This window comes from Chanos chanos, chromosome 4 (genome assembly GCF_902362185.1).
Source record: "Chanos chanos chromosome 4, fChaCha1.1, whole genome shotgun sequence".
Taxonomy (NCBI): domain Eukaryota; kingdom Metazoa; phylum Chordata; class Actinopteri; order Gonorynchiformes; family Chanidae; genus Chanos; species Chanos chanos.
The window spans coordinates 24,618,806-24,762,984 of record NC_044498.1 but is presented as its reverse complement, the minus strand read 5'-3'; the positions used below and the strand labels follow the sequence as shown (position 1 = coordinate 24,762,984).

Here is a 144,179-nt window from a genome sequence, read left to right as displayed (position 1 = left end):
TGACCTTGAATAAATGTCATCAAATGTTCACAAAGGATTAGCATGTTGCAGCATGTTTCAGATGTTGAAATTCTTGTAGATGTATCACAAATATCCAAATAACATGATCACTTTTTGTTCCAGGTTTGAAGAATGTTTACCTGCATGACAACCCATGGAAATGTGACTGCAACCTCAACTCACTAGTGCAGTACATAGACCAGACCAAGGCAAAGCTCTCCGCATTGGAACGGCTGCGTTGTGTTAGCCCAGCTGAGCTGAGGGACAAACCCCTGAGCGCCCTCAAATCCGAGAGTATTCACTGCAGGGCCTAATCCAGCTCTGTTGGTTTCCTGACATCAATAATCAAAGAGAATTTACTGTGGGGCTTAATCTAGCTCTGTTCTCTATGGTTTTCTGACATTGCTAATCAAAGACAAACAAAGAGTGAGAAAGGTAATAGCCTGAGACTGTAAATGAAACAGTTTTGCTTTCTGCATACTGCAAACACAATGATTTTTGCATAATAATAAGTAGAAACCTTGAAACAATCATTATGCTTTACACCTTAATGTTATAACAATACCTAAACTGACAGACCAGTGTATATTATATCAGTCGCGTACAGGAATGTGTCCTTAGACTTTCTCCATTTACATATAGTACAAGAGTTTTGTATTTAGTATCTGTCCTTTCCTTTATGTTTAACCTTTATAAATTATATTTATAGCATTTTAACAGCTGATGAAGTAGTCTTAGGAGAGCATTGTAGCGGCCAATTTCAGTTAAATCCACAGGTTTATTGTTTACATTCATACATATGTCAGTCAGTCCAGTAGCCAGCATGTCTCTCAACAACTGCTGACCAGTGCGGCATCCCTGTATATATAAGGTGTATCCTCTACCATTAAGATTAAACACATAAATTCAATGTGTTTGTGCATACACACGTTTATTACCATAATTCTGAATTTTTTGATCTTCCAAACATAAGTTCACATGTTTAACTGGTAGACATGATTTTTGAAAGAGACCTCACAGACTCCTGCATGCAAACAGAGGGTATAAATTCCTGCCACCACCTGAGAAGAAATTCCTCATTGGATTGTTACAGCTGAATAAGCCTCTTTTGAAACCATCATTCTACCTCCAAATTCCTGTCTGGGTGCTGAGGTGGCAGACTTGCCCTCAGTCGCAGGATATTCAACACTGTGAAAAGAACTGTAAGCCCGTTTTACTCTTCAGATACCTAGCTTCTCCAGGTGCCATCAAAATAAAGCAGATTTGAACAGATTTAAAAAGGTGTTGAATCTGTAGTTTGTACATAATTTATTAATTCTATCACTTTAAAAGTCAAAGATCTTAAAATTAATCTTTGGAAGATAAATATTTGCGGAAAACAAACAAAAAAAAAATGTCTTCCCATAATATAGACGTGTGTGAGTCATTTGAATGAGAGTAGAGTGGCCTCAGTACTGGGTAAAGTGTCCTCTTGTTAAGGACAAAATCTCAAATTAAATGCACATTAAAACTCTGGAGCCTAATGATGAGGCAATAATCATTAACATTGCTGTGAAAGTCAGGTCACAGCTGGTAATTCAGTCTCAGTTAAAGTATTTCAACTGTCCATCATAATGGAGGTAAACTAAGAGTCCAAATCAGTTCATTGCATTGAATTAAAAGTCATGGCTATCAAAAGTGGATGTAAATACACTTATAATACTTTCATAAAGTCTTTTTCTAAATATATGCGGTCTCACTTTCAAAACACAGCATAATTAGTGGTGTCCTGATTTTTTTTCTGCGCAACAGGCAAGATACCACCACAACATCTAATTTTTTCCTTGTCGTTGCCATGGAAACCCCTTCCTATTGTTGGGACTCCTGCAGTTGAATTCTCCCCTTTCTGCTTCGATTCCAAAGCCAGCTGACATGTAGTTAACATCCACTTATACATAAATACGAATGAGTCGCAAATAACCTGCAGCAGTCAGTGGTCAGCATCAATGTGTTGAAGGACAGAAGTCTTACATTCCCATAGACAGTAATTCAGGCCCAGAGAATAGGCAGTGGCACTTGTCGTTGTGTGAATTTGTATACGAGTGATACACATTACCTACTGATATTTCAGGGCTTATGATTGCAGCCTCAGAAATATGCTGGTACAGCTCATTCACTAATTGTTGCACTAAACATGCGCGGGCATTCTTCTGCCATTAAGATGAATGCAGATACTTTCTCCATCCTCTGCTTTATGCTCAGGACTTTATGCTCAGCGGTAAATAATGTGAAGGCTTCCTTAGGCTGTATCCCTAGGTTATATTTTTTTAGCCTTGAGATCTGTCTTCAGGACATGTGGTATGTGCTTACTGTCAGTCTCTCGACAATGCACACTTTCCCTCTCTCTCTCACTCCTACAGAACAGCATGATGGATCTGTGATCACAGACTCTGAGGCAGCCTGCAAAAAAATTCATAAGGAAATAAAGGATGAAAGACAAAAAATTACCCTAATTCAGTGGAGGTATATAGACAAACACTGTTAACTCTGTCAAGAATAATTTGGAAGTGCATGAGAGAGAGGGAGAGAGAGAGAGAGAGAGAGAGAGAGAGGGAGAGAAAGAGCAGATTGAGCTGGTGCAGTGTCCCAAAGGATGGGTCCAGTGAGTATATGACATTCAGTCTGATCATATTATAATGTCAGATTTGTACCTACGATGACTAATATGACAAAAAATGATGTAAACAAGATTGTAGATGACTGTGAAACAAAGGTTTGGAAAGAGATATTTGCATAAAGCATAATGTAATTTAAAAAATTGTGAGCATTCATACCACTCCTTTTACTTATAGATAAACATTTCCCTACTGCTTCCTCAGAATGAAACACAACATGTATTATATGTGGTACAACATGTATTATATAGTATGTAGTGTATTCTCTATAGTATATGGTATATACTATATAATATAAACACAGAACATAGACTAGACCCTATTTATTTGATATTTAAATATCCCCATGTGTAACAAACTAACACAGAGAATTTAGGTACCATATCATATATTTATGAGAGCTACATTATGCAGGATAGGGCAAATGGACAGTGGTGGTAAGGTCCATCATAGAAAAGCTGCAAAAGACATTGCTGATGGTTGGTTTTTTTTCTCATTGCTTGCTACATTTTATATATTAATGATTTGTCTTCACACTAAAAGCTTTTTGTGAGAAGTTTTCTGTGATACTATTGTGGGACAAATGCAAAGGAAAAAAAGTTCAAATTGTAAAGATGTTGCCACAGTCACAAGAGGACATCACTAACACAAAATTAACAGTCAAATGTCTCATTCTGGGACTTTTTGAGATTAATAACATATTGAAAGACCAGAGAAGTAAATTAATTGAGACTACTGACCCCTCAGAGTGGGAAAAACTGTTACGAGAAAATAAACAAATAGAAATATTTAATGATTGAGAATAAGAGGGTCTATATTTGCATATTAGATCACAGTGCATCAGAAGTTGATAAAACAAGATACTTGCATAGAATATTCTGAAAGGGATTGTTTTAAACTTTAAAGTTTATAATTCAAAGATCAAATAATGTATGACACCCATAACTATGGTAACTACCATAATAGCTGGTAATCACATCAATAAAAAAAAGAAAATTTTGAGCACAAACTCAGTTGCTCAGGAAAACACACACAATGAAATTAAGGATAAAACCACTTAAAATTGCATGTTTTCCACTTTAGAATGGCTGACATTCTGTGCTTGAATGGTTCTGGAAATCCTTTATGGAAATTACAGAATCTACAGTAAACCTTTTATCTGTAATCCGTGACTATCCAATAATGCAAAACGCAATGATGGTGAGAAAATAAATTAAACGGAGTGCTCAAATAGAGCGGTGCAACCAAATGCAGCTTCTCTCCTTCCCTCAACATCCTTCTCTCCTTCCCTCAATATCCTTCTCTCCTTCCCTCAACATCCTTCCTCTTATGGCAGTGAATGTGAGGGGAATATTACCTTTTGCTGTGTTCATGTGTGAGGCATACATCTTATTTGCCTGCATTCAGCACAAAATGATAAATAATAAAGAAATTGTTGACATGGCTGGTGATTCAAGAGAAAACTGGAGCAGAATAATAATGAGGAAGGGATTCCTTTTAGTCTCCCAGCGAAATGTGAATCACGTGCATGTGTGTCAGCGTTTCTGCTCTTTTCATGTCTCTCATGTCTTTACACCAATTCAGAGGAAATGGAAAGAACCGGAAATCTGACAAAGAGCGTCAGATGGTGGGTGAAAAGACACCCCCCCCCCGGGTGCCAAAAAGGCCAATTATAAAGCATTCGAAAACCAGTTCAACACACCCTTCCCCAGTATCTTAGCTCTTGTCAACATTTCTGTTAAAATGAACAAATCCAAGGGACCTGTCTGGTTTCTCAGATACACAGTCCAAATGCAACCAAACAGATTTGCCTTTACTGGACATATCTGCTTTTACGAGTCATACTTGTCTTTACTAGACTTTGCATGTTCCTTTCATGTCCAGGCCCTGACCAGGTGCAGGCAGTGTTTGTAGGGGTTGGGTTAAATAATAAACCTGCAGGGAAGGGAGGTTGTCTGCTATGGTAAAGCTGATGGGTGACGATTATGGTGCAGGTGATAAAACAGAGCAATCTGCCTGTCTATTGACTGTGTACTGAAGCAAGACTAATGACATGCCTTGTGTGCCAGGAGTGGAAAATAACATGGAGAAAACAGCTATATCCCTCTCACTGTCATAGGCAAACAGCTGGCTTCTGTCTGCACTCTTTCTTTTTTGGCATCGGCTGATGGTGAAACAGATTAGGTTACATTCTGGACCAAATATCTGGGCTCAAGGAATTCGCTAATAGTCACATAGATATTTACCCAGTGTTTCAAATGGGCTGTGCCATGACCGCAAGGCTGCTTTTTCCTGCCCCCCACTCACAGACACCCCCCCCCCCCCCCCCCCCCCCCCTTAATACAACTGACAACCATGTCAATTTTTGTGAACCCTTTGGAAATTATTCTGGGAATCCTTTACAGCTTCTTCCCTGGTGATGGAGAGCTCAGCAGTGCAGATAAGGAAAATCAAAGACGAGTACATGAATGCGTGTTTTGTTTAAAAACCAAGGGAGAGAAGAAGGGTGCGGGAGGGCAAAGGGGTGCTTTCGTAACTTTTTGGGAGGTTGGGAATTTATCATAGATTGTTCACCATTGTTGCATAAGCTATATAGCACTATTACATAAGCTGCCAGAAGAGCCTGATTGCTTCAAAAAGGAAATTTAAATGAAATTTGTAAGAAACTTCCCTCTGCTCTTGCAGCCTTGCCTGTAACACATAAAAAGGATACCAGACAGTGTGGTGTGCATTAACTTGATAAAGAGACATACAGCAATACTGACAATAGACTGCTCTATGTTCATTCACACACATGGCCCTGTTTCTCCATCATAACACTTAATCCCTGTGATTTGACTGGCATGTATTTATCTGAAAATCTATTACTGTCTGCCTGCTGCTCTGAGAAGAATTGGGGAAACATGAATGAACACATGGTGCAATATCTTACAGGCATCAGCGGTAAAGTGATGGAGAATGCAGCAGAAGTGTGGAATATGTACAGTGGGTTTGTTAGTGTATATTAGAGTGTTAGAGACCTGAGATGTGACACAGGGGCATAGGTCAAAATAAACTGGTTTGTAGCAATGCATCTATTTAATGCTTCCTTTGATTTGAAACTGAATTCATATTTCATGAGGAAAATTATCTGCAAGAAAGAGCAGAGGCCAAGCTAGTTTCTTTGCAATAACTTCATCAAAGTTTTAAATATGAGCAACGTACTGTAAGGACTGGTTGATTTGAGGAGAATTATGCTCTCATATCCAAGGTGAAATTAAGACAAAGCAGATAGTGTGTGACTTTCAAAGTTTGAACGTTATCAGGACACTTTTTTTGGGGGGGGGGGGGGGGGGGGGGGGGGCAGCGATCTGAGAGCAGTGAAGTAAACAGCTGGCTGGATCCGCATGTGGTTAATTCAAACACAGACAAGGAGAGCAGCTTGTGCTCTCTACTGGAATCCGTTAAAATTTAAAACATGCAACAGCAAATTTATACTTTGTCTTATTCTCAACTTCTGTCTTTAGTCTTTGTTTTATGGACATAGGGGTAGGGTTAAGGTTAGGGCTGGGGTTCCTGGGGTTATTTTATGTGTATATTTTTCTGACCCAACCACAAATAGTCCCCCTATCCAGCCTCTGAATGATATGTACTAAACAACACAAAACTTTTCCTCAACTAAAACCAACAGACCTCGTACACTAACCTAAGAAATCATTTTTCATTTTTTCTCTTGAGTCTGAAAAAAACAAAATGCATACAAGCAACCAGTGCAGGAGGCATGAACTATGTGCATACCCTCAACTTGTTCATAGACACATAAAATAATGAATACAGATGGACAAAGGGTGGAGCCCAGCTGGGCACCTCAGTTAATATCTGACCTGAATTATCAGCATGTCAGAGATATCACAGGACAGAGTGATCACCGGACACACTTAAACTGTTTGCCAAAAAAAAAAACAACAACAAAAAAAAGAATTTCAAAATAAACTGCGCTCATAATACAAAATCTCACGACACACAACATGTCTTCCTAGTGTCTCCATTCGGTTACCTCCTCTGACCCTGACATAACCGACCAAGTTTTCATTCAGCTACCCCCTCTAACCCTAACCAAACTCATCAATCATCATGTTTCACTCTGGTATCTTTTCTAACCCTAACCAAACTCATCAGTACAGGACTTCTGCTTTAATGGTATTAGTAAAAAGCACGTAAGATGGAAAAAACGCCATGTGCATACAGACCCATTCATGTGCCTGAGGTACCATTGACTCTCACTAGAGGACAAATGCCAGTGGAGAAATGGTTCCTCTGATGAGTATGATTTGGGATCAGATATGTGAAAGTGCACAGTTCCTTTCCAGTGAGACTCATTGTGTTCTTATCTTTTTTTAAGTCCTTCAATGGCAATACCTGGAGCTGCGCTCAAAGTAGGCCTTTTCAGTTTTGGTGCCCTTGACTTGTGATTACAGACTTCCTTAGCCTACTAGTAACATATATATGAATGTGTAACAAACAACAACAAAAAACAACAGGATGTCTAGATTAACACATCAGTGTTGAATGGCCCTGTTTTAGATATTCAAATGTGACAACTCCATCCACTGAAGCCAAAAAGGCAGGTGTTTGGTCATTGGCGTTGGCTCTTTGGCCATTGCAAGGAATTACATGCTTTCAAATCTTGTTGGTAATCTGTGTGTATTTCATTTAGAAACTATATTATTTAAAAGTCTTGCAACTAAATCTGCTGTCAATATCTGTTTCTCTTTTTTCCTTCTCCTGGACTGACTGAGCTCTGGTTTCGTGCTGTGATGGTTGCAGCTCGGCAATGACAGCTTCCAGAAAATACATATGTGCATGAATTATGCACCTGCTTCTGCACTCAAATCAATCAGTTCCCAGTGTCTTTCATGTGGCAGGGAGAGGAGGAGACAAAGCTGCAGTAAACAGAAGTTCCCTGTTAGGCTTTTTTTTTTTTCCTTTCCATTGGCTCAGATCTGAGCTTCACTCAAACCTTGTCTCCAAAGGGAGCTTTTTTGCTGAGATTTCCTCTTGTCTCTGCCTCTGGGAAGGGCCCAAATCAAATGCATTCAGAGCTCACTCATCTCTCAGAGCAAATAGAACGATGTGGCCTCAGCTCCATTCAAACATACACTAATTATTCCTTGTGTACCTATGAACAGACTCTACAGTGTCTTTATACACAAAAAATATCTGTTAATTGTAACCATTTTCAGGTTCTTGTGAAACATCAGCAAGTTGAGCAGTCTTCATCAATGAAACTCTCACCAGTCCTGCTCAAGCACTAACTCGTCAATCAAAGTCGCTGAGACTACCTCCTGTAGCTGCGGTGACCAAAATAACTTGTGGCTGTGCATGGCCAGTAGCCTTAAACTTGACCCTAGGCCTGATTGATGTTAATTGCTGAATTAACTGAGTAAGGAACCACACCTGTGTGAAAGCACCTGTTTTCAATATACTTTATATTAACTCTTCATTCAAGTGTTTTTTTTAATTTTGGCAATTACCTGAAGTTGACCATGTTGGGAAATGGGATGCTGATGGCTACTGTCTCATAAGAAAGGAAGCAGGGTAAAACTCTGTAAAACCCTGATTAGAAAAGAAGTGTAAAGGCCTGTGCTTATCGGCAGAGGTGTTGTTTGTACCTGCAGATTTTGACATGCTCCTCTCCATCCACCTGTTTAATGTCTTTGACGGTTGCCCGCACGGTTGCCACTCATAGCCATTATGGAGAGTCTCATCGACAGAAATTTAATTTCACACAATGGCTCTGAATGATTGGAAAATGTCAACTCACATTAATTGTTACTCTCTCTGCCCACTCCCTCCACCTTCTCTCTTTGTCTGTTCTCTTTTCTTCTCTCCTCTTTCTCTCCCCATCTCTCACCCTCCATCTCTCTCTTTACCACCTTCCTACCTGTCCTTCTTTCTTTCTTTCTTTCTTTCTTTCTTTCTTTCTTTCTTTCTTTCTTTCTTTCTTTCTTTCTTTCTTTCTTTCTTTCTTTCCCCCTCTCCGCTCTCCTTGTTCCCTCTCTTTCCCTCTCTCTCTGAGGCGTCTTCCCCTGTGTGTGGAGAGGTTGTGAGCATTTTAATATGCTCTTTTTGAATTGTATATGAGGAGTACAGAGGCTGGTGGAGCAGCACTCCCCCTGTGAAACAGCACCGTCAGTACCCCCTTCCCTCCTCCTCCTCCTCGACTCAGGCATGATACAACAAACTTACCCTCTTTACGTCACCTATAATAATGTCCTGTGCAGTAAACAGTCACCACAGAGGTGACCTCTGGTGACTAATAAAAAGCTGGTCTGGAACACAGTCAGAAATGCAGGTACAAACAAACACAATAAGTAATGAAACATAGCTCTGCAAATCACAAAACAAATCTATACCCACAAACTAAAAAAAACTCAACTCAAAGGACCATCAACCAATAAAAAAGTCAGTGGTAAACAAATAATTTGTGCTTAATATGTGCCAGGTTATAAATCAATGGGAAGGGAAAAAACCTCAAACAAAAGACCAAAACAATACAGGAGAACACAAGCTCCTCCACAGTCACAATAAAGGAACCTGAGTTTGCTCTTGCCATGTGCTGGAAGGTGCATCCGTTTATCCACAGTGACACTGCTGGGACCAGTCTGACTGATGACGGTGGTTATGCAGTCCGCTGGCCTAACCTCAGAAAAACCAGGCACAAGTAACAACCTATTACTGACCCGCCATAACGCTGTTTCCTCTCTAACAGTAACAATTTGTTCAGATAAAACAAAAAATGCATAACAATCAATATTAGTGGTGTCTGTAACTTGAGCAGCACAAACATAGCAAAAGATCATTATATAATTACTGTATGTATTAATGAGAGAGTAATTTTAAAAAACTGCTTGAAGGAATGGTATCTGAACTTGCCCTTTCTGACATTATTAGCAGTTCCCGATTTGGAGATCTGAGTGATGTACATCTGTGGGTGTCTGTATCTATGCATATACACTGTCTGTGCTGTGTAGACTATTAAGTGTCTTTATGAAGGGGAAAGCAACACTGCAGGTTTTGCAAACTCCTGTAAACTTGGGCGTTAGATCATGAGTGGCCTTTGTCAGGGAAGCAGCATGATCCTGTCTTCTGACACACAGCACAGCACAGTACAGTGCACACACACGCACACACACACACACACACACACACGCACGCACACACACACACACACACACACACACACACACACACACACACACACAGGCTTCTCTGTGGCACTAAATGTTTTGAGATCTGCTGTCTCTCCTGCACAAAAACATAGCTTGGAAGCACTATCTTCTTTTTGGGGTTATTGTAGTGCAGACTCTGTTTCTCACTTGCGTCTGTGTACTCAGGCATTAGTCTCGACAGCCTTTGATTAGAGAGGAAATGAAATATCTGTTTTAAGCATCACTGCTTATTCACACTGTACATCTAAAGCCACAGGATAACATACATCATTAAAAACACAGTTGTGTAAGAACTTTATTAGAGATTTTTTCTCATTTCCTGCCTAGATAGAATGTCCTGATTGTGGGTATGTTTAAATGACTGATGTGGTGTTGGATTGTGTATGCTCTGTGACTGTGTGAACTCAACTTTCCAAAACCAAGAGACCCTAGCCAAAAGACTCAGGTCTCCGAAAATACTCAGTCTAATGGTTTTGAGCAGGTTTGCCAAGTGCAATCATGTTAAAGACCATGTGGCTGGAATACAACATCTCCAAAGCGATAACTAGTGTTGACTACAGTATGTGAGTCATTACACTGTCAAAAACCAAATCTCAGTCATCTTTTATAGTGAGAGAATGGCACAAAATGTGCACTGCAGAGTCAATCATCAGTTATTCAACATGCACCACACTGCAGAGAGAGAGAGAGAGAGAGAGAAAGAGAGAGATGTACTGGGGTCAATGTTGTCTTTGAGGGATGTCTGAGTGGAAATGCACCAGGGTCCCAAACAGACATAAGAACAGGCAACTGGTCTTCTACATATGTTTTTCTATGAGCTTGCCACAAAAACAAACAAACTGTACATTAATGTGACAAATGTGATTGGGGATAAGATAACTTTTTCGCACGCACTTCTTGTTGTTCTAAATGCGTCCTTTAAACTAGTTTGCAACTTTTATATTTGCTTTCTTTTCTGACTCTACGGATAGTCCACCGGTCTTCATTTTCCTCCTTCCTGACAGTATTGCATGATGTTTCTCGTCAGCTTTAAAACTGCAGTGAGTCGGAATGAGCAGTGATGTATCCCACTGAAAACCTCCTGAGGCACATGAATACTCTTTATGGCAAGTTTAACTGTCATCTGCAACCATGATAATAGCACAGCAATAAAAACTGCATTGTTACCAAAGCAAGAATGGCATCGACCATGTAATAAAGCAATGATTTAAAAAGCAGATACAGACATTTTACATAGTTATTCTGACTTCAGTGGCCTTATTTTCAGTTGAAGATCTTTTAAATCAGCTTAAAATGTAGAAATAGTATATTACCTCAGTGCTTGGTGCAAGTTGAAAATAAAACCTTCATGAAAGAGCTAATTTAACCCCAAAGATTCTCTGAGTCAAAGTTTTTCGTTCTCACTTGGAGTTTCCTGAGTCTTCAGAAAGATGCTGCAAGTCCACAACACTGATGGAAGCGTACAGTCAACTTGTTAGATTTGCAAGTCCCCAGAGAGAAGAAAGAAACCTTTCAAGCTCTCTCTTACACAGCCTAAGGCAGCCAGAATCCATGGAGTACATTTTTCTTTTTTCTTTTTTTTTTTCTCCTGGAGAAAGCAGGCCTGAATCCCATAATTATATCTGAAAGACTGATAGTTTCAATGTTCAGCACAACTGAATTATCTTGGTTGACAATCCCTCACAGCAAGAGCAAAAACAGAGAGCTGAGGGAGGGAAATCGGAGCCTACTTAAGCTGAAGTCATCATTTTCCCATAGTGTCTTAGTGAAGAAAGAATAGAGGAAATATAGGTGTGTGTGTGTGTGTGTGTGTGTAGGGGGGTAGGGGTGGTGGTTGGTTTGTTCCACAAAAGATGGTTGAGTATTACCAAGTCACTGAGCTGACCGCCTGATTCCAGTGTCTCAGAAAAAAAATGGTCCATTATCCATTCGCTACACAGATGCACACTAGTTATGCCCTCACAGCCCACAATACATCATTCATTCACAGTGTTCCACTACTCTAATTCATCTTCCAACACCTGCTTTCTTCTGGCAGTGTAGTTTCACTTATACAAAGGTCATTTGCAACCATTACCATTCATACAATGCATCTGGAGATGAATGTTATAATCACAGTTAAGCTCTACTGAGACTACTGAGTCCTTCTTCATCAGATCTGTCATAAGACTGCTTAATACAGTCCCCATGTATTTAATGAAGGACATTAGCTTTCCAGTGAGGCGTTTTTACAGTATAGTGTACTCATGCTGCCTGTCCTCTGTAGATCAATGTTCATGTACTGTTAGATGTAAACAGATGTAGCACGGATGGAGAACAGCTATATGAGTGAAGTACTGCAGATAACTGTCCTGGACATTCCTAGACATCTTGATCGTATCTTGGTTGATCTTGGTTTTATTTATAATTGGGAAAAAAATTTCTAGAACACGATTTGGATTTTCTCAATTTTTCTTCAGCTCTCTAAGGAAATTCTGTTTGGCATTGGTCCAAACTAATGCTGAATCTTTTTCATCCATCTGACCACAGTGTTCTGAAAAATTTATTTGAAAATCCAATCAGCTTATATAGGCCATAAGTGCACAGCGTCTACGCAATCTAACCGTGTGTGAGCACAGCATCAAAAGGAGTGCTGAATTTTCAGTTATCTGCGAAAAAGGCATTTAGACTTTGAGGCCTCTGTCCAGGATCTCTAATCTTTAAAAATCCCCAAGGCAGATATCACAGAGCCCTCAGTATAGCTCCTAGCCTGCCACTGACACAACCCATCAAGAGTAATCAGGCTATTAACTCGCTAAAAACCAGGAAAAGCTTCATTAAATTAGTTAATTAGCAACTTGCTGTTATCATAATTCACTAGAAGCTAATTAGTGAGGAGGCAGTTTCACATGGAGAGCTCTGTGGAGATAGAAATGAAGGATGTCGGTAAGGCACTCTGCTTATACTAATCCTACCATACGGAAACCTCCCATGCCAGTGTCTGCAATATGGAGATGAGCTGTGTTCCAGGCAGATCACAGCTGGATGTCTAGCCAACAAGATTGACAAGTGCTGCACTTGGGAGTATTTTGGAAGATTCTTTTAAGATCGAGGTGTTCTCTAAATCATGCTTAAGAGTTCCAAATAAATTAACTGTGACTATATTTCTCTACAGCAATTTCCCAGGCAGAAGGGAGCAGAAGCGATTAATAATTTTTTTTTTCTCTCATAAAACACCATGCAGATGGTTTCCCAATAAGATACAACAAAAAGTTTTACAAGAAAAGGAGTGCTTGACTACAGTTCACCCTCAGTACAAAAAACAGCTCTGCAAAACTGAACCAGTATATTAACTTACAATATTAATCTTTCCAAGTACATTGTCTCAAACTAATGAGATTGCAGGCCAAAGTGCTCCTCTCCCCATTTTTGTTTATTATTGTCAATAAACAAATAACAGTAAATGAACAAATAGCAGCTCTATGACCTGAACTCCCTGTCTTTACCAGTCACATAGACTGATTAAAAACACTGTGGCATTTGTCACAGGGCTTTTTAAAATCCCCTCAGATGGAACAGCCAAAGACACAGAAAACACTCTTCAGTAATTATGGAAAAAAACCCTCTTAATAATGGAAGAGGGTCTAAGTGTATTTGATAACTCCTGCCTCAGGATATATAAAGAATTAAAACAATACATTCTAAAGCAGAGCCATTGTGAGTAATTCCAGCTCAAAATAATTATTTTTCTGCATAAATTTTTGTTTTACACAGAAAATATCCTCAAATGAATGAATTTGATTTTGATTTAGTTAGAATTGCTCCTAAACTGCATTCTATATAATGTGGAACAATTGCATAATGAACTCTAAATTAACTTGCTGTATATAGTAACATATATAGTATTGTAGTTATAGTAACATGTAAAATGATATGGGAATTTTGTCAGAGATATAGTCACATAACTAGTAAAGGCCAGAAGTTGAAGCTTGTCATGTGTTCTGAACCCTTGCCTACATTCACACAATATAAAGTGAAGAAATATTCATCAACATATTATCAGCACTAGTGAGCATACATTCACAGTATTAATATGCATGTGTCAGCTGTATATTACACTGAGTACCATCATTGGTTTGAAACCTAACAATATGCTCAGGTGGGTCAGGTGTCGCAGAACATAACTGGTTGTGTGAGAGGGAAAGTGCAATTCATTTTGTGTGTGTGTGTTTGTGTTTGTGTGCGTGTGTGTGTGTGTATGTGGGGAGATTACTGTGTAAGGGGGTTCAGGGTTTGAGTGAAAGGGGTTTGGTATGAGGTGAAGTAAGGTGAAATATATCTTCAGCACTCCCACATAAGCATTTTGTTCATTTTGATGATGGGGTTTCTCTCACATTCCACTGGCACTGCTTCATTCTTATACAGCTCCAGTAACACAAGCCTATAATTATGAGTTTTAGCTTTGACAACAAATGTGTATGTATAATGAGCATACAGAATCATATGATGTCTACCGGTAGCTTGTCATACTACCTTACTAATCTGAGTAGTTTGTCACATAGTCTTGTCACATAGCAAGACAAAGAGGCTCTGGAAATCTTGTAAGCCAGAACTAAGTGTGTGTAGATTGGTTACACCTTGTACAACACTACTCTCACACACACACGGCACAGAAAAAGAATTCTGTCTGAGTGCCTCCAAAGAGGTAGCCAGGCCAAAACTCCAGAGCATTTGGAAAATATTGAGTAAAGACTGTGAAGGACCTGTCAGAGACCCAGAAACTCACTAACACTTGATGTCATAGGGCTTAGTCAGAAACCTGTGGAAGTGTCTTTTAACTGTTTATTTGCCCATCAAGGTTTCTGAGCAGACAACTTTCTGGGCAGACAGCTCCTGCCATGGCAAACCCTTGGGCCACCATTGTTGGGGATTTTCCTCTTCCTTCATTAATGGGCTGTTGCCAGCAGCTGAGACCCATGGGGCCATGTTTCATAAGGTCTAGCTATGAGAGGTAGACCAGATCTTGTGGAGGTTTTTCTGGAGAGTTGAGAGAAGAGAAAACAACTCAGGTGTCTGTGAGTGTCTACGTACTGCTGTTTGCCTGAACACAGAGCTCATTCTGTGCCACCTTTGCCCTCCAGAAGCAAGGAGGCCCTGGCATTGCTTTTAGCACTACAGCATTTTGAAGTATATGTTGGTTCGAGCTCAACACCAGTTGTAGTATATTCAGACCACAATCCCCTAGTGTTCTTATTCCGCATGCGCAATAACAATCAGCATCTTATGCGCTGGTCATTGTTGTTACAGGATTTTAACATCGAAATTCCCCATGTGAAAGGAACTGAAAACATTGTGGCTGATACATTGTCACGTGTTGGGTTTTAAGTATCAAACAGTGGGATGTTTGATTTTAGGAGGGGGGGGGGGGGGGGTGTTATGAGCCCGAGTCATAAATGTGTATTGTTTTGTGTGCTGCTGTTTTTCTCCCCCTGCCTGTGTGTGGTGCTGTTTCCTCCCCTGTCTGGTGTGTTTTCCCCATATGTCTCTCTGTCCCTTTAATGTGTTGATTTGCAGGTGGCGGTCGGGGATTGGCCCACAGCCTGACGGCGCCGGTTTTAATAAGACGCTGTCTCTACATTGCCGGTTGCCCCCCGCTTTTCCTGGCCAATTTGACCGTGTCTTTTCATTGTGTTTTTCGATAATTCGTTGTGTGTGTTTTTCTGAGAAATATTCGTTGTATAGATTGTAAATCTTTATTTGTGTGTTTGTGATTTTCGTTGTGTTAGGGTCTGATAGATGTTCGTTGTATATATTGTAAATAATTTTCATGTGAACAGTCCGGGTAGTTGTAGGGGGTGTGAAGCCAGTTTTGTTTGTTCTTCTTTTCTCCTGTTTCTTCGTTAAGGAGTTAGGGAAGAATTCTGTATTTTCTCTTTCTTTTATTTTTGGGAAGTAGTTTATTTAGTTTGTAAATTATAGATTGTTTTGGTTGTTGTTTTGGCCGCGCTCACCCCTGACGCTTTTCACTACCACCTTTGTAAATAAATCACTTTTTGCACTGTATTCGCTGGCACAGGTCATCACTGGGAATAGGGAAAGGGGAGTCACTTTTATGTTATGCTCGGTAACCCCGAGCATAACAGGGACACCACTATCATGGCAACGAACATGGCTTGCAGTCCTCAGATCATATCTTTTGTGTGAAATGTTGTCTTCAAAGTGCCCCAACAGCATAGTTGGCCAAACATCTGGTCAACAACATTTGTTAGCTCTTGGGCTCTGGAGAATTTGAAATCAGACAGTAGGACCAGTAACCTGTCCTCTGTTGTGGTACACCTTCTCATGCAAATGCATTCTGAGAGTATGGAAAGCAAAATATCTTCCAGGTGGATTATCTCAATTAAAAACCGTATTGCTCAGTTAAAATGCAGGTGATATGCGATGCGGAAGGTAAACTGCTTCATGTGTTGGGGGCCATCCTGGGTCAGTGCCTGACAGCTGAGTCTTAGGGAACAGCTGGTTCAACAAACCACTGTACACCCCTCACCAGAGTACCTCTTACTTGGAGAAGGTTCCTATATGCACCTATGTGCATTTGAACTCTTCTTGGGCACAAACAAGAGTTCTGTGACACACATCACTCGTGGAGTTGCACTAATATCTACTGATGTTTTGGAATGTTTAAGATCCCAGAAATGAATAGCTCTTTTGCCCTATAAGTGTACTACCATGAAGTGGTGTTTTAAAATGCTCAGAACACACAAATACTGTATTTTGTTTAAAGTCCTAAAAATTAGCACTCCTTTGGGCCCATACTCTGTGATGTCATGCTGTGTGTTGCACAATCTGGCCAGTGATGATTGGAGATGTCATAGAGGTGGATGCCAGTGTTAGAGGAACATCTTTTGGAACCAAAGTGGCCAGTGGATGTTGTTGGATTACTGACCAAATGTGTATACCACTCAGTGCCCATGTGCCATTTGACAGAGCATGGTTATCTGCACTGTTTGCCTTTCGGTGTCATTTTATTAGAATATTTCCTTTTTATTTAGACTTTTGGTTAATTTGAATTATTGGCCTCACTGGCAATTGTGCTTGTGAATTAGATTGTTATTTCTTGTACTTTAAACCTGCACCATGATGCCTTAATTGCATAGAGGTCATTAATGTGTTTAAGAAAGGTTTTACCATCGGTGGTGAGAAAGTGAACTGCCATGCTCAGGGCATTGTGAAAAACAACAGAGGGTTCACTGAATGTAAGTATTTTAAGGATTTAGAGTTCAAATATTCTCAGTGATAATTTATTCTTAATGATGAAGAAAACTTATTTCAGTTACATACCCAACACTGTTTTGTGAGTGCTGATTGCTAGTGCTTAAATGAAATTAGGCAGAAACATTGTGTGAGGGCAGATACATGTACTGGTTTTTACCTGGCTTTTTGCTTTGGTAAAAACTATTGAATTTGACTCAGCTGATCTTGCATTGCACAAATGACTTCCCTTTGTCTTACTATCAATCAAAGAACCTTTTATTTATATATACTGAGTTAGCTGTGTTACACGATTTGAAGAGACAGAGAGCACAATCAAGTCCATAACATTAGAAATTCATTCATAATTACTGTTATTGTTTTAATTTGAAAGCAACAGAAACTGACAACAAAAAAGCTACGATTACAAATTTTTGTCAACAAAAGTCTTGTTTTAAATATGGAAATTCAAAGAAATTAGAAGAAATGAGAAAACATTTTGAAAAGAAAAGTTCCATAAATTTGGAAAAGAAAATAAGATATTTAGAAATGCAATTAAAAGAATTAGGAACCTTAATCCTAACCTTATTTGTACTTTTATAAATTTTATCATCCATAGTTTGTAAAAGTGGCTATTTTCCTCCATTATTTCTTTGTGTTGCCTGTCCTTCCTCCTGCTGACCCCATAGATTATCTCCAACAGCTTGTCTGCCGTCTTCTCTAATGAATGGATGTTTACAGATTCAGGAACAGAAAGTGAAGTAGGTGCAGGAGAATGCTGGAATATGAATGAAGATTAGTTCAGTCCTGACAAAAGAGCAGCTGGTTCTTCATTCACGGTGCCCGTAGTGCACAGCGAGGTGCCAGTGGTCTCATGCATGGCATAAAAAAAATGGCCAAACAGCAGTTATTTCCTAACCTTGTGTCTCAGAGCCAATTTTTGTCTCTCAAAATCGATTTCACTTGGCCTTCTATTCAACCATACCTGCAGGTCTTAAATGGTGCTTAATGGTCTAGGTTACAAACACCCTATAATATGGTACATACCATGAACCTGCAAACTGAAGTAGAGGTAGCTAAGGAGGTGGCTAGGGTCTAGAACTGAATTCACCTTCAGTCTCTAAGCATAGGTGTTGCTTTTACTTTTTCTCTTGATCTGTCACTCAAGGGACTCTTTACCTGTGGGCCACTTTGCCATCACCTGTGGCACCTTTAAGCTTGCATTCCTTACATTTTATTTCCAGCCAGAGTTTTGCTTGTCATATTAAATATCACTCTCTATGATACCCAGTCACCATTCAGCTGGTGTTGTGTACAAGGACAAGCAAATACCAGCCCACTGTCTGTCAGCAATTAGTGCTCCCAGTAAGTGCTTTCTTTCCATTTTGCTGCAAACATAGGTGACAGTGCTTTGACCAAAGTTTGGTCTTCATTAGCACTGCGTGGGTATTTACTTCTTTTGTTTGGATTCTCAGACTGCACTTAATAGATGTGTGCATGCCGGCATTTTAAATTACAGTTAGTGTAATGCGTACACTAGCTGGCCCGTCCGTTAGGTTCATCTTCCTGTTGCTGAGTCAGACCACCTTCTGCATCCAGAACTTTCCAAATTTTTTGGGACATGGATCCTTCAAGGTTTCTGAAATGTTCCACTGGGGTGTTGTTTCCATGCTGTCTCAATGACATAACACAGTTGTTTGAAGATTGGATATCAGTTTGTTCATGCTGTGAACAGCTGTTCCATTTTATCTGAACAATTCTGTACTGGTTTAAAGTCAGAAGAAGACTCTCAAATAAAGTGAGTGAGTCTTTGTCATGTTCCCAGAATAAATCTGTGACAATATGAACTTTGTGACTCTATAGGACAAAAGACTCATACCCAAAATATGACATGCTTGTAAGAGCAATCCATTATTGTGAATGATGATGGTGGACCTAATAAACTGGCCACAGAGTATGGAATCTCAAGAGTTTTGTTTTATACCATGATTAATCATCGATGGAAGCTCTTATGGGCCTTGAGACATGGAGGATGGAATGTTTTGGGTATTGCTTCCAATGTTGGCTGTTTGCTTCAATGTCAAATGACACATAGGTCCCCAGAATTATGACCCAGTGGGTTGAAGGCTCGTAAAGGTACTGCAAAGGTTTGACTCAACCATGACGACTTCAGCATTCAGGCATATTCTTTTAGGGACACTGTACTTATCAGTACTTCATCAGTAACTACGCCTTTAATATGGATGCCTTATATTAGGCCAAAAGGGGAACTTCAATTCCCTGACATGGTTACATATATGTACAATTTTAAATATACACTCAGAATGATATGACATTTAACTGTAATCTACCTGACATACTGTAGCCGTAGGAAGGCCCTGGATTTTCCTTGCTCTGATTCCCACAGTGTCTGTGCACTCATCTTCTCCATTGATTGACATATTGGTACACTCTGGCTAACAAGAGAGGTTTATCCGCTCCATCAAACCAATGACCCTCAGCGAGATTTGCAGGAACACCCTGCAGCATGTTGGGAGAATATATGCCAAATTGTCCAGCATTCATAACTGAGAGAATCTGCTTCTCAGGGATGGAGCCGTCCAATAATACAGATGACATAATCACACTGCAGACAGGAATAGTCACATCCAGATAGTTTTAATGACTTACTTTATTAAGTAAGCAGAAATTATTTAATAAAGTGCAAGCAATGGACATAATATAGTATATCATATCAGAAAAAAGATAAAATTTGTGAGATAAGTGAAAGAGTGCTTCTGAATGTTTTAATCTTTGAAAGCTTATATTGAAGGGTTAAGTGAAAGCTTTGCAAATGTTAAAAAAAGGAGTGATTATTTTTAGCATTTTACTATGGAATGTCAAAATTTTGTAGGAGAGATGGAAAAGAAATGGTTCTTCAATCTTTGATTTAACCTCCATGTTACACACTGAAACTTAATGAAGAAGACAACCTTTAAAAATGTATTCACTCCAAAAAGAGAAAACATGACCAGACTTACGTATCCAAGAACAAAACCATTTCTGTTTTACAGGGATTGAAAAGACTGAGAATGCATTTTCTGTTTTTGCAGTGCAAGCCCTTTTTAAAACAAAAACACTGAAAGAAAAGCAGCATTTGAGTTGCATTGCATGCAAGGGAATGAGCATTGTTAGGGGCATAGCTATTTGGATATGTGTTGGTGCACTTTTTGGCATCGTTTGATTTGATTTCTGTGGCTGGTGTTCTCTTGCCCACAGGTGGGCAGTCCTCCTCCTGAGGGGCCACTCCTCTGCAGGTTTTTGACTCTAGAATAATGGCAAAACTGAGCCGATACTGAGCCAAGGATGTTTTCTAGAAAAACAGGTGCATTGTTTGGCTAAAACCCAGAATTTTCTTTGCCTAAAATGCAATTCAGCCTGATTCTATTTCTTAGAGTATTACAGGGACCTTAATTAGCAAACTCACTTTTGTGATTGAGTCAAAACACTGCTCTGCCTCCATGAGGCTCAGCAGGTCAAGATTCAGAAACAGTCAGTTATTGTCCTGAACAGCACTGGCACACCATCAGACTAGTCCTCACTGCTGACATAGCTATTTAGTTGGTCTATTCTGGTCTTCTCGCTAATATCTGATCCCCTTACACTTAATCAATAAAGCAGTAGTGCTCCAGATGATATCAGTTTGCTAAATCAGTAATGAATTTATTACTGATTTAGCCCCATGTTATTTGAAGTGATATTATGATTATTTGGAGTTGTGCTGATATAACTGTAATCAGAATATAGGTAAATAGAAACAGAAATGACATATGGAATGATCTGACCTGAGCAACGGCAAAGCTTCAAGCACAGGGAGAAAAAAAGGGGCTCTTTTTTTATCAAGTATAATCTGCAGCTAAGTCAACAGTGTACATTTTCACATCATATCCAGTCAGTTTGAAGGCAAGTGCCACATCCAGTCTAGTAGTTTGTGTGCTGTGAGAAACCTGAAAAAAGCCAACTGAAACAATTATGTTAAATTTGATTCATTTCAGTGCACAATGCATCATGATTACTTTGATACTTCAAGTGCTTTGTGAATGAGCTCAAAAATATGAAATGGTTACATCCCTGCAGTGGTGATGGATTTGTTTGACTGCAGCACACAATGAATCAAAACACTATCATCCATTTTTCATTAAACCTTTTTGCTCTTGTCAGAGCATAGCTAATCTACAGCTGCCCTCCATCTGACACAGGTTTTGGCTCACTTCCATAGTTTTCTATTTTAGAAGCTTTCTTCGTTTACCTCATCTTCCATGGATTTTCTTCAGATTTTTCCTTTGGGCCCTCCTCCACTTGCCCCGAGGGTTCCAGGTTAGGGACTGTCTCATTACATTTCATCTGGGCTTTCTCTGTGTATGACTAATCCATTTCTGCTACTGGCATTTTGTTGATACTGATGTCTTTCTGTGGCCGGTCGTCTCCCAGGCCTGTTTTTAATAGTAATTGGCCAGTATCTACCAAGTATGATCCTCAGATACTCAGTTGATGAATACATGGCATTAGACATTTGTTGTTCTTGTTGCTCTCCAGGTTTACTCATACTTACAGATGATGGTCTTATGATCTTATGATGGTTTGTATTTCCAAGTTTTGCCCCTTTGTTGTTCTCATTATCCAATCAGTTGCTGGGAGGAAGAATCCTGATAACAACAAACAGCCCCGCTTGAGTGTTACGCCTACTGGGAGACTATTGGTGATATGGCCCTGTTGTACCACTTTGCATAAGACTGCTGATCCATCCTTAATGAGCTTCTCTGGAACACCGTAATGCCTCAAGAGCTTTCACAGAATGTAAAACACAGCACCAAGAGGCCAAACAATCTTCTGATTTTACCACTGTTCACGGTGGACAGTCCATTCTCATCAAATGCACAATGGCTGTTCTGACTGCACAAAAACAGCAATCACATCTCAGTCAGAAGTCCACAGAGCCTTTCTCCTCTAGCCTTCCTCCATGTACAACATTCCTTCACTGCTGTGGCAAATTTGTTTGCCTGATAATGCACTAATGAGAGAGAAAAAGAGTAGGGGTAGGAGGGGAAGCTAATGACATTTCTGTATAATGACACTTCTGTACCCAAGTTGTCCTGTGCTGCCTCCTGCCCTGGACTGGCCTCTGTCACATTTCATCCTGCCCACAATGATGCGATGGCTGTGATCAGTCTTTGCAAACAACTATTATCCCCAGTCCCTAAACTTTTCAAAGTGAAAGCAGTGTCCCTCAGTGTAGTAGAACTGACAGATATTCAAGAGGGAGTCAAAAAACATCACAAAATCCAGTTATTTCAAGCTTTTCACTGTGTAGACTTCACCAGCAACATAAAAAAATGGATCTAAATAATTCTCTTTGACTACTGAAGTGTTTTGTATTTAGAATGTTTATATAGGCTGATCTATGTTTTTGAGTTGGTCCTTTTTAACACTGTAGAGAAGAGACAAAACAGCAACACACAATGCTGTAATAAGGTAACTCAGCAAGAAGATAGTGATTCTGTGTCACAAGCTGGTAGGAAACAGAAAGGCCATTCCATTGACATTGGAACTGTACTTTCCTTTGTCCCATAGCACCTATTCAATTTTTTTTAAACAGGAGCAATCCTCTCCAACAATAACAGTCCACTTAAGCAGAAGAATGGCTCTCTCGAGTATAGAACTCTGTGACAGTCTGGGATCAATGAGTCACCAACAGTGACCTGAGAATAAAAGCACAAATCAATAAGGGAGCAGTTTCTTGCAGTTTTCCCCCAAGAGGAAAGGGTAGATTCCTCTGTCCTTTGTTGTCTTTTGTTTGGGTATTTGGTCATTACCACCTGCATTCGATCACTTCACCAATGGTAACTCACTACACCTGAGTTTATTCCTCTTATACCTACTCTAGGAGTCTGGCTTAGAAAAGCTAACACTCACCCATGATCAGCTACAATGTAATTGTGTTTAACTGATCAGTATGCCAATAATAAAAATGGTTAAAACCATAACTGATGCAGCGAAGGCTTCATACTCGTATAACAAGTAATTATACAGTATATTTGGAAACTTTATACTTAAATGTGTACCTGAAAAATCAGCTATTAGAACTATTATCATGACTAATCGACTATTAAGATATTAGAGTATATTTATATATAAATAATATAATGTCTGGTGTCCCATGAGGCAAGATTTACCTGATAACTTATGTCATATATCTTTGATAATATGACATGGATTTAAAATGTCATAGTTCTTCATACATGGGCAATCATGATTACTTTTATTGCTGGTATTACTCAATTGTGAATATATTATCACTGCTAACCAGAGGTTATATGAAGTATTGTATTGCAGGTGTTAGTATATGAAGACCAAAGTCGATGAGCAGTGATAAGAGTGCTGATCGGAGCCTAATCACAGTTACAGTCCTTTATCCAGCTGTGTGTGCCGCCTCAGGACCATATGCCTATGCTTGCCCTCTGAGCCGTGTGCCCGTGCCGTAGCGTGCCGTGCCCTAGAGTGGCCTTCTGCTTCAGTAAGCCCAGTCATTACCACAGAAATATATCCCTTGGATTTAACACGCTTCACTGCTCAAATTAAATTGCATCCTTTTGTTTCCAATGGTAGAAATGTGAGAACCACATCCGAAAATGATGTGTGTGTGTGTGTGTGTGTGTGTGTGTGTGGTGTGTGTGTGGGTGGGTGCACGTGTGAATGTGTGTGCAGAAGCTTGCATCTCTGTCGGAAGATACTGGGGAACTTATTGCATTAGTATTTTAAAATTGGTCTGAACGTGAAGACGAGGGTTGGGGGAGGGGTGCATATTAATGGATGTGATGCAAAAATGCTGAGACTGGGCTGGTTCAAAGGTTTTTTTTTTTTTTCAGAGTTGGATGTCAAATGAATGTGTCATGCTTGAGGGAAATAATTTTTCAGCTCCCTTACTCTTGTACTGTGTGTGTGTGTGTGTGTGTGTGTGTGTGTGTGTGTGTGTGTGCGCGCGCGTGTGTGTGCATGCATATGTATGTGTATACTGAGATACTTAACACCAATGAAAGTTAAGTGAAGAGCATAAAAGGATCATTTCCTCATGCTGGAAAGATAATTACTTTGGACACTGTGCTAAGTATAATTAGTATGTTCAAGTAGTGTAAATGATAATGTTTCTAATACCAAAATAGGATTAAAGAAAAAAAAAACCCTCAAATCTTAGTGAGTGGGGGAAGACGTGCTATTTATACTGTTCCCTCAATAGAATGGTGTTAGATCTGAGAATCTCAGCTCCGTGGAGACACCCAGGCAGCATCTCCCTGCTCCCCAGAGCCCATTGCAAAAGCCCCCCCAAACTGCCCCCAGTGCACTGCAAAATAATGAGTTTTCATCAAATCAAATGACACCAGTGCTCTGTAAAACAGTGGGCCTTGAGAAGCAGAGACTGCCCCACTCACTGCAGTGTGCTCAGTAATATGCTTTCAGCAAATGTGACATGACCGCTTCACATAAAAAAAGGGGAAAAAAAGCGCTTTGAACAAAGCGAGGCACACTGTTACAACATAACACTGTTTTTCTTTTTTTTCTCTTTTTTAACTGTGCGAGACTAGAGCTCTAGTACGATTGGCCCTGCTGTACAGAAATGGAAGCATAAGACTGGCCCAGAGTGTAAAAGGTATCACATGTCCAGATTTGAGTCAAAGTTGCTAATGTAGAAAAGAGCTGCTGCACTAGTTTTAGTCAAATACATTGACAGTACCCTTAACAGCGAATTAATGCTATCTGTGTCCTAGTAACTGGTCAGGAACTGTGTCTGACATTTAAACACGCTCTCTGTCAGGAAATCTGTGTGAATACTTTGAAACAGACAAGCAGTCATTTACCTGCAATGTTTTACATTATAGTGCATTTTGAACTGCTTTCTCTTCCCCTTAACAAGTGTTTAATATTGGTAATGCTGTCTAAACCAAGGTGTAAAAAAGCATTTTCTTAGATATTTAGCAGGTGTTCTGTGATGAAAGGTGATCTATACAGATGGAATTCTCTTTGAGCACTGAACTCATTAGACGGTAATATGGCTAGAGGCAGCCCCCGTTTTAATGCATGCCGCTCTGTGTGTGTGTGTGTGTGTGTGTGTGTGTGTGGTTCAGGGTATGAATTGTAGTGAGGCCAGAGGGGAGGGGATACTCAGCATTCCTGAATAAGACATGTAACATAAGACCCCCAAAAGCAGGAAAAAATTAACAGATGGGATGTGTGGGGGAGGTGCTGGCCTTTAAAACTTTAATATAAATTGAATTATTGTAAATTGCCTTTTGAATATTTCTAAATGTTTCTGTAGCAGTGCATTACAATGTCAATGACCCTGGTGATTCAGAAGCATTTGGGTGCATGAATGTTTATTTCTCATAATGACCAGATTTATCTTGGGCAGAAGGTGCTGTGGGTCCTGTCAAAATGCATTTCAACAAATTGCTTAGACCTCAGAACTAGACCTATAATGTGATAGTTTTAATGATAAAAGCTGTGTGATAATACTGCTATGAGAGGGATAAATAGATCCAAAAAGTTTGCCTTGCCAAACCGCATCTGTGTCTAGTTACAGTTGGTAATGTGGGTTACTGCTATTCTTGTCAGTAGAAGAAAGATCAGTCAAGATGAAGTCAACAAAAGCCATTCCCACCCATGTGCATCCATTCTCTGAGTTCAAAACAGATCTCTTTATATAACGAGAAGGGCACTCAAAGAGCCCAGACACCAAGGCCAGTAGTCCACTTTCTATGATATTCAAATCTGCAACCACAACCACTATGTACGCCCTATCTTGCGTCGTCAATGAAAGTGGAAAATAACACATGGATCCACCCTGTGACTCGGATCCGCTCCAAAATTTACTGGTTTCTTCCTTGGCCCATGCTACACCCTTCCACCAAGTTTCATGAAAATCGGCCTGGTAGTTTTTCCGTAGTCCTGCTGACAAACAGACAGACAGACAAACAAACAGACAAACAAACCGCACTGAAAACATAACCTCCTTGGCGGAGGTCATTATCTCACTCTGTATTCCAATCAGCTGAAAACACATCACACACACACACACACACACACACATTTTCAGTGAGTGATTGATTGTGGTATTTTTTGAACAAGTACTTAACTACATGAGAATTTAACTTTTAGACCAATGGTATCCTCATAATGTAACCGGCAAATTTCTGTGGAAGAGCTAGCCAGCTAACTAACACCACTAATGACTGCTAAGCTAGCAAAAGGGAGTGAGAATGAAACTTTAATGTTTAAAACCCTAAAAGGGATCCGTAGTCATCTGCTTGAGCTGAAATGAGCCATGCTAAATATCATTACAAACAACAACAACAACAACAAAAACAAAACAGGAAATGGCATTTAGTCTAGGAAAAAGATCTCTCCAAAATGTCCCTACCTCTTCTAAAAGCTGATACACTGAGGCAGGGTATTTTCGCAGACAGACTTGTCTATATTCTCACTCTCATTAAAGCATCTGCTGTGGGGCCTTGGCTTCCCCGGTGAAAACATAAATATTTAGAACCATTGTGGAGTCTGAGCTTAAAGGCAATGATAAGGTCATTTACCCTGCGTGATTCCATATCCCTCTGTGTGCTGGGCTCTGAAATAAGGTCGACTGGCTGCATCTCTCTCTCTCTCTCTCTCTTTCTCACATCATTTATGGCTCCTGAGTGCTTGTCACTCTTAACCACTCCATAGAGTCACAAAGCACTGCCCAGAATGGACACTCTTTCTGGCATTGGTGGTAATACCTACAATAAAATGCAACATCTTTAGATTTTTGATATGTGTTTTTTTTTTCACGGCCGGTTGAATCCATTTATTAAAGTGACATCATTATGTACGGGCAAACGGACCAACTCCTCACTGGCAGCCTGACTGCTACCTATTAAGCTAATCTGACATATAAACTCACCAGATCAACATTGTTATACATGTCAGTTTTCCAATAGCTTGCATGGGTTGTGTACCCTCTCTCTGGAGGTGTCTACTCATTCTTAACACTGTTGCACAATGAGGTTGGGGGTTCATTGTTTGATATGAGAACCATCAATCTCCGAAGCCTTCTGTTTGGGCCCATGGGATGTGACACCACCTCTCCAGGATCAATAAAATCACTCAAAAGATATAGATCTCAATTTCCACATCCTGAAAATGGCAAATTAAAACACTGATAAAACAGCCATTACAATAAACAGGAGCGGAACAAAAGACTTGGGGTGAAGATACAAACCCATGAGTTTTGGCGAGAAGCTTTAGTCAGACATTAACAGTCTGATACAGGAAGTCAGACATCTATTAAACATTCTTAAAGGGAAGGTTTCTTTCTTTTTTTTTCATTTGTGAAAAGCGCACTGAAGCTCTAAAGGAGAAGGAGTTTTGAAGGAGCCTAGACCACCAAGAAACTGCTGTTAGAACCTCGCCCACAGAATCATGCTGGCTGTGAACGCTTTGATGCTGGATGATGCCGACAATCAAGAGCTGGAATGCACTTGAATTATTCAGCCTTAATGGCGTTATTTCTCTATTCACTCACCCTCCGGCCCTGTGTTACGACATTTACCTCCTCCATTATTCAACACTAAATATATGCCAGAACTCGTAGTTATTCTTTTATTCAGCAGAATTCATAATGAGGGCATTAGTGGATATCTATGTAGAGATGTGTTTTTTTTTCTTTTTCTGGCAACTTTTGTAGATAGCTGTTTTGTAGATAGCTGTTTTTTCTGGCTATGTAACTATTTTCACGTAGCAGTGTTTGTGTGTCAAAACTCTATGCCTCTAATGCCCGCTGTCTCTCCTACTGCTTTAAATTGTGTTCTGCATGGTCTTATTCACCACACTGAGCACACTCAGCTGGGGTGTGTTTATTCTTCAGTAGCATTGAAGTTTGGAGGCAGAACAAGTCTCATTAAGCCTCTCTCCTTTGGGTATGCATTTGCCTGTCGAAAGAAGAAGGCCAATGAATAGAGGGCAAGGTTAGTTGGACCTTGAGAAACTCAGAGGAAGCCTTACCATTTTATCCAGAATAATCTTTTGAACAATTCTTTGTGTTGAAAGCAGAGGGGTACAACATTGCAGTCTGAAATTTCTATGACATACGTGAAGCTTGTGTATGTGTGTGTGTGTGTGTGTGTGTGTGTTTGTGCGTGCATGTGAGTTAGAGCCCGACCGATATAGGATTTTTCAGTCCGATACCGATTTCGATATATGAGGATTTAAAAATCCGATAATGATATATCGGCTGATATTCAATTTTTTTTTTCACATAACATAAACAAAGATTTGTTATTTGTAGCTATTTAAGACTCCTTACCAAGATAACATGACATAATGCAGTTTAAAAATAAACTTGTATTATTGTCATAAACAGTACTTTGAACAAAAGTACAACAAAATATATTAAAGTTTTGATAGATAATGCAGTAAACTGATACAGTGACCTTGTCACAGCCTGCACCTCATCTTTGGACTCTTGTTTTGATATGTCTTGTGCTCCTGTTCTGTGTCTGTCTCCATCCCTCACCTGATCCTGTTTGTCCCATTTATTAACCTTGTTTTCCCCTTGTCAATTTCAACCAATCACGTTTGCCCTGTTTAGTTCTCCTCTTGTATTTAAGCCCTTGTGTTTGACCTGTCCTTTGTCTATTGTTCTTAATGTTTGGTTACACACTGTTTGGCTGCACTGTTTATATCCAGTTTTTGTTCATGTTTTATTTATCAACATTTTGTAAAGTCCTCCTTTTTGTTACCACCATCACCGTGTCTTGTGTTTGGGTCCACCACCACTCCACGCCTGACAGACCTAGAGTAAATGCTGCTGTTGAAAGCATATGACTGTCTGCATTGAGGATTGTGACTTTGGGATTTCACACTACATGTTTGAAGAAAAGCTAGATAATTTTGCTTAGCTACCAACCCATGTTAGATACTTGTTCAGCTCACGTTTATTTGCGTGTCCCCTCTGGTTTAATAATTTCCAATGCATCGACTGTAACTACAGACATGCGAGTCGCAGATATATTTAACATTGCTTCATTTAGGCAGAATAAGTTAAATGCTATAGTTTAACCACTCATTAACGTTAGCGGTCTTCCACTGAAAAACATGGCATTAGCTAGCTTTGTGGGTAACCTAATTTAGCAAGGGACAGCGTTATAAGCTGCCGTGAGTGATGCTGTCAGAGAAGTGACGAGGGAGAAATAATAGGACTGTTCTTTGTTTACTCGCTAGAACTGCCACACAGTTTCATAAATACACCTACAATCAAGTTTGTCAACACCTTAGCCTACACCACTCAATGACTATAACATTAAATGGAATTTTGATGTTTGTTTGACTGTACCGGCATTCACGTTACTGCAGCAAAACCAGGCATGGCTGACATGAACGTCATAACATGGTTGAGGGATCCATCTTCCGTCTCTCCATTTCTTTTTTGATTGTCATTTATCAGCCGTTATAAACGTCGATACCGATTTATCTGCAATGAGCTCATATCGGCACGCCAATTCATCAGTTTGGCTCTAGTGTGTGTGTGCCTGTGTGCATCTGTGTCTGTGTCTCTTTCTCTGTATGTGTGTGTGTGTGTGTGTGTGTGTATGTGTGTGTGTGTCTACCAAGTCCAACACTGTAAGGAGAACAGTGGCGAGGTGGCCTGCCTTAGCAATAGAGCAGGCTGTATCTAGTTATGCTTATGATTAAAGTATGGGACCACAAATAAATGAACAAGCCCCCAGCTGTTGACATTCATTAGGTTCTGGCTGTCTTTTATTATATTGTTTTAAACTGATTTATGTAAACATTAATCAATGTGTGATTATTGCACCTAATATTTTCAGCAAATTAGAATCTGGCTAAATTAAGTTGAAAGCAAAAATAATTGCTTATACGCTCATGGATAGGTATTGGTAGAAATGCAAATTCATATATGTGGTTTAGAGATTGTTGTCAGTCTCGATACCCTTTAAACATGGCAGACAAGTGCCAAGTGTAACAGCTGCTTGCAATTAGTACAATACAGTTTCAGTTCAGGGCGCAGTGGGTAGCGCTGTCGTCTCACGACAAGAAGGTCCTGGCTGGGTGGCCAGGGTGCTTTTTGTGTGGAGTTTGCATGTTCTCCCTGTGTCTGCTTGGGTTTGAATGGATGAATGAATGAATGAATAAATGAGTTTCAGTTCATACATAAAGACTATTGTACCATATGCGATAGTACCTATGTGGAGGTTCTATCCACATAGGTACTATCATTTGAAAAGTATGTATGTATTGTGTGTAATTATTTTTACCTTTGACAGGATGTTTGGAGAATCACTGTTGATCTGCTGTGAAAGAAGAAGAAGAAGAGGAAGATACATTTTAAAGCTCAGACAAGGGAAAAAAAGAATATTGGAAAGCTTCAAATGTCCAAAAGTTATTGGCCTAGGCGGTTATTCATCTATGGAAAGTGAATGCTGATTCCTGTGTTCTGACTGTAAAAAATGCTGTGGGCATAGCAATAAATTTGAATGATGTGAAGGCCCTGTCACAAATCACAGATCAGTCTGGAGGTAATGTAATTTATGTGTTTGCTTACAAAGAACTGTTGCTCTCGGAAGCAGTAATGCTAAGGACTCTGTTGGAACGTCTCCTTACAGCAATGCTATTTCATAATGAACGTTTTGGGCCTCATTTAATAAGACAAGTGATGAATAAATATTTAAACTGATGTCAGGATGCTTTGTCTCTTTTGAGTGACCTGATGAGAAAAGAAACCAAATTTGACTATTGTCCTTGTCAGTGGCCGTTTGCCTGTGTGCTGGATTGGGCATCATTACAGACTGGGCTTTGAACATCTATTCTAAGTTAAAATCTTCCTGTTTTGTGTTGAGCTCGTCTTTCATTTTTCTCTCTCCTTTGCTCCAGTAGGCGCTAAAAAGTGACAGCCTCACATTTTCATTTTTGATTCCTTTTTTGTATCTGTCTGGGAAAATGCCACATAACAAAAAAAATTGCTTAATCTGTCAGTAACTAAGACTCTGTACACTAAAGGTTTTTTCCCTTTAGTCAGTGTTTATGAATTAATCTCTCCCTGCTTCTCAGTGAGAGGAAGTCCTAACGCATAGCCTGCATTGCTTCAGACATTTGTGTGACCTAATTGAAAGCTAAGCCTTCCCCCCCAACCTCTCCTTCCCCCAATTCATCCCCCTACCCCGCAATTCCTTCAAACAGACTGGTGAATAAGGAGTGAATGTGCAAATGCTTTGGTCTGGCAGGGGCTTTAATCTGCCTCTAAGACGGCCTGAAAGGACGGAGGCAAATTCCAATGTCTGCCTTTGACTCACCACTATTATCCCTGTGCACAAAAGCACCATTACACCAGCTTCCTGAGAGCAGTATTTTTAAAACAATATTTCATGGCATTTCATCTCTCATTATGTTTTTCCTCAGAAAGAAAGGTTTTGAGGTAATCCAGAGGATCTGATATATTGACAGTTTGAATGAATTCAATTAATTCAATTGATCAGCATTTTCAATACATATTTCAATACTCTCTCTCTCTCTCTCTCTCTCTCTCTACATATATATATATATATATATATATATATATATATATATATCCCAAACTTGAATTTATCAGTGAAATGTAACATGTAACAACCTGAGAAGTGGATTATAAAATGGTGTTTTGCTTTATTTATGAATAAAGAATGATAAAGAGATAAATGTCTCACACCTCCATCACAACCCCCCTCTGCTATTAAGCATCAGCATTTGGTGTTGCTGACACTGGTCTTCACTGCTTTGAGGACTCATTATCAGTAACACCTGTTCTTTGTTCAGTTGTTCATCTGTGCTCTGTGTATCTGGTCCTTTGTGAAGTCTGCTCATTCTTTGAGACTTCTTGCTATGGGTATTGTTGCTGCTTAGTGTTCCTGGTGTTTGCTCTTGTCTCTGTATCACAACCTTGATTCATGTACTGTCTTTATTGCCCTGTTTGCCATGACCGAACCCTGCCCAGTCTGACTCCGGCTTTTGGAGTGTGTTATTGGAGTGTGTTATTGGAGTGTGTTATCATCAAGAACTCTGGCTCAGTACATACATTCATCTCTCTTGCGATTTTGTGACGATGAAACTGCGAGAGGGCAAAATAATTATTCACAAGTTAAGAAGCAAGTTTAACAAAAGAAAGAAATCTTAACTTGAAATTTTAACTTGAAAACCAGCCACTGTTTACTGAATGTGCCTTTTAAAAGACAAGTTATCCACTGGAGGAGGACACTGGTGTTGTTGGTGCAGGGAGGACTGAAGAGATGAGTTAGTCCAATACTGTGTGAATATGTACACTGATTTGTTACTGTCACAGTGTGAAGCTACTTATGCTGTGTGACCAACACATACAGTTATGGGAACTCACACAGTTATGGAAACCTGCAAAATGTACTGAAGATCCCAGTCCCTCACTCCATTAATCCCAAAGGATCGTTTCTCTCACTTGCAGATGGAGCTAGAATGTATTGACAAATAGATCCAACATGCACAGGCAGATACACACAAAGGCATGCATGCACGCACACCTTGTATGCCAGATTTAACCTCAACCTCAACCCCAACCAAAAATCATGAATATCAATTAATTATATATATATATATATATATATATATATATATATATATATATATATATATATATATATATATATATAATAATTTCCAATCCAGCCCAATCCAATCCAGTGTCACCATTTAGAAGAGGAGTGCTAGGAGTGTAAGACTGTCTTGACTTGTGTTGAGTGATTGATTGCCCTCTGTCAGAATAAGTAATGTCAACTTGAGACACCTCCTGTAAGCACTGAAACTGTGAGGAAGTGAAAGGAGCATAACCAACATAATTTTAGTGAACGCTAAGTTCCTCACATCAGATGATTTACCATAAATGTTTTTTCATAATTTATTACTTCGAACTTTTTTTTTCAGTGGCTCGTGTTCTAAATACATTATTTATAATGATGTTTAATGTAAAAAGGTCTCAGAATACTAACAATCTATAATGGCTTTTGAGTCTGATGTGTGTTGATGCGTATCTTCATTGTGTGGTGGTTTTCTTGGATCCCAGTGCTCTTGGAGAGGCCCAGTGAGCAGGCTTTGCAGAAGACTGTGTGGTATGGATCAATGACTCAGGGTGACTTTAACTCTGAAGCTGTCCTGGCACTAATGACTCCTGACTGTGGGCAGTAGGGGATGCAAACCGCGCTTGACTGCCCTTAACTTCACACGCCCCTTCATTTTAAAGAGAATCGAGAGCGAAAACATTCCGTACTCACAGCAATAGTGACAGCATCTAGAGAACACAGAACACACACACGAGACAAGAGCACACAGCACCCATGTATAAATGAAAACATACAGACTAGTTAGCATATGTGCGTTTGTGAGTTTGTGTGTGTATATATATATATATATATATATATATATATATATATATATATATATATATGTATATATGTGTGTGTGTGTGTATGCATGTGTGTATGTGTATATATATATATAAATGTGTAAATAGGGACACAATGACGGAATGAACTGGCCATATGTTGTAGGTACACATACTGTGTTGTGTTGAGTGGTTGTATTGTGTGGGAGTGTGGCTGCGTTGTTCTGATGTGTGCTGCATTGCGTAGACAGGTGCTGTATTGTGGAAATGCTGGTCTCAAGAGAAACTGCTCATTCTGTCCTGTGAAGGCTGTAGCCTGTATGGTAATAGATTTAGTTATGGGTTTATCCCTCCTGTGGTGGCACAAACTGGAGGGCTGTGTGATTTCATGTCTTCAGGGTGTATACATCCTGTACACAGGCTCATGACTGACTCTCGCATGTAAGTCTGTGTGTATGTATGAATGCACGCACTTACAGTATATACGTGTTTGTGTGTACCAACCACACATTTTTGGATATTTGTTATTTTATAGCTACACACACACACACACACACACACATACAAATTAAGCAATGCACATATTAAGCATATGCATTTAAATAAATGTATATCGCTGTTTTGTTGTGTAAACATTTCTGTCTTGATTATGCAGGAAACAGAACAGTCATCTGAAAGCTCTTATGTAAGATTATTGTTCTTTGCCCACCCTGCATCTGTACACTGTAGACAGTGACTGCTGGGATGCGCTGTGCGAAATGTGCTGGAGCCTTTGTATGATAAACGCGTTCACACTGTGTGATGTGAGACTGAGTCTATGTCACCTCGATACGTTTTGCAGGTATTTCCCAACGTGTTTCTCACACCCCACCTGGCCTACACAGCCAGTGCCCGACTGTGTTGATATTAGTGTGATTAATCAGTGGGGAAGAGTTTGGCATGTGATTACATGGTGGATATTAAAATATTCTGCAGAGACCTCATTGTCATTCCCTTTAATGCATCAATAAACAGCTGCAAAGGGATGACTCTGGGCTGAGAGTCATTCTCAGAAGCTTGGAATCTAATGTATTGTCGTGTCTGTCTGTGTGATTGTATGTGTTGGTGTGTCTGTCTGTGTGAGTGTATGTGTTGGTGTGTCTGTCTGTGTGAGTGTATGTGTTGGTGTGTCTGTCTGTGTGAGTGTATGTACTGGTGTGTCGTGTCTGTGTGATTGTATGTGTCGGTGTGTCTGTCTGTGTGAGTGTATGTGTTGGTGTGTCTGTCTTTGTGAGTGTATGTATTGGTGTGTCTGTCTGATAATGTGAGTGTATGTATTGGTGTGTCTGTCTGTGTGAGTGTATGTGTTGGTGTGTCTGTCTGTGTGAGTGTATGTACTGGTGTGTCTGGTGTGTCTGTCTGTGTGAGCATGTGTATTGGTGTGTCTGATAGTGTGAGTGTATGTGGTGATGTCTGTCTGTGTGAGTGTATGTATTGGTGTGTCTGTCTGTGTGAGTGTATGTGTTGGTGTGTCTGTCTGTGTGAGTGTATGTACTGGTGTGTCTGTCTGTGTGAGTGTATGTGTTGATGTGTTTGTCTGTGTGAGTGTATGTGGTGATGTCTGTCTGTGTGAGCATGTGTATTGGTGTGTCTGATAGTGTGAGTGTATGTGGTGATGTCTGTCTGTGTGATTGTATGTATTGGTGTGTCTGTCTGTGTGAGTGTATGTGTTGGTGTGTCTGTCTGATAGTGTATGTGATGATATCTGTCTGTGTGAGTGTATGTGGTGATGTCTGTCTGTATCCTGCCCTCTCCCCTGTCAGGTCTCTTGTCTTACCCAGCCCCCAGTGTTTGACAGTCAGCCTGCTGACAGAGCAGATCTTCTCTGATGCCACACTGTCCACTGGTCCCTGTGCCACCCTGATTAATGCCAGAGTGGATGAACATGCTCTGAGGATCACAGTACCCTCATCTGTCCTTTTATCCACCCATCTCTCTCTCTCTCTCTCTCTCTCTCTCTCTCTCTCTCACTCTCTCTCGGTCAGTGTGAAATATGGATGAACTCACTCACATGCTGAAATTTTCTCCTTTTGTAAGTTTGACGCTTCTTCTAAATTCTCCCTAGCTGATCAGAAGTTTAAACTGACATTTGGTTTATATCTTACAGTGATGAGGAGTTGCAGTTCTGATCAGAGGTTTCAGCTGACATTTGGCTTATATCTTACAGTGATGAGTTGCAGTTCTCTGGCACAGTTCTTACAGAGTAAGATAAGCTGTTATTCAAATATATTCAAAAACATACATTAGGAAGTGAATAGTAAAAACTATTGCATTGTTCTGTGTACATATTACACAAATATTCTGCTGATATCTGTGAAACAAAATGGAAAGAGGGTTAGAATTGAATGTTTTGTTTGATATTTTGTTGGCATTTTGGTGGATTGTGATGTAAACTTTAAACTGTAAACTTTAAGTTGTCATAACAGGTTTGTTTTGCTGTCTGACAGAAGGCAGAAAGAGCAAATTTAGTTCTGAGACAGGTGGGCAATAGACCTTTCCAAGAGAATGGCAGGCTGCAGGTCTGATTGGCCAAACACACACAGACACACACACGCATATATGAACAAACACTAATATACACACCTGCACTAAGACACACACATGCACTGAAACACACACTCTCTCTCTCTCTCACATACACACACACACACACACACACACACACACACACACAAACAAACAAAGAGCACACACACACACACACAAACAAAGAGCACACACACACACTCACACACACAAACAAAGAGCACACTCACACCAGCGAGTTACATAGAAGAGACAAACATGAGTCGGTGGTAATTAACAGACTCTGCAAGGGCCAAACAACCCTGTTCCTCTCAGCCACGGGTAAGCAGAGACCAAGCCAGCTGAATCCAGCCAGTAGCTTGAGCCAAGGGTTTAGTATTCAGGCAGTTAACTGGCTTCATTAGACAGAGGATGTCGCTGGAAGTGTTGCTAAATTACTAATTGCTAAATTAAATGTCAATGGATATGGTTCCCTAGATTTAGAAGTGAACAATCTGTTTCTCTATTGTTATTTTTTCACCCATTGTACTCAATGTTTTACAAACCTTTGAACAACAAAGCTCTCAATAAATATTTCAAAGTGTTTTGCTGAATCCAAAAGGTCAGGTCCATTTGTTTATTCTATAAATGACATCAAATGAACCGTATGATGCCGAAACAAAAACAACTTGTCTTAAAGCTAAATAGAAACTTGTGCGTAGTAAAGAGATTTTGTTTACTTAAGAGTTTGTTTTCACAGGAATATGAAATAACTGAACTAACCTTGTTGGGAACCAGTTGAAAGCCATCTTCCAACTGTATAAGTCTGACTGACTTCACTGTCTGGAAAAGTATGTGTTTCAGACAAACCCAAAAGGTTCATTCCTGGTGCTACATCTGTGAAAGACATACTCAAGGCAAGCTGATGACTCCCTCACTTGAACACTACACAGTGAGTCATCCACAGACACACTATCACTGTTAGAATGAGTTTGGAATGGAACCTTCCTCTGGAGTCACGGGGTTCTATTTACACTCTTAAACCTGAGGGGTGGGGGCATCAGATAGTCACAGGGGAGGGGTTTCAAAATTCCAATTGCTTGAGGGTATAAATTCCTAAAATATGACTGATGATTCAATACAACAAAACGTAAACTTTGTTTTTCTGTGTTTAATTATTTACAAACTTGAGGTTCATTTGATCCGAAGCTCTCAGTGTTTAGCTCTTAGCTCTTCAGTAGACAAATACTTCAGGCTGCTTTCTAACCGCACATTTTTCAATACCATGATAACGGCATGATGGGTCATCACTCTATCATGGAAACAAGTCCTATTTGTAATTGAAACACCAACTTTTTCATATCAAAATCCATAGTATCGCCTCTGCTCTCTGTTGTTGAAGTTTGATCTCTCATTCTGTGTTATCGCTGCCTCATGCTTGCGTGGAAAATGAGAGGGAGGGAGAATGATGACTACACTGTCGCAGTTCTTTCAGAAGTCTATGAGTCACTGTGATCTACAGAGCTGAAAAAAGACTCAGGTTTCTGTTTTTCATTTCACAGTTCTTTTACATGACATTTTAACTGTATTTGAGATGACAAATCTTACTGGCATAGACATTTACTCATATTTATATGTAACCATAGCTGTTAACATTACTGATGTGCAAATTTTTTAACTATAGTATAATCTGACATTGGAAAGACATACAGAAAACCTGCTATCTGCATTGCTGAGCAAATGGGTTAATGGGAAAATGTTGCCCGACACTACTGGTGAAGCTAGTCTTTTTCAAACCCAGTCCTGGTAACTCAAAATGTCTTCAGTGCAGCTTTGTGCGAACACTTCCCATTTTATTAATTAAAGTCATGTTGATACAAGCTTTATAAGGAGTGTAAGTGATGAGTTTGATCGAAAAATGTCTGTCCAGTGGGTCCTGGCAGGTGTGGACTAACACCAGACTGGGCTAAAGTTCTGTGTTTAACACAAAATTTTCTTATACCATCATTGGCCATATTTATTTATTTCCCCACCGATAATCCTTCAGTCTTTCAGTGCTGGTCAGCAGGTATTCTTTGTAATAAAATAAAATCCTTTGTCTTTTTAAACCATTATAAAAACATAGGGATGTAACACTGTACATGTTTGATTGACAGATAGAACACTTGTATTCATTGTTGGCCTGCCGGCCTATGCTCATTTTAAGTTGTGATAGGGATTACTGGCATTCACTCAGTCTTAGTCATAAAACCATTAACAAGCTTCAGCAGAGTTTAGCCAGCCCATGTGCACTATGGGAGTCATCAAACGAATTTGGCCGGGCATGTTGTCGTCCATTGCTTGAAACTGAGCAAGTGGTTCTCTGTGAGGTGCAAAATTAAGCACAAGCTCATAAAATTAAATTAATTACCATGGCAGAGAAAATAGGAGGAATTATGCTCACAAAAGTGTACTGCTCTCAGCTTCCCACTGGTTTCATGTGGTGCAGTTGGATGGTGTAGGGAGACTCAGCTCAATGACTATCTGTTTTGTCAGGTTTGCAAATACACTAACAGTCATGAGATTCTGCAGAGAGACTCTGTGCACAGCAGGAGGAACTAGGGAGACTGTATGTGGTAGATATTTTCTTCTTGGCTGGCGGTAAAGAATGAATGCTCTGTGAGAATAATAGAGAGATATTGAGCTTTTCCAACGATCCGATTGTTTGCATCCCTCAGTGCTGTGTCGGCTCAGTGAGAACAGTGACAGAAAATACACCGATTTGTTTTTTTTTTTTTTTAACATTTTTACTGTTCAACAAAAAAGCAGATCCAGATCCAGAAGTGGTGTTTCTAATTATATTTCTTTAATATAAAGTTGTCCAATCAATGTGTGATAAGGAATCAAAAGCCCAAGTGTTAGGTCTTTTAACAGTTACCATAGGATTGATTCATGTATGTAAATGACTAAAATCTGTCTAAAAAAAAAAAATAGTGTGACCTTACAAACCATACCAATCTCAGATTTAACAGGACAAATGTTTTCTCCTCAGTGACTGTCAGCCCATGGGTTTTGTCACATCTGTGCCAAGCTCTCACATGCCACAGGCAATAAGTCATTCCACGTGACCTAAGAAACCGAACTGTTGTCAAAATAACATGTTCTGGCGCTTAAATGTGCAGTACAGTGAAAACTGAATTCTGTGAGAGACAGATCCTCTGAGTCTCACAGGCAACACACAGCCATGCAAACAATGGAGAATTATTAGCAGAAACAGGGAGTAAGCTATCAGACAAAAAAGTCTCTAATGATCACGCCAATTGAGAAAAATAGTCATGGGGCAGCAGTAAGAGACACAAAAGTATCTTTCCTCACACCAGAGAGAAAATCTTTCAGTATTTCAAAATGTTAGTCAGACTAATAGCTCTTATAGCAATTAGGTCAAGCCAGTCTTGCAGTTGACTCTTATTAGTGGCTCTTGAGCTAGAAGATAAAAAAAAGTTGTTTTCTTAAATGACATCAACAGTTTTCGTTGAAACTTGAAGAGCTGGATGATGATTTATTACCGGAAAAAAACCCTGCGTTGTTAGTTAACAAAAAGTACTGCCAAAAATATAGACATACCACAACTTCCAAGCTTGAATGGGAAGAGTAGGTATTTTATTGTTATTTTGTCTGAGGGCTTCTGTTATTTGATTGTTAGTTTGCAACATACCACTGACAAAAATCTTCATTAAATTTATGAACTGCCAAATTTACATTGTGAGGCATTCCATGGGGCTAAAATAAAAGTTGGTACTAGTCTGGCATTTGGTTGACCTGAAGTCATCAAGCTTCTCTCTCTCTCTCTCTCTCTCTCTCTCTCTCTCTCTCTCTCTCAATCCCTCTCCCTCTTTCTCCCGCTGTCTCTCTCTCCCCCCTTCTCTCTCTCTCTCTCTCTCCCCCCCTCTCTCTCTCTCTGGATCTGGGGCTGAGAACTGATGTGACGTTCAGACTCAGAAGCAGACTGTGGATATTTTATGACATCCAAAGATAAGATATACCATGACACACTGGACTATTTGTATCTGCCACCCCCTGTTTGACATTACTAAAGTTTTGTTTTGGCCTGGAAAAACAAATCAAATCAACTGAGGTTCAAATAGGTGTCTAACAACTGTCATTTTGATGATGAAACTGAGGATGTATTTGAGATGCACACATGATGTATATATATATGTGTGTGTGTGTGTGTGTATGTGTGTGTGTAGCAGGTGTGTATGCTTGTGTATGTGTGCACGAGTGTGTATTTATGTATGTGTGTGCGTGAAGAGATTCCTTCAGAATCCGAGAAAAGCTATGACAGGGGTGAAGGAGTCACCTGAGCCGGGCTTCAGCTGACAGGGGAGAGGAGCAGCAGGTAAAATCCCAGCTCAGCTGGCCTTCTGGGTAATCCGTGCTGACAGCATGGGCATTGGAGGCACCGGGGAATCTGACAGGCTGCCCATCCACTGTGGGGGGGCGGGGGGTAAGCAGGGTGGCAAGCTCATTTGTCAGACTGTATAATGCTTCAGGCTTTTCTCCTCGGGACAAGGGACAAGAGACGACACTGACTCATCCTGACTGAAAAAAATAAAATAATCACAAAAAGAGGGAGAGGGGAAAGCAACCCCACCCCCCTGCCAATAAAGGAAAAAAAAATTAATAATTTGGCGAAGTCTATAAAAATGTGTCTTCCTGTGTCCACATGAAAGCCTTTCAGCTTTGTGTATGCGTGTGTGAAAATGACAGAAACACACCAGATTTGGGTAAGAGGTCACACTCTGTGATACATGTCTGAGGCAGCTGAAATGTGATTCTAAATCTGCTGTGGAGGTTAGCACAAGGGGTCATACGGGGTGGGGGGTTGGGGGGGGGGTAGCGGGTGTCCCAAGAGCCAGAACCAACGGACACTTGACTTTCATTTTATGGCTTGAAGTGTTCTGCATCGGGCTCTTGGCACGGGGACGCTGGGTTCCTTAATGAAGTGTAATTACAGAGACTATGCCAGTGATCTGGAGGCAGATCATACATTACAGGGAGGACAGCTTGTCACCGATCTGTCATCTTCCAACACTCACACAGCCTTCTGCTCCATTACACACACACACACACACACACACACACACATTTCTTATAAAACCCACAAGCAGGGCATAATGTACATCAACTTTATTAAAATCAATATGTTGTGAGTTTGAATTTGTTTCATGCCAGAGGCTGTGAGGAATCTAACCAAATTCTCAAACTGGACTGGAAGGTCACCAGTTTGATCCCCTGGGCCACCAGGGAAAATGTAGAGGGGGTTGAATAAACAGTGCTTTCCCCTCCCTCAACATGCACGGTGTGGTACTGCGGCTGCCCACTGCTCCTGCTCCTAGTGTGTATGTATGTGTATCGTAAGGGTCGAATGCAGAGGCTAAATTTCACTGCTCACTGTTCCTAGTGTGTGTGTGATCAATTAAGAACTTAAAAAAAAAAAACTTAAATACAACACCGTCAACTTTGCAGTTCAGGCTATTTAAGGTTAAAGGGTATAGTTTTATGAACTTGGTTGTTGTGAAGTTAACATAATACATTTTCCAAACAAAATCCAATGAAAGTTTCATGAAGTCAGCTGTATCTTTGACCTCAAGAGCAAGGGACTGAAAACCTCCTTGGTGTATTCCAAAATGTGTACCTTCAACACTGCGGACACAAAGATGTGAGGAGGCATTTTCATTATCAGGTTGGAATCAAACAAACCAAAGAGAGAAGATGTGAAAGACTTCTGCAGCCCAGTGGAGGACCAAGAGAAATACAAACCTATGGATTCTTCCTCACAAGCATTAGGAATTGTTCTGTACAAACCGCCAACAACCTGACTTCAGAGTGTCTAGTGATGTCCAGTACATAACTGAACTTCATTTTGATTCTGACTGAATCCATAAAAGAATCCTCATTGCTTGGTTTTAAAATAGCATTTATTGTATTCAGTAAACAAATCTCTAGTCTCCTCTTGGTTGGGCACACGCAGTAAAGATATATAAAAGGTTTGGTCATCATACACTGAGTGTAACGGCATGCTGCATACGCTGACATACAAAACACGAGGGCAGCATGATGTAATCACTCAGAGAATTGTTCGCCATGATTCCAAAGATCTTAGTGGACATTAAAAAAAAAAAAAAAAGTACGATGTCGTTTTTAATTATTAAATATTAGTCATATATCATGCAGTGCTTGTAATATATTTATAGCCTATATGCATTTTGAGTTTATAGTTTTCAATATTAGAGCCACTCAGGCCTCTTTTTCAAAATGTGATGCAAAAACCACACATAATAAGGTTTAGGAAAACTATATCATGACAGCTCTTTACTGGTAAGACGCTGTAATGAAATGGAGTCTGCCTAAAAACATTTACAGTTAGGTTGACAGAATTTGTTGGCATTCCTGTGAATGTCAAAGAAAGGGTTACATTATAATCAATAACTTCTATCATCTCTATGAAACCTACTTTCTGAGTTGGGTTCGAAGTGAAAAATATCAAATTAAACTTTATCAAATTAAAGGGTTAGTATTGCTGCCCTTTCTAGCCATAGAGTTGACGCAAAGTAATGATTAAATATGAAGAAACTACATTGTGATTTATATTTTCATAAGAATTTCTTGCTACCTCTTGGGATAGAACTGGTGAGAACTGTAATGTTACGACAGCTTGATTTGCTGGGAAATGCTGGAAGACTTTAATCTGTCTGCTGGGAGGGTAAATACTGATTTTTTTCTTTTATAACAAAATGAGCTACTGTTTCAGATTAAAACAAGCTGTTGTGCAAACTCACAAGAACAGTTGTGCAAAGTCATATTTACTATGGTCACCGTTCCTAAATTAAGCTATGGTAAAGCCTGTAAATGAGTACTGATCTTCATCAGGTTGAAAATATCTCCACCATGTGACAACAAAATACAAGAGAAAATCACACAATTTTCTGTATGTACATCATAATGCATTGTACTAATCCATTGTTTTTTAAATGCACAAATACACATAAATATCACAAAAGCCATTCCCAGATAATGTATATGAACACACAGGCCAAGTACGCACCTGGTAAAAATGCAACATTCGAAGATAACATTGGCTGTCAATGCTTGGTCATCTCGTCAGCTAGTGTGAGCTACAATCGGTCTAAGCGAAAGGGGAAACTGGTGGAGGGCATCTAAGTGCTAACCTATCATTTGTGCTATATGCCTGAGACATTCTGTGCAAAAACTCTACAGTGTGAAATAGAGTATTGGCAGCGACACGCGTGGAGCCCTGCAGTGGAGCAGTGTTGCCTGCTAGGAAAGTAGAACCCTTTTGGCATTTTGGGTCTCTCTGAACTACCATATAAATGTAAACAGTTCTTTTCAGTGTTTTGACCAAAGAGGCCAGTTCTAAAATTCAGGCTATCATCATACTCTAGAAGTCTTTCTCTGGGTGACAGAAAAACAAACAAATATACATACAATCAAATAAACCAACAAACAACAACAACAACAACGATAAATTAGAAAAAAACATCAAAACAGAATTTGTGCCACAAAAAGTGCTCCTTCACCCCAGAACTGAGTGCTTATATTCCAGAAAACAGTCTCTGTCATCCCCAGCACGCGTCCTACGTCGATGGCTTTGCTGTTATGAGGTTACCAAGGAGTAGATCATACTGCAACACAAAATGAAAGATCCATTTAAATCCAGTCAGAGAGGTCAACAGAGTGAGAGACAGTGCAGACAACGGTTGTCATGTCACAGGTGTGCAAAAATCATCGCAGGTCATGCATGAATGATGCGTAGGCACAGATTTGCTAAAAAACAAACAAACAAACAAACCCCTCCCCACCCCATGTCAGAACAACACATCTTCTTAGCTGCCATTTGTTCACTGGTAACCTTATTTCAAAGTCCTAAGGACCATATACGGGCCAGAATGCAACAAGGTTTTTTTTAATTTTATTTATTTTTTATTTTTTACTTTTTACATGCTTTGTGCAAAGTAAATTAGAGCAAAAGGCCTTGAATGATCAAAATAAACCATTTCGCATCATAAAGTTATGTACCCAACTGAAAAAACCCATAAGGTCCTGATTGTTCCTCTGTAGACCTATTGGGATGGAGCAAGGCCAATATTACCATAATGTTACAGGATAGATGTGCTACTGTACATCTGTGCACCAAGCAAAGTGGAAAAAAAAATTATTTTACGCAAATGGCTTTGTGTATGATATGTTTTTTTTGTAAAATGTTTAAAATCCCTTAAAAAAAAAGAAGGTTAGTTTTGAAATTTGAAAAAATTTTTGAATGTCTTCTGTCCAAGGATATCTCATAAGCTAATTAATATCAGATAACACTGGAGTACTGTGTGTATGAATTGGGTTTGTACGCATGTTTCATAAATCCTACACCGGTTTTCAAAATGCATTTTGTTTTTTCTCATACACAATAACATTTATAAGAATACGTTGGCTCATGAAGCCCAAATCTTAGAGTGTTTTAAGAGGAGACAATTTCACAGGCAGTGCTGAGTTTGCTTGAGTTCAGACAATTATATTACTAACACACACTCTCGGAAACAGTTCCTAAGAGAGAACCACTTTTCTAGGCTGGTGTTCATATTGGTCTATGTGTAGTTGCCATTAAATCTCTTTAATGTGCCTACAGAGCACATGCGAGACACAGAATTTCTGATGTTTCAAAAACAAGCGGCCAAGTTATCCTGAATTGACTGCATCAGCAGAGCAAACTCATTAAAACACAGTGCTCCATTCTGAACGCAGACACAGTTTCAAAAATGCTCAGTAGTTTTGATGAGTCAAGTCAACATTTTGTGAGATTATTGTTACTTTTAAAAATGTATGGTGTGTAAAAAGCTTGAAATGGTATGGGGACTATGACACTAAGTCATCCATTGGCATCATATGAAAATTATCATATAACTCCCTTTAACACCCTGCAATTAATTCCAGATGTTTTCATCAAAAAGATCAGGTTCAGGAACAATTAAACCTGTCATGAGCTGTTAGGCGTTGTGTAAATGGATATGAAGACACAGTTGATACAGTTGTCTTCGGAAGCTGTGACAGTGAGAATGGTGTGAATAGTGTGAAAAGTGTTCGTTTGATTTTGGGAAGAAAGGCTACTGCAAGTCTCTGACTCTTTTCCTGCCTTCACACAGTGCCACTCCAGTCAGAGCCGCTCTTGTTTGTGAAAGCAATTCAGATTCTCCTCTTCAAAACATGAGTTGTGCTTGAGTGTCTCAGTTTCACTTTTTCATGGGCTGGTCACAGAGCTGCTGCCCAGGTGAAAAAAAGGAATTAAAAGTCCAAGAGCCTCTAGTCAATCAATGTAATTCAATGTAAAATTAGCCCTAATAACTTAGGACAACTGTAATATATTAAATGTATTGCTGAATTAATGTGCACATCATTAAATGAAGTGTTTCATTTGAACATTTGTAATGTATACTTAAAAGACCATTTGAATAAGTGCCAAATAAATTCAGATTTAAGTGTGTTAAAAATGTACCAGTGAAGTATATTAAAGCATAACAATTTTTCTCCTGGGCAGACCCATACATATTTTTGATGGGTGGTTGACTCAGCCAATGAGAGTGAGACTACCACAGTCTCTCTATCCATTTAGGATGCTGGGCAAAAAGTTCCACAGGTTATGAATACGCTAAATTATTTTCATTCTGGACTAACATTAGCGTGATGTGCTAACACCTGTGGGCAAAAACACCCAGTTAGAGCTTGTATTAATTAATGCCTTTCCTTCCATGCTGACATCTGATGCCATAACCACTTTGTTACAAGATAATCTGCAGAACTTCCCCCCGCTCATCCTGCGGCTGGAGAGATGCCGGTGCAAGAAGAGGAAGCTTCAAAAGCGCTGACGCTTTGCTAAAAGAGGGCGATCTTTATCACACCCTACAGTGAGCAGGGTCCTTCAGAAGACAGGCCTTGTAGGACGTATGTGTATGGATGATGTTTGATCTACTCTATGTTCAGAATGCACTTTTTTCATGTCAAAATAGCCCAAAGGAATAGATCACACATAATGAGGGACTGTTTCAATCCTTTTTTCCAAACCCTTTCCTGCTGCTTACACACGTGAAGAAAGAGATCAAAGAAAGCCACACATGTAGCTGACTACTTCAAATAAACCACTTTTTCTTCATGTTCATCCGTCTTATTGGTCCATTAATTTGGATGTCAAATGCATTTCATACAACATGGAACTAATCATGGTGGGATTATTGAGGTTTTGCAGCCATGAAGAGATTGAAATCTCCATAGGATGTGGGGAGAGAGAATTAGAGAGGGGGGGGGGATAGAGATTTCACGTTAGACCTCAGAGATAGCTAGCATAGCTTTCACTACTGTCAAAGTGGCACTCTCATTTCTTGTATCATTAGCTTTGGATCGTTGCTTAGCTAATGAGCCATAGCCAAACCCTGGCATTGTAATTGGAAGAAGATAGCTTAGCGTATTGCAGTGTGAATTGACATTGGCACACGTAGCACATTTGCTCCTTATAGTAATTTCTGGAGAAAGGGAGAGACAGAGAGAGAGGGAGAGAGAGAGAGAGAGAGAGACAGAGACAGAGACAGAGAAAGGGAGAGAGAGAGAGCGAGAGAGAGAGAGAGAGAGACAGAAAGACAGAGAGAGAGTGGATTCACACACAGTAACGTGGGTTAGTCACCATGCTGTACTAAACACAAAGAAACACAGACTGAATGTCTCAGCTTTGTGGGAAACAAAACAGACAGGCAGCATCCATTTGGTCACACATGTTTACACACAGAAACTTGATCTCGAGATACAACGCAGAGAGCTGAGCTCAGTGACAAGCAGCAGCCATCTCAAAATATAAGAAAGAAAAAAAAAAGATGGGAAAAAAAGCTGCACCATGCTCAGAAGGCTTGCTGTGATCAATAGCAGGCAATTAGAACTGGAGGTCAAAGGTTATAGAGGGCATCGTTGGGCTCCCTGCAGTTCAGGGGGTGGTTTATCAGGTAAGAGGGGGGTGGGTGGGACAGTCTATAATCTTGTAGTGCTGTAGAGGAGCAAAAGCAGTGGGGCAGAAACACAGATATTGATTGGATGAGGGAGACTGTGAGGGAGGAGGAAAGGACAGTGGTTTCACAAGGTGGAAAAAGTCACAGAAGAAACAAAACAAAAAATAAAAAATAATGAAACAAAAACTCACGACCATCACCACCAGAGCTGGTCGGTCCAGTAGATGCTAGAAAAATGAAGGGGGAAATAAGATTCGGGAAGAAAAAAAAAGACTTTGCCTGGAAAACATAGCATGTCAAATCTGAGGCAGATGCATGACACTGTTCCAGAGCAGACACTACAAAAACTGTCTTTGTGTCACACCTCAATTCTCATTCTAACAATCTCACAATTACCTATGAGGATTTGGAAATACAAGGCTTGTGTGTCTACCTCATTTATTAAGGAAATAAGATTTGTATTAAAAAACAAACAAAAAAAAAAAAAAACTAAACCAAACCAAACCAAACAAACAAATAAAAACACCTCCATTGTCTCTTTGTGAAGAAGTCACCAGAGAAGTGAATTTATGTACTGGAGGGAGGGACTCGGTGTCAACATCATGGTAAATTAATAGTATGGAGGGGAAAAAAAAAAGAAAATCAGGAATTCTACCCAAAGGCATGCTCCTGACGCCCTTCGAATGCGCTCCTTGTCAATGCAAATGCTTGTTTAGTATACATCTCTGCTATGCTATAGGCTTGAGACAGCTTATACTATAGCAAACAGACATACTAAAAAGCATATATCTCTGTAAAGACATAAGAGGTGTTCGATTAACACAGTGATTCAAAAAGTTCGATTGTAGACAGCAGTTGAAACATTTAGATGGCAGTCCATAGAAAACACTCACCAGTAGAGATAGTAGAAGAAGGACAGAACGAAGAAGGACATCTTGCACCAAGCCTCTTTCTGGCAAAACTTGAGAGTGTCCCCGTTCATGACAGATGCAGGGTCGTAGAGGAGCTCCTTGGTGTCGGTTGGGCTGTGGAAGTACCTGCCGAATAGGGGAAAACACACACAACGGGTAGTGCGTCTTGGTAAATCCCTCCCGCCTGACTTTCTGTTCGGCAGGCGTGGGGGAGTGAAATAGAGGAGAGGATTTAAAAAACCCCAAAAACAAACAACAAAATAGAAACACAATAAAATTGTACACAGGAGCTCAAAGAATGCTTAGTTTCAGGACTCTGCAGGCTGTGGCTCCTGCTTTGGTGTTTACTTCTTTTTGGAGCCTTCAAATGCCCACCCCCTTCAACTGCTCCAATGCTACCCTGCAGTTTACATAATTTCATGTATCTCCCAGCTGAATGCAAAATCAGCTGGGGACAGCATCTGCTTCTGGGTAAAAAAAAACAAAACAAAAAAAACTGAGACAGAGCACGAGTGTGTGAGTACAGCTGACAGCAGAGCAAGCTAGGGACAGTCAGTCAGTGTGTGTTTTAGTGTGTCTCCACACAGGAGCACTCATATCAGAGACGGGTGTTTAATCTAAGCCTGGGAATCCTGTCCTACATAAATGGACAGGATGACTGAATATAGGGATAAAAGGCTTTTTTTTCTTTTTTGGAGGTGCTGGGCCAAGGACTAGGGAGGGAAACTAGGTCAATGAGTGTTCTGAAGACACTGAACCAGCTCAACTGCAACCCGCAGTCCAAAGACTATAGCTGACGAGTGTGTGTTTGTGTGTGTTATGTGAGAGTTTGTGTGTGTGTGTGTGTGTCTCTCAGAAGGACTGTGTATAGTGCAAGATGGGTACCAGTCCCCAGTGCTGTCTGCAGGCTTGTTACCTGAGTATGAGGTATGGCAGGAAATACAGCCCTGCTGGAGCTCTGCAGGCAGTGTTTTACACCTCTGTCTGTGTGTGTTTACTGGGCTGCATCCAGCCATGCACAAAATTCCCCACGAGCCCCCCTGTGTGCTACTGTATCACATGTGGGAGGAGAGGAAGAAAAATAACTACAACTGCTGTTTTTTCCCCCTCTATTTAAACAGTGTGGCTGATAGACGATTTTTTTTTAACTACCATAAATAAATAACGCCACATTCTGGCAATACCTCTGGCGAATTCTAAACGTGTTCTAAAATACTAAACATGCTCTAAACATGTTCTGTAAATTCTAACCATTACAGTGAGATAAGAAACATGAAGGAGAAAGGCTATTAAAATGCAAAATTCAAAGAGAGCTTTCTGTATCCCTGAGGGATCTGGTGGCATTGACAGTTTTTGTATGTCAAGGACTCTGTATGTCAAGTCAAGTAAAGCAGTAAATTAAAAAGTCTTGTAAGTCCTAACAATGCAAAACACAAAAGAGCAAGAGGTCACCAATGTTAAAAGTTCAGAATTACTGTTATGCGATGACTGCTTTATACATGTATAAATTCAATCATTAAAGAAATTCAAGGCTCCTACTGATCCTCTGAGTTTACTTCCTTGCATCAGGTTATCATAAACAGGTATGCTCTATGACTGACAAGTTTGGTTCCCTGCTTAATCTTTATTTCTGTCAGAGGAAAAAAGGAAATGCTTAGAAGTATATCATCAATGCTTAATGTTGTTTTCTTACAGTCAAGTGTCAGATGATTCGAAAAGTGACTCAACATCTAGTAAAACTCAAAAGAGAAAGCAAGGACTTCTAGTAAAGTTAGAGAATTAGATCATTCTCACATTGAGTTTTCATTAGTCTTAATAATCCTCGCTAGTGTGTTATATGGAAATTTCTGTATCATAATGCTACAGATTAATCAGTTGACTCGCATCTGCTATTTTCACTGCCTAGCACAGGCAGAACACAGGTCAAAGTTAACAAGATAAGTTTGACATATTGACATGAGACAAACACTAGAACACTTGACTGAGACAAACACTAGAACACTTATACTGCGCACAAAGGGAGAAATACTGACATACAGAGACAAAGGGAAAAATGCTTGGATGATGAGTGAGATCTTCTCCTGTCACTGAAGTGTCTGGAAACAGCTTTGCTCCAGAGAAGAGGTGTGTGATTCAGGTGTTTACCTCCATATGTTGTAGAAGAGCAAAGGGATGTTGAGGCCTACGGTTAGCCACTCCTGAGCACACAAGAACATGATACAGAACAGGCCATGGATGGAATATTCTGGAAGCACCAACTATAGAGAAGATAAAGAAACATGTTAGAAACATTCCCTTCATCACCCAACATCTTGCAAAAAGTACTAATACATATTTCGCACCAAAAATTCCTTGATGATTCACCTTTGACGGACAAAAACAAAGGGACAAACAAATAAAAAAGACCACCACCACTACCACTACACACAATAACGAGAACAACAGATTAAAAAGATTAAAACTGTCTGTACCAAACCTAAGAGAAAAAAAAAACTGAGGCAGGAATTCAGTGTTATATGAACGACAAGGAAAAGAAAGCAAAATAACTTAAATCTTAAATGAACGCCATGTAAGCGCTTCTGTAACACAGAGAGTCTGAGCATATTGGTTGATGGTATTGTGTTAGCTTGTGTGGAGCTTTATCAAGGCTATGGAAGTGGCACAGGAGCAGCGAGAGAAAAGAAGCCATTGACGGCATTAGATTCAAGGTCTTTCATCCAGAGCCCTGCTCTGATGAAATTTTAAACTGAGTACAATGCTCTAGTCCCATTCAACGTGTTCAAGGCCTTCAGCGTACATGAGGTAGCATGGCGAATAATTACTGCTGGTATCCAAACAAGACATTTTAAATTACTGGGTGCAGTCCAACTCTTTCAAGTCTCTGATTTCATGACGTGCATTTTTTTTTTGGCCAAAAACATATTTCTCTTTCTGCCAAATATGTTAAAATATCTAACTGAATCACCATATATCGTATATGAATGAAAAAATCTGATTTTACAATCAAAGAAAGAATGCAGATGATAAAACGTGTACAAAATAGATATAAAACTGTGTGGCATTCATTTGATCTGATGGAAACTGAATCAGCATCATAAAAATTACTTTTAAGATGTAAGATACATGATAATAAACATGATGATGAAATGCTTTGGAGGGCATCTGTGAGGGACTCATCTGGGTGGGTGTGTAATACTTGGTCTTCAGCTGTAGGACCTGAGGCCCTCTTGCCATCTGACCACCTTTAGGCATGAGCATTTGTGCTGGGTTTCTTCACAGGCCTGGAGCCAGTCCCTCAACGTGACTTGGTATGGCAGCCAAAACTGAATATTCTGGTATACCCCAGTAGGAAAATAAAAATTCTGGTATATTCTGTTGCCATGAATGGATATTCTGGTATATTGAGTTAGGTAAGTGCGTATTCTGGTATATTCTAGTGATTAAGTGGATAATCTGATATATTCTGGAAGGTAAGTGAAAATCCTGCTATATTGCATTGGATAAGTGAAGACACAGCTATGTCCTGCAAGAGAAGTGAATATTCTGGCATATTCTGTAGTTATGAGAGAATATTCTGGTTTGCTCTGATAGGTAAGTGCATATTCTGGTACTTTCTCTAAGGTAAGTGAAAATACTGCTATATTCTGCTAGGTAAGTGGATGTTCTGGTATGTTCTAGTAGGTAAGCGAATATTCTGCTATATTTTAATAGATAAGTGAAATTAAGCTTTTTTCTGCAAGGTAAGTGAATATTCTGGTATATTCCAGCAGGTAACTGGATGTTCTGGTATATTCTAGTACGTGAGAGGACACTCTGGTAAATTTGGTCAGATAAGTGAACATACTGCTGTGTTCCGCTGAATAAGTGAATATCCTGATATATTCTGTCGGTGTGAGAGAATATTCGGGTATGCTCTGATACGTAAATGAATATTCTGATATATTACAGTAGGTAAGAATGAATTTGGGTAATATGAATAATGAGTAAATATGATTTTGATTCCAGAATGCACACTGACAAAGTAAAATTAATGTGTGTGTAGCCGATGAGACTAGTGAAGCCAATAAGCAGCCAGATGCCCAGTTAACAGTGGTCATGGTCCAGTTCCAAAACTGGGCACCTGGTGATTCAATAAACATAGAGTATATTAGTTATGTGCTGTACCGCTTTTATCCTGATTTTAAAATAGTATTGATCACACTCAGTAATTAGCCATGTTTTATGAGCAAAACAATTCAACAACTCTGTCCTGTCTATCTGTTAATTAGAGTGCTAAGGAAAAAAAAATATAAATCATTTTGTAATCACTTTGAAGGTATGCATTATGACACAGTAACTCATTCATTCTCTAAGCCACTTATCCTAATTAGGGTCGCTGGAGGCTATCCCAGTGCTCAGTGGGCAAAAGGCAGGGAAATGCCCTGGATAGGTTGCCAGTCTATCGCAGGGCAGACACACAGACAAACACATTCACACCCATGGGCAATAGTATCTCCAATTTGCCTGATTTACATGTCTTGTGGGAGGAAAGTGGAGCTCCCGCAGGAAATGCAGACATGGGGAGAACATGCAAACTCCACACAGAAAGGACCCTGGGAATCAAACGCAGTACCCTCTTGCTGCGAGGAGACAGCACTACCGCCCGATACGGTAACTAAGTCTGTGATATGTTATGGCTATGAGTAAGTTTAGGGTAGCCTATATATGTATTTCCATAAGCTCAGTAGGCGTATATTAATATATATTGTTGGGCGGAAATTGGAGGAAAGACTTTTTACATTGCAATGCATGGGCTGATAAGCGTTTCAGTGATTCTGAGGTTTAAAATTGTACAGACTCTCACAATCTCCCCATTGTGTATCTCTCTCTCTCCCTCCCTTCCTCCCCCTCCCCCTTTGTGTCTTTGACCCTTTTTATGGCCGAAGCTTGTCTGTGTTCAGGACCAATGCACACCGAAGCAAAAACTGCCTAACAGACACCAGACTTGACGTTTTAGTGCAGAAACATCCGTACCATCTTGTCACATGTTGATAACAATCAATTTCTACAAAGACCAGATCACCTCAGAGGTTAGTTTCTCTTGAGTATGGAATTCGGACCACATGCCATGAGTCCAATCTACATTCCTCCACTTGTTCACTACCTATATAGAACAAAAGAAAATGAACCTGTAAAACACTACAGAATAATTGCATGTATCGAACCAGTGATGAATCGCCATAAACATGCTACTTGGCTTTTAAATAACTGGCCGATTAACCAACAGCTGATTCTCAAGCTGTCAGTGAACCTAATCCATTCACAATGTTTGAGGAATCATAACTGATATCACTCAGAAGCATAAAATGCCTAGGCTAACATAATCTTACTATACCTTAACTGGAAATAAGTTATGTAAAATTATTTAAACTGAGCTCAAATTAACACAAATTCCAAGGAGTGTCTCCTCCCTCTATGCAGAGACACCCCTAACAGGATAACAGCACCCCCTATTTCTAAAATGATATTCCAAAATGATATTAGTATTAAGTCTAATATTCCCAGTGAACCATTAACCAGAATTTCTCTAAACCACTGGCATGACAATATTAATATATACCTAGAAAACAGTCACATAACATTGACTTACGTAGGTCCGGTATACATTGGGATGAGTTTTCAGGCATGTTCAGAAGAGTTCTGTCCATTCAATATAAAGTGAGTGTTTTTTTTCAGTATGACTTTTTAAATAGTCCCTCTGCAGAGAGGTGTAACTTCAGGGGCAAGAAACAGTCACTCATGAGCCTGGTTTCCTAATGAGGGGTTTGGAGTGTAGCATTGTTCACTAGAGCACCCACTCACCCTCATTCACTCTCTCTCTCTCTCTCTCTCTCTCTCTCTCTCTCTCTCTGCAGTGCAGCAGCCACCAATTAAAACCACTTACAACTAATTATACACTTCTGGTGCAAGACAGAAAAGTATTGTAAGTAGAGCTTTCGATAGTCAAATCTGTAACTGAGAAAAATAAAGCGGATTGACTGAGGCTTTGAGGACAGGTGACACTTCAGCAGTGACTTAAAAACATATTTAAATTCACACAAGCCTCATTATGAGGGGAGGGACTGAAATGCAAAAGAAATAATAGAACCTCAAAAGTTGCTTTTTCTTTAGCTCAGAGAGTATTTGCTAACCCATACATATACTCTCTCTCTCTCTCTCTCTCTCTCTCTCTCTGTTTTACCACCTTCAACATACATGTATTCATATGCTTTGCTATTCTCCTCCCAGTTCATTTGTTGTGGTGACTAACTGGGATACAGCTCTCTTTTTAGCAGCGGCAAATGTTCTCAGCCTTCACAGATCAAAAGAGCTTCTGGTCTCCAATTACTGTCTTTCTCGTTACAACAGCAGCGATAATTAAGAGCAGCAAATAATTATACATATTTTCTCTTTAAAGAATACTGATTCCCCTGAGATGAGACTGTGAGCAAACCAATGTGCCGTTTAGTTACTCAAACTTTGCATCTGTTTGAGAGGTTGGTCAAAAAAAGCTGGTTTAGGTCTCTAAATTATACATTCATATACATTTACTTGTTAATTTGTTCCCAGAAAATAAAATAAAAAACATAATATCACATAACATCTTATCCTATCCTGCCCAATACAATCCTACCCAATAAAATCCTATCTAACCCTATCATATCCTATCCCATCCCATCCTATCTTGTCCTATCCAAGACAATCCCATCTAACCCTGTCCTGTCCTGTCCTATCCTATCCTGTCCTATCCTATCCTATCCTATCCTATCCTATCCTATCCTATGTGATCCTATTTAATCCGATCCAGTCCTGTCCTATCCAATAAACAGTACCTGAATGGGGGAAGGGCATTTTCAAATCATTTCAAACAATTTCTCTGTTAATGTCGTGATGTAATCAGTTGACTTGATTAAACTTGTGGGATAGAAGTGGTCCACAATGAGAGCATCTAAAGCAAAGACTAAGATGCTATGCGGATGCAGGCAATATATTTGTATGTAGCAACTTGAAGAAAAGCCTAATGGAGTTAATACCCACTTCCACTCATTGAAATCTAATTAACTGTAATATCAGTTACTATGAGTAGCCACAAGTGCCACCTGAATAGCTAAGACTAAATATGTTGTTTATCAAACTGCTGAAAATATTTACACACACTGAAAATATTTACACATGTAGAATGTTACTATGCCTCTTATGGTTCAAGCATTTGCTCTTTATGGTAATAGGCAAATGAAAAGTTTTTAAATTATGATTGTATTATAAACATATAGTATGGTGCTCATGTGGCCTCCTGTTGCCCTCCTGTGAACACACACACAGTATATAATTATTAATAAACTGTAATTGGCATGATATGAGGTTGTTTAGTATACCTATAAAGCATGTGCACATTTTGTTGTGGTTCATTTGGCTTAGATTTGCCATTATAGCCTGTTGGATATTGGTGCAACACACTAATCAGAGAGAGTTTATTTAAAAACGTTTTAATGTGAAAGCACACTGCCAGTCTTCCGTCTGGACCCTCAAGCCTTTATCCACTATTTCAGAGAGCATGATTCACCAAAACACACACCAAGGACAAACTTACAGCTCCGACTCCTGGAGTCTTAACAAGTGTGATATTAATAGTTGCAAAAGAGAGAAAACCATGATAAACACACAGAGGAAAGGCAATCTTAAGATGGAGAGAGAGAGAGAGAGAGAGAGAGAGAGAGAGAGAGAGAGAGAGAGAGAGAGAGAGAGAGAGAGAGAAAACTTTTGAGAAGTGGAGCTAGGAAAGGCTACACTGACTGAGAGACTGAAGAGGATGTAACAATATTTGATCTCAGCACTGATGATAGCATAATGCAACAGTAGCTAGTACAGTGTCTTTGCCTGCTGTCTGAAGGACCCAGTCACAGGCTAATTGGTCCATGTCAACACTGAGATGTCCTTGTCTGAGATATATCAGGATGCAATCAAAGATAAAACATTAGCTGCTATGTTTTTCAACTCTCCTCAAAGCACAGCTGTATTCTTTTCGATAGCACAGTGCTAGTGATTAGGAGTTTGACAGGAAAGGATAGGTGTTCTTCATTTTCACTGTTTCATCTCCAAAAAAGCCAGTTCAGCATTTACATCAGTGCTAATAACATGAGTGTTAACTCAGGCTCCTTTTTTTTTTTCATGGCACATGAATGATCTTAGCAGCTCATTAACATTCGCAAAGTCCAACTCTGCTCCACCAGATACCGTGTGACAAAGCTCATAACAGTGAGAAAGAAGTAAAAGAACCCAACTGGTTCTTTTCTTCTGCACAACTTCCCTTGCAGAATCTGCCCCTAACATTTTAAACGAGAAACGGGAGATGAATATCCTGTACTATCTGAAGATTTCTTTCTAAACTTTGTCTGAAGTCTCTAGGACAAGATGGTAGTGATAGCCACTGAGAAATCCTGGGTTTTACATTCCGAGCTCCCAAACTCCCAGCTTTAATCAGACAGGAAGGTGTCAGTCAACGCCCTGAATGGTGACAGAGAAAGGTGTTGGGAGAGACCCTTCCATACTGAGAGAGCCAGTCTGTGCCTCTGCCCTTGCTGGACCTGGTCCTCAACATTAACATCTGAAACGCAGCGGGAATACACCATACTGTGCCGACAACTGTCCAAATATTCAGTTGACGAATGACACAGACTGTCTGCAGACTGCACTGCTCTTCGCACCAACAAAAACCTTCTTCAAAATGTTATATTTTGTCATTTTATCTGGCTAGATAAACGCTTGTCTGAATTCGTTTTGACGTCTTGGCCAACAGTCCATGATATAATGAAAAAGCTATTTTGCTGAGCAAAGTTGCACTCAATAGCAATAATATACGTCTTCAAATGTATCATTAGATAAATATGGGCTCATAAAGGGCCTGTATTTTAAACTGTCAGTATAGCCAGTATGGCATTAACACATCTCTGAACTGCGATGAAATACTGCCAGCGTCGTCGTCGTCATCATCATCATCATCATCATCATCACCTATATGAAGTTTATACTGAGGCTTCACAGCATACTGTTTTCATCATGAAAGTATTGCCTTTCAGAGCTGTGTCATTGGCTGTTACTGCAAAGCCTAAGCAAATGCCTTTCAAGATTACTGTTGGTGTGTGTGTGTTTGCATGAGGCAGTGCGATGGGGAGGACAGGAACCTTTGTACTGCAACATCAAAAGTAGCTCCACGTTTGAAGAATAAACACACGACTTCATAGCAAACCCCGGGAGGACTGTTCCGTGTTCCCCGGTGAAATCTTTCCTGATTGGACGGTTTAGCTAGTCACCTTGACACTCAGAGGAGGAAAAAAAAACCCCTACAAGCTAGCATCACATAGACCTGGACATTAACGTTCCTTCATTAGAAAAAAGGAAGGAAAAAGAGAAGGAAAAAAAACAACACCTGAAGTAAAATTAAAAAAAGGTGACATCAAGGAGACAACACAAATACTGCTCCACATTTGCTAAAATGAATTAACCATTAAAAAAAATCCTAGATGGTGTTTCTCTATGGTATTCTTATGTCTCTGAAAGATTTGTGTCATGCCCTCAGTCTCTGTATGCATTAAAGTACTTACACTATATGATTTATCTCAATATTACCTAAAATGCAGCATTCAAGCCTGTTACGCTAGGTCTCTGCAGATCTCTAAGGCAAAACGGCAGATAAACATGTATTGCACACATGCCATACATGTATATGTGCAAATATATATTTAACACCATTTTTACAAAGTTATCTTGAGTGCTTTTCTATCATTAATCATGATTAATCACAAGCAAGCATTTTTAGTTTTAGTTAAAGATGATTCCAAATAATAAATGCTTTGCTGGACTGTAGGTGATATATATTTCAGTTAAAATGAGAAAGGAAATACAGAACACAAATACTCTGAAATTTCTACATTGACGATGTAACGAAACACTGGTATAAAAAGAAAAAGAAATAAAGACAAGAAAAGAAAAGAAAATTTAAAGCAAAGTATTTGCTAGCAAACACAAGTCATATGGAGAGAAAAGGGGGAAAAAATGGCAAATCCATTTTGAAATAGTAACCCCAATGTGTAACAAAATTACAGTAACCCTGACATTGATTGTAAACAACAGCAAAAGGCCAACCAGAACCCCTTTATACAGTATTGTTTTGGTTTTTTTTGCCTCATTCACACATATCCTTTTGCCCAAGGCTAACACTCCATAAATAATCCATATCAGGTCACTGAAGCAAGGACACTATGGCCCGCTGGGACATGATGAGAGCCCAGGGCTAAGTGTTTACCACACGGATTACAAATGACAGGCCCCATACAGAGAGAACAACTGCAACCGCACTGATGGACTGAGCATTGAGGTTCTCAAAAGTACTGTGGCACCAAAAGCATTACAGACTCCACCTCAAGATCAGTCAGTATTTGCCAGGCATTTCCCCAAACCCTTTGTAACTGGAGTGTCATGTTAACTCTAGCATTAATTTACTGGGACACTCTTCCCTTGACTACAAACTGTCTTTCCAATTTATATCTAAACATAATTTAAGTCTTGGGTATTGTACTTGAGATAGATGATGCTAAGAATGTCAAAACTGAACCATGTGCCTTAAAACAAAGGGATACACCAGGCTGTTTTAGCAGCAAGGCAATGTGTCAAGTGTTTTGAAATTTCCACAAATTTGAATTTGTTCCTTTTCTTGTTCTAGCACCCATGCTGTTCTTGAAGCCTGTTAAGAAAAGCTGATATGGACCAGTGCTTACCACAGCACCATGTTACAGAGGCACTGGTCCAGTGCAAACCAATCAGACCATAATGGGATGGCTCAAGGGTTCAACTTCACAGCGGTGATTACACTTAAAAAGTAATTTTGCATACAGTGATGCAGGTGTACAGTGGCTTTGGAAAACAGTCTAGTGTTCTTTTTGTAGTCTAATCCTTTTATGATTCTTGCTTCTGCAATTGGGAAACTTACTGAATGTAAGGTTATTGTACAACTAGACTCTACTACACTCTACCTGAATAATCAATCTATCCGATCTGAGAATAGCAAGAATTGCCCATGTGGACCGAACTTACGGCTTAAAGTTCCTGAGTGGATGAGTATCTTTGTTTGTTGTTCCTCTATGTTGTTTCACTGTCTATTTTTTCTCCTTCACAGCTCTAACCAGCACCCTTTGTGTGTTGAGCAAACACACTTCAACCATTCTCCCAGCAGCTCTCATTACTGGTGTTCCAGAAAAAACTCCACTAATGTACCTCAGAAATGCTGGCTCGACAAACCTCTCTCTGTTTTTAGCATGTCTGTATGGCCCTGCTTTCATACTACATCAGGTTTTCTGCCAGAGTGGAATAAGAGCACAAATGTCCACTGCCATACGTGTATGCTCACACCACTGCAGCAGCTGCGGGCGATCTGTTCATGTGACTAATTTCACCTGAAAGGGTGACGTGCTAGCACTCTGCACATGCATGCACAAACATGAGTGACCTAGAGAGACTGTGTAAGCTTTCATTTACAGAGAAAGTCACATTTTTTTCTCCCAGAAAATAACTTTAAAGACCTCATACTGTCAGAGCTCAGAGAACTCTAACTCTGATTCGTTGTGTTTGCCTTGTTGGGACTATGTGGAGGTCCCACTTGACTGAGGCTTTGATGTGTTTGTCTGTGGAGTGTAATACTTTGGGTATTAAATGGTCCTTACCTTTCGCAGAAGGTTGCAGATCCTCTCGATGTTCCGGAGCCTTTCACGCTGTCAAGAGAAAGAGGACAAAGTTAAGCCCTCCATGTAATTTAATTAAGGAACAACTGAGTGAAACCTCAGGGACATCTTTCCCTCTGATGTCATGTCCCTTCGGATGCAACTCCAATTGATGTGCTGATTAAAACAATACTGTGAGGACACTCTCCAGCATCTGAGAAGGAAATATTTTAAGCAACTATTTAAGCAGGAGCCATGGCAGAGAATAAAATGGATGTAACCTTCACGTTGATTTTCTATGTATGCTTCACGCCAATAGCCTAGGAGACCATGCTAAATGTTTTGGAGTTTGAGCTAGTGGAAGAGAGGTTGTTTTTGTAGGCTTGGCGGTGGTCCAACATTTTCTCTCGCCTGTGAGAGTGAGTATGTGTGTGTGGCGATTTTTGCACAGCCTAAAGCACTTGTCTTGCTCAGCTCTTGGCCACTGTTCCTTCACAGAACCATAGAACACTATGGATTGGCAAGGACATCAAGGGACACATTTAGAGTGAGAGAGCAAGCGCCAGAGAGGGAGAGGGAGAGAGAGAGAGAGAGAGAGAGAGAGAGAGAGAAAGAAAGAAAGAGACAGAGTGTGTGTGTGTGTGTGCGTGTGTGAGAGAGAAACAGCTGCCAGGCAAGAAAACAGCAGATTTCTTGAATGGCATAGGAAAATGACATATGGTGATTACATTAAAATAAATCTTTTTTTTCTTTCCCTGGTATTCTCTGGGGTAATCTACTTTCTGTGGTATTCTCTAGGGTAGTCTTTTTTTGCTGCACACACATGGTACAACCAATATTTTTAAATAATTTAATCAAAATATGACATACATATATATGTACGTATATACATGTACATGTAATATGTCGGGCAGAGACTGCGCAGCTTTCAAAAAGAAAAGGACATTTGTTAACCTTAAGTGTTCCTTAGTAATTAAAGTTGCAGTTATGTAAACTCTCTCCCTCTTTTTCACTCTTCTCTATCTATTTCTATCACCCCCACTCTACCTCTCTATCCCTATTCCCTTTGATCCCAGTTCTCTCTTTATGGCCCAGGCCTCCTGCGTGTAGGACCAATGCATACCAAAGCAGAAACAACTCGCGGTAACACCTAACAGACGCCAGGCTCGATGTTTTAGCGCAGCAACCCCCAGACCATTTGGTCAAATGCTGATAACGTTTAAGTGCGAGGGAGACTAGATCACTTCGGGAGGTTGGTTTCCCTGTGAAAATGGAATTCAGACCATGTCACAGGCCTCATCTGCATTGCTCCACTCGGGCACAAACTATGTAGAACAAAGGAAAAACGAAACTAACCATACGATATTATCAGTTAAATACGCACTGTTCGTATGGTCATAAATGCGCGATAAAACTTAAAAATAGCCAGGAGCCAAGTCATGAGCAGCTAACTGTATGACCATCAGTGTAACTGTGCCCCCCCCCCCCAAAAGGATAGCGGCACCCCCCGTCTGCAAATCAGATAAAATGCCGGACTCTCTGCTATCCTACAGCTCAGTTCAGTTAAGCTGCGCCAAAGTTCAGTTCAGCTGCGCTAAGGTTCAGCTCCAGTTTAGCTCCGGTTGTATCAGCCGTAATGTAAGTCCGTCCGTTCTGTCCTGCTCGTCTCCACGAAGAATCGGCCCAGGCTCACCGCTACGGAGGATCCGCGACGCTAAAAGACTTTCCCGGCACCGACACGAAGTCTCGCTCACGGTCTCCTCCTGCCTACCTCGGTAACTCCAGTCTCTCATACCTGAACGTGGCTGGGCCTGCTCTTCTTCTTCCTCATCCCTTCTCTCTCCCTTCCTCACAGCCCCTTTTTGTATTTAAGTAACTCCACTAGAACATCACAGGTAGTTCTTTTGGTTAAGCGTGCCTTCTCGTGAGTAATGGCTCATGCTCGCGTAGTTGTTCATTCATACATACTTTAGGTAACAAGGATATTGTTATTGTCTACCGTTAGTTGTTCGTCTTCTTGTTAGCAGTTTAGATGCTGCTGTATGTGTGTGTATAGCGGATGTGCCTTAATTCCACCTGATTTCCAATTTATTCAACATTAGATTCTTTCTGTACCGTTTGAATTTGATCGTTGTAATAAACGTGTATGTCTGTAGTACTACTCTTTGAGTACGTGATAAATTATTTCCTAGTTGCTGAATGTGGTGATCCAGGAACTTAGTTAGCTAGAAGCATTGAATTTGAAGAGTATTATCGTACCTGCTACTTTAATGCTGTTATTTATTATATGTACGGCTAATGAAGAGGTATTCAGAATAATTTCTAGGTTCAGTGTTCAGAGCACTGAGCTATAAATAGAGTTTTTCAGAATAGCTGTAATTTCACTGGGTTCAGGTTCCAAAATAAGGTTATGGTTACAACAAAGTGATATTAGTATTAAGTCTAATATTCACAGTGAACCATTAACCAGATTTTCCTCATACCATTGGCACGACAAATATAAATATATATATACACACACACACACACACACACACACACACACACACATATATATATATATATATATATATATATATATATATATATATATATGTTACTACAAAAAAGGCAGGTGAATTGTTGACTCTTAGTAACTGTGGTATTTGAATATCATTATCTATATCATTATCTATTATCATTTATATATTATCATTTATATCAAATACCTCAGTTACTAAGAGTCGACGATTTACCTGCCTTTTTTGCAGTAACATGTGGACCTCCAACTAGAAAAAGAAAAAAAAAACACATGAACGTATGCAAAGACCCAGAAATGTTTTATGACTGACATACTGAAAGTTTGTGGTTCCAATGACTTCTAGCAATGTGTATGTGTGTGTGTGTGTGTGTGTGTGTGTGGGGGGGGGGGGGGGGGGGGGGGGGGGGGGTGTCTGCATAATGTTTTCTGAAAGCTGCATTAATCTAGAATAATCATACACATTGGCGTTTTTGAAAATCCCTCACTATACAACTACTTCATCTGACCCTATACATTATTCAGGCTGGTAGGCTATGCCTCTAAATAATGCACTGTAATCTGTGCCTACACTACCTGGGGAGGGCTGAGGTTTAGGTGTGTCTATTGTCATGAACAGTAACTCACTGAACACACACTTTCCCATGAGGAATAACGAAAGGTCCCCATTGGGAAACAGGGCTTAGAAACATTATTTTCACTACTTTACGTTTTTGTTGTTGCAATGCTATGCACACAACAAAGTTCTTGGTCACTTTGAATGGAATTAATATTATGTTAGTTTTGTCACTGTGGTCTTCTAGCATAAGACCTTGACCTGTATATTCAAACGTCAAGAAATAAGAATCATCAAGATACATCTGAGCAATCAGGGGCTATTTTCTGAATGCACACAGATACATTTGCAGTTCACTGGTTATGCACATTTCTTCAAGGCTATCTGATGTTCATTGGTTAGGTTGGGGTTATAAGGAGGTCGGGTTTATGGCTTGTGCTATAAGAGCAACGTTAGAACGAGCAAAATTAGCACAGATTTTCCGCAAGTGCAACTCAGGACTTGATTGGCGCCCTCCTGTAGTTCTTTCTCTGCTCACAGCTGTGGATCAGAAAGAAAGCAAACATCCATGAGAGCCCTTCTAAAAATCTCTCTATTTTTGGACTGAGCTGCATTTGAGCACACTGAAATTTGCTTATGACATTATTTATTTATTTATTTTCCACACCACACATTTCGTCCCTCGCTGGATATCTCGCTGAGTCAAAGCCATGCAAATTGAGTGGCAGTCACAAACACTGCAGATAAGTACAGACGTTTCCGTACTTCTAATTAGCAGGCAATTAGACTCTGTTCTCTTTGAAATATTAGTCAGCTCAAATTTTTGTTTGACATGCAAGTGCCGGAATACTGAAAATAAGACAAACAGGGGTATGCTTCAGCCCATACGGAGCAGTGTATCAGTGACAAACAGACCCAAAAGGGAAAGATATAGGGCCACTTAAAATACTGTGCCCTGCACTGACAGAGTAAAATTACTTAAAGAATTTTGGAGCTAATGGTTTATTCAGACATATCTATATATCTATATTTATCTATCTATGTATCTAGATAGATACATAGATAGATAGATAGATAGATAGATAGATAGATAGATAGATAGATAGATAGATAGATAGAGGTATTCTTAAAGCTTGCAGTTGCAACTTTATATAAAGCTGTATGAACAGTTTTATTAAAAAAATATACATTTTTAATTCTATGTTATGGGTAATGGAAGGAGCCCTGTGTAGCTTTATGGCACGTTCAAAATGAGAAGCAGCTTTTGAAGGCATTCCTCTCCCTTGTCGATCACTGTGGTGTTGTGAATGTCGAATGAGTGGAGCAAGAGGAGCTCTTACTCAAGATCCATGTCACATCTGCAAACAATAGTGACTCGTCCCCAAAAGAACAGCATCCTTAGCATACCAAAATAAAAAAAAAAATCTCTTTAACGTTTGGCTACAAATAGCACAGCAGTAATGCATCCTAAACAGACAGCAGTACTCATCAGTATTCATTTTCAAGCCCCACTACACATACAACACACATCTCTCTATAACAAAGTGAAAAGCTCTGTTTTGATATTTTCTTTTCTATTCAGTTGCTACAGTGCTACACAGGATCACCTTTACACTAGGAGTAGGAACAAGAGCTGAACAAAACACTCAGCTCAAACCGATGAAAACTGCTCTGTGCCGCACTGGTTAGTAAATGTATTCTGTGTTTAGATAACGGATCATTTATTTATTTATATTTGAATGAGAGTGTCAGATGATCTAATAGGCTGCCAGGCGCTTTGACCTAATGGATCATTAACCTACTGTAGGGGCACTGACATTTACCCATCAGTGTCGTGAGTCACGGGCAGGCTGAGGAGAGAGCAGCAGCTCTTCAGGCCATGCCGCACTGTGACATATGGAAGCTATAAGCCTCACAGGACACAACGGGCCAACACATAACACACTAACACTCCAACTTCTACGTGATAAATTGTGGAAATGACAGTCGGAAGAGAGGAATAAACGCTTGACAACAAGTGTCTGTTCGGCATGCTTCTCTGATCCACTAATGCTGGAGAAGCTCTGTAACCCAGCTAGAGTTATTTTTACAAAACTGTAAATAGCTCTTTATCAAAAACACACACACACACACACACACACACACACACACAGAAAGAAAGTCCTTCACTGCAGTTCTGGCATCTAACTCTTGTAGATAAGAAATGCAGCACATGAGAGGAAAACAGGAAGTTAAATCTCAAAGTTAAACTTTTTCAAATGTATTTAAAATGCCAACACTGTGAATAAAGACAAAAGAGTGCTGTTTACTGTGGCATGCCATGTTCTACAAAGACAAGTCATCCATTATTGGTCCCTTTTTTAGATATGTTTGTGTCACATACCTACTCTGAGCTGATCAATAGCATGCAAAGCCTGGATTACAGTATTTATCCAATCATCTGCAAACCAGGGCTCCTCTTGAAACATCACACATGCACACAAACACACACGCATGCACGCATGCACACACACACACACATACACGCACACACACACACACACACACATGCATGCACATATACACACATGCATGCATGCACACAGCCACTAATTTCTTCATACTCTGGGATACCCATTGTGATTCCTGCCCTGTCAGGCTGTATACTGTGGTGTGTTCCTGCCTGAAGCCAAACTCCAGGTCCACACAGGTGAATGTGTGCCGTGATTGTTTCACTGTTGTATTGAATGGCACATGGGGCTCAGTGGAAACTCACGGGGTGAAACTCTGCCTGCCCCAGGGCTGGGGACTGGCAGCAGCCACTAATGAGCCAAGCTGGGTGTGAAGATGAATCGACCGATGAGGGGGTGAGATCTGGAAGCCATCAATCTTTCAGCAGCCTCCCCACCATTCTCCCTTTCTTCCCCTCAAGCCTGATAGCAGGATATGGAGGAGAGGAAGCGGATGGCGGATGACATTTGTGTCTCATTCACTGTGACCAGCATGGGCCCAGGAGTGCAGAATGATAGTCTCACTCTGGAACCTCAGCAAAGTCTGTGTCAAACCATTCCAGAACTGTGGCAGAGTCTGGGTGTGGGCCCATTCTGGAACCTTGGTATAGTCTCGGCGGGGAACCCATTCCAGAACCTCAGCACAGTCTAGACCTGGACCCATTCTTGTAGTGTCTAGATGTGCGCTCATTCTTGACCCACTTTAAAAAGACAAGTCATATAATGGCAAACATTCTAACCTGCTTTTTACTGTGGTCTGTTTCAATTAGAATGTAATGTGAGTGATGAAAGTATTTCATATATGACCAAGCACAACTATTGGAGGTTGATAGAAGCCTTGCTTACCAAAAATACAAAGAGATAATGTTTGAGAGGTAACAATGCAGCAAACCTAGGATCACCAATAGAAGCATAATCTGAAAGAGCTGTATCCATGCTAAAATTACCAGTGTCTTACATTTCCAGTGAAGCTCAGGTCCTTTTTTTTCTACTGTGGCAAATGTCCCAAACTGTCATTTCAGTTCCTCCAAACTCAGCAAGGGCTGTCCTGAAAGTATACCCATCGGTCACCTAACCAAAAAATTATATACAGTGGTATCTTTTCTAAAATTATCACAAACTGTACTCAGTGGATGCTGCAGCTGCTCACTGAATGAAGACTGGATATTGTTAGCTAATTATTTTGGAAAAGGCAGAGCATAAGTTTGAAATTCACAAGTATATAACAACTATTAGAATAATTTCATACATTGTAAATCATTGAGAAAAATTCTTTTGTTCAGTCATTATTCCTCAGACCAAGCTCTGAAGATACATAACATAGATTGGTAGCTTTATTTTCTTATTTATTGATTTTTTTTCCTAACCAATAACCAAACGGCAATTGGTTGCATTGCTCGCATGTTTACAAATTCTGATAAGAAGGCTTTTAACTTGGTTAAGCTAGTTAGAGTAATCAATATACTGATGCTTCAAACTGATGTATTCGCTAACAACTTAGCTAGCTATTTAAGTTAAACAGTCTTTCTGTGCTGCAGTTTGAATTGCCTCACCACTTGTAAGTCCCTTTATAAATGTGTTGGCTAAAAAAACCAAACAAACAAAAGAAAAACCCTTAGTTAAACCTGTCGCTTTTGCATCTTTGGGCACTAACTTTCCGCTGTTTTGGGGGAAAGCTTTGAAAATGCCTTCACACTTCAATGCTATCATTCCTGGTGTTTTTTTTTTTTTTTTTTGGTTTGATAATTCCAGTGCTTGCTGCAGCTTCAGTCTTCTTCCTGTATCAGTCATCTAACTTCTGAATGCAATAAACTACCAACTGACACATCAATCCCTGGTTAGTGGCATGTTTGAACATTACAAATAGATAAGAGCAACAAGAGAGAACTATTCACTCACTTGTCCCAGATTTGCTCCATACCACATTTTCATTTAGCAATCATTTTACCGTTGCTGGGACAATGGGACCCAGGTAACTTTGAGCCTGTGTTTACTGACAGAGTTTTGAAAATTGCCCCCGTTTCAACTTCATAGATTAGATGTGTGAATCACAAAGCTTCCAGCAGAGTGTAGACAATGTTTCGACAGCTGGCGTCTGCATTAATCATGCAGAGCTGCACATGATGGCAAATGTTCAGATGCCAAGAGGTGGGGACCACACCTGTCCCCTGCTAGAGATCAGAGACCTTATACACAAACAAATCAACACCAACACACACAAACACACACACACACACACACACACACACATGCTAACACTCATGTTCGCACACACACCAAGTTTATTTGCATACCATTGCTCTGCCTGTTGCATACCATTACTTTGCCTTTAGCATTGACATTACTCACCGCATGGAGTGGATTGCCCTGATCGATTGGCACTTTAAAGTCTTCTTGGAGCTCATCAAAGGCTGTTATCTGAAAATGAATAAAGAGCAGAGCAAGTTGATGCAACTGAATGATCAGAGCGTTGGCACCTTTTCAAAGTCAGAATCAGCTGGAGATACTGAATGTTCAGCTTAGCTTAGGTTGGCACATGTAAGAATAATGCAAAGCTCATAAAATTCCTCCCAAATATCTAATTATTTGCGTTTTAACCGTGTGCATAGCTCCCAAATGTCAGCTGGTATGTGGTCCCTGTTATTTATGTATTCTTAGTTCTGCACACTTTGCATGTTTATGTAAACACAAAAAGGGAAGGGGGCAGGGGCTGCACCATTTTGTATCTCTCTGCATGTATAAATACTGTATGAGCCTGTGTAACCTTGTATTTCTTTGCTTGGCCACACATGTTTTTCATATGCATCATCACAGTGAAACAGCAGATCTGTTACTCTCTTTGTTCTTATTAAAGACATTCAAAATGCATCAAGAAACAGGATGCATCAAGGAAAATGCATATACATTACACTGCTTAACAACCATCACAAATTCTATGCGGCTACTTAAGATTTTGATAAAATATTCATGAAAACTTCAGACCTATTGTGACAGGTTAATTTTGAGTGCTTGACAAACAACTAAGCAAAAACAAACATAATTACAGAGGCAAGAGATGGTTCCAGCTTTGGGTTTACATGCATGTTATAAGCCTCTCTGTACTGTCAGGCACAGCAGACTGAAACAATAAAAGAACTTCCTGAGTTGCTACGAAACTTTGGAGGTTCACCTCCTGATGACTGACCATGGCTCATTTGGGACCGGGGGAACTTTTTAAGAAAGATGACCGGCTCCCAGTGAAGGGGAACTTTCTCTTTTTAAGTTTGCCTTGAAGGTCTCTCTCCTGAATTGCAAATGATTTTTTTTTCTGCTGGAAATTTTACAGGAGGGACTGCACTGTAATCTGTCAGGAGTCATTACAAAAACACACTGGCTCCTGTAAATTACTCCCCGTGTTCTTTGAAGATTAAAAAGGGACATTGTGCAGAGTAAACTTTAAAAATGAAAGCTGAGGAAATTAAGAGCCAGAAGACACACTTTTTTTTTCTAATGGTGGAGTGATCAGAAAAGGCCTGTAGTGTGACTCGTAGAGAGGTGAAAAGATATTTCTAATCTCAGATCACACAGATCTAGGCTAAACAGCAGCTTGGGTCCCTCTGAAGGAACAGCTTATAAAACCCATCACACCAGAGAATGAGCTCCATCATTTTCATCCACACTATATACAACTAATCTAAAACAAAACCAAAAAAAAAAAAAAACGCTATTCCAAACGGAGGCTCAACAATTCCTGTCACCCAAACCAACTGTTTCTATCCCCTTCCTTATCTCCATATAACATTATTACTCTTCATTTTGCTCCACAACATTCCTCCTGAAAATATGTTTGAAAATACTAACAGTTACCTGTTTGCATTTGTATTCTAATATCTTCTTGAGTTGGTACACTCCTAGGTCCCAAGAAGTGTGCATTTAAAATACAGTATTTTGTTTTACGTAATGTTCTTTTCAATACATTTCAAATGCACAAATAAATATTCTGTACATTTGGAGTACATTTTTTCCCATTCAATTCCACTCCACTCCATTCCATTCCATTCCATTCCATTCCATTCCATTCCATTCCGAGTGTATATAATGGCATAATATCAATGAAAAATAGCAAGTCAAAAGCCAAACTCTCTTACTCCCACTTCACACTGAACTGTCCCCCACTCAGAATAAGTGGGCTTCTCCACAGTGAATTAGTTAACTTAACACATGCCCTCTGGGACAATGAAGCTGTTAATCATAGCTGCAAAAGAAAGGAGGGGGGCTTCTTCATTAATCACACAAATGCCACAAGGACATTTATCACTTTGCATGTTAATGACTCACATGACATATCAAGCCTTGTGCTATGCTTTATATAACACAATATCAGTCCACTTAAGCAACTGTAAAGCTGGTGTGAACACATTTCACCCTGACTCCTAATTGAGATGTCTTTCACTCTGGCGCGTAAGGTCTCAAGGGTAACTCGTGGAGATTAGTGGATTACTGGTATGCTAGATCCCACATTGATTTAGGTAGAATTGGGACAATAAGATTGAATTATTCATTTGACATTAATTACCTTCACAAACTGAACTGCCATCACACTAATGCTCTTAACCTCTGTGTTAGCGTTAGTGTCATATGCTTCACTATTGTGTATTGCTGTTAGGCTTCTTTTGGGAATCCCTGTTTGTAACCAAAGGGTGCAATGTGCATTATCAATGTTTTTATAGCATGTAACTGCCATGGGATGTCTTTTTCTTTGTTTAAAAAGGTTTAGATGTGTGCAAATAGAATACTCTACAACACTGTGACTAGATAACTGTCTGGAGTGGTACAAAAGTCAAACGTTTTGGTCCCTTTTGTTGTTTTAAACAATTATCTGAAAGGGACAGTTATCTGGCACTGAAAAGGGACAGTTATCTGGCAATATGTTATAAGTACAAGAAGGGGGAGTGAGAGAGACTTAATGATCAGTACTCGTCAATCATAGACCATGCTATTTTCAGCATTCACTGTACAATGTGAAAGGAAGAAAATCCAGATCATATGCCCACAGTTCTCCAGTCAAATGTAGCAAATTGTTTCTGAAGTGAATGCCAGATTACAACACCAAATATACAGCTATTTAAAGTCCAGACTACTTATTCTCAGCACATCTAAATGACCATACACCATATTAATTACCACTGGACTGATCTCAAACAATAGGACCAAGCATAGTTTATAGAGGCAGTACAATGACTACAACGTGTATGTGTATCCATTCTCCATGTATCATCAAATAGTAGCATCATTAGTTTAGTGTCTAAAGACAGGAGAAAAAAGTTTATTTTAAGACCAATACTCCATTCATTATGAATAATAAAATACGAAAAGTTTAGAATAAAAAACAAATCAAAAGTACAACTCCCATGGATACTCCCATTGTTTCAACTGAGACTATGACAAATAAAGAGAGTTCATTATTGGTAATTGCTAAGACCCCAAGTTATCTTTCTTCTGAAGATGGGTCAAACACGTGTCACAATGTTGTAACACCCCGACCTAGCGCATTAATCCAATGTGTGGGTTGCTATGTCAGGGCAAAGCGAGGGCAAACGCAACATGACTTGAGGCCTTTAAGTCTGAGCAAAGGAATACCATATAATTCGACTGTTATTCCGCAACAAATTAAAAGAGCTCTTAAAAGAAAATATAAGTCCATGTTTAATATGATGCAATCATACTACGAATAGCCTAGATCATATATGTATCAAACATAAATAATAAAGCCACAACTATATCTCATGTAAATCATAAGGAGTTGTCCAATGTGCGATACGGTTGCTGCATACGCGCAGCTACGTTGCAACTGGAAAGGAATATTAACCATCTAAAATCGAAGATATTCGAAACTGTAGGAGGGGTGCCTCAAGCAAACTGATGCTGTACCCTCCGCAATAAGCTAAAATTACCGACAGTCATTTACTCCTTTCTCCAGCTCTAACACACTAAGACGCAATACTGTTACAATGTTACTGTTTCTCGTTTAGGCTGAGGATGACAGTAATCACATTGGAAACATCTGAACAGGTGAATTTGAAGCCAGTACGACACAGAATTCCTGCCGGGGCTCATGTCGACGTCCTACAAACGTAGGTACATTTTTTAAAGGTAAACAAAACCCCCAAAACAAAACAAAACAAAAACAAAACAAACAAACAAACAAAAACTTACATGCCAAATTGCGAAGAAGATCAAGGAAGCGCAGAGGACAAGGGAAAGCATGTAGCAGAAGGCAGCGAAAGTGAACATAATTGAGAAAAGTCCGATAATTTCCCAAAGAAGTCTAGGATGATTCGCGTTGCGATGAGGAAGCAATGTGCAATTAAAAGCATTTAGATCATGTTCGGTAAAAATGTTCGCAACAATTCGCTGCTAGCAGTAACGCTTTTGCACACACTTTAAAGATCTGCTACAAGAGGCTATTTTGCAATTAGCTCTTTACTAGTGGCTGCCCATAACGAAAACAGATGCCCTTGACCATTTTAGAGGCACAGAATAACAGCCGAATAACATCAGTGTTGCGAAGTCCATGCAAAATCAAGAGGTAAAAGTCGGAATATCCAGATTACATGAAAAACGGTCCGCTCGACTGTGGTGGATCTGGTAGACATGGATAATCCATTCAGCAATTAACGACCACTGACTGGTAAGCAATGGTTATGGTGTGCACTTTAAAACCAAATCCTGTAACTCTCCAGCTCCCATCCGTAATAATACCGTGTCTCCCATCCACAGTTAAGCTATAGCTCCACCATACTGGAGGCGCATGCAGTTTCTCTCTAACAGGTGGATTTAAGGAGCCATCTCTCTCTCTCTCTCTCTCTCTCTCTCTCTCCAAGATACTCTGTAGATTTGAGACAACATTAACTGTTTGTATTCGTTCTGACGCAAGACTCATGACATATTCTATTACTTGAACTTGATTTGTCTAATACAGATTACTCAGTAGCCTATACATTTTAGATCAAACTCCATCTGAAAACACTTCCCAATTACGCACAAACATGGCATTGCATATCTCGCTGGTCTCATTCAATTTACAGTGAGCGAGTTAAAACAAAATGCGCGGCAATTTTCAGTGCCATTTTTATTGATACAACAGTTCCATGAAAAATACACAGCGCACTGATAGCACTACCTATTCTTTGGCTCCATCTTGTGAACAAACTAGGCATGTCACAAGATGAAATGACGTTTCTTCAAAAACAATTCGCAGCTCTTGCCTCCGATAGAAGACGTCATGATCATAAAACTCGTGTGTACCGTAACCAAGTCGTTACCAAGGTAACTGTTTAATGGCGTCGGAGTGCAGGTTCTGAATTCGAGACTCATAATCAAGTGCTTTGTTTTTCGGAGTCGCATGTGTCCTCCACGGCAACAGTTTGTCCACATAAGTTCACGAAAGTTTTCGTGTTCTAGGCTACGTATCGCTCCGTGGAACAGGTATACAGTATACACTCATTATCGCATTTTATTCACCTTTACGATTATGAAACGGATTGTCGTACAAATTTACATTCTGTGAACGTACCATTGTAAAAAGACTCATTAAAACTATTTAAGTTCCATGCCATTTTGTTTGTATGGCCCCTTTCCCCCCCCCCACAACAGACAAGTTCACAAACTGGCTTTTGGGGGGGGTAGCAAACCTCCTAATAGAAGAGACATGTGGCTTCATTCTCCTAGTAAAACAAAGCCATAGGGCTCTTCTATCAGGCGGTTTACTACTTTCTCTAAGTTAACTAACTCTGAGTTTTCACTAAACCTGCTTTCTGAAATAGCCCCCAGGTCTGAGCTAGCCGGGCGATAGAGTCAAGGAAAATCTCCACGTTCAGTAATTCGGCTTGATATTGTTCTCTTCTCAAATTAACTGCATTGCGGCATCGCAAAACTTACAAATCTTTTCCTCTAGAACGTAATTCATTCGCAATGTATGAGAGAGTAATAGGGCCACCTAGAGGGGAAAAAACCCCTTCACGATTGTTTTTGAAGATTTAACTGAAATTTCGCTTTTATTCTCGAAATTTGGACTTTAATCTCGAGACTTAATCTCTTTGATTTATTCACCTAATACAATTTCAACTTTACCGTCGACATTCCACTTCGCATTTCTTCTGTAAATTTCGTATTTAATCTCAAAATTTCGAGTTCATTTACAAAATTTACTTTGAGATTAAAGTAGAAATTTGGAGTATAAAAGCGAAACTAGTCAAATCCCGGAGTGCACTCGTTAGGCTATGTCTTTACTCTCCAAATGACTCTAATACTTCTGTAGCAATGAATTCGCATTGTCTCAACCACTTGTTGTTTTTATTGTTATGTATGCTACAATAATTTATTACAATAAATAAGGTTAAGTGTTACTCCCGAGAGATTTAGGAGAAAGTGGAGAGTGAATAACGTTTGGATTTCTCCAGTAATTTCAGTTAAAATTATTATATAAACAACGCGTCACTGTCAAAAGTCAGGAATAACTAACAGAGAAAAATGGGACTGACAACTCCTGTTTATATGTCATAGTATTTACTGAATGTACCCTGCTAAGTGAGAAATCTTGAACTGAGAGATAACCCTAACTCTGTACCAATGGATTTCTAATAGTCTTGTTAGCCCTATTCAGGATATATATAAGAAATGAAATGCTGTTGGTGTGTGACCACGAACAGTGAGCAGTCATAATAATAATAATAATAATAATAATAATAATAATAATAATAATAATAACAACAACAACAAACAAACATGCATCTTCAGAATAGGTTGTACATTAACAGATGAACTTGCTTGTTGTAGTGAATGAGTTCAAACAACTTTAGAGACAAAACAGTACATCATTGTTATATGATGTGGCTGCAGCTTTAAGAATGAATTCTGTGTTTGTTGCCTTACTTACCTTTCTATCCTGAGCCAGACTTTGCCTGTTTCTTCTTTGATCAGCACAATTACAGCTGTGACCTTGCCTGAGATCCTGTTTCCAATACCTGAAACTTGCTACAGTGGCTTCTTTCCCGTGATATCAAAGACATTAAATTTCTCAGTACAATATGACTGCAGAGGCTCTCCTGCTGCAAGTAATGAGCAGCCATTTGCAAAGCTCTTACGGTTGTATACAAAAAGAGGTTGCTGAAGGATTCAAAGTTAGTCAAGGCTGTTCTTTGACTTTGCCCACCCTCACCTCCTCAACACATGATGTCAGTTAATTGTAAATGTAGGGAAACCTGTCTCTCTGTTTGCAAGCATTTTGAAAGCCACTGCCAATCACCTTCCACTCTGTGCATTTTGGATATAATTTATATTATGTTATTCATTACTGTATGGGCTCCCATGCTGATTTACTAGTGGTCATTATTGGACATATGCAGAGGGATTAGGAGTGTGAAGTTCAACAAAAAATGTTATTTGCTGTCTAATAGTGTAAATAACCTGTTCATATAGAGGCTAACATGGACTCCCAATTAGACTTGAGGTTTAACCCAGCACACAGTCAGCCAACTGTCAGTCACACAGGGAAGTGCTGTATTTTTGACGGGACACACCTCCGTACCGTGAGATACCCCTGTGAGCGAAGCCTGGAGTTAATCATAGGGAGGAGGAAACATGGTGAGTACAACACCCCCCTCTGACTGGACGGCACAGTGCCTTCAGAAAATATTTAGACCCCTTCACTTTTCACACACTTTCTTGTGTTATAGACTTCATTCAGAATGGATTTAATTGATTTTTTGCCATCAATCAAGACACAATACTTCATAATGACCAAGTGAAAACAAACTTTTTTAGCAAGTTATTAAAAACAAACAAACAAACAAACAAAAAAATAAAACAGAAATCTCTTATTAACATAAGTATTCAAATGCTTTACTATGACTTTCTAAATTGAGCTGCATACTAGTTCTTTTGATCATCCTTGAGATGTCTCCAGACCTTGACTGTTATACACCTGTGGCAAATTCACTTGATTGGATTTGATTGAGAAAGGCACACACCTGTCTGCTGTAAGGTTCCAAAAAAAAAAAAAAAACAAGCCATGAAGTTCAAGGAGTGCTCGTTAGAGCTCTGAGATAGGACTGTGATGTAGATCTGGAAAAGGGTACAAAGAAGTTGCCAGTGCATTTAAAGGTTTCCCGGAACACAGTGGTCACCATCATTGTCAAATGGAGGAAGCTTAGAACTGCCCACACTCTTCCTAGAGCTGGCTGTATGGCAAAGTTGGGTATTTGGGCAAAAAGGGTCTTGGTCAGGGCTGTGACTAAGAACCCAAAGGCCACTCTAACAGGGATGCAAAGCCGGAGAAGCATACCCAAGAAGACTACCAAAAGTGTTCCTATGAAAGTACTGAATAAAAGGTCTGAATACTTGCAGGTTTGTGGGGTTTTCTTTTTAATTAAGATTACAAAAGTTTCCAAAATGTCGTCATTTTGTCGTTATTGTGTATTGATTAATGTGTGGAAGAAAGTGAAGAGGTCTGAATACTTTCTGAAGGCATTGTATGTCATCCCTGCTTAGCTACTCCTATGCAGTACATTGGTAAATATGCTGGCTGATATTGTTAAATTCTTTGCGTTGACTACCTTTTTTTCTTTTTACAATTTCTTAATTGTATTGGTAAAATGGTAAAATTGATTTAGTTATGTCGATGCAATAAAACTTGCTTTGATTTTAAACAATTTATACTTTTTTAAAATGATACAGTTTTATCTCTGTTTTTTGGTTTTCAGTAAAACCTGTTTTTGAGACGACCCTAGGCTGTAGACCCTATTTGGTACCAGAGTACAGTCCTGACTTCTATAAGTGTGGATCAGCATTACCCACAACTACCTTTGGGTGAGCCCTTAGTATTACCACATATCATCCTAGAAGAGCAAAGGCTGTCAGACTATATATATGATGGCAAGAGGAAACTCACAGCGTGTCCACATTAAGTACTGGGATAAGTAGCTAAAAATAGTCACACTTCTGGACAAGCAGAAGATTACATTTGTGAAGTGGATAGGACCCAGTTTGAAGACTACTTGAATATTCATTATATAAGAATTAGTAAAACCTTTATTCCTGCAATTAAAGACTATCAGTGGCATCCCAGTAGAGCAGTCTGTCACTTCAGAATACAGAAAATGTCAAAATAAGATTCCCCATTGGAAATTCTTTCTATTTAAAATGTGCAGCTTTAATGTCAGTGTAAGTGACATATGGTAAAGTTATTTCAAGTACTGAGTTGTTTATACCTAACATAGGTGTCTCCATTTATCAATACAGTGGCAAAGCCTTAATAGAGGCCTGAAAATTTACTGAGAGAATACAGTTCAAGAATGCTTTGTGTAAAGTCTGTACAAGTTAATGACAGCTATGAAGTGAATTTCATGTCCATTTAAGGTTTGATTTTTGAATAGTGCATAAGACATACCCTGCCTTGTCCTTAGCACGAAATAACATGTAATTATGGCTTGAGGTGTAAACAAAGCATGCAGCTAACCTTCAGAAAATTTTAAATGGACTTCAAAGCTTATCCTAATCATTTTTCATTTCTTTTAGATGCCTAGGCTATTGTAATAAAGTTTTTGTTGTTTGTCTCAGTAATTGTTATTCCAATCAAGAAAGTGCCCAAAGTCATTTGTTATTATATAGTGAATGGAGGCGTGTCTGATAAGTTTTCACATTTCAGTAGCACAGCCTCTCAAAATAATTTTATTATATACGTGTGTGTGTACACACACACACATATATATATATATTCCAATATTCCAAACTGCACATATTGAATGGGGAAAAAGGTGACTTTTATTTTGACATTGTCCCATTTATTCCATAATAGTGTCACAGATGATGTGTTAATGCTGAAATAAAGTGATTATGAGCGTTCGTTAAATGATGAATGTTTTGTATTTGATTTATGTACAGTGTTATGAAAGCTGTATTGCTCTTAGTTTTATATTACATATTTTATAATTTCATGATTTATGAGACCTGATCAAAAATCCTGATTGACAGTAGAGCCCAGCGAAAACCTTAAGTGTAGTGACAATAGCAGCACAACCTCCATATTTTTATTATTTGTTATATGAAGAGTAAAAGTCATGGAGAGTGATGCTGGATATTATTATGCTGTTATGGCACAGTGAAGGTGTTCAATAACCTAAAACAATGAAATCTGTAGGAAATCAGTTTGGCATTCTCTTTATAAAGCACATGAGGAGCTTAATGCTGATAAATCCTTTAAATGTGTCAAATCACTATGTTGTCTTTTTTTTTAATGAAATGTGTACATTTCATTAATTTCTGTCTTGAGTAATGGAGATTAAAATGCTTTCTCCTGGAAACATGGCGATATTGAATTGAATGAGGAAAAATATTTTCATGACACATAGATGGCACTACTGCGACATTTTCAGTTCCTACTTTGAATGGCCAAACCACTGTACCACTAAACCATTAAAACCCTACAAACTAGACAACATGCAGAGAAATGCATTCAAACCACTCAAAATACACTTGCCTGTTCTACTAGTCCGTGCTGATACTGACCACTGCTGCATCAGGATTGAGTGGCGAATGTTCAGTCATGCTTAGTGAATCTGCTGTTTGGTGATGTGTGTGTGTTCAGGTCTCAGGCAACATTCAAAGCAGAAACATTCATCCCTCTGCAGGCTCCACCAAAACATATGTGGTATGTCCTCTTTCCATGTCCACTCTCTCAGACATCCACAGATTCCTGTCCTCGTTCCTTTAATGATGGCATATACTCTGTATTCACAAGAAATATATGTGGATATATGTAAGGAGGCTGTAGAAATGCATTTTTTAGACATTGATAAAACATAATTTATTGCTTTTTGACTCTCAGATGTGTTTGGTCTTTCACCGTAGCATGCCTTATGCAAAAAAGAAGAAGATTTTGGAGATGGAGGAAGAAGTTCTTGATGTAGTCAGTTTGAATACATGGAAGCCGACAGCAGTGATCTCCAAAGCATTCTTTGAAAATGTGGATGTTAAAGACCTCCTCTGCTGAAAGATGGAGTAGGGGAGCAGGAAGATGTAACGTTCCATTTCCAAAAAGGAACTGACATGATCGGCTGCTCTCCACTCCCCAGATTCAGCCTATTTAATGTTCTGTTTGCTGAACAAAATGAAATTCATATGACCTTCCATTCATACTCTTTATGAGGTATCTGTTTCACTAATTTATGCACAGGAACTAGATTTCCATTTGGTGATTGGCAGAAGCTTGTAATATATACAGTAATGCATTCCTGAAGAAGTTATATATTTATATATGCATGGAGAGGACCTTGCTACACAGGTTGTTCTCAAGTAGTATTGGCAGTTAAGTTACACAAATAGGCTTTTCATGGAGTAATTAATAATTAAACATTCAAAGTACAAATATGATCAAGTTTATAATTGCAGTTTGTTCTTTTCTTCAAACTAGTAACTAGTAAAGAAAATGCCATTTTTGGTCACTTTTAGATTGCTTTCGAGATCTTTCTACAATTTTGTATAGCTCTGTCTTAATTTGATTTATATATAAATGCCTTTTGACGTTTTGTGTAGTGTCAATGTTTTCGTTATTGTGGAAGCAGTGAAGTAATTCCTTTAATTTAGCCATTTTGAAATGACATTCAAGTGACTGCTGATCGACTTAGTCATTGGTACCAGGCTTTGGCTTATCCATTGGATTTCCGTCAAGCCCTTGGGAAAAATAGATGGATGTCCACTCATTCAGCAATGCAACACTAACAGGTCACTTTCAGAGAGAACCTTCTGGAACAACAGGTAATCCCTATGATTATACATATTCAAAGAAAGGAAAGAGGGAATTATCTCTGAACAGATTTTAATTCCCAGACGAATAGATGTGAAGTCAATAAAATATAGATCAGACTAGATGTGAAGTGCAGGTGCACTTCACTCTGTGAGAGTGGCTTCAATTTATTGATCACTTGCTTTGTAGTTCTATTCTAACTTTTAAACTCATTCACGGAGAACGTATACAGGTAAGATTTCAAAACGTGGAGGTTGGCAGAGAGGACGTTTGGGTCCTACTCTCTTCCCAGCCAGAGTTCATGTGAACAAAATATAATTTCTCCAATAGAGAAATCAAATATTGAAAAAGTGTTAACACATTCCCAAGGAAATGAAATTCTACCAAACCATTCCTCTTTCTTTTCCTTATTTGGCAATTCAAACTTTCTGGTTTCTGGTTCCTTATTTGGCAATTCAGACTTTCTGGTTTTCTGGTATCGTTACAGGTAGACTCACGGTGACCATATTCACAGTGACCATGTCGGTTTACAACTCTTCACAGAGGAACTCCCAACACTCATTACATACAGTGATGTCCCTACACTTGTAGCAGTTATAAACAAGTATACCAGATCAATCCGAACATGTATTTCTGAACTGTACTGCTGTAATAGTTACCATTAAGTCCAGTACTTGGTATGCACTGATTATGAAAGATATATAGCTGTAGCTATAAGGCCCTTTTCTTGGTGCGGATGTGTTTTGCATGTAGCTGTTTAAAAGGCTTACAGTTGTTTTCCAGCGTTATATAAAGGAAAGAGAGAGAGAGAAAAAGAGCAAGAAAAAAGAGAAAATGAGAGAGAAGGGTGGGGGGTTGAGAGAGGAGTGTTTGTGTGTGTCCTCTCACCATTAGCTTTGGTGCAGTCCCCTCTCTGGAGGTCTGGAAATGCCTGTAGCAGTCTGGCAGCGCAAAAGCCTGGTCCACACATTACTGATAGTACCTTATCAGCGTCAAGCATGCAGCCCTCTCCACTAGCACAGTCGCCTTTGAGCTGGAGTTGAATTTCAAATCTGCTCCTGTGTTGTGGGGAGGAAAGAGGATACAGACTTTTTTGTTTTGTCAGGTGCTTTTTGTCCCTCTGTGAGGAGAACATATTATCACTTAAGGAGCAAAGGGAAACTCATTTTCACAGCTTCCACTCAAATAAAATAAGGATACGTCTAGATGTTCAACTGCAAACAAATTTCACAGAATGACTGTGAGGAATAATTATAAAGCCTATTCTTCCCCTCTCTCTCTGTTTATGTAAGCTGCATGAGTCAACAATTTAACTAGCTATAAAAGAGTGACTCACAAACTTGAATCTTTGATGATGAAAACAACAATCTGATTGAATTACTATACTGTAACATTTTTTTTTAACAACAATCACTTTTCTTCACATTTATGTTAAAGCAAACCTCACTCACTTATAATCCATACCTCTGAAATTTGATGACTTTCATCATGATAGTCTTTTATCTCAACAATACAATGCAATGTTCAACTAAGTTGTATTGTGCTTTGGAGACTGGAGACCTCCTAAGTGAACGGGTCCAGGGTGGTTATAGCAAAGAGAATCTCACTTTGACTGAAATACGAAAAACTTTCAGAGAGTCCAAACTTAAACAAGGGGAGCTCATCCTCTTCTGGCTGATCCTGGATCAATAAAGCACGGGGTTTGAGTAGTTTTGTAGAGTCTGTTTTAGAAAGTAAGGTGACAAAAACATGAAATGGGAGTAAGTGTTAGGAATGGGGGGCAGGTAATCTTCACAAGAGAAAAGTGTATCTGTGTTTATGAGGGAGGAAGTGGTTTAAGGAAAGAGAGCTTGTTTAAAAGCTAGCACACAGGCAGAGCGACTGGTTGGTAGGGCCAGCACACACAATCAAATAAGAAGTATTTTCAGGAGCTTAGCTGATGGTCTCATTTTTAAGATGGCTGGACACGCTGAGTCCAGTTAGAAACATGACCAGGGAAATGGTGGAGCCCTGTGAAAACTCTACTGTCAGAGTTGAAGTGGGTGGAATGGCTAATTTTAGCTACTCCTGAGGTGTTAGCAGTTATTGAAAATTACTCTGTAAAAGTCTCCCCTTCCTTAATGTCACGTTAAGGTCTGATGTACTTCTCTATGTCAACAGTGTTTTCCATCAGCCTAGCATTTTACTTACTCACACTTTTAACAAGAAAAATATCATTAATGACAGATAAAGAGCCCCTAAAGCTCTGTGGAAAAACAAGGCACAGAGCCATAGTAGTGAATGGTTAACTTTTCTGTGCTGTTGTCGGTGTTCTGTTTTTCCATTTTGATCTCCTACTTGAAAGATTCTAGATGGTTTTAAATTGGTGAAAATGTAAATCCAAAATGTGACCACAGAATTTACTATTTTTAGTGTGTGAAAATGAAAAAAAATACTGCAAAACTAACTAAGAAAAAAAATAAAAGCAGAGATGTTTTGTAGTGCAGGTTCACAGGCAGCTGTGTTTTCCATACATTAATATGATAACTAATGAAGCTGTGAGGCCTGATTAATGCACTGAAAATAAAACTGTTCTACTCCGTCAATGTTTGGCTTAAACAAATGAAGACCACATTCACCTAGTAGTGTATTCACCACAAGATGAATGGTAGGATAAAGAGACAATGTGTTTTCTGCCAGGTGACATTTAGAAGAATGGCCTGGTTCCTGGAGGGATATTTAACACTGAGAATCATTAAGGAGAATGACATGCTCCACAGAGGACCGCATAAACTCACTGGCCACCTTTCACATGTTAATGCCAAGGAGGAGATGACAAGCGCTGCTAAAATGGAACTGAGTGTTTTCCTATCCTGCTTTTGGATACCTAAAATGGAACTGAGTGTTTTCCTATCCTGCTTTTGGAGACCAACACACTTTAGATCTCTCTCTGAAGAAACACTTGACAAACACTTGACAAGCTGAGGCAGGTATGTTGGAGCAGGTGTGTTAGTGCAGATGTGCTTAGACCAGGTGTGTTAGAGAACGTGTGTTAGAGCAGGTGTGTTTGACCAGGTGTGTCAGCACAGATGTGTTAGAACAGGTGCGTTAGAGCAGATGTGTTAGAGTAGGAGTCTTAGTGCAGATGTATTAGTGCAGATGTGTTAGAGCAGGAGTCTTAGTGCAGATGTGTCAGTACAGATGTGTTAGAACAGATGTGTTAGAGCAGATGTGTTAGAGCAGGAATCTTAGTGCAGATGTGTTAGAGCAGATGTGTTAGACCAGGTGTGTCAGCACAGATGTGTTAGAACAGTTGTGTTAGTGTTGATGTGCTTAGACCAGGTGTGTTAGAGCAGATGTGTTAGACCAGGTGTGTCAGCACAGATGTGTTAGAGCAGATGTGTTAGAGCAGAGAGAGACCTACAGTGTGCAGAGGCAAGGGCTCCCAGGAGCAGGATTGGGAAACACTGGACAAAGAACATTTCAGCAGGTATCTACTCTTCATTCTCCCCCTGCGTTCTCCTCCACCATGTGGTATTGGCAAGAAGTTGATTGTATAGTTTTTCCTCTCACTCTCTGATTATGAAGTGATTTCTGCTTATCCAACAGGTGTGTGTGGTCTCACACTGACATACTTTACAATGATCTGCAGTGTCAAAACCAGACCTTTTGGGTGTTAGAGCAGTGTAGAACCTCTGTGTGTTAGAGCACAGTGTGGAACCTCTGTCTGACATCACAAGGAGAAATACTGACTGCTTAGTTTTTCTTTCTCTCTCTTTTTTTCCCTCAACCCACTCTTTTCAATGAAAGCATAAAAAGGTTTGATATCTTGAATGATGCTGTGATTAGTTTAATATGCTATAACATTTGTATGAGGTCCATTTTTGATAAATGTTCCCATACCTCACATCTTTCATTTACAAGCCCTAAAATGGACGATCTCATAAAACAGGGTGTTGAGGTGACTTTGGTCTTTTTGTGTGTGTGTGTGTGTGTGTGTGTGTGTTACGAATGGTCGACTCAGGTGTGCTATACGGCACAAGTGAGGAGCCTGAGGCCATATTGATTAAAGCATTATCACACATTGATCCTTGGCCATCAGAAAAACAGTCTGGACAGCACTCTTTGAAGATCTGTACCCAGTTCCTTCTGCCTCTGGACCTGGACACTACTAACTGAAATGTTTCCTCAGCAGAGGATCTGCCCAAACACAGGTCTGGCTTCAAACAACCAGCAAAACTGCCTGTTGTTCATTGTCGTGACTAAAGCCAACGCTTTGGTATAAAAGGCTGAATGTACTTTCAAGCCTTCTTTAACTGGTAACATGTGGTTGGAAAAGTAGGTTAGGTCCATTTTAGGTGCAATGGCATCTTGCTGAATTCGTAATTTTCACAAGGGTTGCAATTGCTGTGTATCAAGATTCTTCATAGGATTCAAGCACAGTTTCATCATTGGACAATATAACCTGCATTTTGACTGTCAATATGCGTAGGAATTTGGATTTAGGGAAGATAAGAAAATCCAGGTGCTATGGTTGAAAACAGTCACTGTTTCTGGACCGAAGCATGTACTCACAAATATTTTCAACAATTGAAATAGATGACGTGGATATTTTTGCCTGTTGATGAGCTGGGTGTTGCATCTGCCAAACAGATAGTGCAGCTAATAACCAGCATTTGTGTTTGTAAACTGTGAATTGCTGGTTACTGCAATGGACTGGCAACCTGTCCAGGGTGTTTCCCCACCTTTCACCCAATGAATGCTGGGATAGGCTCCAGCACCCTTCGTAACCCTAATTAGGATAAGCGGCTTAGAAAATGAATAAATTAATGAATAAATGAACTGTTGGCTATTTACAATTCCAGTGTAGCTTTTAACAATATGTATTAAGCAGCATCACACAATTCATTATGGATTTAAAAAAAAACAAAAAAAAACTACTATCAGACATGTTATTGAAAAAGTAAAGGAAAGATTTCTGCTTTATTAATTATCATGGTTTATATGGTGAATTCTTTTAACTTATAAAGAACCAGAAAACCGCCATGACCAGAGCAACATTGTCATCCCCAGGTGCCATCAGCATGGCTACAGGGGGTGTACTCATGAGTGGTCACCAAAGAGAAACAGGGCTAGTAACGAATTAGTCAAAACAAGACTGGCTGCACAGTACTGAAGTGCAAACCTCTTACAAGTCAGGAATGAACTGCCATGGAATTTAAAATAGAAGAACTTGAACAAACAGAAGACTCAGTAGTCTGTGCTTAATGGCGTGGAGTTTGCGGGAAGTTCTGTGGCTATGTTATAACTGATTCAGTAGTTTTATAGTGCTTTATGAGATTTGGGCTCTAGGCCACATGCACACAGCGGTTACAGCTGCATTGGTACACGGCCAGTGGGGCAGATTAAGAGTCTCTGATGGTGACATAGGACACATAAGAAACTTTCTCTCTCTCTCTGTTTCTCTGTCTGATGAGTCGATATTTTTCTCCATTCTTTTCACATGTTGGGTTGCATAGTGTTTGGCTACATCCAGCTGGAAACTAAAACAAGATTAAGCCCATGACTTAATAATGTCTTGAAAATATGTTCCTGAACACCTGTGACATAGCAACTCAGCATTTTGTTTTTAGTTTATAAAAGCAAGTAATGTTAGGAAACTTTCATTCTAAAAAGCAGTCTGGCCAGACAGCAAGTCATCATTTTTAGGAGTGCCACTGTGTGTGTGTGTGTGTGTGTGTGTGTGCGCGTGTGGGTGAGTGAGTTTTTGGTGATGATGTTTATGTGAACATTTTTAACACAAGAGCACAGCCATATGTCTTTGTGCTGTTGTTAAACTAAAGATCAATACTTTTATAAACTTCAGTACTGACCAAAACCTAAAATCAGCACTGACAGAGTATTCAGCAATGTTCTGTAAAAAAAGAAGTGCAATTAGTCAAACTAGAAAACCATAGTCAAATAAGGTTTGATTTAAATTCCAGGAACATGGGTGGCGTGCCACTTGACAAGTTTGTCTATGACGGTTTGTTATTCTTATTGATTCAGCATTAGTTTAGTATCACTTTAGTATTTAGAATTTAGTTTATTGATGTTGCTTTTGTATGCAGTGGACAGTTTGTTTTCTCTGTCACTAAGGACACTTTGATTATGCCATAACTTTAAGCAACTCTCTCTCTCTGTCTCTGTCTCTCGATCTGTCTCTCTCTTTGTCTCTCTCTGCCTGCCTGTCTGTGTTTCTCTCTCTATCTCTCTCTCTCTCGCTCACTCTCTCTCTTTTTCTCTCTCTCTATCTTTAAAGAGAGTTAACTTGTTTTAATGCAGAATTGTGTATAAAATAGTGCACATTCTCCTCAATCAAACAGCACTAGGCAAACTAGAATGAAACAGAGATGAAACAGGCAGCAATGATTTTGTGCCCAGAGACACTGAATTGGCCCCCATATCAGAGCAGACACATGCAGGATCCCGTCTGGTGAATCAGCTATTTAGCCTGAGTCCATTACATTCTGTGGGCTTTTCGTCTTTCTTTCCTCTCACTCTCCATGTCTTTCATCATTTCCTCCTGCCTGCCATTCAAACCGAAGAGCGCTGCTTTTTAATTTCAATTTAGCGGCTAGTAAAGTCAGCATGCCTTAAATCAGGACAGTGCATATGCCTGAGGAAGAGACTGTGTGCCAGGCAAACTGGTGTCCCCACATAGCACACTGCTTGCTCACCTTGATGAAAGTGCACTGATAATCAATACCATATATTACAGGCCCATCAATAGGCTACAGAGAGATTGTTCTATGTTTGTGGCCGAGTAGATGAGCCTTTCTCTCATTACATTGTGTATTCTTTCTCCTTCTGAATGGACTCTTTCTGTTTTCAGTCATTCATATCAGCTCAGCTTTGACTGGTGTTCTTTTGATTGGTATTGTTCTTTTGTTGAAAAATACCTTGTGCTATAAAATATATTTACTGTAGGAAGATTACTTGATTGGCACTAGTGCATTAGACTAGTGTCACTGGTTTTCTGCCAGAAATTATCAACAAATATCCCATAGCACAGTGAAGAACTCATGTGGGCCCAAGGATGTCTGATATTCACACACACACACACACACACACACACACACACACACACACACACGCATACATTTTCAATCATTTGGAAGACTTACACCAACAGACACAGACACTGACACACACACATGGATATGCTTGTATCCTATGACTTTTGTGAAGGCTGCAAAGCTCTAAATGAAGGTCTCTGTAAATGGTCTCTCTCTCTCTCTCTCTCTCTCTCTCTCTCTTATTTTAAGGCTAATAATGTGAGTGGCGGCAGGTGTGACAGATGTCAGTCTGGCTGTGTCAGGCTTTTAGCACATCCTCTGTCACTTTTATCTTGTTATTATATCCAGCTCCAGATTGCATCAGGCCCCCTCCCTTCTCACCTTCACATATGACTCACAGCATGCTCTGCATCACCATGGCTTAAACCTCTCCAGATGTGTGGGGGTGTGAGGGAGAGTGAGTGCCCAGCCATGCCCAGGGTAAAGCGGGCACAAGGATCAGAGGCCACCTGAGGTGAATTGTGGAGACCACAGAGAACTGATGAATGTCCTGTCCCAGCTGCCAGCTCCCGTTTTTCATGTTAAAACAGTTGTTGCAATGGTCCGTAAAACCCTCGTTCACAGTACTGTTAAACTTAATACCCAATTAATTTAGCTGGCCCAAGACCTTTTACAGTCCCTCTTCAGAGAGCTACAAGCCTTGGCATTTCCCAAACCTTTCAGTTAGGTGAACGCTCAAAACCAATGACAACTTTTGGAAGGCCTGTATTAATAAGAGCACAAGTACATTCCTTTATTTTCTGTGTTTCTGACTCAGTGAACAAAAGGACAGTTGGGTTCTTCTGACTCCACAAAGCTTTTGTTTGAGTAAACACAGTACTAGTCTTAGATAAAACTGTCCTTCGTTGGACAGAAATCTCTGTGCCATTGAAGATGTGGACCTCATCTGAGCTCAGAGCTAGAAAGCAAAACCAAAAAAAAAAAGAAATAAAATAAAATAAAATAAAAAGAACAGGAATAGAACATTTCTCTTTTTGAGAACATCTACATTAGTCCTTATTATTTAAATCCTTTAAAAAACTGTCTGGCTGAGATATCATAAAAATGCTGCTCAGTTTTAGAGAGAGGGCTCTTTTTATCTTAAGGATGTAGAGGCGTGCTAAGCAGACTCATCTCTGTCTTTTACTGACCTCATTATTAAGCTTTGGTACCTCAGGGTGAATCACTTTCATTAAGATACTCCTCTAATGCAATGAAATCTGGATTCATCCAAAAACTTTTTTTATCCCTTAAGCAGCTGGAAAATATCACCAGGGGAGGAGTGACAGCATAGATACCAGTAAATGAGAAAACGAGAGCAAAGAAAATGAAAGCAAAAGCCTGACAGGAACTGGACCTGGTTTCACTACTTTCTGCTATTGTGTGTGTGTGTGTGTGTGTGTGTGTTCTCTAAATGTGATTTCACCCAATGGGCATCCACACGGGATAAACAATACAGTTATTTATCATAGTCACGTGACAGAGAGAGAGACAGAAGGAGGAGGAAATTGGGAAGGGAATAAAATGAATTACCTCTGCCTTATACAGATGCTCTGCTTTACTGCTAGCCCACACACCTGCTCTCCTCTAAAATAACAGCCATTTGGAGGTAGAAAGGTCAAGACAGAGGGTGTGCCTTGACTTTGCTACCATCTGAATGTTCACACAAAACCACACTGAATTGTCTTCAACAGTGTATTGCTTGTCATAAGTATTATTAACTAATTAGGGTTGTCAAAGTTAACACGTTAATAATGCGTTAAGGTGATATTTTTTTTTAACGCCACTATTTTTTTTAACGCTGTTAATGCAAATCCTAACATGACCCTTTCAGTCATCCGTAGTTCAAAGAAAGCTAGGTTGGCTGGCTAGCCGACTAAGTCACCTGCCACATCAATACTTTGTGAGAGGTTGTTTTCCATCTCTGGGCATGTTGTACAGTAAGTGAACTGCTTTATTATCCAAAAATGTAACCAGGCTTGTGTGTCTGAGCAACTGGCTCAGTGCAAAGGAACAGGAAAAGTATATCTGCAATAACTAAGAGTAGAATCAGTCAAAACGCGCAAACTCCAAAATGGCCAACCTGCTGCTAGGCGGAGTTAATGAATGTGACTGGGAAAGTTGTTCGTATTATGTAGACTAATAATGTTAAGCTGCTGTTGTAAACTCCTGCTTGTGGGGCAGGTTCTCTGTGAATTGTTTATAGACACATTCCACTTGAATAATCTTTCATTAGGGTAAAATTTGAGGAAATAAAAAATGTGTGATTAATCATGATTGGCTACACAAACTCATGCGATTAATCGTGATTAATTATTTTAATCATTTGACGACTCTATAATTAAAACATTTCAAAGATCAATCACATGATTCACTAGCAACTCGCAAAGAGCGGCCAACACTGAGGTGACACGCAACACTTGACATGCAACATGTTTTTGTCATTGTCATTTTAAAACTGAGACATGTATTTAATAATAATTTTCTCTCTGTCCTTATTTTGCTAAAGCTGTGAATAGATAAAAAAAACGAACAAATGTGAATACGCTTATTTTTTTGAGACTACCCCTAGGTGCTACACACAGGCTTTATAATCTTTAAAAAGTGCTAGTGGCCCCGAAGTCAACCAAAATTTGTCAGCAGCAGGCTCAGGACTAACCAAATAATGCTTTATCTGAAGCCAACCAAAGAAAGAAAAAAAAATTCAGCATTCAATTTTGAACATGAAGTAAGTGGTCATGCAGAGCGAGAAGCAGCCAGCTTGCTGGAAACACAGGGTTTGAATGACAGCTACATCACACCAGCCAATTATATGGCCAAAGAATAACAAGTAGTGTGAGAAGAGAACTGGCCCAAGAATCAAGGCCAGAGGGGTGTACTACTACATAGCAGGATTCACAGGATTTGAACCTTTGGTGTCTGACGGTAGCTCACTCTTTCTGTCAGTCTGTGAATGTTGGTAGAACATGCAACTGGTGCTGAACACAAAGACTGTGTGTGAAGTATTACACATTGCTGTTTTTCTTGTACATTCTATGTAACTGAGTATGTTTTCTTAAATCACATTATATTTGAAAAAATCTGGAGGGATTTCTATGCCAGGCAAGTAGGGACCGCCAAAGTCAAAGTGTTTCTTGTTGAGTTGAGACAATTCTGATTGGATGGAACAGTCTTATTTTTGTTAAGCCAGCTGGCATCAAAGGAGGTGTTCCTTTGGAAGTCCTCCATCATGGGCCAATGCGTTGCTCAGTGCTGGGTCTGTAATTAGGGAGGTGCAGAGCTCCTCTGTCTCCTTCTTTTTATTTCTCCCCTGATTGCTGTAAAGAAATGCCTTCCACCATTTTATGACAGTCTATGTCACCCAAGCAGTGTGGTACCAAAGAAATCTTTATATAACTCAGTCTTTATGTAAATCAGTGTGTTACACAGTCACAATTGTACATGATGTCTAAATATTATGGTCTTTATCTACTGCCCAGACCACTGTATGTGTATTATGCAACATACACTGTGGGAGACAGTAACACAGCCATTCAGTTATTCCTTTTATTACACCAGATATGCACAAAATTGTGCCTTTTTGCCCAGCTCTAAAGATGCGACTCGACCACACCCCACCAGAGCAGCAGGCCCAATCATATCGCAACATTGTGAAGTAAGCACCAATAAGACTGAACCTGTTAGTCTAGCAGCATATGGCAGCACATTGCTGCAAGTGATAGTATCTTGCTAGCAACAACTGTGAGACTGCTACAACTACTATGGCTAATTACTAACAGTAAAGCAATAAGCATGGGGCAGGGTACTGGCATTTTACAGTGTAACTGTTACTGTAGCCTAATAGCAAACAGAACCTACACTTTAGCAGAGAGAAGCCTCTCATATGATTTGAGTGATTCTGGGCATTTTCTGGTTTCTTTTTGACAGACTAACAGAAATAATAAACTTCTTGTTGCTTCATCGAAATGATCTGTAAGTTACTGTTAGTTGTGTGTTGCAGACCTACCACTCAGTGCTGGTGCTAACTTGTGCAACTGGTGTATGATGAAAGTTGTATTTATGTTTGACATTTCATATACACTTGAGTAAAAGTGAAAACAAGTGTTGTTGGCTAAAGACATTCAAAAAAGTACATATTGGCTCAAACCTTAAAATATAACTTGTTATTAACCAAGTCTGTGGTCCTTGTGGAAGGCGAGGCACTTCACACACAAACTCAGTGTACTCCATGTCACATTTGAGTGACAACTATGAGATGTGTCACAACATTGGGCCCTCTGGCTTCTCCAAAACTCATCACGGAATAATGACATGGGGTGGAGAGAACTGACGCTCTGAGAATCAAATACAAGGAGAACAAACAGTCCAAGAATATTGGCCCATGAGACTTCAATATAAACATGCAGTTTTAGAAAGAAAAATCAAGGTAGATGTAAGTGGGGTGAAGTAATGTTCTCTAATCTGAAATAAAAAAAAAAAAAAATAGCTCGTGTTATTGAATCGTTGAAAAAAAGTACCATTATGGAAAGTGAAAAACAATCACTGAATTATCCCCCCCCCCCCCCTCTCTCTCTCTCTCACACACACACACACACACACAAGCAATACCGGAGACTGCACAATTATTGTCATCTAAATTGCTTTATATCTGTGGGGAGGCGTAGCATGCAGCACATGCTAATTTAGCCTTGATAATACACAGCTGCAGGGCACTGCACTAGTGCTCCTTTCTGCTGCTGTGGTGAATAAGAACATCCACAGAGAAGATCAACACTCCTCTCATTCTATTTCTCTCATTCTCTTTCAACTCCACAATCAATTGGTGTCTGTTCATGTCTGAAAAAAGAAGGGAATCCAAGGCCATCTCTTGGTTGGATGGGGGAGGGGGGTGGGCTATACATCCACAGTGCCTGCTATAGCCTAGGCTGCAAAGAACAACAAACCTTTCAGATGAACTGTGAACAATCATTATATAGAGTTCCGTCTTCAAGTAAGTAATAAATTAATATTCATCAAAGTTATGAAGAACTCAATCCAATATGTGACTTCAGCCTCCCTAGCTTTTCTCGCAGCAGATTAGAAGACTAAGTCTCGAAAGTCCAATTTTGAAGCAACCTTCTTCTCAATCGACAAAGAGGTCAGTCCACAGAACCCTTCCTGAGACATACTGTCTGCAGATAATTAATGATTAATTATAGGTATTTCTAAAAAACGGTTTAACAATTATTATTATCAGTAACTGTTAGTATTGGTAAATATTTACAGTGAGATATTGTGTGGAGCATGAATTGTGGGTTTTTGGGACAGGAGCATTGTGCAAGCAATGAGCAGGAACCTCCCCTTGGTCAGAGGGCCCTGTGAAGTCACCCCAGATGACAGGAGGAGGTCCCCAGATTGCACCACAGTTTCAGTTAAGTTGCTTAAGTATTCATATAATCCATGTTAATCATCTACATTCACACTCATGTCAGATTCTTAATTTAAATAAAGAAATTTCTTCAGATATGAAACCACTCAGATTATTTGATAGTACATGTCCATAGTTCATGGACATGACCAGTCACCATTCATGTAAGAACATGTCTTTTAACTTATATAGGCAAAGGAATATCCAGGAAATATTTCTAATGCTCTAAACTGCATTGCTTGTGTGACAGTCTGCACCTCAAACATGTAGTAGAGATGTATTTTTTTTTAAAACCTCTTTGACTATAAATATTCAGCCTACGCCAGTACTAGGTTCCTCATTCATAAACAAAGCATGCAAACATACAAGCACCCAGATCTGTGGGTATAGCACTTTTCCCTATAAAAACTGGTAAATATAGAATTTGAATTTGATGTGAAAATGAGCGTGTATCTGCACCCACCTACACGCATTTCACAAGCACTGTATGGTTCTCACTTGTCAGAATACTTGATGCAGTTTTATACATTCGCCTCTTAAGCTAGGATTGTGAAAATGTGGAAGTTTGGACAGTTTTTCTGCATACTAAATAAGGATAACTAATCTCAGTAAAACTAATCCGAGCATAGTAGTTGTAAATGAGGCCCAACATAGTCACAGAATGAGCTGTGAAAAGGCTCCAAACAGCCTAATTTATGAATGTTTTATATGAGTTTATGCCTTCATGTGTTGACAGGTTAATTTTCTGTAGAAACTCTGACTGGAGTTACTCTGAAGGTCCCATAGTATCAGAGGCCAAGTATAAGAACTAGAACGTTATTAAACCTAAAAGATGAATATGATTTTGAAATCATATTTTGAAAATAATAAGTTGCTGCCATCAGCAGCACATGGAAAAGTATTATTCACAACCATGGTGGTGTTGGCAGCCCCACTGACTTGCTTCACAATGGACTTGGAATATTTTAAGAGACTTAAAAAGCTTTTGTGAGCAATAATTGCCCTTTATGGAAGTCTGTTAGTATACATATATATACAAGCAAAGAAAAGATATCCATTCACAGTGTGAAGCTCCAGTGAATCAAGGGTTACTTTATTACATGTAATTTCAGTTTGTCAGCTGCCAGAAAGCAAGAAAAAATATACAAGCACTACAATAAAATAAAAAGCTAATATTGTGCCCAGGGGAAATTTTCTTAAAGGAATGCCGTAATTAAAACCATGCTGGTCTAGCTGAAGTGGTGAGTAAATCAATATGAAGTGGAGAACCAGGTCTGAGAGGAGCAATGGAGGTCTGCTGTGGTTTGCAGGGAAACATGATTTTAAAATGTGTTTTTAATTGACCGAATCTAAAACTTCATATTTCAGATATGGAGATCAGACTATGTTTTACTGCTATGTTAGTGGTGCAAAGAAACAAACAAACACACACACACACACACACACACACACACACACACACACACACACACACACACGTTTTTATGTCTTAGTGTGGAAACCCCAATGTGTTTCATTTTACTACATCTAAAGATTCATATCTCAAACACTAACCGTAAGAATTGATACTTGTTTTGTTTTAATAACAGTATTTCGTTGAAATAAGTGTTAACTTGTCTTCATGAGCTCCCAACTTATCAGATATCTATATTCTCATGGGTCCACACACCACCACAAAAAACAGTACACGGGCAGGGTTTGAATTACTGGGGGGACTGAGGGGGTCTGACCCCCTAATTAAGACTTGGACCCCGCCCCCAAAAGAGGTAAAAACAACAGTTTGGGGGGAGCCGAAACATGTATGTTATGTTATGTTATGTATATAACATGTATGTTATGTATCCTATATAAATATGCTATATAGCCCTGGAGAAAAAGTTGACCCCCTGATTTTCATTGTATAATTCACACTCTGTGCACAGGCACACACGCACACACACACACACACACACACACACACACACTCAGGGTGTGTGATCTGACCTGGGAGTAGACTGGTGTACCTCATAAACTTACCACTGATTAAATGTTAAAGGAAAAAAACTGCATTGCTGTAATGAGCTTCAAGTCTATGTTTTGAGCAATGCCTTTATGGAAGTATACATATATACATATATATTCAGTCAAAGAAAACAGTGTAAAGCCCCAGTGAAATAACAGTTGCTTTATCACATAAAATTTCAGTAACAGATAATGTGTGTTCTGTTATGTTTACCTGAAAATCTGTAACAGTATGTATAATTTAAGAGGGTAATAAATATGCTGACGATAGCAAAGACAAAAGGCCAGTATTTACCCCACAGGGCAAGGGCACTGTGCCAGGAGCAGACAGTTTTAATTCTTTTTCCCTATTGGTCACTCTAAGTGCCTCATTCAATAAGCTCTTCAATAATTTGCTTGCACAGAAAAATAAAATGCTAACTCGGATTATTCCCAAAAGCAGAGCCAGCTAACGCAATGATTGCCATGTTTGAAGCATCTATTGAAGTGACATATTATACATTTTAGTTTAGTTTCACTCTCAATGAATTGTCACATTAACAGGGGAAAGTCATGAGAGGCCTACAAGAGCTTTGGCCTACTTGGGGCTTTAGGATTTGATGATTTCTCCATTGTTTCTGTGATAGTGATTTTTAATATCGCTAATAGTTCTGTTTGCTTCCATGGTTATGTATTTCAATTTTTCATTTCACTGGCTGAGTTGGACTGGTTTTTGAATAGTTCAGTATTCAGCGGTGGCATAGCATTTTAGCCATTCCCATCAGGACCCATTCAGTGTAGCGCTGAAAATTTCACCAGCACTGCTATTTCACAACAGAGTGTTATCCTTACACACGTTGCACCTAGTTTAGCATTTCAGTCACATTCCCAGAGATCCAATCAGGCAGTGAAAATTCAGCTCTGGACTGCATTTGCTATTTACAAGATTAGGTGCCAGTGTGTAAATCTGTGATAGGTGGTCAATGCCACAGTTCTCTGCGCTTATTCGAACAAGTGACAGGGAATAGCAACTTTCAAGCCACAATGGTGGTCGCGAATGCTAGTAGCTACTAGGAGATACCAGGTTACAGTTTAAAAGCGAGACTGAGAAATGTGCATCTTTGTAAGGGCCAAAGTTCTTTCCTGGTAGCCCCATGGAACTGAAAAGAGGAAGTTTCACAGTGTGACTAGGTTTTGATTCATTGTTCGACTGTATGTTTATTTCATGCACAGTTCATGGGTTTGTTTATATATGTGTGTAGACCTGTGTATTGCATAGAATGGTTAATCTGAGTCTTACTACCGTCATAAGAGCAGATTTACTCATAGGCTTGTGTGAGAGGAATGTTTTCATTGTTATTCAAGCTAAAGTGAAACCTATAACAGTATCTGTGTGTGTGTGTGTGTGTGTGTGTGTGTATCTGTGTGTGTGTGTGTGTGTGTGTGTGTGTTCATTACCTACAGTTACATGTGAATCTCGTAATGGTAATTAAACTGATTCCAATTTAAACTTGACAAGTAGATTAAATCAGGTAATCCAAAAATAAAATAATCTGGCATGGTCACTGTCATGCATTCAAACATCACAGGGCCACTTAATCAACAACAGCATAATTTGTCTGCTTCACGTGTCATTATTTCTGTTAATGTTTTCCTCAGTGGAAATCTGATGAATTGCTGCTGTCCAGTAGGTTTATCCATGCATGACTTCTGAGGGCTGTCAGAGGAAAACTAGCTTTACATTTTGATTTAAAGACCACTGTAAATGGGAAGATGCCATCCGTGAGAAGGAACAAAAAAGTTGTTTTTACACATAAATATAAGTATTATAATATGTAATATGTTAATATAACTACTGTATTAAAATCGTTATAGTAGTTATTTGACTGAAATAATAATTAAACAGCATTGTCACTGTAAAGAATTTGAAATGTGCCAAATACATCCATATTTTAGTGTTTTACTAAAATAAGTATCACTGAAGTATATTTAAGTATAATAATTTTTCATCTATGATTGTTTTGAGAGGATCAATTAAAATCACACGTTAAATTCAATCCTCACCCAAAAACAAACAACCTACAGAAATCACTCATTTAGTAGCAGGGAATGTTTACATTATCAGACAACCTATTTGTTTATGTGTATGTGCTGTCACCTTTTTGTGAATTAAAACTTTATTAAATCTGACCCTAACTGTTCTGACTCTTGTGACATGTTGTATTTCCAGTCTGCCGTACATTTGAAACTCTCCTTTTCTCCTTACACAGTTTCATACTTGTAACTGTGATTTGACAGCTCAGGCTACACTCACAAGTCCTTACGTTGTTCCAACAGTAATATCATCATCATCATCATCATCATCATCATCATCCTCAGGAGGAGGTTCACATATACAAAATGTTGTATGAAAAGTCAATATCTCATGCTGAAGACTTCCACATGCTGCCTGAGAGGGGAGACCCTGTTGGTCTCATGAGAGCTGGCAGCTCTGTCTGAGGCTGATAAACTGCCTACTGTGGTCTCGCCTCTCACAAGGTGCCCCACATATCCGTGAATAACTACAATACCAAGGGAATGTTTCTGTGAGGTAATGGCCTTTTAAAATGACTATCCTGTGCAGAGAGTAGTGACGAATGTACGACAACTTAGCACCATCTGCGCTGCAGGACTGTTAAGATTACATATACATACATATTTTAAGCTTGCTTATTGTTTTTTTTTTTTTTTTTTTAACGGATAAACCGTTATATCTCATGGTTGTTTTCCAGATGGTTTAGCTCGATATGTTTCGTCCAGCAAAATGCTTGTTTCACATGGAATCAATGAAAGTTGTTTTGTGTGGCTTCTTTTATCACAGGAGGCTTTTAAGAAAATTAAATTTTCAGACGACTTATCTGGTGAAGGTCTCTCTCGTTGTAGAGGTAAAATGTCTGAGTGGGCTCTGTTGTTGACACTGATGTTAAATTAGACTGAAGATAGACTGAATTTGATGGAAAAAGCTTATTATCATCACAAAGCAATGTCTATGACTGAATCCTGGATTTGCAGATAAAGTATTTATCAAAAAAATTTATCAGCACACACACACACAGTGTTAGATCCTCCCTTTTAATGCATAGAATAATGAGTCATTGGTATTATCTACACAATACACAATGCATATCACTAAATTGTGGATTCTGGATATAGAATGAAATGCGACTAAAGTAAATCTGTCATGTCAATCTCTCTTACAGAAACAGAGGGACACACACACACACGTGCATGAATGCATGCATGCATGCACAGACAAACAACACACAACATACACACACATGCACACAGACACACACACGCACGCACACACACACACACACACACACACACACAGTGTTACACCCTCGCTCTCCCCAGTACACAATCCTGAGTTAGGTCTGACGCATTGGGCTGTTTCCCTTGGGTAACGAGAGCCCATACACAAGCTCACACCTGCAATTTACTGTGCTGCAATAGCAATTTCAGAGGACATCTCTCATACTTTATTTATAATATAATGCAGAGATTCTCCCCATACAATCTGTGGTACATTTGCATAGTCCCTGTAGACCACTGATGGATTTGATGCATAACTGCACTGCCTAAACCAATCCATTTTTTAACAGTCATAATTATTAGAGACTGACAGTTTTATCAAAAGATTTATATTCTTGCACCACAGTCAATCTCTGACTCATTTGGGGGATTACGAAAAACTAAAACAGAAACAGGGCTGTCGCGCTGTAGCTCCGCAGGCAACCGTGGGTTTATTTACGGCTCTCTCAGGCTCTTGCACCCCCCCGGCCCCCCGCACACACGCCACCCTCCTCCCAACTTCCCCCACTCAGGATCACTCCAGTCTGTGCACATGATCAATTATTTAGCATGCAGTTTTCACAAAGCGCTGCCTCCCCCCATGACCACAGGGGAGTTCTCTAGCCTGGAGGATGCTGTGTAGCTGTCACTCCTCCTGTGAAGAACACTCTGAAAAATGCTAAATAAAGTGTCTACGCTTTCTCTATCAACACCAGAAAATCTAACATAGTTTTAGAAACTAAATATTTCAGTAACCGTAGCACTAGTGCTGCGAGTATACCACCAGCTGATGGAGATACTTAACAAAGTGAGATTTTAGACATGAGAGAATATTAGGGACATTCCCATTGGATAGTCTTGAATTTTGATAACGTCTTTTTTTTTGGACTAAATGGGGAAGGTCACTTTGGGAAATACCCTTCTAGATAAAAGGGTTTTTTTCCCCCATTATGACGTAAGACAGTACTGTTTAAAGAAAGTCTCTGTCATGGTTTAGCTTTACCTGTTCTATGGGAAGGCCTAGTCGTTTCCCTGTATTTGGCTAGCGATTCAGCCTGAGATTACAAACTAAGCTAAGAGGCTATAAAAACTAGCTCAAGTGACAGTGATTTATGAGGTGCAGAAATATGAAAACACAAGAGTTTTTATAGACCCCAGTGGCTGGATGCAGCCATATTTCAATATGCAACAGAGTCCTGTCATAGAAAATAATGATCGTGCACAGATGTTGATCTCATTTGGTTCCCAGCTCTGCTTTAAGGAGAGGGCTATGTTTATGCAAACAGCTCTCCATTAGAATTGGGACTTTAGATTAATTTTGGATTGATGCACCCAAATTAAATTGAAAAATATGAATGTTTGGGGCATCTTCTAACCAAATGAAGTGTGGTTATGTCTGTGCTTTTCAGATTGGCAGGAGAAAAATCAAATAATAAAGTTCATAAAGCCAAATATTGCCAACACTGCTTGGCATCTCTGTTGGTTTGGGAGGCAAAGATGAAGCCATTGTAGGTGATATAGGTTACACAGCAAGAGGCTCCGGTCAAACACACCTGCCCACTCAAATCTTAATTTGCGTATCAGTAAATGCATTCTGTGCTCTGTACACTGCTGTATCTGGTTAAAACATGTCAGTGTTAAAAGCAATTTTGGACAGTTCATTAATGGATCTGCCCTCTCCATGTTCAGATGGATGAGCTGATGTACTGTTAGTGAAATGATGTCTATGGATTGTACAAGCTCTTGTCCATTGCGCTGTTGCTGCCTGCCAATTTCTCACTCATTTAAGGCCAGAGTTGAATTAGCTTTACTGTGTTAATTATTCTGATGGCAAGCAGCTTTCAGCCACACTTTCAGCTCCAAACCTCTACGCTGTATTACATTAGTCAGCTGACTTCTCTCTCACACACAGAAAATGCTCTCTGGGTATTTGCACTTGGTTCTATGAGGTTAAGGTCAAATTAGGTTGTGACAGCAGTGTGAAATTTAATTTACTGCTGAAAGACGTGTAGCCATACAGAGTAGTAGCCCCTGAATTAGTCTCATATAAGTTGATTCCAAAGCAAAACCAACCAAAAAAAATTCAAATACAGTGACAATGTTGTACAATCAACACTGCCTTGAGTTTTGTGGTTAATGCAAAAAGAAGGCAGAGACCTGTATAAATGAATTATAACCTGCATTTAACCTTTTACGTTCCTCTTTAGAAACACATTGTGGCCTAACCTTTAGGAGATTTGCGGAGATGTGTGTTAGTGGACAGGTGGGTGAGGAGAGAGGGAGATCTGACTTTAGCCTACTGAACATCATTTCACCAGTGCCAGGCCTTTCAAACATGCATGACCCAGGGGACATGGTCATGCCTGGTTCAGTGTATCCACCCACTTCAGAGATTCCTCTGTGATTTCTGCAATGTGTCACTGAAGTATACTGACCATGTACGAGCCAAAGGCCTCCCCAGCCCTCAGGGTATGAGTTGGTTAATGTGAATCCATAAGGAATTATTTTCATTGACTGGTTAATAAAGTTGTATGTATGTACACTGAAACAATTCATTTCACCGCATTTTCACATTTTCAGAGTTTTCATTATGTGACAGAGACATAGACAGATACAGCACATACATACATGCATACATCACATGACAGATATATAGATAAATAGATAGATAGATACGTACATCCATCCATACATACATATGTACGTACGTATGTACATACAGATACATACACAAAAATACATAATAATGATAATAAATATCAATTTATTACTATTGACACTAAAAGTAGTATGTTGATACTGATGAATAAAAGAGTTCATTCAACAGTGGAACACAAGCAATAACAAATCTTCCAAAGTAACATGGGAACCAGGATATGGGTCCTTTAGATCCCCAGTGTCACACCAAATCTTCACTCACCTACTAATTATGAAACCGACTGACGACATGTGACGTCATCTGTCTTTCCCCAGCTGTCTCCCACAACACTGCCAGAGTAGCGCTCTGGGCAGCTGTCATAAAATGTCTATCAGTGTTAGACATGACTGAAATATTTTCATGCTTTTCATGTCACCTTAACCCAGTATCCCAAAGGGCAAACTTCACTCTGGGAGGGTCGTCATATCTACCCTGAAATTTTAAGAAAATGAAAGATTCCCATGATGTTGACATCATGTCAGTTGAAATGTGTATCATGCAGATTATTCAGGATAAAATTGCAAAAGTAAAGATAATTTGAACTAGCACATGATCTGCTATATATGTACTGTATATAACCCAGTTTATGTTTTAGCTCTAAAGAAGAAATAGCCCTGTTGAACAGCAATTTCTGTTGTTTTCATTATGTATTTTTTCTTGTTTTGAGCTTATAATGTTTTATTTCCTGTTTTAATTAGAGTACTCTCTAATACTTAGTTGCCTCTTAGTTACCTTAGATACTTAGTTCTTGCCGCAAGCAACTTTAAAAAGGAGCAACGGTAAAATGAAACAGTAAAAGAGAAAAACGGTAAAACGATACAGTGAAACATTTAATGTATTAGCATCCCCGAAGAGGCACAAGGTTAGTATTCGTTGTAATATTGATATCTTAACATGTTGTTTGTGTTTTAAAGTAGTGTTGAACTGTACTAACTCTTTCTTACCGTTTGAGTTAACAAGCTTCATGTGAATTAGTGTTAGGCTATGATAATGCTCTGAAACTGTATGTTCAGGTAGTTAATACTTGCTGGTTTGTGTTTTGTAACCTCTTACGTTGTACACCTATTGTCTGAAAATCTAACACTTCATAGAAAAGTCCCTTGAGGATTGACAAAAACATGTGAAGGACAATAAGCTGTGTTACGGACGTGTGAAACCAGGTCACCGTGCCAAGGAATGTCGTCACCACCACATACTTGTGATGTATGCAAGGGAAGGCATCCTACCTGTCTCCGTGATGAGAACATGAGGACATGAAGGTAGAAATAGGCCTGTATCCATTGTGCATACAGTTTCTAACATGGTGAACAAAACCACAACAGCCATGGTACTCAGTGTCACTAGAGAGGGTTGGTCATGCAGCACTTCCATGATAGTCCTTGTATGGGTGTCCTCTACTTCAAACCCATCCAAGGAACACCTTGTCTATGCATTATTAGACACTAGACAAGTGACAGCACCTTCATCAACAAGAAGGTAAGCAATGAATTACAAGCAGACGCTTACCCAGTGAAACTGAAACTTACCACTATGCTTGGAGAGAACATGATCATGAAGAGTGAAATGGTATCTTGACTCTGCGTGATAGGCTACAATTCATGCATTCACATCGACCTTCCTCCTTCATATACAAAGGACTGCATTCCTGTGAACTGTGATCATATACCCACTCAAGAAACAGCAAAATAATGGTCTCACTTAACAGCAATCAACGATAAGATGCCACCTCTCCTTAGCTGTGATGTAGGACTCCTAATTGGGTACAACTGTCCCAGAGCATTAACACCCAGATGGGTATTAGCAGGGAAAGACAACGAGCCTTATGCCATCTTTACAGATTTGGGGTGGAGCATTGTTGACTGCTCAACACAGTGCCTTGGTGAAACAAAATCTAGCCTGTGTCACAGAGTCACTGTAAAGGAACTCCCTTCAGTAATGCCGATAGATGTGATAAACACCTTGGAGTCAGACTTTAATTCTGCAGTGCGTAGCATCACACAGGTGTACCGCTGACTACTTTCTATGGAAGTGTATTGTCACACCAGTGTGATTTGGAATATTAAACAATGAACATTCTAACATATTCTACGCAACAATTCAAGTTAATGGCGATTCAAGATTACAGCCGATATGCCATCATCTGTACACTTAGAGCTTTTATACTTGTGCTTTATACGTATATATACTTTATACTTTTACTTCATGCTACTTTATACTTATATACTTTTTTTTACATTTGCCTGTCGAGTCAATAACTAAATCACACAAAACATGGCGGACATAGCGAAGGCTATGCAGTACACTCAAGAGCATAACAGATGCAACGAAGAAATGCAAGAAATACATCCTTGGTGGGTGTCATTGCTAAAGAAACAAATAAATATGCAGAGATCCTGAGAGAGAAGTCAGGGATGTGGGAAAGATTGGAAGATGGGTGGACACCTTAGTGGCTGAGATCTACACCTTCCTCGCCACAGTAATGATTATGGGTCTTGTAAAGAAAAATAATATGAGGGACTACTGGACTGCAGACCCCATGCTGTCCACCCCTTTCTTCTCAGTACTCTTTTCCCAGGACCACTTCTTCTTCCTCCTCCGGACACTCCACTTCAGTGACTCCAGCCCCTCCTCAGACCCCCCTCACAAAATTAGAAATATTCTAAATTCAATTTTAAAGTCATTCTCCCACGTTTTCTACCTACAAAAGGACCTCTGCATTGATGAATCCATCTTAAAATGGAAAGGACGACTGTCTTTTAAACAGTATATCCCCTCAAAGCGGCACAGATTTGGGGGGAAACTGTTTGTCCTTTGCGATGTCTTGTCCGGCTATGTCCAGGACTTAATAGTTTACAGGGAGTTTCACTGATATATTACCTTTTGATGGTGTTGGGATGTCTGGAGCGGTTGTCCTCACCCTTTTGCAGCCCTATCTCAATAAAGGTCGTATTGTCTTCATGGACAATTGGTATTCAAGTCCTGCCCCCTTCCAGTGCCTACCGGACAACCAAACTGGGGCCTGTGGCACAGTAAGGCCCACAAGAAAGGGCATGCCACAATTTGAAAAAAAAATGGGCAGGGGTGAGGTGGCCTTTTATAACAACGGCACCATGCTGGCAACAAAGTGGCATTATAAAAGAGATGTCCATGTGTTGTCCACAGTGCACAAAGCAGAAATGCAAGCAACAGGCAAAGCAGACCATGCCACAGGAGACAAAGTGTCAAAACCCGTATGTATAATTGAATATAATCAAAAGATGGGCTCTGTTGACAACTTTGACAAACCAAACAGCTTTGGAAAACCCTGAAATGGTACAGAAAACTTTTTTCCATCTTGTGGATGTGGCCACTTTCAACAGTTACATAGTGTTGAAAGTGGCCAGGACAGGTGCTCACCTATCACCAATTTCGTGTGAACATGATCCACCAGCTGTTAGAGGAATTCCACACTCCTTGGTGGTCATCATCTGGTGGATGGCCTGCACTGGACAATCCCCTCCGCCTCACTGCCCTTCACTTCCTCACAGCAGTGATTACCACTGAAAGACAAGGCAGTAGAACGAGGCGGAGGTGCAAAGTGTGTCAGAATACCACCACACGTCCACAGCAGAGGAGGCTGATGAAATACATGTGTGTTCCCTGCAACACACCATTGTGTGTGTTTCCCTGCTTTGAGGAATATCTTACACTTAAGCACTTTTAGATGACACTTCTCTGACCTGCAACACAAAAGAAAACAGAATATCATTAGAAAGAATATCTAAATCTAAATTATATTCGTCAATAAATGTTGTTGTTAATAGCACTTAGTAGTAGTAGTAGTAGTAGTAGTAGTAGTAGTAGTAGTAGTAGTAGCAGTTGTACTTAGTAGTAGTTGTTGTTGTTATTGTTGTTTAGTTGTAGAGTTTAAGTAGTAGTTGGAGGTAGTAGTGTAGTAATAGTGGAAGTAGTACCATTGTGTAGATGTAGTGTTTTAGTGTATTATTTATATTAGGTATATAGTAGTAGTTTGTAGCAGTAGTTAGTAGTTATAATATAGTACTTATACAGAAGTAGTTTGTAGCAGTAGTAGTAGTTGTAAGCCTGGTATTTAGTATAGTACGTACGTGTGTGAAAGTTTGGTTGGGGGTGTTTTGAATAAATATTTTCTTCAAGATCTTCTCTAATTTGTATGACAGCTTCCAATCATTCCAACCATACTGACACATAATATAACATATAATATTATGATAATATAATGTAACATAAAACATATAGCAGGTGCTTTGTAAAATCTTTTAGACTGTATTTTTAAGAATCCCTGCAATGATTAATCACAAAAACCAGACATAAAGTCCATTTTCTCACAATCCTACATCATTCTCACTTCAATTAATTTTTCACTGTTTTACAAATAGCACCAATTCTCAGATTTTGCTTATGAGGCTACAGCATTTTTTCCTGCATGGTGGAACATTTCAACATTTATATAATGAAAAACAGGATTCGTACTTACAGGAGATGGTAGTCAATTCGCTTTTTTTCTTTTCTTTTTTTTTACATTTTCAGCAGAAGCAGCTCCTTTGTGTTAGTTTGAAGAGCTCTACGTCTTTCGGCTGCAGCCAACTGTGGGAAATGGCTTGGGTTTTTATATGTAATGCTACTGAAATGAGCCGACCCTTCTTGTGGGTTTTGTTGTCTTTTTGTATGCTAGCCTACTGTATAGCGGTGTGTCGCGTGGCTTGCAAGGTATAGCCTACCATAGATATAAGAAGACGAAATACTGTCCAGTTGATTTCCAAGCAAACTGTGGGACATGGCTTAAATTATATGTTGCTTTATAATGTTAGTTTCGAACCGATAGGTTCATATCCACATCTGCAGAGCCGCAGTTTTACACCACCAGAGTTTCACAACAGCAGCTTCGGGCCAGTGGCATTCAGTGCTTGCGCAGACAATTTCTTTGGTTTATCTTAGCAACTGTTAGGTTAATTAAGATTTCAGGTGTTTTAGGCAGGTTTCTGATAAATTTGTGATATGAAACTGAAATAAAACAAGGCTAGTGTCAAACACTTTTGAATCTTTTATGGTTAGGGTTAGCATTAGAAGGTCGCTGTTTGCATTGCCACTGGCCTTAAACTGCTGTTGTGAAACTGCTTCTTTGAAACTGCGGCTCTGCAGTCACAAAGGCGTGTCCCGTGTCTTGAAATTCAAACCACTAGAGCAAATACAAGTATGAAATCCAATACAAAGTAACAGCTTCTTGAATTTTATTGTGGAACGCTGGCACACGAGCAAAAAAACTTACACAGCGACGGGTATAACTGTTAAAAGAACTCCCCCGCTGAAGGGTTAAGGACACCGAAAGAAATGACAAGACTGTCTCACAAGAGGATCTCGTTTTCCTGGGCAAAGTCAAAGAAGGCATAAAGAAAAATGACCAGGGCCATTATGAGATGCCTCTGCCCTTTAAGCAACGGCTACACAAACTTGATAATAAGAAGCTTGCTGAAATCAGGCTCAGTCATTTACGACGGAAGTTCTATAGGGATGAGAAATATAAGAAGGACTACACAGCATACATGAAAGAAGTCATTGAGAGAGAGAAGAGGTACATGAAGACGGAACTCATGGTGAACGATGGTACATTCCCCATCATGGCATCTACTGCCCTAAAAAGCCTGAAAAATGTGTTGTATTTGACTGCTCTGCAAAGTATGGCGGCACAAGCCTCAACGAACACCTTCTTCCAGGGCCAGACATCTCTGTCTTCGCTAATTTGTGTCAAACAACCATGCTGTCCTACAGAGCAGACCCTCATCAGAGTGTACAAGACAAAGGATCTGACCTTCAACAACATATCACTGGAGTGAGCTTTAAGGATTCAATGGAGCATAGAGGCAGGATAGCTTCAGGTTTAACAACACCTTGAAAGACCGACCAATGACATATAGAGGCATATTGTCTACTGTCACCTTCATATATGACCCCCTCGGTTTCATCGCCCCATATGTCCTCACTGGGAAAAGAATCCTACAGGAAACGTGCCGCCAAGGTATTGGCTGGGATGACCCCCTGCTGGAGATGCTGAAGCCACGGTGGGAGAGCTGGCGACACAACTTTGCCAACCCCGAGAAGATAAACATAGCTCGATGTTACATAGCTGCCAGTTTTGGAGAGGTCGTAGAAACAGAGTTGCACCACTTTTTGGATGCTAGCACCAGTGGATACGGTCAATGCTCTTATCTGAGAGTCAAGAGCCAAAAAGAAGAGATTCACTGTTCTCTAGTGATAGGAAAGGCCCGTGTTTCTCGCACAAAGTTGACTACAATTCCAAGGCTTGAATTAACCACAGCAGTGGTTTCAGTCACCATCAGCAATATGCTCAGAGAGGAGCTTGGCTATGCTGATGGGAAAGAGTACTTCTGGACAGACTCAAAGGTAGTCTTAGGCTACATAAATAACGGTGCATGGCGCTTTAACACCTTTGTCGCCAACCGGGTTCAGAAAATCTGCCATAGCGCAAGCCCGCTGCAATGGCTTAATGTCCCCTCAGATGAGAATCCAGCAAACGGTGCATCCCGGGGAAGAACTATAAATTAGCTGCTTACGTTTAAATTGGTTCACAGGTCCTATGTTCCTCTGGGAAAAGGAAATACCTACACCAAAGGATATCATGCAGGAACTATCCGTAGGAGATCCAGAGATCAAAAGGGCACTAACGGGGCGCTAACAAAGACCACAGAACCAATGAGTCTTGCTGACCTTATGTCCAAGTTCTCATCATGGTCCCAAGCCATCAAGGCCGTGGCCCGCCTTCTGCAATGGGCTAAGAAAATGAAATCACATGCTCTTTCTACAGTGAGTGAACAAGAAAGCACTGAATGTGTCATAATGCAAGATCTGCAAAGACAAACACATAAGAAAAAAATCGAGCTGTTAAATAAAGGAAGTCAACTAACACACTGAAACAAACTGCACCACCCTGATGTTTTTCTAGACACAGACGGTATCCACAAGGTGGGAGGAAGACTCCGCCACTCATACCTTGCTGACTCATTCAAGCACCCAATTGTCATCCCCAAAGAACATCATGTGACAAAGTTGATAATAGCTCACAACCACGAAAAAATAAAGCCGTAAGGCACTGTTGGCAGCCACTGATGAGAAATCTGCAAGTGGGTGATATAGTAATGGACACAGATGAACTGTTGCCCAGAGGTGAATGGAGACTCGCAAGGGTCTTAGAGACTGTCGGTAGTAAGGATGGACTTGTAAGGAGAGTGAAAATCTCACTAGGAGATAAGAAACTGAACAAGAAGGGTGAGCGCCTTGGTAAACTTTCCATGTTGGAGTGTCCAGTGCAGAAGTTAGTTCTGTGGTTAGAGGCTGCTTAAGCCCATGACTGTAAAAGAACGTTGTCATTTCCAGTGTGAAAATTAGTTCATGTCACTTAATATGTGACACTCACAATTTTGGTGGGAGTGTAAATAACCCAATTTATATTTTAGCTCTAAAGAAGAAATAGCCTTGTTGAACAGTAATTTCTGTTGTTTTCATTACATATTGTTTTTGTTTTAAGCTTATAGTGTTTTATTTCCTGTTTTGATTAGAGTACCCTCGAATACTTAGTTGCCTCTTAGTTACCTTAGATACTTAGTTCTTGCCATAAGCAACTTTAATAAGGAGTAATGGTAAAAGGAAACAGTAAAAGAGAAAAACGGTAAAACGATACAGTGAAACATTTAATGTATTAGCGTCCCCCGAAGAGGCACAAGGTTGGTATTTGTTGTAATATTGATATCTTAACATGCCGTTCATGTGAATTAGTGTTAGGCTACGATAATGCTCTGAAACTGTATGGTAAGGTAGTTAATACTTGTTGTTTTGTGTTTTGTAACCAGCTCTTACATTGGTTTTGAGATTTCCAATAAATCTAAAATCATCAGTTCAAGTTTCAGACCATCTTTTGGTGGGATACGCTACATATACTGTATATATATATATGTACACACACACACACACAAACACACACACACACACACACACACACATATATATATATAAGTAAAGTTGAAGTTTGATACACATAAAGTTCATTTTCTGAACAGAAACTAGTATTCAGTTCAGTATTATTTGTGTAATGATTTTTAAATAACCATACACACTGTCAGAAACCAGTTTTACAGGATACCAGTCCTGAGTCCCTCTGTGAGAAAGATTAAGATGACAGGGAGAAACCATGAATAAAGAACCTGGACCCACAAACAAGGAGCCTGTCCTTCTCTGACTGGCACTGAGTCATCAGAATACAGCTGTTAATCCTTTACAGGGAGTAAAGATAGAGAAATATCTGAGAGAAAAAGGCCAGGAGAAATGTAACACATCTTAGGACAGTGTTCCCCAGACCAGTTCCTGGGAACCCACAGTTTTGCATGTTTTAAGCCTCTTCCTTGTCAAACACCGCTGATTCAATTCATCATCTAATTATCAAACATAGGTGTCTGATCAAGCACAAGTGTGTTGGAACAGGGAGACACCCCAGAGCTGTGCGTTTGCTGGAGCAGGTTTGGAAACACTGACTTAGGACATTAGTTGTGTGATTGCAAAGTCATAATATATCAGAAGTGGCAATATAAAAAATGCAAAAACATTTCATATTCTGTGGAAGTTCTGTGTGTGTTGCTGTGTGAGTGTACACATTGGGAGCCTGAGAGACAAAAAAGAAGCACTTGTACTTCTTTTGCATTTGTATCATACCATTGCGTCACTGGAGAGAGGTTTCTTTCATTAAACCAAATTTGGTCTTTGCTGTTATAGCAAAGTCACAAGGCTGAAACTGTGTGAAAAAGAAATCACAACAGCATGTTTACAGGTTGCGTAATGATTTTTTAACGCATCTGTTTACACAATGCGTTTATACAGTTCTGACAAGCCACTGAAAATACAGCGCAGTACCAAAACCTATTACACACTGACCCGGGCGGATGGCTTTTCTCCTCTTCCACAGACTCATTTTAAGGCTCAATTTCTCTGCCGTTTACTGCTGTATAACTCAACTCCTTATTGCTACGGTGTCAGCAGTGTGGCTGAGAGAGCAGGGATTTCTATGGATGGTGATATGAGGGCCAAAAGGCATCCAGAATCCAACATACTCTTTAAAGAAGGGTGTGTCTGTTCACTGCCATAAAAACATAGGGAAATTTCAGAAAGAATGACAGCCATAGATATAAAAGTGTCTATTACAAATATATGCATGTATAGCGTACATGTGTGTGAGTGCGTGTGCATGCATGTTCATTCACTATTTAAAGAGTTTTTTTTGTTTGTATGTAATTCTGCTGAGATTCTGAGCCAATCCTGAGCCAATCCCGTTTGTGTGAACAGATGGCAGAATGAATCTTGACACTATTTTTGCATAATGGCAGTGTATTTAGTTTCATTGATATAATAGCCCAGCTCGGTATGGTCCCATTGCTTTTACACCAACCTAAGCATAGCTATTGCTACCTTACATTTACTTTATAAGTGCTACCTTTGGCATGGCACTTCCATTTTCCATGGTTATCACCATTTCGCATTACCATCCTCCGCCCCGCAGGTCACAGGTAAGCTAATTATTATGCATTAAGACAATGGGCCCAGTCTTGTAAAATATGAGTGTGTTGGCGCGGCTTCTCCTGGGAGAGAAGATTAATATGAACGCTGTAATGATCGTGTGCATGGTGGGAAGCACAGGTAATGCCTTCAAAACGTAATGGGAAATGATGAGTCAGTGTACAATTAGGATTGTTCCATGTGCTCGTTAATAACATCACCGACGGTCCGCTGTGGATTTCCTTTTTTTAGAAGAGATCCATCATCGACCTGCTCGTGGCAAACGCGGATGGAATGCCAAGATATGAGGACGAATCTGATAGAAAAATTACGGTCTCTTGCACTCCTCTTTTGTAATTAGTGCCCTAGCGTGCATGGGCCAGCGACATGCAAAACAGTTAAATATGGGTTTGAGGTGATTTGTTACTGAAACAGAGGGACATGATATCAAGCTCCACTGCGTATGTGGTTACGTAATCCACTGTATTGAGCTGATGCTGTCCATCTGGTTTTGATGTCCTATTCAGCATGCTACGAAGACATATAACAATATCAAAGACTGTAATTTCTCCACAAATTGTACAATTAAATGTCTTTTCCATCTCTCTCTCTCTCTCTCTCTCTCTCTCTCTCTCTCTTTCTCTCTCTTTCCCTCTCTGTCTCATTAAAGTGGGCGCATCTCCAGTTTTTGTTTTTGTGGCCTATCAACAGCCTGGACGGTAAAATGTATTTTGACAGCATTTCAGGACAGTAAATATGTGATGTGAATAGATAGCAGGAAACAAATTATTTGACAGCAAGCTTTTAAATGCCCATATGAGCCAGAGTACACTGACTTCAAAGAACCAAGTGCATGCAAGACAAATGACAAGTGTGGCTTGGGGAATCTCTGTATCGACTGAAGCAGAGAATGAAATCCATCTTCCTTCTGAGTCTACATCCAAAATAGGTCAGACCAGGGCACAGCGTACATCACCTTTAATGCCAGAGAAAACAGTGATGTCACTCACTCCTCTCCAGCCTGTGAGTGAGCAGTGAGAGTGATGTAGCTTTGTTCCCTATCATGCTTCAGCATAGTTAGGTGTAGTGATGAATCTGGTTAGGAGGAATTAATCAGCGTACATTTTAAGGGTGTGCAAATATCTAAACCACCAAAGAGGGTCAGGGGGTTGGGAAGGAAATCTGTCTCTCTGCAAAAAATGACAGGGCCATTGAAAAAAATCTTAAACATGACAGCTACAGCTGTGTGAGGCTGTGAGCTGTGTGAAAATTTAGGCCCCACATGACCTGAACTGTAAAGACGTGAGTGGCCACACGATCCTTTATTTTTTATCCCAGTGTGGTGCTTAGACGTATTTAATCTATTTCATATATCATTGTGCACATATGCGTTGTTGAACTGGAAACAGCTTTGTTCCCTTTAACCTGTTTGCCTGGCTGACATGAAATACTCAGAGGGATCAATCAAAGTGTTACATGGTAAACAGAGGATATTACAAAACTCAATTTTCATTAAACTTTCAATTGATTGACATCCCCTCCTCCCCAATTTTAACACTCACCTCACTGAAATAACATAGACACACCATGCTATTGATAAACAGTGATTTGGTTTGTCAATCAACGTGTGGAAAATGTATAGTCTATGTAATTGAAAATGCCAGAAAACCTCTACAGTCACAAACACAGTAGCGATATATTGTGATTATATAGGAAATCAGACAAATATGTTTTGCCAAAGAAGCTAAGTAATTTAAATTTCTGTTTTGTTATGCAACGGCAGTTTACTTGAACAATGATGATTTCATCAAATATTTTGTTCAAATACCATTTGCCATAGCAGGTGGGAGTCGTGGCCTTTTGTTTTTGCATAATCTTTTGTTTACTTCATTACTCTCACAGCATTTGGACACTTGTGCATTTTGACCGCATTGTTAGTGAAGGAAATCCTGATGGCACTTGGACGGTTTACAAACAGTTGCCAGCTGTCTCACAGGGCAATTAGAACTCTGTTTCCACATGGTGTACACCACAGTTTTGAGAGATTCAGCTTTCCTTGTGCTGAGGAAAGCAGGCTTCACTTTTGCCCCACCCTGTCCTACACTCTCAAGACTTTTCAGCGATTTCCACCGCTGAGCCAGGGAAAGGATGCATGTTTATCTGTGATTCCCTGAGCTTCTGTGCTTGTTCCAGAGCACCTCCACATCCACAACTGAGACAAACCGGATTAGTTCTGCCGCAGCCTTAGCGTTCCCTCTATACTCTATGGTATCTCATCCAACAGATGGGTGTCCTTCCAGAGTGGGAGGATATTTAAATATAGCAAACAACAACAACAACACAGTTTAGCATAATCATAACCCCATTCACTGACACTTCACACTATCCCTCAGCAGACGAGTATCAACGGGAAAATGATAGACTGTTTGTTTTTATTCCCCTACTCTTATGGCCTCATTTGTTCTCTGATATAGATATGTTTTTGTTATTGTTCTTGTTGTTGTTTCTTTTCCTCTCACATGCAGTAACTATGACATTTATAGGCAAATGGTAGAGAGTAATGTTTTCCCTGTATATTAACCATTATGGCCAGTTTAAAGGGCTGTGCCCCATAATGCAGAGACCAGATTAAGCTCATAAAAGATGATTCTTCCCACAGGACACGGATAAATCCAAAGATGTCTTTTCTCTGGATTTATCCGTGGTCTATGGGAAGAATCAGGGCGGATCCCATGAAGTGGGCTGTCATCTTCAGGAGGACTTGAAAGAGCACAACTGTTGACTGCCCGGAGTAGCAACTTATCAGTCTGAGATTTAATGCCATACAGTTTCATACTGTTTAAACATGTCACATAACATACAGGGACATATCACTGTGTTTGTTCATAGATAGATAGATACTGAGCAATAAGTTAGCTATCGAATTTGCTACACAACTGAGGACTGCGGAGTCTGGAGATCTACAATGTGTTCAAGAAGATGAGAAAACTGTCACTACCACTGAACAATAATTTGCTAAAGGCTTACGTGGCAGAGAACATGTTTAAGAAAGTTAGGTAGAGGAATTATCTCAACAGTATGGTTCAATATTAGCTAACATGAGCTTAAAGTTCAAGGATTTATTCAAGCATGTGTTCTGTAAACACAGCCATTGTACTGGTAAAAATAGAATATAGAGTTCTGTACATTCATAATTGCTTTTTTCCCCAGAATTAAAAGTCCACTCAAGACTATTACAAAGACAACGTGGTGTAAGTGTTCAGACAGGGTATATTTGACACATGCCCTTTTCTTGATTTCGCTGACAAAGAAATAGAAATAGATGCTTGGAAGGTGTGGCACTGGCTGAGGTTTTAAGGTAAGGTAAAAGGCCATCCATCCAAAAAAAAAAACCAAAAACAAAGCTAATATCCTTTGGCTGTGAGTTCACACCTCACAATGCCAGCATCTCTAATTCATGCCTCCACTTCAACATTAATTAAGGTACCCTTGATAGGACACCATTCAAAGAGCAGACTACACATTCTAGAGGATCTGTTGCCACAAACACTAGCCAAGTGCTGACAAGGTGCCTGTAACAGCCTGCCTGTTCTGTGTGACGGCTGCTTTGTCAGTGAAAAACAGTAATGCACAAGACAAAATCAGAGGTCTCTTCTGACAGGCATCACCTAGAAATGGGTCAGTTACTATCAATAAAAAATCCTGCTCTGTTCTCTTCACTGCTACAGAAACGAGAACCCATATTTTATGATACCTGTGAAGTGCCATGATAGAAGATCTTACCCTTTAAAGGTGAAACTGGGATCCTCTTTCCACATCTGGACTTCTGGGCACAGTGTTTTGCATATATTTGCTTATTTCACCTACACTGGTGGGTAACAGCTAGAGTTTAGACATTGCATTTGAATAAAGATCAATTATATATGTCCCTGGCATATGATTACTGCGATCAAGTGACCAAACACCATTAACAGTTGTGTCAATAGTTGCAGGGCATTTGATGGAGAGCAAGGAAAAACAAAGCAACCTCTAGTGTTTTTCTGCTCTGGGACCAGAAAGTGGGTCAACAGATTATATTTATTCACTCTCTGCATATTTACAGTAACTGCCAATTACTCTGAGTAAATGCTCTTAGTTTGGAAGATTGTATGTTGATTTGTTTGCTGTTGAAAAGGGTGTCAGTTTCATACTACGACTAATGTCTGTGTTGGATGAAAGTGACATGTTGAAAAATGAGAAGCCAGCTAAATAAATATGATGAAAGTGCTGTTTGGACAGACTTCAATTTTCAGTTTGAATCTCATTCTCTTTTCCCTCTTGGACACTCAGTCTTTGGCGTTCAAGAGATCTAGAGCTGCCCATGAACTTTTTGCACTAAAATATCTTTATATTATTTTGTGGCTCTTGGTTCTGGCTTCTAATATGCACCTCTACCACGCTGACCATGACTGGAGCCATTTGATGCATCTTTTAGTCGCTCCGTTTTGAAAGCTGATTGAAAATTCATTGGGTAGGAGAAGGAACCTTTTGGAGTGCGACTGGATTGCCTGCAGAGAGGTGAGGCTCACCGTGAAGTTTCTCCAAACACATAGTGCACTGTGAAGACAGCTCAACGTCTCTGGAATAAATCAGTGTCATTACGTTCATGCCTGCATGCCCAGCTCAGTCATTCAGTCTCTCTGTCAGTGTGTGGCACAGGCGCCTACAACAGCTCCTATAATTACCCTCTTACTGTCCTTAGGGAGGCAACTCGGGAGAAAGCATCCCAAAAATGAAGTAGCCATACAGAATAAAATGAGTGATTTGTAATGCTCTCTTGCTTTCTCTCTTCCTCTCCCTGCATGTGTCTTGTGTGGTCCTGCTCTTAAACTAATGCTCTCCAGCAGTGGAGAGGGTGAGATGGAGGCTGGGCCTCACGAAAACTTGTTTGCGCTAGGATGATGAAATGAAGTGCCTAAAATTGAACAGGTGCCCTTTCTGTATAAGAAGATCCCAGTGCAGCACAATTCCCCAAATTCTGAGCTGTAATCACTAGGCCAAGGGGCATCTTGCAAACACGTGGAAGATTAGAGTGAATATTGTCGCTGAAATGAAATGAAAACTGATGGCACTCTCAGATCTGGACTGCATGGTTAGAAATATTTATGAAAATAAAAAACATACAGATAGACTGCTTGAGAGAAGTTATTGTATCATCATTTTTCTACTGATGAAACAAAGGAGTCACTGACATAGCAGCTTTGCAGGATGGCAAAAATGAAGTGACATATTCACACTTCAAAGAAAAATGACAGAAGGCATTCTAAAACTATGATGCTTATTGGTTTAACCTCTCCTGAAAATCTACATGGATCTACATGGTACTGTTAACATGAAGGAAGAGACACCCTGTGCTTTCCAACTGTTTAAAGGTGGTGTGTGGTAATCCTGAGCTGGTTTGCATAAGGACTGGTTTGTACCTAGCTGTTATAATTAGTTTGACAGGTCAAACTGTGTTTCTCAGTGATGTATTTGGCATTCACTCTTCTGTCAATTTCAAACTTTCAAAAACTTATAGTTAATTTTGTGGAGTGACAGTGATACTCTCCTAATTGATCAGAAGCACTTTAAAGACCTTGAGGAAAACATTCTGCCTCACAGGTAAAAAATTTTTCGGAGACATTTAGTGAAACTAAGTTTTTAAATAAGGGAACCATTCTAGTTCAATGCCATTAGCATTTTAAACATCCTCTCTGTTTGCAAGTAGATTTTTGTCATCTTGTGCAACACTGCTTTCAGATAGATTAAAGAGTTTATTTTTTCTCCCCCTGATCTCTGACAATCTCAGAATATTTTCTGCTGAATAACAGATCTGTCTCAATTTCATATCTAATTGGAAATCTTCCTTGTATACATGTTAGAACCTTCTGCAAAAAATCAAATAAATCATATATTTACTGATTTCCACCATGCTGTAGGACGATGCTTATTACAAACTACCTTATTTTCCTACATGGGTGTGTGTGTGTGTGTGTGTGTGTGTGTGTGTGTGTATGTTTTACATAGGTGCAGAGACTTGTATTTGTTTAAGCAGTGAAGCAAAGCTGTACTGATGCTTAGCCATGTTCTCTGTCAGTGAAAACACTAGCATACTCTTTTTTTCTCCAACTGCTGTGGTTCAAGTCACCAAACATACAGACATTACCTTTCAAGCTTCTTATTCATCTACTGCACAGTTTTAACAACAATGCCTGTGTGCTCACATATGTTTTCATTTGGCAAATCCCATCAACCACTCTCAAGCTGAAGTTATCACACCCAGGACTAATGGAGGAATTACGCAGTAAGCAGTTCACTGCTAATAACTGAAAAAGCAAAAGTGTTTGTCTCTGCTGTTGTAACACGAATGCATTATGTTAATACATTTAAGTGTTTCTGACTGCAACATGACAGAACATCATCTCTGTTAGACTTGCATATCAGTCCTTGAAAAAAAACCTCTCATATTTGCTTATAAAATTGGCTCATATCTTTAAAGGTTGGTTCTTTGTTAACAAATTAAAGCACCAAGTTGATTCAATGTTCCAACAAGAACACTGATTCGAGTAAAACTAAACACACTTCACTTTTTCTCCAGGTAATGTGTGATACAGAGAGACTGCGAATAACTCATTTCATAGACTAGCTAAAAACCAAACCAAATAAAACTCTGAAAATATTGAAGGGGAAGATGTATATGATAAAATGGATGACATTGCTGTCAGTAATTAACTTTTAATGAAGGTTAAGGTTCATAACCACTCTGCTAAAGTGTAAAAATGCCAGCTCGTTTTGCTGAGTCATGGTCGGAAAGATAGGCTTATATGTTATATGCTTAATGCTGTTGTCACTGTTTAGAACCTGTTTTTCAGCAGGCACTGATTTGTTGTTCTAGTGAAATCTCAGTTTTTCCTAAAAAAGAGGATTGAGGAAAAATAAAACAAAACATTCACATTTACACCACATTTATTCATGTAGCAGATGCTTTTATCCAAAGTAACTTCCAAGACAGGCAGAATACAAATCAAGCATATAGCCATTAAAATGCTGTCTGAGGCATCAGTGCCACTGCTCAGTTCAGTCTTAGACCAGACACAAGCACAAGAAAAGTTGAAAGAAGTGAGAGGGTGAACTACAGACAAATACAAGTGGGTCTATAGCCCCATAGTCTAAAGCTATCATGTCCCTTCTGATAAAAGAATCACAAAAATAGGTATGAAGATGTACCCATCACAGAGGGAAGGAAATCTACATTATAAAAGTCAGTGCAAACAGGACAATATAAGCATATAGATTTACAGTATAATATGTATAATGGAGTGCCACAAAACATACACTCCGGATAAGAGAGTTAAGTAAAACAAAACAAAACAAAACAAAAAACCCCAAAACAATCTCCAAATTTGCAATATCTAAGAATATACCCTTTTGTTATTTATTTATCTGGAGAAGATCCAAACAGCCCTAAGGCCACAGATAATAGCAATATTCGATTCATGCTTTGTGAATGGTTGTGCTAGTGCTCCGTAGGCAATGCAATGACTGGGCATTCTCTATAAACTGCAGTCATTAAAGGAAAAAAGTCCCATAATGATGAGCAGCAGTGGTGGAGGAGACCCCAAGGAGACCTGGGATTGCCCATGTATCATAACCCACGCCTATCTACTACCCATTCACAAGCCATCAATTCACAGTAAAAATAAATTGCTGCACTTCACAGTTCAGTGGAGAGAAACAGCCCTTTGTCAGTGAAAACCTCTAGTGGCTTCTGCAGTCACCCCCACCTCCCAACACACCCAACCCGCCACTGTCCCCGTCTCTAAACAAAAATGCACAAGCGAACATACAAACACACACACACACACACTGACATAAGCCCACAAACTCACACACGCGTGCGGACACACACACACGCACGCACGCACGCACGCGCACGCACACACACACATAGACAGATGCACACAAACGCACACACGTATGCGTGCACACATACGCACACACACACAAACACAGAGATGTGTTCATTGTTGCATCAAACCAGGTAATGGTGTTGACAATTTGGCTGATCAATCATATTCAGCTGTGATTGGCAATTCTGCACAACCTGTCTCAACAACTGAAGGCAAAAAAGCAAGATCACGAAAAATCAAAAAATGGGGAAAAAAAGAGAAAAGAAAAACACACACAGAGCTGGTGATGTAACAAGGGCTTTCAAACTTACCCATGCTATCTTGGTGACACCAAAGGTGTAGTCATTTTGTCATAAGCTGTGTTTGCTGTTCCAGGTTGAGCCAAAAAACCTATGGTTACGTTTTGAGAGTGCAGTGGCAATAATTCTCCAAAATGCATTTGGTGTTCAAAAAAGAGTTGTTTGCTGTTGATGGGCTACCATCTGTGTCAGTAAAAATGTTTGCTGTTTCATTGTCAGAGTAAGGAGCTCTCTTACAGTTGTCTGCTGCAGCTACATCACAGCACCTCTCATTGAGTGGTGCAGTCGGGCATATTATTTTGCTAGGCCCTGACAAGACCTCTACTTTTAAAAGTCACATCACCCTGCTACACAGGCAGAGTGCTCAGGCTACCACACTGTGGGTTAAAATTGCACTCATTGGCCATGATAGTCAATCTTTGCATTATTATATATGTTCACACACACACACACACACACACACACACACACACACACAATGCAGATCCATAAGTCTGTGAAAGTGCCCTGGTTTACATAGACTTTAGTCTTAGTTGCCTTGTTATTTTCATATCCAATAACACAGTAATAATTTAAGTGACACAAATATCCCACATTTCTCAACAGCGGAGCAGCAAGTGCTTCCACTGCTGTACACTGAACTAAGCTTCTGGAACTCAGCAGTGAAATGAGTTGTTCTTTCCCCACTTGATTTCCCCCTACCCACATCATAGTTCAGTATTCAGTGTTCAGATCGATATTCAGCATTCACATCAATATTCAAGACATGGATAAATATTCAGCATTCACATCAATATTCAGGACTCAGGACTCAGTCGTACTTTGTCTTTTTAATCACTCATTCAAAATGTAACTGCCATCAATAAATATTAATAAATCTTTAGGGGTTTTTTAAATCTCTCTAGCTTCGAAGCCACCTCTTGGACACGGACGCTACACTGGACACTGACAGGGCTGCTTTGAGTAACATAATTAAGATGTATGGTAACGGATATTAAGAGTATACTGCTGCAGTGGCACCTAAAGGAATTTCACCCAGTGAGATTTCAAAAACAGCCCAGTTTCCCAAACCTTTTTTTAGGTTTAAAATCTTTAAGATTAAAGGTTAAATCTCCATGATTGCACACACACACACACACACACACACACACTGTGAGCAGTGTGCAGTGCATTTGACTTCTGCATTTAACCCATTGTTACACACCGGTAGTGAGCACTCACAACCACTAGGTGCAGGAGCAGTAGCCAGCACACCTGCACCCAGGGGGCAGTTGGGGGTTAAGTCCCTTGCCCAAGTAACATTATAGGAAAAGGTAATACCAGGGCAGTGTTGGAGATCAAGATAGTTGGGCCTCTGAGTAAAAAAGCACACAGGGGATGGCAGGACTTTGGGTTCACCAGACTGAAATACCAGAGACCCAGTGTAATGAAACATCATCTTTAACACACAAAACAAAACAAAAATCTAAAAACAATAAAATAAAAACCAAAATAAAGAGAACAAGCAAACAAACCAAAAAAAACAATGCGAGACATTTCAACAACTCAGTACTAGCCCAATACAACAGTGGGTTAACTTTATTCGGTGATGCTGGGTTGTGCTTCTACCCCGATCATCTGATTTCAGGGTTTTATCTGACTTCTTGGGTATTTTTTGGACTATTTTGCTAATTCTGAAAAAAAAAAAACGTCACACACAGCACACGGGTTAAAGAAATTGGGTTTTTAATGCCATCACTAGGTTATTTTCATTATGATCCTAATATGAGCTTTACCTGCTTTTCTCTCCTTTCTTTCTCCTCTTGTCCCTCTCTTTTTTGCCCAGTGTAAAATACATTGAGCTAATGCACCACAGCCATGTTGTAGGCTCTAACAAGAGTGATTTAGGGTCCACAAGTCTCTGTAGATGCTCTTCATCATTAACTTTTTTTTTCTTCTTTACCCTCTGTATGTGCGATTTGCGGTGTGAGGAAGGTCATAGTCATCCATCTCCACTGTAGACTTTCCATTTACAGTTTTGCGCATCAACGCCAAGGCGGCTGCCGTGAGGAGTGCTGGAGTGCGCAGAGTGGTGTGGGAGGTGTGTGAACTGTTGGACTATCCACAGTAGAACAGTCTTTTTTATATCTGCCATGTGAAGCTGCTTCACGCCATGACTGCTGCCGCCCCATTACCTCAGAAATTGTCTCTCGCAGTTTGTGGCCACGTTCAGAGTCAGTAATGAAATTTCAGTGAATGGCTTTTTTTCCCATTGTCATAATGCCTGTTCTGTGTCTTAAGTCTGGGCAAAGATCTTTCTTCACCTGCGGCTAACCTGCTTCTAAAGGAACTACATCGGCCCACTACTTAGGTCTTCTCTTAGAGTGGGGTTAATGGATTAGAACAGAATTATCTGTAGAATTTTGTTTAAATGTGACAGATTGTGCATGCATAGCCAAGTCTCAGAAAAAGATGTTTAAAACCTGGTAAGCCTGGGCTGAAATAATCCCAGTGGGAAAAGAAGATTATTTTACGGCCACAGAACAAATCAGATTTGAACGGACATAAACAGACACAATTAAGTCACTGAGTGGCAATAGATGCACTCCAACCTCCTGATGAAAGCTGCATGTCACAGAAAATCTTTTTCACTCACTTGTTCTGTTGTATGGAATTTTAAAATTGCTGTTTGCCTGGAGTCTCTGCAGATGTTGCCGTAACTTCCACAGGCCTTCTGTATTCTTACAATAGCTCATATGCTAAATATGTATTTATCATTCTGCTATAAAAGGTCCCTTTCAGTTCAAACACACAACCAAAATACACTGTATAAATAAATCAAGAAATTAGTAAATTAACTGGGTCATCTTAAAATTAAAAGCTTACTTCAGAGCCAGATTTTTTTTCAGGTAAACTCAACTCCTGGGCATTAGGTACATGTAGGTTTTTTTATGTAGTCTGTCCAGCTTGGTTACCCATCCTGATCTATCTCACAAGAGAGGAGCTGTAATAGTGTAATGGCAAGGGAGCTGACCCAGAAACTAGAGGGTTGGGAATTCAAACCTTGAACCTGACAGTCCTGAATCAGGCACTTAACTCCAACCTAGCTCCACAGGTTTGTCATTTTAAGACATGGGCAATAATAATAATGATTGTATATTTCTCTGAAAAATAATAAGCACTTACATGCTGTGCACATACATAAGTAGGATAAAGGATGCCTCTGCAGAGTCTTTTCAACAATGTATTTATAATAGATTCAAATTAATAATAATGAACATTGTATATTTTTTAAATATACTCTTTTTATATGACTTGAAGAGGGCAAGTTATGTAGTGCAAATCATACATCGTATTTCTTTTAAATGTCTAAATATTTTTCATAGCAATAGATAGAACATACTAAGAAGCTGAAGAGCCTGTGACTGTGTCAGAGCAAAACATTTTCTAGTTTAGTCACAAAGATAAGAAGTATAATTGTTTTACAGAATAAAAGAACAGGCCAAACTGACATTTCCAAAAATCATGCAAAGCAGTGGATGAGATGAGGGAATAATTAAAACATCTATTGATACTTTACAGACAGGAATAAACATAATCCAATGCATTTGCCTAAAGCAATTTTTTTTTCAAGTGAGACATTGATAAAATAGGTGAATTACTGTAATAAACCTGCTACTAATTTTGAAGAAGTTACACACAATAAATACACTGTTCCATTAAGCAGTTATTGATTTTTGCATTTACCGCTGCTGTTGTTGTATCAAATACACTTGATATCTGTAGTTGACTAGCTTCATTCCTCCTTCCAATACTCTCTCGTCACATGAACACATGTAACACAGAAAAACAAAGGACAAAAATAAACATAAGAGGTTAATGCTTGGCTGCATTTAGGGACTCCTCTCAGATGCCGTTGGGGGGTTACAAAGCAATTACCAACAAAGGTCATTTTCTTACCCAAGATTGAACTGACACATGCTGTCAGTGATAAAGAGAGCCACTTTACTTTTCAATGGCCAATTCTGTTTCATTGTATTGATTTAGCCATTAAAATGTATCAGGGTTTGTTGTGTTGGCCCAAAGGCTGACTCGACTGTGCTGCTTCTTTTCAAACTATGTACACCTAAAACAAAAATTGACTTTCCCTAGTGCTCTGTTTTTGTAATGAATATTATTATTACTTCTATAATTATTATAAAATCTTGTAAACTACATGACCTCCTGCAAACCACAGAAAGGTTCTATGATGGATATATGTGCTAAGCTGTGCATGATGTGGAGTGTGCTGTTGCTTGAAAAGACAGATTCTGTAAAAGATTCTGTCCTTTTAATGGTCTCAGAAAAAAGGTATTAAATGTGTGCACAATGCCAAAAAGCTAAATAACTGGCCGGAACTTCAAGATGTAAGTAATGGTGCAATTTTTATTCAAGTAAGTCTTAAAGTACTTCAAAGAGTTTAAACATGTTGTAAACTATAATTTGGATCACCTTCACTAGAACTACTTGCTCGGTCTCCTGTAAGCTCTTAGTAATGCAGTTAGCAATGAGCTTTACAAGCCTCTCTGCTGTGGGTAATTTACGTTTCAGCTAAGAAGCTGCTTCTGTCTCTTCCCTGTAAACAATCTCAGTCTAGTGCATAACTCAAAAGTGCTTGAGATGTGTGCAGTTGCACCTCGAAGGAAAAGGAATATTTATTCATAATTAGAAAAGAGCATGTTAAGTTTCCAGTTTTTAAAATCTACTGCAGACTTAACTATTAAATGATTCAGATTTTTTGCTTAGTTATTTTAGAGTTTTTCACTTTTTTGATTAAAAAAAAGCAGGGCAGACATGTCCAGATGAGATATATCATATTGACATTAATATGACTAAGCTTACCATTTTGTTACGATAACTGTATCTTTTCCTTTCATGAAGTGGTCCATAAACACATTGTAACATTTGCAGATGTCTTGTCAAACCTGTCAAACCAGCTTCTGCATCTATTGTTGAATCTGTCAGTAGAATGTAGTGGGGGGTGGGGGGGGCACATCAGTATAATCACACTCTAGACTTGATCATAAGATTATGGTATTTGTTTTGAAAATGTAATTATCCTTCCTTAGAATTCTATTATCACAAATCATGACCTTGTTTTCTATGAGATAGCAAGGCCATCCAGCTGTAAGACTTTCTGAATATTGTACTGCTGAAACTGTAACTTCATCCACTGCTGCACTACTTCTTTGAAAAACTCCCTGACAAGGCTCTTACTTAGAAATAAGTGATCTAACTATACTGAGTGATTATTCAGGGCTTACATGCTCCTTAACATTACGCCATAGAACATGGCTGCTCTACTTTGGAAGGAAAGAGCTGGGAGGAAAAAGTGTACATGTTGGTACACTAATCATATTTGTGCATTTAATCAAGCTTCACAAAAGCTGGAAAATATATGGTGTTCAACTAAACTGGAGCTCCTTTTGATTCCTTGGTAGGGAAACCTTTGAAATTAGAGCCAAATTAGTATTATTGCTAGGTTGGCATATCACTCTCCTCTGATAATAAAAGCAACCCCAGATCCCTATTCGACAGAATCTCAACACTAATGAGGAATCACATAACAGTGAGCCACTAAGTCCCAAAGTCCCTATTGGTTTTTAGCACAAACTCCTTTATGACTTTTTTCTTTGGTAAGGAAAACAGTTAAGATCAGAAATGAAATTCAGAGTTCTGCCTTATTGCCCCCCCCCCCCCCCCCCCCCAAAAAAGAACATTCCAGGCTCTAAGTTAGCCATATAGTCTAGCCAAGAATTTGATTATTTTTTTCCAATTAAATGTTCAGAATTAAGTTCTCCGAGAACATCCTCTAAGTCATTTATGGTTATGATGGATCCCCCTAGAATTTTTAAGTTTAAGTTTGACAAATTCATCTTTAAACTTTGGTCATGTACCCAGACTATTTAAAGTTACTGTTATTAAATTTCTGATTAAGTAACTAAATCTTGTTCCATCTGACTTGTCCAATTATAGACCAGTTCAGCTGTTGCTGAACAGTTGTGTTTGTATTTGCAGAGAAATAATATTAGTGAAGTATTTTGATGAATCTTTAGACCACACCAGAGCAAAGAGAAAGCTCTGGTAAATGCTGTCCTTGGCTGTGGTTGCATATCTTTACTGTGGGATGTAAGAAAAGATCATGATGTGATTTTAAACAGGATGAGAAGCCTTGGGCAGGAACTCTCCAGGTTTAGATTATAACTGAAAAAACAGGTCCAGTTTTTACATATAAATATCGAGTCCTCCAAACACATGTAGGGAAAGCATGGTTTCCCTCAAGGCTCAGTGTTTGGGCTGCTGCTCAAGCTGCCTCTTGGTGATATTATTAATAAACACCACATCTCTCAATGGTCTTGCATCCCAGTATTTGTGTGATCTCCTTTGGGCTGCATGGTTATTTTTGCTCATTTGGACACACTGCCTGAAAAGAGGTGTATCCGGACTGGAATACTCCTGTATATTCCCGGATACTCCAAAGATAATCGGCTGTATACGGCAGTTTGCAGCTCTGTTACGTGGCATTGAATACTCCTGAATACATACCGGGTTTGGGGGTCTGCCTAGAGCCCTTAGTTGCCATGGTGAATAATCCCTTGGGGGTGCTTGCAAGGGAACATTTGCACTTCACACCTTGGGCCACCAGGTATACTGCAATTGGTCAAAAGTCTTACTTTGGATTGGTGGAGCAATGTCTTGCCCCTCCTCTAAAACGCTTCCCCATTTATATTAGTATTTTAATTGTTATTATTATGATTATTATTATTGGTGGTGTTGTTTTACGTTCATATGTAGATTGTATAGATAGTCTGGCAAACAAACGAATTACACACATTTTATTATAAATAAAGAAAACACAGTATAATATAAATTATAAGGCATATAAATTGACAATTTATATATATATATATATATATATATATATATATTCTTTTTGTGGTCTCCATTGTGAATCTATCCGCAGCAGCTCGTGCATGGTGATTCACAAGATATTTTTGGTCTTTGTCCAGTCTATTCTGTAGCACCCCACACAGTGCAGACAACTCTGTGCTAGGCGGGAGGACCCACGCTGGCCTTCCATCCAAGATGGCGTCCTCCTCTTCCGAAATGATATCTACTGATGAGGTCTTCCATATGGCAGCCTCTTCCTCAGTTTAAAGAACACTAGCTCTGGCCTTGTGCTGCTGCAAAACACAGTGAAAACAGAAATTAGATCGCTGAAGACAGCAAATGGAGAAAAAGTCTAAGAACTACTGGGGAAATGATGTTTTGACTTACTCTTCTCCTTCTTTGCCTCATTCGAGTGGCGATCCTGCCCCCCTCTTTGTTCTCGAGATTCCCTCCTTGGTTCATCCTGTAACTCTTTCGAATAGTCTCAATAGGTCTTGCAGGATGCTACAGAGAAAGAAAAATGGAGAAGAAAGGAAGATTAATTAAAAGTTTGTTTAGAATTCCAGGCGCTGCTATGAAACAATCGCGACGATATAGTCTACAACAAAACACGTTGTCTTACCTTGTCTGTGGATCATATCTGTGCGTGTTGTTTTCAGCATTCTGCACTCTCCGCACAGCTTCCTGTAGAAGCAAAATTAGTACAAGAGTTAAATTCAACCACATTAAGGGATTAAGCAGATAAAGAAATGTGAACGTATCAGAATGTGCGGAAGTCAAAGACAAAAGCCAGAGGGTTACAGAAATAAACTTACCGAAACAGAGTTATTTCCCGCTCGTCTTCTGTTTTTGGGCAGACTCCTCTTGCGCCTCTTTGATGGGACTCCATCCTGTCCAACCGCCGAATAACATTCTCCGTTTACTGCTGTTCAGACATCTTCTTAAAAAAATGCATTTAACGGGGACACCCGTTTTTGTTGTCGTTCGGACTCGGCGTTGGAAAAATTGGATATTCCCGGCGCACGAGCAGCCTCCCGCTCCGCTGTCCGTTCGAAAACTCAAGTGTTCTTTTGCAAGCAATCTTCAAAATGCACACTATCGACAGAATACGGAGTACAACTTCTGTAATCCTTCAGCGACTTGCTTCTCCTATGTTCAGGTAACCCCTTCCCCAAAGCAAATTTCGCGCTTCAGTTGCACACAATGCTGTTGGTTACTGTCACTCTACGCCTTGCACGCACAGAAAAGTGATTGGACAGGACTCAACCTTAGATTCTAAGTGGGTGGTTTGAAAACGGGGCGCGTCCTCGTACTGAGGAGAAACATTCCAAATAAACAAGCGAGGAACAACAACAACAACAACAACAACAACAACAACAAAAACTCTTGTGCCCTGTAAACTTTTTTTTAAAAAACCACCTGTATCCTTTGTCCGTCATCCCTCGTACTGACATAATGTCCCGCACTTTCGCTGGTCGTTTGGTTTTTAACTGTCAGAAATAAAAAATATATAGATCCATTCTTTTACCCGCCCGGCACATGAGCCGCTTATGCCGTTGCGGCATAATTTCTAATCTATTTAATAGCGCTATGTCAATAGCAGTAAAAATGCAACATAGCCGAGTTTTTTTTAAAAGCCTTGCTTTCACCAAATGGCTGAGAGGAGAGCATTGAGGGCGGTCATCAAGAGGCTGTGGCGGCCGTCAATCAAACTGTGCAGCTGTGGGGCCGACGGATTTCTTTGCTACGTCACAAAAACTAAACTTAGTAAAACTTTACAGATATGAAGGTAAACGCTGTCAGCCAACATCATGGTCAAAAAGAAAGGAAAAGGTTCTTTTATACCTTCTGACCATGCTACTCATCCAGTGGAGATTTTGGCTTGATATAAAGATTTCCATTGAAATTGTTTTATTTTATGTAATATTTTATTTTGCGCCTTATTTATTTTTATAGTTGGATTTGGTCAGGGGTTTAACTTGAAAGATTTGAGGTGTATGATGCATGCTGCTTTGCTTAAGTACAGTTGCCTTTGATGGGCCTGTAATGGCCAAGCATGTTGGATGTCTATCAGTACAAGTGTATACAAGTGTTTCTTATTCAGTTAGACTGACATTATATCTAAGTTTTACATTATCTCTCAGCATTGGTAACATGTCCCACATTGTCCCACACAAACTTACTACTTGTCCCCCATTTGGTCTGTTTGCATCTGGTCACCCTATACCTTTGACCCCAAGTAAAGGACAGTTGCATAACCATCAAATATGTAATTAATGAACCTCTCATTTAGACTTTTTTTTAAATTATGTTTTCAGTGTGTTTTTGTATGCTCCATTTGAAGAGTCCACTGTAATTTAGCTGCACGACAGAGCAATGACATTAAAGGCCACATGGGCCTACCACTGCAGTATTATACACCATGTAACACCTGAAAAGTTTGTGTGGTTATCAAAATATAGCCTAAATATTACATATAGGCTAACTGATAGAAAGTTACAGCGAGGAAGGTGGGCAGGCTTCTATACCCAGTGCCCCCTAGACCATTGACTGTTATTAGCATTTGAAAGGCCAGGCCATCAGTTAACGACTGTGGTCACGCGGATGCCCGAAAACCGCCGTCTAACAGCTGTATTCGGACATTTACGGGAGTTTTCAGGTCCGCATAACAAAGTTCTGCGGGCATCCGAATACCTCCGGCAAACAGCAGGTTTAGCGGAAGTATACTTTGTCTGGATATTTCCGAATACACCACTTTTCACACAGTGACAGTTGCTTTTCACAACCAGTTTTAAACTCCCAAGGACTTTGTGAATCTCATTAACTGCTAACCCTCTTTCTCTGTGTTAATTGTGCCCGTAATGTGAGACAAAGAAAGAAGATTGTGTCAGGATGGATTAAGATGATTCATTTATATTTCTGATTAATCTCATTAAATGTGAGTGCTCTCTTTTCTTTTCAGTAAGTACTGACAGATAAGCAGAGATAGGCAGTCTATGCTGATGATTCCACCTGGGACTGGAAGAGTGAAAAGAGAATGACACCACCCAGGCATCTGGCTGAGGATTCTTTTTATCTTCATTTCATCCTTTCTTTTTTCTCATTAACAAATGAATGAACAAACACACAAACTTTTGGAGTCCTCTCTAGTAACCCCTCAGTTTTTAAATGGCTCCTAATATTGGATAAAAGTAACAACCCTCCAGATTCCTTAAAAAAAATTGGACATGTACAATATGTTGAGAAAAAATGGATGAACAAAGGGTGGGTTAGGAAAAGGTAATAGATATAACCGCAGATGTCAATTACACTGGGGACGCTGGGGACATGTCCCCAGCACTTTTTGTCGTGGCCCATTACATCCCCACCACTTTTTGAAAGCCTTTAGTTAGGTGAACTTAATAATGAATAAAATTACGTTGGTGCATAGGCCTATCATGTCATTGAGAAAGAGACCCAACATGCTTACTGAACGGTAAATCTAAATTGAAACATTTACGTTGCTGCTGTTCACTCTTTTATGTATGACACATGTGCGTTCTTAAAACGTTACCACAAAGCATATTTGATTTTTCTCAGAGTCTGTAAACAAGATTTTGTATGTCAGTTTCTTCCGATGATGTTTTCTTCAATTGGTGTTTCGTAACAAGATACTCACAATGCACAGTTAAGTTACATTGTCGATAATGTGCTGCAATATGGTTTGGAGTAGCAATCCACAGGTCTAACACGGTCAGTCTCATTATTTGGGAAAACATACATAGGTGGTGTGCTTAACAGACATAGGCGAACTTAGACATGTCGGTTATGTGGCTTTCATAAGCTTTTTATTGTTTTACGTGATGGTCTTTCAAAACACTATATGGCATTGTAACACACATAAAAAGTGCAAGCAGCTTTTAAAGGCGATCCTTAAAGGGACACTGTTTATATCTATCAGCAGTATATGGCCCACTGAAAAAATGTCTGAACACATCAAACCCATCGTTGTCTGCAGCACTTTTCAAAGCAAACTGACGCCCATGGATATGACATGGATAAACCCGGCCTGAGACAGATAGAGACCACTGCACTTGTGTCTTCAACCATTTAAAAGAAACACAAACTTAGTCATATTTTAGGTAAGTAAGCTTATGGGAAACCAGAATACAACTCAGCTTTGAGCCGTTCAGAACAATTTGCAATAAAACCTCCTGAAAAAGTCTAATAAACCTGCTGGCATTTACCCATAGTTCTGAACATTAAATGAGGCAAACAACTAAAGACTTTAGTACATCAATATGAATATGGCATAACTAAGAACAAAAACGTTTCCTAAGAGCAAAAAATGATCCGTTCAGTTCAGTTTTGTTTGTATAGTACTTTTCTAGAAAAGCCGCAAAGCTGCTTTACAGGATAACAGGCCTGAGCTCAATGAGCCAGCCACAGGTGAGAGTGTCAAGGAAACACTCCTGTAGCTAGTATTATCTGCCAGTGTACAGGTAGCCTGAGACCTCAGTGCATTTATTCAACTCAGCTTCAACAGTTAAAAGAGTTGTACACTGCACACATTACAGCACTGTAAAAATCAAGGGGTGTGATTTTAAAGTAGGTCAGTGATCACTTACCTATGGCCAGGGCACCTGTGGGGTGGTGGGGTAAGGAGGACAAGAGAAAAGATAATGCATTTATCATCATACATTTATAATTAAGTTTCATAAACCAGAAAAAGTTCATGGAAAATTATTGATATGAACATACCGTACTTTGTTGTTCCAGTGAGCGCAGCAATGGCAAACACACCCAAACATTTCAGAGGCATGTTCTGGACAATTTTGACATGCTTACGTCTGTAGATGGAATGAGGCTTGAACATTTTACAGGTTATACCTGCTATATTCCCCAGGCTAAAACAGGAAAAAACTTGAGGAATCAGGACTCAGAAGGGAGGGCCCATGCTCTTCTTTTTGGCATGTGGTTGTTTTAGTCATTAATCTGTTTTAGCGAATGAAAGGGACAGGAAAATCCTGAAGAAATAAGATGCATCTAAATTATATTAGTGCAGAGTAAATGAGAGTTCAGCTGTATCAGGGATATTTCAGTTAAGTCAAGGAGGGAATTAGGACGGACAAGGAGAAGGGTCTAGGGCAGACCAGCTGGCAGGCTGTTAGGTAGGTTGAAATGCAGGGTTAAAAAGGTGCCTCTGGGACTTTAGCAGATGACACATTGGTAGATGGCAGAGTCTGGCAGGTCACTTATCCTTCATGCATTTCTGGGACTGTAGACTGGGGCCTCAGGGCTGGATAGAAGGAGAAAAAGAAGCATTAGTACTCAAGTGGAAAATTTATAATTACAGTGACTCTATGCTATAGATATAGGGAAACTAAGACATACCTACCCAAGGGTTGATACACTTCAGTGGACAATTCTGTCACTGGCTCCCATTCAAATCTGCTCCCTTTACTATAGGACAGAGTGGGAATGAACATCTAGCTTTAGAATATTCACCTGTACACTTAAGAAACAAGTATGCTTTAAGTCTAGACTTAAAGATGAAGAGTTTGTCTGAATCCTGATCCTTTGTCGGAATTCTGTTTCATGGTCAGGGATCATTAAAAGAGAATGCTCCACTGCTCATTGTAGCTTCTGCAATCTTAGGAAATGCCAGTTATCCTGCACCTTGTGAACACCGCAGGTGAAAACTATAAGTAAGTAATAACTGGGAGATCACTCAAATAATGGGGAGTAAACCTGTAAATAGACTACACAGAGTGAATGATGGGGACTGAGGCTCTTTAGCAGATAGAGGCACTTTTGGGTACCTATTTTGGGTTGGTACATTTAGACCATTTTAGAGGTTGTGACTGTGAATTATGTTGTCCTCCGAGAATTCAAAAAGAGGGGCAGTTTCTAATAATGCACTATCCAAAAAAACTAAAACATCAGAAAGTGCCCAGGTGGAAATCCCTGGTGTCACAAATGAAGGGCAGTAAGGTCTCACCACATAAAATGCTCTGAAACACTTCACAGGAGCAGACTAATGTCCCTGCTCAAAACTGGGACTCAGTGACCATGCAAAAAACCCCCAATGAGAATAAAGCAATATTACAGTGCAGTTCATGGATGCTCATAATTGGGTCACATGAATAAGGGTAAAATGCAAAAAAGAAGTTCTCGTCGTTAATGATGTCACAAATCATTCTGGAGTCTTAAGTGGCGGTTAGAGCACTTGTCTACCTTGTCATCTGGCCTACATTCCAGCCTCTGTGGTCACAATGGTATTTGCCCTGTGAATGACCCCTGAACCTTTGTATAGGGATGGTGCTAAACACATCTCATATGACTGTATTCACACTTTGCCCTTATGGCTAAATGACCTTTCATTTTTGCTCTGATACTAATCAAGTTTGACTCTTCCTGGTCTCAAGTAACCTCTGGATGAGATTCAATTTATTGTCTGGCTCACAAGGCATGAAATTATCTCTGTCTCTCAACCATGAAATCTGGTGTGATTTTCACCCTTGAGCTGGTTAAGTCAGTAGGTTACTTGCATAATTCAACCCTCCTTGCCCTCTGTTTTAAAAATGGTTGCACTTTGTCCAGTGCCTTCCTAATTTTAGGAATCATGCCCTGACTTGAAAGATGCATTTGCATGGTGTGAGCGGTGCTATCTTGCCATTGTAATCGATATGCTTGCCTCCTCACAACCTTCACTACCCCATTCTCATTTTTCTCCACCAACGCGCCACATCTGTCTCTAGCAGAGGCCAGGTCACCCCCTTTTAGTAGACTGAAAAGACACTTTTAGATTTGAGAGACCAGGTTTCTTGAGGTCACAACTGGTGTGGTCAACTTGCTCTACTCAACAAGGTAGACAGACTTAGTAATGGTGAGCTACTTTTCTATCAAAATTGAGTTTTGCTAATATATTTAGCAAAATGAAGATACTGTAAGGCTGGGCTATGAAATTAGGGACTAAGAATAAAAATCAATATTATGTTGTTTATATATCAGGTATGGCAGATGTTGACTCTGTGGTAACTATGACTAACAAAAGTCAGCACAAAGGTCAGAGAACAATGATTTGTTAACCTCACTCTGTTAGGTTATTCAAAAATCGTCCAGTTCAACCATACCATGCCATGAAACCCTACATTTAGATTGCCATTCTTTTGACACTCATGTGGAATACATGTGTCTCGACACTGCTGCAAAATAACTGACTAAAACCTTAATTGGATCTTAAATGTGTATGTTTTTTACTCCATAAATATGCAATATCCCACACCTGGTTCATTACCACATCTGGTTGGTCCAACCTGTATATTTATAGTCCCTGTTTGCCACATTTCCTTTACGTTCCCTTGTGTTATTCAACTGTTCTGTCCAGTTACTGATTACCTATTTACCGAACTCTTGTTTGTTTGCCCCATTTTCACCTTGCCTGTGACACTCTGGTGTGCATTGGTGTTTTGATCGTTGCTTGTTTTGTGACTATTATTTTAGCCATTTCTATTGTAATCTACTGGCTGGTTACTGGACCACTGCCTGTTTTGACCAGTGAATGATCTTTAATAAACTTCTCTGTGCACACATTTATCCTGACAATAATTTTTAAACCATTAATTCATTTTTACTATTAAATGATACTTGTTAATGAGCTTATCAAAAATAATGACAAAAATCAGAGAAATGTGAATGTTTTACACTATTAAATGGGGTGCCAAAACATGTTTCAGAACAGTTTTGGGAGGAGATGGGGCAGGGATCCATTTGGGACTTTTGGAAGGTAATTGCAAATGGTGTCTCCTTGTGGCTCCAAGTTGCTTCCTTAGTTGACAGTGATGAAACTCTGCAACCTTTGATGTTGCAAACACATTTTTCATCCAATCCTGTGGCAATTTTCTGCTTAATTTCCCTCAGTTGCTGTAAATTTAGGATGTGTTTTGAGACCTGTGCCAAAATGAAAGAGGAAAGAGAAAGTTTCATATCCCACTGGGTGGCTAAAGAACTGGTCATGGACTGTGGAATCGCCAGACTTCAAAGCAGTTTTAAATACAGCTTCATTATATGTCAGAATGATCCAACACTGCAGGGACAACCGGTTCCATTTGAAAGCATCACTGCAATTCAAAGTGTCTTTATATGTATTTGATAAGTATTTTAACTAAATCTAACTGCAAGGTTTTCAGACATAGCAGTCCCTTCCAGGTGCTGACTATGAAGATAGGTGGAGTGCTCTGAACAAGTCTGGCTGAGTTATTTGGTAATCCTGCTGGTGCACCATAAAGTTTAAGTTAATCTTTAATCAGTTAAAACATAATAATGCTCTTGTTATTCAGGAAATGGAAATACATAATTTAAATAACATTTCACATACACAGATGGAGACTGATACAGGTAGGTCATTGGTAGACATTCATGAACTCTTTTATTAAGTCTCTTTGCAGAGAAACAAAGGACTAGTTTAACTGAGAATGTCACAAAGAATATCCTAGCCGAACTAGCCACAGCATGTAAGAATTCAACATGTGTGCTGGAAAAGTTAGCACAGATTCTTTCTTCTTTTTTTGGTTTCATTGTAAAATTAGGCGGGCTATCTACGGTTGGAGTCAGTCATACAGTCATGGCATCAGTTTTATAGGGACTGGCCTTGCAAAAGCAGGGACCTCATTAAAAGCAATATAGTTTCTTTCTTTCTCAAGTCTTTGCTTGTCAGACAACTACAGCAGTAACTATGTGGCCAGTATATTATGTACACCATCCCACTTATAAACAATTGATCATTCCTACACCATCCCACTCATTAAAATTGGATCATATCCACAAAGAGTGTGTCTTATCACTGTGGCCTGCTAAATGAAACAGGACATCCACTTGCTTTTGGACTGAGTATTAGAATGGGCAAAAGCTGAGTCTGAGAGTGGTAAGATTGACAGTGTGCCAGAAATACCGGTCTAATGTTTCAGAGACAGCTGTTGACATGGACACGTTGGACGAGAACAGCATTGTGCTGAATGGCGTCTCAGAATGCACAACTCATCAGTCCTAGACACAGATGGGCTATTGCAGAAGACAGCCATACTGATTTCCAGCACTATCAGGTAAAAACAAGAACAAAAAACTCCTATTCCTACTCCAAAGATCCTGTTTCCTATTGCGTCATGGTAATGACTGAGTCAGCGTAAGCAGTGAGAGTACATAGACCCATCCTGCCTGGTGTCAGTTGTGCAGGCTGGTGGTGATAGTGTAAAAGTTCTGGGAATATTATCGTGACACATGCTGGATCCTGTGACACCAACTGGGCAACATTTCAATAGGACAGCATAGCTGAAGATTGAATTTTCACCCGTTCACCTGCTGAGAGTTTACCCCTCATCACAGGGATACTTCCAGCAGGATGTAGTACTATATCACAAAAGCACATGACTCCAGGAATATCATAGTGTGTTTAATTTACATGAGTGGCTGCAGTCCAGATCGTAACCCAACAGAGTGTCTTTCTTATAAAATGGAATGAGCTGCTCACAGCATGAACGTCCTGCCATGCAATCAGCAGTAACTGCGTGATGCCGTTTTATGCTGCCGAAACCAGTGCCGCATTTCTGATGCCTTGTAGAATTCACGCCCTGAAGGATTCAGACTGTTAGGGAGGCAAAGGAGGTCCATCCTGACACTAGACTGGTGCCTAATGCTTAATATGTCACTGACAGTACATGTTACTTTTCACTGGCTGTTTGTGGACTGTGCAGTTTGTACATGTTGTAAAATATGAATTAGTACTACTGTCAACTGCTTCCTTTGTCTTTCAGCATCTGTAACCATATCCAGTACATTCTGATTGTATGGCTCTGCTCGCCTTACAAGTGATGTTAGTCTGTCTTTAAAATCTTTTTCATATCATTGCATACACTACCCTAGTGGCTTGACTTATCATGGTTAATACACGACAAAGTATCTTAAGATAATCAAACTCTTGCCTACCCCCATATGCAAGCTTTATAACATGCGTATCTAGTGAGCTAATTATTGCTGGATTTAAACTCCACAGCAGGAATCAGTTTTGTTCAGATGTAGACATGAACCACTGGCACTGTTAAATAAACATGTTCAACAGTGTGTTTTTAGCAAGACCACATATTAATGTCTTGATGTGTCTTTTGGAAATTGGTGTGAGGGTTGTGTGCATCCAAAAACTGCATAAGAGAGGAAGTTTGATGATGAGACATTTATTTTAGATCAATTCAAACTAAGCTGTTTAATGCAAATTTCCAGCATGGAAAGAAAAGTATATTTAAAGAATACTTCATGCAATTTCAAACCAGTCAGACAGATTTTATCATTAAATGGATCCAAAGTATCACTCACTCATGACTGTACTTTAGTAGGCCTAAAACAAATACAGAATAAAATGACAGCAACATTCTTTTAAAATGTACAGTTCTTAAAACAGTTGTGATCTATGATATACATTACTGTTCCTAATAGTAACAAACTAAACTCAAAGTACCAATATGAGTAATATTTGTGGATTTTTTCTATCAGTATGAAAAAAAAAAACAGTTATATGCTTATGTAACAGTGTCTAGATGCACTTACATAAAAACATTAGATTTTCACACCACTCTCTTAGATAGCCTGTGAGTATGACCCCTTTGTGTTAACATTAACAATAATAAAAAACTAAATTTATGTTAAGGGGGGGACTTACATCAACCTGTCACACAAGAGAAGAGCTGTTAAAGGTCACAATGAGAAATTCGGCTGGGCAAAAATCTGCTTAAGTGCCGGCTGGGAGGCAAGGCTACACATCGACTCATTCTTCTTTATCAGTATGCGTGACATCATTTTTGGCTTTGGGAATGTGCTGATGAGGCCATATTAAATCCTCCGATGACGCGAAGGTTATGTGTGTGTGTGTGTGTGTGTGTGTGTGTATGTGCGTGTGTATGTCTGTCTATGTGTGTGCACGGGCGCAGGGTGCTCATTAGTGTGGGTGCTGCACGAAACGGCAGGGAAACCAGGCCAGGATCTCAACAGATGGACAGCAAATGCTGAGAAACACACACTGTCAGACTCCAGGAGGGCTGCAGGCCTATCTAATCATCCTGAATGAAAATCCATTGATGAAATGTCTTCATTAAACATGAGAGTAACCAAGAGGATATCTATGGAATGACCACTGGCTGAAGTTGGCATGTTGTGGTTTTTACTCATGATGACCCTCAGGATATCTTCTTCCTCTCCCAAATGACATGTTCACGTAAGTAAGCAGGGTCGCAATACATGTGCTCTTATTTAACAGTTTTAAGGAGCTTAAGAAGATCATATTTTACATTTTTTTTTATTTTATTGGTTAAAGTTTAGAGCTAAGCTTTAAATGCAGCTGATGCTTGATACTAACAGCGACCTGATTTGTGCTAAGTGTGCTTAAACACACTAGCCCCTCTTCTTTTTATACCTGGTAAATATGGCCTCAGACCTGATAAAAATCAACTCTTGGGTTTGGTCCCATGGATTGTTTTATTTTTCAGGATAAAACTTAGTCAGAAAGAACCGAGGCATTCTGCTCCCTTAAATGTAAACTTCTGTGTTGTAATAATTGTTAAACATGAGTAACCTTTATATTTGGCCCCACAGTGAAATGTTTCACAGCCCTGATTCAGAACCTACAGGAGCCTGACATTTTCAATGGCTCATGTCTACTGTACCATCACAATATGAGCCAATAAAGAAAACAAAACTAAAAAAGGAATTAAAGTCAATTATTTATGCTCTAGAAAATTACAGAGTATTACAGAGCCTGTACTCACATTTATACCCCTGAAAACGGAATGCAGCTTCTCTCTAATTTTGGGGCAGTCTTTGTATTCTTTAATACCATAATTAATCACATTTCCATCAGATCTTTGCTCTTGGCAATTCAACCAATCAGAAGAAAAGGTTTGGCAACAAAAGGATATGCATGAATGTATGTATGTATGTATGCCCAAGGTACTTTAGAATTGTACCGTTATGATAATATGAACACACTTCGCTTGACCCCGGACTTCCATCTACAAAGGTCAGCCATCCAGCTTCCTTTACCGGAATGCATTCAAAACGCCATCTTCTCTTCCTCTTTTTGGAAAATTAGCCGAACTTAAATCTGTGACCTCTCAAAGGGTCTGCAGGTAAGAGAGGGAGTACATTCTCCCAGACTGCATAATTTCTCTCACTCTCTCTCTCCTTCTGCTTCTGATTTTATCAAGCATTTTTAAGGGCCATTCAGTTTGAGACAGGCAGCTGACCCAAATTTGACTCCTACCATTTTTTTTTCTCTAAAATAACTGAAATGATTATTTATTTCTGTGCTTACATTTAACTCTCCAAACACAGGAGAAATTCAGAAAAATCGTAAATATACATTTGTGATCTGAGCTGCTGTTTGTTTGAAGAAATACTCTTTTCAGATGTCTGAGTAGTGTCACAATAATTGTACTGACTGTTTTCCCAAACAGTTTTGATCATATATATGTGGCGAGAACGACTGAAGTATTCTCTGTGGCTCACGGTGTCCTTGGTTGATGGGCTTAATAGTATGCCTTTAGGATAAATATCTATGTCCAATTTTGAGTGGCTTGAAGTTAATTTGCAATCTGCATGGAGAAGTATATGTATATGGACACAGTAATGTGTTGTCATCACAGAAATGCAGCTAGCATGCTAATCAACAGAAAATGGAAAATAGTCTGCATCTATCTGATTTGGTTGTTGTTGTTTTTATCATTGACTGAAGATACTTCAGTACACTCTAAACTGAGAAAAATTCTCTCCCTCTATCTGCCCTCAAAATATGAAAGGCACATGAAGCCTGTTCTATGGGAGCTGTCCTATAAGCTGAGACAAAATACAATTCAAGAGTGCAGTTGGCGCCAGCTGCGTTTTCATTAAATTCCATAGACGAGAAACATGTCATCAACACTGCAGCAGACGTTCACTTTGAGGGATAACTGTTGTAAGATAGAAGATGAAAAGATGAAACATTTAACGCATCGTTGTATTTATCTCATCATGGCGTTCGTTCATCGACATGTTATTAGGTAAGCAACGCTTTCTGCCTTCAGGGTGTAGGAGTGTGGTCTTTTCTGAGATGAATGCAACGGGAGTTAATGGGGAACTGATGGAAATTTATGATGCAGGGCAGATTGAGGCAAAGTGTACTCTGATTCATCATGCGCCCAAGCTATTAACCCTGAAACTATTATCCTCACCCAGTGTATGCATCAAATCATCAACCATGGGCTATTGTATGTTGATTGCTTGTATGTATGTGTATGTTAGGCTCACGTATAATTCACAAAAGCAGCAGAGAGACAAACTGAGAGGCAAGAAGTATTCCCTGTTCATGAGTAGCCTAATGAGATATGTGACTAATTAACGTCACAGGTCTACACTTAGACAGCACAGTCATTCACACAATAAAATAGGATTTTTTTTTTTTTTCAAGCCTTGGGAAATTGAAAATAGGGATGTAATTCATAGTGTGGATGAATGCAATTCAGGCCTTTACCCAATGCCTGCATTGATCAAAAAGTTTGACCATTGTATTGAGGTGGCTGTTGCTTCAAGCACTACCTGTAGAGCCTCATTTACCTGATGCGATGTCCCTCTCCCTTGTCCATATATTATATGCATGGAATATATGGCACGGCAAGTTCTCCATCGGAAGTTTCTAGCACAGGCATGTCCATACCAAGGCTAAACTGAATAATTGATAAGAGTAGGTATGTGGTGGTAAATGTGGTGGTTCTCAGATTTAGGGTGAGAGTATGAAGAAGTGGAACAAAGGCCAGTGTTAGTGCCACGGTGAAAGTCAAGAGCAGGCTAAGGTGCTCCCATAAAAGCATTCCCGACATCTTCGATGGCTTGGACTCTCAACATCTTGGGTGGCTTTGGGTCAGTGGTTTGTTTGGTCAGTCGTGACTGACATAATGCTCTCTATAGCATTCAGCAATGTGGTCATGAAATAACAATGATAAGATCTCGCAGTGACCAGAAGATAAACAGGGAGAGGGAAGAGGCTTTGGTTCTCTCAGAGCTGACACAACCAGAAACCTAATGATGAATTAGTGGGATGCTCTCTGAAAAGTTACAAGGTCATATTGAACCATACTCTGCACATAGTCAGTTGGTGTTTCCTCTGCCAGTGGTTACTAAAATCAGAGAATGGCGTGTCACCCACAGCATGTGGGTGATATATTAGCTCAGGCAAAAATTTCTCATTTCAGGGATGTTGAAGACCAGAATGTTCTGAGGGTGGCCAGTCGGTTTGCTGTGGAGGCATACTGGCAATTTCCATCTGGAGGAGGGTCTTAACGAATCAGGAGGTCAAATGATTCAAAGGACCAGCCCCCACACATCTGAATGAGGCAATAACACCAAGGTGTGTGGAACAGAGATGTGGACCATTACTTCTGCTGCAGTCTTTTGACACTGGTAACATAACATGTCCTTCTGACCTTCCTCACTCAGACTTTGTCCTTTACTCTGTAAACAGAGGGTGGATTGTTCTTTGTCTGAATCTGGCTCTCTGGCTGTTCCTCTGTTTTGCTCTACTTTTCCCTCTAACAAAAGATAATACTTTTGGTGGTAGGGCAGGTAGTGTGTGTGTTCTCTCTGATAAGAGTCAGGTTATGGTCAAAGATTAAAACTACAGCCTAAGATAGTCATATCCCCCCTTGTCTCACTCTCTTTTCCTGTAGTACAGGGGTGTCAAATTCTGGTCCTGGAGGGCCAGGGTCCTGCTGGTTTTTGTTTTCACCTCTTAGTTGCCTGTTGATTTTCACCTTGAAAACAGGTGTGCACGCTCCTCAGCCATTCAAAGACTGTATTTAGTTGGTCAGCAGAGTTCTAACCACATATTTATAAATAATAAAACAGTATGCCACTTTTGTTCTCATTAATGTATTACACATTTTTGACTGCCTTTTGTAATAAACAAAAGCTAAACAAGGATAACTTTACCTTTTGTTTAGAAAGGTAAGAAGTGCTGCTTTTATTTTACATTAGGTTCACCTTGAATATTTAATAACTTTCTGCCACAAAAAAAGGATGTTAAGTCTTTACCATGTGTAAGTTCCAATGAATGTAGCCTTTAGTTTGACGCTCTACCGTCTCCCTTCGTCCATGTGCACATCCAATAACTTATCCACTGGACCACTCAGTATAGTTTAACTGTTTACTTCGACACAAAAATATTTTACAGACCGTTGTTCATTTCAAAGTTATCGAAACCAATGGACAAGATTCGAAAGGGCATAATTAATGTGAAAAAGAGACCGTGAGAGGTCAAAAAACTGTGTGGCTCCACTCTGTCTTGCCTGACACCCCCCCCCCCCTCGCGAGAGTAACAAGCTGCAATTAAAGATACATGTGATTACCACAACGAAGGGATCAATTACCTAATGCCCAAATATCACAAATGAAATCTTGTGCATTTGAATCAATCATATGCCTGTTTAGTGCAAAAAAATCAAACAATTAACTTATTGGACTACTGTAAATATAAAATGTAAATAAATCTGCTTGTAAATAATGCCAATATTGTATGCCAATTAATCAAATATTCACATTTTGTCCATAATCTGCATTTAGGCTCCTACACCATGTAATGATCACATCAGATTTAGAGTTGTCAAGGAAAAAGTCATGGTCATGGCAAGGTCACGTAGAAAAACACTCTTTGATTGTTTGTTAGATATGTGAAAGTACTTCTCTTGGTAGGTCTGGGATTCAAGTGTCAGGTTTGTCTTGCATCATCAGCTGAACAAGTCATAAGTTGTTAAATTACCAAAATGTGACACTTGAAATGCAATGCACTAAATAGAATAGAACAGAATCCCATGAACGCACACATACACTGAACAGTGAGCAGTGAATTTATCCTCTGCATTTAACCCATCCTTACACACACACCAAGTACAGGAGCAGTGGGCAGCAAACCTGTGTCTGGGAAGCAGTTGGGCATTAAGTCCCTTGCTGAAGGGCACCTCAGCCATGGATGTTTCCTGCCACTCCTGGGAGTTGAACTGGTGATCCTTTGGTCACAAGCCTGATACTCCAACCTCTAGACAACAGGCCTCCTCAAAAAGGGAAAGCTCAGTAACAGCATGTTGTTTAATCAACACCACTGATTCAAATTCCAGAATTCTCTTAGTTTTTTCAATGGTATGACAGTTTTTCCAGGACAGTGCTGTAATTTTCCAGACAGGCAAGCAAATAGGCACTACTGGGATTTGAACCCAGGACCTCCTGTTTACTAGGCAGGCACTTTAATCAACTAAGCCACAGTATTACATGATGAGTTATTGCACGGACAAAACATAAGAAACCAATGTTGAATGGCATCATAATTTGTTTTCAGATTACTTTCTTTCTTTGTTTTTTCTGAATTTATTTTTGTGGTTTTTTCACACTCTTTTTCCTCTTTTGCTCTCTGTATTTTGTTCTTATGTTCTTCCTTTTTGTTGTGTATTATCGGTTTGTTTGCATGCTGTTTCTTTTGTGGTTTCTGTTTTACAGATTCAGGCCACCATACACAAAAAGTAATTTGCTATGCACACAAGTTGATAGCTTGGACTCTGAGATTATTATAGGACAACAGCTGCAGTTTGTGTTTGTGTTTTTATGTATGTTTGTTTGTTTTTTTTTATGTAGGCTTTTGGAAAACGTGTCACCAGAAACACAGGTCTACCAAAGACAGAGTGTGTGAGCTGAAAACATTTCATTCAGTTGTTGTCACCTGAGTCTTTTATTTAAATGAAAAGACTTGTTATTTAAATTTCTTGGATTTGTTTTGGAATGTTAGCCGCAGATAGAGAAGCAGCTGTGAGACACTCAAACCCTTCCTACGCCACCCCCCCCCCCCCCCCCACACACACACACACACTCACACACAAACACACACATACACACACAGAGAGAGTGAGAGAGAGAGAGAGAGAGAGAGAGAGAGAGAGAGAGAGAGAGAGAGAGCAGATGATGTTTTGGAAAAAGCTGCATGAGCTCTCCTGGGTCGCTGAAGCATCTGTAAGGCTGTTTGACTCTCTAGCCCCTCCAGAACGAGTCTTTGCTAATTGTTGAGTGAACAGAAACTCAGATGCTGTCTCCTTCAAACCCAGCCTCTCTGAACTGAATGCCCCACATTCAATATAAAGATGACAATTTTGACACAGATGTGCAGCTTGCTAACACTTTCTTAATTACTACTTGACAGTGTGCTCCTGTAGCTAACCGATAGTGTCTTGATGTGAAAAACTGAATACAAAAATCCTAATTTAGTGTAGGAGCACCAAGTTTATACATTGTTATAAAGGAACACAACCAGGCATGTATTGAATGAGCCGTGACGTAGGTGAAAGCCAACTTTGAAACCCCTGCTCTGGGTTCATGCCTGTGCATCCGTCTCAAGTTTTCTGTAAAGATTCACTGAAGTGCTGCAGAGATACAGCTGCAGTCCTCATTAATATAATGAGTGAGAGAATGAAGAAGATCAAAGGTAATTAATTCCCCATCCACTAACGGCACATTTTAACTCCACCAAACTTAGCACTGTTCTGTGAAAGACTGTTTAGAAATTTGATGCATCTTGTTTTCTTTCTCTTTCTCTTCTTCTTCCTCTTTTTCTTTTTTTTTATGAACAAATGTGGTTTTGGTGCAAGTATGGTATTTGGTGCAAGTGTGTTCAACAGTTAAGGTTGATAAACTTTTTATTTCCTTTAAGCCAATCAAAATGTGTTATGTTCACTGCAACACAATTTCTGGTTTTCTGAAGATTTAAGCCTTTTCATCAGCTCTCCAGGTTATTTCACATAGATCACATAATTTCACCTAGTTTAACACATTTTAGTGCTAACAAAGTAAGAATCTTCCACCTTATGTTGTTGATTTTTGAATCATGCTTAGCATATACATATTCCTAGCATATACACATTTCAGTTGACCAATTATTCTGCTCCTCTCCTGGAATCGCAACCTTATCGTGGTGGAGGGGTTTGTGAGCCCCTGTGATCCTGGGAGCTGTGCTGCCTGAAGCACGTAGCTCCTGATAGGGTCACCCAAGGCAGAGAGATCCCAGGTGAGAGGCCAGACCAAAAGCGATTCTGAAAGCCTTTATGAACAGCATCCACAAAGAAACAGGCACCTCGCCCAGAATAGGGAGCCCGGGGCCCCCTCCTGGAGTCAGGCCTGGGAGGGGAACTCGTAGACGAGCGCCTGGTGGCTGGACCTACCACAGGGTCTGGCCAGGCTCAGCCTGAATGAGCAACGTGGGGCTGCTCTCTCGTGGGCCCACCACCTGTGAGGAGAGAAATAGGGGCCTGGGTGCGATGCCACACGGGTGGCGGGTTCAGGAAAGGGCCCCAGCAGACTGGACTTACAGTACAGAAACTGGCTTTCCAGCTAGATAACTGGCCATACCAGCTAGATACAGTTGGGCTCACTTCTACACACAGCCTTGGCTCTGGAACCAAACTCCTGGATGGGGGCTGGTCTCTATCCTTCTCCGGAGTTGCACGGGGTGAGAGGCGACGGGCAGGTGTGGGGTTACTTGTTAGCCCCCGACTGAGCGCCGCTGTGTTGGAGTTCGTCCCGGTGAACGAAAGGGTTGCCTCACTGCGACTTCGGGTTGCAGGGGGGAAATCTCTGACGGTCGTGATGGCGTACCAGCCAAACGGCAGCTCAGAGTACCCTGCCTTCCTAGAGACACTGGAAAGTGTCCTAGTGAAGACACCATCTGAGGACTCTGTAGTTCTACTGGGAGACTTCAGTGCTCACGTTGGCAATGATGGAGAGAGTTGGAGGGGAGTGATTTGGAGGAACGGCCTACCCGATCTGAACCCGAGTGGTGCTTTGTTTTTGGACTTCTGTGTAAGCCATGGATTATCCATAACGAACACCATGTTTGAGCAAAAGGTGGCTCATAAGTGTACCTGGTACCAGAGCTCCTTAGGCCAACAGTCGATGATCGACTTTGTAGTCGTCTCATCAGACCTGCGGCCGTATGTCCTGGCACTCGGGGGAAGAGAGGGGCAGAGCTGTCAACTGATCACCACCTGGTGGTGAGTTGGATCAGATGGCAGGGGAGGCTGCTGGACAGACCTGGTAAACCCAAGCGCATAGTGAGGGTGAACTGGGAACGGCTGGCTGAGGACCCCATCCGGAAGATCTTCAACTCACACTTCCGGAGGAGCTTATCCCTGATCCCGAGGGAGGTTGGGGACATGGAGTCCGAATGGACCCTGTTCAGAGCCTCCATTGTTGAAGCGGCAGCTTTGAGCTGTGGCCAGACGGTCGTCGGTGCCTGTCGTGGTGGCAACCCAAGGCCCCGGTGGTGGACCCCACCGGTGAGGGAAGCTGTCAGGCTGAAGAAGGAGGCCTTCCGGCCTTGGCTAGCATGGGGGACTCCGGAATTGGCGGGGAGGTACCGGCATGCCAAAAGTGCTGCGGCAACGGTGGCCATGGAAGCAAAAATTTAGGTATGGGAGGAGTTTGGGGAGGCCATGGAAAAGGACTTTCGGTTGGCCTCAAAGAGGTTCTGGCAAACCGTCAGGCGACTCAGGAGGGGCAGGTAGGGCCTTGTCCAGGCTGTGTTCTCAGCAGGGACAGGGAGGTTCTGACCTCAACTGAGGATGTGGTCGGACGATGGAAGGAACACTTTGAGGAGCTCCTAAACCCGACTGACATGCCCTCCACAGAGGAGGCAGGACCAGAAGACTCGGGAGGGTCAATTTACAATTTACAATTTAGTTATTTGGCAGACGCTTTTTACCAAAGCGACTTACAATTGGTGCATCAGTCGGATTTCTAATACCTTCAAC

At 39.8% G+C, this 144,179-nt stretch overlaps 1 protein-coding gene across 1 annotated transcript; it reads right to left on the bottom strand.

The window, feature by feature from the left end:
* Nucleotides 1-43,764: 43,764 nt before the first annotated feature.
* On the bottom strand, nt 43,765-71,625 carry cnih3 (cornichon family AMPA receptor auxiliary protein 3). Its single transcript, XM_030772579.1, has 6 exons — nt 71,548-71,625; nt 67,702-67,770; nt 59,793-59,840; nt 50,203-50,315; nt 48,040-48,183; nt 43,765-43,792 (listed from the first exon to the last, which is right to left on the bottom strand). Exons 1-6 carry the CDS (start codon nt 71,623-71,625, stop codon nt 43,765-43,767), a joined length of 480 nt encoding a protein of 159 aa, XP_030628439.1.
* Nucleotides 71,626-144,179: the final 72,554 nt, after the last annotated feature.

Bases quoted from the DNA above. Each gene is read 5' to 3' on its own strand.
- cnih3 (XM_030772579.1), bottom strand. From the start codon at position 71,625: ATGTTCACTTTCGCTGCCTTCTGCTACATGCTTTCCCTTGTCCTCTGC. The intron at 67,771-71,547 runs GTAAGTTTTTGT...ATTCATTTTCAG, and splicing joins TCTTCTTCGCAATTTGGCAT to ATAACAGCCTTTGATGAGCT. The intron at 48,184-50,202 runs GTAAACACCTGA...CCTATTCGGCAG, and splicing joins CTCTTCTACAACATATGGAG to GTACTTCCACAGCCCAACCG.